At 41.4% G+C, this 117,817-nt stretch overlaps 2 protein-coding genes across 2 annotated transcripts; one reads left to right on the top strand and one right to left on the bottom strand.

Annotated features, from left to right (window-relative positions):
* Positions 1-8,891: 8,891 nt before the first annotated feature.
* LNPEP (leucyl and cystinyl aminopeptidase) lies at positions 8,892-116,421 on the bottom strand. The gene is made up of 18 exons (XM_073344573.2): positions 115,714-116,421; positions 57,891-58,731; positions 50,070-50,208; positions 43,876-44,007; positions 41,885-42,005; positions 41,158-41,312; positions 40,666-40,779; positions 38,660-38,791; positions 29,483-29,614; positions 26,760-26,920; positions 23,475-23,560; positions 20,331-20,514; positions 19,440-19,596; positions 18,621-18,805; positions 18,022-18,183; positions 16,539-16,679; positions 15,758-15,839; positions 8,892-14,610 (listed from the first exon to the last, which is right to left on the bottom strand). The coding sequence occupies exons 1-18, from the start codon at positions 115,730-115,732 to the stop codon at positions 14,479-14,481; spliced, it is 3,075 nt and encodes a 1,024-aa protein (XP_073200674.1). The 5' UTR covers positions 115,733-116,421; the 3' UTR covers positions 8,892-14,478.
* Positions 106,474-111,194, top strand: LOC144930574 (uncharacterized). Its single transcript, XM_078852996.1, has 3 exons — positions 106,474-106,603; positions 107,889-110,443; positions 111,180-111,194. The coding sequence occupies exons 2-3, from the start codon at positions 107,921-107,923 to the stop codon at positions 111,192-111,194; spliced, it is 2,538 nt and encodes an 845-aa protein (XP_078709122.1). The 5' UTR covers positions 106,474-106,603; positions 107,889-107,920.
* Positions 116,422-117,817: the final 1,396 nt, after the last annotated feature.

Genomic DNA, 117,817 nt, shown 5'->3' with positions numbered 1-117,817 from the left:
CCCCTGCCTTTTGCAATGAGGGATTGGACTAGATGACCCCCTGAGATCTCTTCCAACCCTAATATTCTATGATTCTAAAGTAGAAACACATAAGAACGGCCACACTGGGTCAGACCAATATCCTGTCTTCCAACAGTGGCCAATACCATGTGCCCCAGAGGGAATGAACAGAAGAGGTAAACATCAAAGTGATCCATCTCCTGTTGCCCACTCCCAGCTCCTAGCAAACAGAGGCTAGGGACACCATCTCTGCCGATCCTGGCTAATAGCCATTGATAGACTTATCCTCCATGAACTTATCTAGGTGTTTTGGGTTTTTTTAACCCTACTATAGTCTTGGCCTTTGCAACATCCTTTGGCAAACAGTTCCACAGGTTGACTGTGTGTTGTATGAAGAAATACTTCCTTTTGTTTGTTTTAAAACCTGCTGCCTATTAATTTCATTTGGTGGCCCCTAGTTCTTGTGTTATGAGAAGGAGTAAATAACACTTCCTTATTTACTCTCTCCACACCAGTCATGATTTTATAGACCTCTATTATATCTCCCCTCCCATATAGGGAGAATATACAAAAAACTAATATATAAGAATCAGATTAAAAATTACTTTACAAAAATCTCATTATGAAACTATGGATGCAAATTTTCTAGAAAATGGAGTTAATACAAGTGATCAAAGAACACAAATGAACAGACTCAATGACTGATGAAGTAGTACGATCATGGAGTCAAATCCACTTTCAGTTCATGCAAAATGTATTCATTTCCACTGGCTGAGAGCTTCAAAAATGTTAGAACTACAGAAAGAATTTTCAAAAAGTGAACTACCAAAGAATTTTGAGGAAATATTTTCCCCACGCAGAGACAATGAGTCACTGTTGATAGTGCGTGTAGGTGGGTAGGGGAAGAAAGCACTATTTAAAGGTTCTGGTGGTATGCAGTGGGGTTCAGGGAAGAGCATATAAACTCTGGCAGAAATTGGGGGAAGGAGGACGTGACCCCATGTGCCTCCCACACATGTTGCCTTTGCCCCCAAACATAGTCAGTCTTAACATATGGGAATGAAGCTGTAGGATTTAATTTTTTTCAAAGTAATTAAAAAGATGACAAATATGCAAATATTTTGTGTTGTGTTGTTTTGCTCATAATAAGATTTCAAACTGATTGAGGCTAGCATTAGACTTGTATCATAATTAGTGTTCTGCACTGTCAGTTTATTTATTTTCACAGGTTAGTTACCAGTGTTTTAGGTAAAGGAGTTTGAGTGGAATGATAAATTGGTGTAAACCAGTAAAAAAATCAATTTGGGGGGGGGTACTTTTTTTTGTTAACCACTAACATTTTACACAACGGTTGTATCCTGTAGCTCTGAGACTGAAGCAGTTCCCACAGTGTAAAACATAGCACAGACACGGTGGAGGTTAGAAAATCAAACAATGTTAATATCGTGCTATGATTGGCTCACAAGGAGACGCTGCCCACCTATTTCTTTGCATCTATTTAGTGTGATGCTGAATTAAAACAAACTATCCTCCACAGATAAAGATAGATAAGATAAACAGGTAAACATGGGGCAAAAATGCAAATCTATGCCTGAATACCAACAAAAAAAATCAGTATTTAGAAATTTTCAAGAAAATGAAAGACGGGAGCGAAGAGGCTGCATTGTGCGGCGAGCTCTGTAGCATTGAGGTCAGTGCTTGCACTGGCAGAATAAAGGAGCATGTCAAAAGCACGTAATGCAAGAAGTGTAAAGATGAAAGTGAGCTTTGGGATAAACAGTCACTATCAAGAGCTTTCACCAAGGTTTTCATGAAAGAGGACACAGCACGATAGTGATTCATGCATGCTCTTTGTTTCACTGGACAGCTGCTATTACACAGGGGCCTATTGGTGACTTTGTGCAACAATACCATCCAGCAGCGAAAACCCTTCCTAATGCAGACCACCTCACTCGTAAGCATCTGAAACAATATGACGATGCTTTAGTATCTAAACTGATGGAACCAATTGATGGAAATGTGTCCAGTCTGATTTTTGAGAAGTCTCCTGATGCTTTGGACTGTCCAATTCTTGGCATTTTGTTTTCAGGTTTTTTTATTTCAAAGCAAATAAACCCACATTGTTTTGTGCAGATGTGACAGTCATCTCCTTTGCCGACATCCATTTTGTCAAGGCAATAACTGACACGTTTCAGATGTACTGACTAACTTGGGAAAATGTGGCCACAACACACACAGATTCTGCTTCCTACAGGCAGAGTTTGCACAGGAGATTAAACTCAATCAGAAACCAAAGCTGCTATATATTACTTATCTTGCTCATCTGATTAACCTTGCGTTGTCAGCAGCTACTTCTACAGAAGAAATGAAAGACATGAAATCTTGCATCATTGCATTTGGGTCCGTTTTCAAGCATGCGACCAAGTTAAAGGCTTTGTTTTACACAGTGAGAGTGAGACAAGTTCAGAGCTGACTGCCAATTACTTACCCGTTGTGCCACAACAGTGGATGAGCTTGTACTGCGCTATATGACATGTAAATAATGTGTGGACTGTGCTAATTTAGCTCCAAGATCATCCTAAATTTCTGGGTTCTAAATCAGAAGCTCTGAAGGGAGACTGGCAAATAACCAAAATGACTGCCAGATTCCACACACCATGGTAATGTTAATTGTTGAAAACACAGTGTGACACAGAAAACACTGGCGTTTTCTCTGCATACTGCCAACATATTGGCTAATACAGACATTTACCAGATCCTGACAACCAAAATCTCAGCTGAATTGAGCACAAAAGCTTCAGGAGAAACATACTGTGAAAAAAACCCAACTGCTTCTGGAAATCCTTCAGAGCCCAAAACACGAGAAAACCAAAAAAAGCATTCAAAACTTTCAGCACAACATTCAGCGAGAAATGGGATACGACCATAGCCTGTACTCTGAACCCCAAAGTGTATGGTGCTGAAGGTTCTTCTTGGATTGTCATTCAGGTGTTGCACCCCTTCCTCAAGGTGAATTTTGCAGCAGACTATGATTGTTATGCCAGGGCATTTCAACCATTTGCCACCGAAGATCAAATTTCAAATCTGAAAGGGGAATTTACTACTTACCTGAACATTTCTAACTCTGACCTCATGAAACTGGATGTGCTGGCTGTTTGAAACGGTCATGAAGACACACTTCCCAACTTCAGCAAAGTGGCACGGCGAGCTTTGAGCGTACCCCCTGGATCTACTGATGCAGAGCGCTTCTTTTCAAAGTTTTCCACAACAGCAAGAGGCTCAACATGAGGGAAGATACTTTGAAGAAAATTATGTGAGCATATGCAAACCAGGATTTCTGGAAAAACTACAATCTCAGAGACAAAAAATACCTTTGTACATAAAAAAAATAATTATACTGTAGTAAAATGTGTATATTATGAAAAGTTTGTGGAGTTTTCCCCACCAATTTTACCTGATTTCCCCCCCCCCCATTTTAAACCTGATTTCATCCCAGTTTTAATGTTTGGAAAATAAACACCAAAAAATTCCCAGAATTTTAAAAAAAATAAAATAAACTGAAACACAGAACACTAATCATAATGCAGGTTGAATACAAAGTCAAATTGTAGGGGAAAGCAGGTTACTTATTCATAAATAACCGATTGCTCTTTCCCAGTTTTACATTAGAGATTTTTGCACTAGTTGGTGCTACACTGTTGTAAGAATCCCAGATTGTAAGTGTAGTGGCAATATATAACCAGAGTTGAAAGTAAGCCGGTATGGGCCGGTATGCCAGGCTAGACCAGACCGGCTTCCCAAGGCTGGTGATTTAAAGGGCCCAGTGCTCCCTGCAGTGGCCGGAGCCCCGGGCCCTTTAAATTGCCTCCCGTGCCCTGCTGCCGGAGCCCTGAGGCTCCGGCAGCAGGGCTCGGGCGACAATTTAAAGGGCCCGGGACTCCGGCTGCTGCGGGAAGCCCCGGGGCTCCCAGCCGCCTCTGCAGCTGGTAGCTCTGGGGGTGATTTAAAGGCCCTGGGGCTCCCAGCCACAGCTGGAGCCTAGCAGCCTTTAAATCTTGATTTAAAAGGCCCCACCTCTTCTGGTTGAGGTCATGCCCCCACTCAGGACGCTGGCATACCGGTAAATCCTTTAAGTTACTTTCACCCCTGTATATAACAAAGTGCATTAGTTGGCTTACACACAGTGACTTGACAACTATGCACTAATCTCCCCAAAATCCAAAGGTCTGGGGACTGAATTTCTTCTTCTAGTATTAAAAAAATATATCTCCATTGACTTCTAGGGAGTTAGAAATGACTTGTGCCAAAGTAATTGTGTGGTGCATCAGACCCTTTGTATTTAAATTTATAACCCTGCAACTTATTTTTTGGTTACACTTTTCTCTAGATCTGCTGGAGTCTTGAGGCAGCTACAAATAGTGCCAATATGTAAAATCACAACCAATAGAATAGTTTTGAAACTGAAGAAAGTAAAATCCAGGCTGGCAAAGAAAAAATTGATTTTTACTTTATGCATTATGTAATCTTTTGGCAGTTTCATGCCAGATCTGTTTTCTAACATCTTCTGTACTTGCTAGAGTATCAAGCATTTTGTGCTTCCCAGCTTCAGAAACTGAAGACACTATAACATGCTGAAAAGGAACCCCACCATAAATGCAATCTTCAGATCATCAGTAAGCAGACAAGACAAGATGACAGACCTCTAAGACAACATGAAAGAAGCCTCCATGCGAAGGTTTTAACTTGGTGGCGCCAATAATTCCATCGGACGGATGAGCTCCTGTCAAGAGAGCCAGTGCTCAGACACTCTAGACAGTGGGGAAGGCAGAGTTATAGAATACGTATTTACAGTAAATTGTGCAAAACGTTCAGACAGCCTGGCACAAGAACCACATTGATTTATAACAATGAATTCTGGGAAATGATGCTACTACTGAATAACTTCCTCCTGAGCTTACAGTGTTAAATTCAGGCACTAGTAATTTCGCAGTCACAGCCAGTGACACCATGGATAGAAAGCATTAGCCTCAAGCATATTTTGCCTCATGGCATTTTAACACCATATGCGGATTCTTGGTGATATAGCTTTAAAAGACTTTGAAAACAACGACCTAGCGAAGATTTTTCAGGGGAAAAAAAAGCTTAATTGCAATGCATGTTAATCAGACAAGATTCAAGGAGCAGTATTTACACACACACACACACACAAAAGTAGTTTGGATAGCTAAAGCAGCTAAAGGAGGACTTGCAATTTCACCAAATACAAAGCAGATCTGTTGGTCTCTCTTTTACTGGTCTGGCTGCAAAGTTAGCATGTTCATGTTTCAAGTTTATTCCTTTTCCAATCAGTCATCAAGCTCTAAACAGAACATCAGGAACAGATACTAAGATAAACCAAATGCAAATGTATTTGGCCAAGATATCTTACTACAGTTATTTATCCCAATGGGAGTATCTTGTGGTACATTTCCTCTTTTTGGTTTGACTATTTTGAAGACAAAAGGTGACCACACATTTGGTTGGTGAAGCAGCAAAGAACATCTTTCACTGCTATGGGCCAGGTTGTGACTTGTCCTTATATGGGTGTGCCTGGGTAGGGCACAAGGGTAATAAGGAATCTTTTCCTCTTGCGTGGGATCTACAAGGGCTAGGCAGAATTGTAGCCTCTGCAGTCTGAGGAGCACAGAATCTGCTAAATCTGTTTTTTCAGGGTAACACAATGTCCCAAATCACAAGGATGTATGGAGAGTGGGGGGATGGCAACACCCCCCCACCCAACTAGCCTGCAGGCCTCAGGCAGAATGCTTCCAGTGCCCACCTCCCCAGGCGGATGTGGCTTCTACCTTCCCCTTACTATGGGCTGGGCCTAAATGAGCATGACATTTATCACTGTACATACAGTACAGTATTTAAAAATGCAATTTAAGTAATTTGTAACAAACCCGTGTGACTACCAGTGTCCTGAATGTCAAGGGCACATTTTACTAAAAAAGTTGATTTAAGGCACATCCTGCTGCAGAGGCCTGTCTTGTAGGTATTTAATCGATGCAAAACCAAGTCTCTTGCTTTTATTATAGTATGAGAAAATTTACATTTCATGAGTTGCCAAGAGACATGGAAACCAATCTCTATTTGTCAGAAATACTTCCTTTTGTAAATGTTGTTTCTTTTATCTAGGACAGCACAGTTTTGAATGTAAGAAACAACTTTATGCCCAATTCTCAGTACAGAGTTTCTTATACATTGCCACAATGGACCCTGACTGGTCAATGTCTTTACAATGATTTAGGAGAGAAAATGCCTCAGACTTTCCATTTGGGTTGCAAAACCGCAGTTCTTGTGTTTAGATGAAAGAATTCCTTGTTCTAGATTCAGAGTCAATAGAAATATGGAGGATGAAATCCTGGCCCCTGCCACTGACTTCAATAGGAACAGGATTTTACCTGGAACGTTCTACACTTTCAAAGTCTCCACTACTTGCTTGTATCTTTGTAAAGTTACAATTGCCTGCTTTCAAAAAATAATTTGCCCAGCTTCCAAGCCTCTAGGAGAATGAAACAAAGAACACACAATCCACTGACCCACATCACAAATAAGTGAACATCCATTACTAAATTAACATACATACATTCCCTTCCATCTAAAGAGAGCTTCCTGCATGCATCCTGCTCTCAAAAATGTCATCCTGGTTCTTGAGAGCCACAACATCTCTGAGAAGCCTCTCTCTATAACTGGGTCATGGATAAAGAAACATGCACTGTAAAACAAACATTCAAGGTCTATTTATCCTGGTTCTTACAACGTACCACCATCTCTGTGACACCTGGACAATTAAGGTCCTGGTACTAATCTTTAGTGCTCTCAACACGCTTTGTCTTAGAGACAAGCCCTTCATTTATGATCCAACCAGACAACCATGCAGCAGAGCTAAAATGCTTAGTATTAGATAAATCCTTCCATCATCTAGGCTCAGGAAGTTCTTCAGCACCTTGCTCAGGATATAGCATGATAACAAACAAAGTTCTATTAGATAAGGGAAATGCTGAGCACTGGATTAGGAATCAGGTGATCTGGGTTCTATGCCTGGCTCTGCCACGTATCTACTGTGTAACCTTGAGCAATATCATTTCATCTGTCTGTGCTTTGGTTTCTCCATCTGCAACATGGTTATAAAAGTGATTTAACACAGCAAGGGCTAATTCAGAAAGGTGGACACTATCCCTGTGAGCCACACTTTCTTTGTATGACAGTCATGGCCATAGTGCACTATGGAACCATTAAGGAGTTAATTGCACTGTACATAACACACAGAAGTAGAGAACGCCATTACCTGCTACAATCTGGACTTCATTCCTTAACTTTTGCAGCCTGTGAGATGTTGCAGTGTGCTGCTGACTGAGCCAATGAACCTAGTCAAATTCTCCCCAAATTTTTCATTAGAAAACTAGGCAATCTAGTGAATAGAATTGGTTTAGTTACCATTCAAAGTAACTATTTCTGTTCTGTAGTTGGAAAGATGCAAGATGATGTACTTACATCACAAGTATGATAAAGTACTTTCCAGACTGTTAGTAACTGAGGATATTAGACAACATCTACTAGGGATCAACATTTTTAAAATCAGCAGACTCAGATAACTTGCACCCAAGAATCATAAAGGAGTTGGCTGAGGAGATCTCTGGCCTACTGTTAATTTTTTTAATAAATCTTGGAATACTGGGGAAATTAGAGAAACTGGAAGAGTGTTCAAGTTGTGCTCCCTACACTATTACCTGGGGACTGGAGGGAGAGAGCGAACGCTGGTGGTGCCTGAGCCAGGACTATGCAGCTTCCTTTGCCACTGATGCTGCCTGGGTGTGGGATAAGCAACATGCCAGGTGAGTCTGGGTGCTAATTGAGTGGACTATGCCCTTTGTCTCTAAAGGGATTGGCACTAGGCTTGATGCTATTCAACAATTTCATCAATGATCTGGAAGTAAATCTAAAACCATTGCTGATAGACTTTGTAGAGGACAAAGATTGGTGGGAGTGGTAAATAATCGAGGAAGAGACAGCAGCCATACAGAAAGATCTACATCACTTAGTAAGCTGAGTCCTTCAAACAAAATGCAATACAGGCACATGCAAAGTTATACATCTAGGAACAAGGATTGCAAGTCATACCTATAGCATAGCAGGGGCTATATTGTGGAAAACTAACTGAGAAAAGGATGTAGGGATCACAGCAGACAAGCAACTCAGCATGAGCTCCAACTATGATGCTAAGCATTATGGACTAAGCAGATCCTTGGAGGTATAAGCAGGGGAATAGCAAGTAGTGAATAGGAAAGTGTTTTTGCCAACATATATGGCATTGATGAGATTGATACTGGAATGCTGCATCCAGTTCTGGTATCCACACTTTAAAAAGGATGTCAAAAATTGGAGAAAGTGCAGTTTAGTTCATCAAAAAGATTGAGAGGGGACTTGATTAAGGGGTACAAGTACCTTCATGGGGATAAAATACTGGATCCTGAAAGGCTCTTTAATCTAGCTGAGACAGGCATAATAAGAACCAAAGGCTGGAAGCTGAAGCCAGATAAATTCAAATTAGAAAATCAGGCATAATTTTTTCTACAGAGAAGGAGATTAAGCACTGGAACAAATCACCAAGAGAAGTGATTGATTTGGAGACTCCAAGAGATGGAGAATCAAAACCGGATGCCTTTCTGGAAGATATGCTTTGGTCAAATCACAAGTTACTGGGTTGGGGTAACAGGATGAAATGTAATGGCCTGTGAGGTGGTAATACTAAATGATCCAGTGTTGTCTTCCAGCTTTAAAATCTAGGAAAACAATTCAAAAACCACACACTAAAATGAGGTATAGTTGTTACAAAAAAGAAAGAGCAATTTGTATTTAAATACTTTATTTTCATCTCACAAAAGCAACAGTGTTTGCTGTATACATGCCTTTTCATCAGTGCCAGTTATATGCAAACAAGTTTATCTGAAATATAAAGAAAATAAGCTTTCCCCCCCTTTACAAGTAAAATAAAACAGATCTGCATGTGTATGCATTATACATATATACACATACACACGATTTCCAACCTCCCCCAAAGGCAAGTATTGTACAACCTAGAATTTCACCACCCAAAGCTCACACATGTGATTGTACATTGTACTTATATTTTAAGTATTTTAGAAATACACAAGTGTTCTCCCTTTACAAGTCCTTACAGTACTTAACTTTTCCAAAATAATTTGAAAGGTATCATTCTTCAGGGCTATTTAACTTTATAAAGACTGGAATATAGGGCTCTTGTCTGACTGCAAGTTTAGCAGTAGTTTGATGCAATTTGCTCTCAGAATACTCGATTTCCCTGCTTTGTTGAATAGAAAATATTATTGATCTTTAATAACTCAATCCAAACTTTCATGTATTTAAATCCATTCAAGCTCCTACCTTTTCTTAATATTTTACTGCAATTTGCTAAATGCCACTATGATCAACTCAAAAAAAGATGTCTGCCTCTCACTGATCAAAACTAAGTTATCACGAATAAAAGTCTATTTCTACTTCAGAAGCAGGTTTAAACAACAGAAAAACTAGAGGTTTAAATTCTTTAGCAATATGACCTGAGAGTTTAATGTGGTAAATTACATCCGTTTAAAACTTTCCAGGAATTATGTGAATCCATGCCTCATTAAAAAAAGTAACCAAATCTTCCAACATTTAGTAGCATCTTAATTAAAAAAAAACAATAAAATAATGTAAAAGTAAGTTTACTCAAGCATTTTCTTCTATACAGTTTAGCCAAATGAGAGAGAACATTTACCATGTGATGGAGTGAATTAACTACATGAAACCGGATTCAGAAATATACAAAGAAAGTCAATATACAAGCCTCGATGCATGAAATGCATACAAAAGTGTATGGTTAATGAGGCAGCGTTGTTTTAAATTTCAGAGTGCGATGAAAGATAACATCTTCGAGAGAGGGCGGGGAATGAGGAGGGGGAAGAGAGGAGAGCCAATCAGTTGGAAAAGGAATGTTCCATCTAATATAGAACAGGTGAAAGATATACAATCATAAAGCAGGATTCACTTCAAGGGTCAGACTTCCTGCAGCATATGGTCACTAAAAAAAACCACCCAACATAATGAAGGCCATTGCCATGTTCCTTAAAGCATTACTTTTACAATGCACGCCCAACATCAAATGCTCCAAGATGCAGTGAGCAGGTGAAATGTAAATATTCCTATGGCAAAAGCCATCTCTTTGGCCAGGTAAAAAATGAATACCACTCCTAGAGTTAAAGTGAGCTCTTCAGATTGCCAATGCACTAGTATTCTAGAAAAGGTGCAGGTGTTTTATGAAAGCAGGGTTTGATAAACTAAAATTTAGAGTGGATTCAAATAAATAATGATGAAGTGCCTACTGCAACATGTAGCATTGCTTACGGAAGCACATGCAACCTTGCTTTTGTAGTGCGTTATTGAAAGATGTCAGATTGTGTAAATGCTGAAGTACAATTCTATATGTGACTTTCAATGTATGAAGGAATCCACAGTGCATATTCAAATTTGGAAAATTGTAATCTCCCCAATTTCCACATACGTTAGCACAGTGCCCCTACAGTTTGCCTCAGAGGAAGGCTGCTCTAGCGACCGGTGTTTTCAGCTTTCCCACCAGCAGGCAGGTGAACATTTGGAGGATGAGAATGTGCTTGCAGAAATTAGCTGAAATGACTGGGAAGGAGAAATACATCCAAGAGAGCAAACTAAAGCTTGAAATAGGTGACTGAGAATTTGAGTTATAGTGTTTCTCACAAAATTTGAGTCACTTTGTTAATGTGAAGGGGGACAAGATTGGGAATGCAACTGGAATATCGTGTGTGGTTTAGTATACAAAAATGAAAGCCTCTGGAATACTACAAATTGCTACCCCACTCAAAGCGGTGTGGGAAACAAAAGTATCGTTGACCTCCAGTAGAACATGAATTGCACTAACACCTCTAGCCTAAAGAGTAAAAAAAAACAGATATGGAACAGGAGTTTTACCGTCCCACTAGAAAAAAGCATGGCCTCCCTTTATTCCAATCTCCAGCTAGCATATGATCTTGCATGTCACTGTAATATAATCCATAAGGCAGAGACTATTGCTACAATCATTTCTAAACAGTCACATATGATCCATTTCAGGCTCCTTCTCTCCTCACATCCTGATCCTTTCCACACTATGGAGTAAATTTAAGAAGCCAAAAACTCATGAATGATAAAGTAAATGCAGGATTTAGCATTAAATGAATTTGCAATTTTAATAAAATCAAAGATGCATCAGCATGCAGACTTCTCTGTTTTCCAGGGATAAAGCTAAAAAAACCTCATTCATTAGCACATTTTTCCCCCCCGTTAGGCTAATTTTACATGTGAAATGTTAGGGAAAAAACCCACAAAATACGTAGCTATATGTAATGCATGGTTTCTTTCAAATTAGGTTTTTAGACTTCAAAGTTAATATTAATTTACAACTGAAATCACTGCAAAGTACCAAGACTACAGTAGCACAAAAGCTTCGAAGATGGCAAGTTAAGGTGTTTCACTGGACCTAAACTGAGAGACTCCAACTAAAATAAACATTAAACAAAACTGATTTCACAGTGGGGGACGTGGCCCCAAGTGACTGGTGTTTGTCTAGTAGCTTTTCAGTGGAACTTGTCTCTCCTTCAGAAACAAAATAAAGATAATGGCCCAAGACTTACACAGCCTCTTGTTCCATAACGTTTGCTTGTAAATTATTATGGAATCATAACAAGAAGTGTTTTCTTGCAATGTGTGTGTTTCTTTTGACTGGAAGACAAAAGAACTGGTAAGAGCCACTTATTTAATGTAAAACATGACATGTGTCTTGATAGTTCCCTGCACCAATTCTCCTCAGTTCCTACTGAGCTCTGGAAGAGATGCGGGTTCTTAGTGCTCTTCAGTATCAGGGCCTGATCCAACTCTTACTGAATTCAATGAGAAGCTTTTCCTTGACATCAATAGAAGCTGGCTCCCAGGTACATAGTATGAACTCCACAGAAGGACAAGTGATATTGAAAACATGAATCATGTTTAAATAGCAAAAAAAGGTGAAAAACTCAGTGCACTGAGTGGCAAAATGAAACAAACCTTAGGTTGGTTGTTTGGTTTTTTAAAGCCATGATTTTCCAAACTCTGTTTTTCAGTTTTTACCATATTTTGCACTCTAAAATGGAGGTGCATGGTATTTCCTAATACAGATTACATTACCAGTAACATGTTTAAGGTCAATGGTAGAACATTCTTAAAATCCCAGAGTTGGAACTGAGGAAATTATTATTAGTTCTCACTCTACAAAGTTTGATATCCATCACCTTTGTTGTTGTCAAGGGGGAAATTTTTTAAAAAGAACAGAGAAATGGAAAAAGGAAAAAAATACATGGTATAAACACAGAAAAATATACAAAGATGTAACTAAACACAGTAACTGGGAGTGGGGGGGACGACACATCACCGCACAATGCAGTTAATACAAGTGATTAAAGAACTCAATGAATTAGGATAACATCTAATTCAATTACTGAGGAGGTGTACAAATCCACTTTCAGTACATACAAAATGCATGCATTTCCACTGGCTGACAGGGTGTTTTGCACACCCAGGAGGAGTAACATTCTTTTTCAAGGTTAGAACTGCAGAACTCATTTTTAAAGTAAACTACTGGCAAATTTTGAGGAAATTTTTCTCCAAACTTTAGTTGGAGAAGCACAAAATATGGAAATGAAACTGCATAGTTTAAATGATTTAGTACATACCTACTGATGAAAAGCCAACAAATACTATAATTTTCACTAGGCAGTTTTAACTAATCACCTACCTACATCTCATGCAAATTACTGCCACAATTTGCAGGTGAAAGTTATAAAATTTTTTTAAACAGAGCCTGTATTAAAATGGTAAGAAATTCAAAGCCAAGGCTGATTATGACTGAAAATAGTCTCCCCACCTTTTGAAGAAAACTTTTCTCAGGGCTTGTCTCTGCACAAAATTTGCACTGGTTTAACTTAAATCCATTTTATTAATTGATTCAATTTGTTTGTTTGGATTCTCTTACATTGGTTTAAAACTTGTTATATCAGTTTGGCTGTACATGAAAGTTTTCTGATGCAAACTAATGTGATGTTAGCCAGCTTTAGACAGGCATAAGAATATTTACACATTCTCTCTCCCCACCACTTTAACTAAACAGGTATAAAAATCATCTCTTTAGTTAAGGAGGTACAACTCTGTGTTTACACCAGGCCTCAAAAAGGGCCTTAAATGTGAATTGCTTTAGAAAAAAGGCACATTGTATTGTGGCTATCTTGCCTTTTAGCCTAGCATGCCAGATTTTAGAGCACTTGTTCGCAGAATAAGTTTTAGGCTTTGTCCCCAATAGTTTTTGTCTGTATTTGGATGCTATCATGCAACAAGTTCCCCACTGCTGTGTTACACCTAGAAAGCATTACAGAGTAAGCGGTGTACACAAATTATACTAGTGATACTGAAAAATTAAGTGAAGAATATAAAGACCCAAACAAAACGTCTGACACACCTGTACCAAATGCAGGCTCTCAGCAAAGAGGAATGGTGAAAAGGATCAGTAGTCAATCAGGAGTCAGTTCACCATCTGAACTAGTCTGGAGCAACTTCCTATGGCCTTTTTTTTTTTTTTTGGAAGGTAGGGGCTCTTGCTCAGACATCAACAAAACAATAATAATTCAGTCTGGCAACTGAAAGTTTGACCCTTAAAAGTGCCTAATGAGTTAGGAGCACACGCCCCACTGACTTTCAGTGGGACATGTGCTCCCAAGTCACTGAGATGCTTCTAAAAATCTCTCCCCCCCTAAAACATTCATATTTGCTATTTGGCTTTCATATAATATCAGTAGCACCTGGCCACTTAATAGACAAAAATACATATTATAATAATAGCTGTATATTCTTATGTTTTTAGAACGTCTAGAAAAAACACTTTGATCATCAAAAGCTAAACCCGAAGCTACCAACAGTTTTGCATAAAGAACACTGATTAGCCAGCGCTCTGCAAAGAAAAAGCATCTCTCATGGCAGTTTTTTCCCTTGTTGCTCTCTTTTTCAATACTTACCCAGTGTTGAGAACGATAAGACAGGTTTTCAAATGACAGGGTGTTTCAAATATAAAGTTACTGTACTTATTAGTTATTTATGCAACTGTTTGGTCTATAGATGAACACAGTTCCAGAATAAATAAACATCTACATCTGGCCCACAAATGGCCGAAAGAAAAACAAACTTAGGTGAGATGTGCCCTGAGCTAACTAGAACCCCTAATAGTGCAAACAATGTTGCAGCGATGCCTGGCTTCACCCTGGCTTTTGCAAAAGCAACAGTTCACAAGCTTTCTTAATGGCTAACACACACACACACACACTCTCTGTGGCATTATGTTCTCTACAGCCATTGCTGCAGTGTCGCTAAGTTCTTCTCCATCCACTTAATATTCAGCTGAATTGTCTCAATAGCCTCCTTGACACAGCGAAGTTGAGAAATCTTCTCGGACTTGGACTCAAAGAAAGTTTTAACCTGCAGAGTAAGGAAAATGTACATTTCAGGCTGAGAAACGTAGGCAGTTTCCAAGTTAAGAGTGTGCCACCTGCCCATCCTCCACGCCCAGCACAAAGTACCAAATGATCCACATTCACCTAGTTAGCAAATCACACAAGAGGGTTGCTGCAAATAGAGTGATTACAGCTCATGGGAACTGCAGCAATAGCCTGTGTAGCTTCAGTAAAATTCAACAAGAAATTCTGTATATTTGGTGGAATCTCTACCTTTCACTCAAAGCACAATCAAGTTGTAATCATACAGCACTCAGAAATGAACTAGCTTTCTGGAGAAGGATTCTGTTCTTGTGACAAATGGAATTGCCTAAAAAATGATTCTATCTTTGGTACACTGAAAATCAACTTATCACGGGGGCATCTGACACAACGAAGTACGTGAATGCTAAAGCATAAGAAAATAAATTCTGTGTACAGGTAAGATTTGCACACGTTTTTACTTGGGCAACTTTAAAGATTTTAACCTTTAGCCATTTCCCTAGAAGTTGACAGTCTACAGTAGAAGCTGTAGTGGCTTCTATGCCACCTTCTGTCCTTCTAAGCCCCTGGAGTAGAAGGTGTGGGTAAGGAAAAGGGGGAGACAGCTGTGGCACCTCAGCAACTGGCTGATCCTCAACTGCTAGAATTATCTTTTAGGGCTGCTGACAGCCAAAGTAAAATGCAGTGACCTTTAGGCTGCTCTATCATACGCCATAGACCTGGATAGTGTCAGCGGTCCTGGAATCAGAAAAACAAAGCCACCTTTGGCTCAGTCTCCTACTGACACGATCAAGTCGCAGCCTGCTAGGTTCATACAATCTGAGCCAAGTAATTACCTCTGACATGGGCGATAGTCTCTCGAGTACCTTGCCCATTGGAACACGCTGACAGGATTGCTGGGTTATATTCCTAGCACTGCCACAGACTTTCTATGTAACCTTGGGTAAGTCACTTCTCTGGGACTATTTTCCCATGTGTCAAATAAGGATACTAATAGTTCTACACTATTGAAAAGGACCTTTAAATCTATAGTGAAATGCACTATGTACATGACCATATCAATCGCTAGTGCACACAATTTTTTGGAGGGGGAAGCTAATATTTAGGAAATAGTACTTTACACCACCAACCTCAAGTAGATGGGCCTCTGTTGAAAACTGAAAGGTTGACACGGTAACTATATTCTGGATAGCAAATGACCCCAAGTGGAACCTGAAATATGGAAGAAAAAAATAAGGAAGTAAAAGTAACTTGTGGTAACCAGTTTATGAAGCAAGAGCACTTCACATGCTTTTTTAAAAGACTTCAAGCACCAAAAGGGTAAAATTTTCAAACAAAACAAAACAAAGCCACTAAGTAATTTTTAAAAGTGATTTTTTTGATACTGATCATCACATTGAGTTATTCTATCATATAGTAACACAATGTTTTTTGGGGGAAAACAGCTTAAAGTTGTAACACTTGCAACAAGCTGTGATGCTCCCAGAAAAGCAAGTATATTTCTGAAGACCGGTTCCCCACACACACACACACACACATGCACACAAAAACTTTCAGTGTCTCCAAAAGGATGAAACATTTTTCAATCTGTTTCAAAGCATGCTGAGAGACCACTGTGGATGCAAGATATTATTCACCATGGAACGAAGGAATACATGCATCACTAATAGTTTCAGATCACTGTCCCGTTAATAAAGGACAGGCTAATATTTTCTGAACCAGGGGGAAGGGTGCAAACAACAATGGGAATTAAGCAACTAAACCACTTTGTGGGGGGGACGGGACTTGGGAACTTCTGAAAATTTTATTCAAAGTTAGCTCAGTCTATTATTTTGCAGTTGAAAAAATGCACGCACACAAATGCTGCACTTAACACTTCACATTAATAATTAAAGACCAAACCAAACTTACTTCCGTATAAGCTTTTCCCAGTTCTCTTTGACAAAGTCCCAGGCCAACAAGTGCCCAGGCAGACTTTGGCTGACAGTTGCTATGATATGCGAAAGTTCCTGTGCCCTGATGAGGTTTCCCTCCAGGCTTGTTTGCATTAACCTAAGAGACAAAACAGATCCAGTCAACTCAAAACTACTATACAAACATTTCACAGCTAGACTGCAGTGGCTCTCATAGGTTACTTAGCCAATTAGAACAGAGTATAGAGTTGGTCGGAGGCTACTTACAGATATATTTTCTTATCTTTTACAGATACCTTAAGAAACTAGATGGAGTCAACTAGCAGGGCCAATACTGCAAACTTCATTATTTACCTTTGGTTTGCAAATGCCAAACATGGGGCCCAATCCCATGAAGTACAGAATAGCTTCAATGCCCATTTGAGTCATTTAATTCCCACCAAAATGCCAGGGGCTCAGTGACTTTTGCATGGTCATAAGGGGAAAACAAAATTCACTGGTCATCATGAGAAACTACACTAGTTCCACAGCACAGCAGTCATGGAAACCTTCCACTGTCTCTGCTACACCCTCTGGACAGTCCTCTGAAGTGGTCAGTGAACATACATATAATGGCTGTAGATGTTGGAGATAAGGTGGCTCTAACTTCCTGCATAAAGCAAGTTCAAGATTTCATCCACACAGCAAGCAAATGCTATCTGAACTCTTGGTTCTTTGTTATGAAACAGGCCTGTACTTGGAAGGCTTCACAGTATTTCTGATCTAAAGCAACTCCACACTGATCTTCCAAGAGCGTAAAGCTTTCAAGCTTGATTCTCCTCTCACTATACATTCCAAGCAGTGTAACTACACTGACCTCTAGGGACAGGTTTCAGAGTAACAGCCGTGTTAGTCTGTATTCGCAAAAAGAAAAGGAGTACTTGTGGCACCTTAGAGACGAACCAATTTATTTGAGCATAAGCTTTCGTGAGCTACAGCTCACTTCATCGGAGGAGTTTCTAATGATTTCCACAAGCATAAGTGAGCACAGTATCAGGACCTTTGCATTTGATTATATGGAATCCTGTTCCTGATATGTTGGCTACATTTTGCTTTAATAAGCAGAAGCCTACTAAAAAATGTCTTCCTAGCACTATGTTTAGCCAATGTAAGAAAACCAGTCAGTTATTTTAAGTGCTTCTTGGGAAATGTGGATTTTCCCCTCAATATATTTTTTTTTTTTTAAAGTTTATGCATTACATAATATTTTGAGGGGGACAAGGACAGTGAGGTAAAAAAATCTAGTATTGGACCAATTTCTGTTGGTGAAAGATACAAGCTTTTGAGCTGAAGAAGAGCTGTGTGTGGCTTGAAAGCTTGTCTCTTTCCCCAACAGAAGTTGGTCCAATAAAAAGTACCTCACTTCCCCTCCCCCCCGCTGTCTCTCACATATTCTGGGAACAACAAAATTACACCACCACAATCTTCTGGCATTTTCATACCAGATCAGTTTTCTAATATCTTCTGTGCTGGCTAGAGCATCAAGCATTTTGTGCTTCTCAGCTTCAGAAACTGAAGACGCGTACATGCGTAGAAGGAACTCCCAGCCATCATCAGTTTTTGCTCCTGTTGTGAATACAGTCTTCATAACATCAGTAGGCAGACTATTAAAAAAATTACAAAACAAGAATAGTCCTGTATGAGACACTACGGAAGAAACCACCACATAAAAGCTTTAGGCAAATAGCACAGGTGATGTCTTTTGCACTTAATATGGTATAATAGTAGTTTTGTAGGACCAGATGAATTCATTTCCAGAGAGGCATCATTCAGATTCTCAAGAATTACTCACTCAGAATTATCAAGTAGGCATAGCAGTCGCATTCAACAACACTGTGGATACAAGGTTTTAATTTCTAAAATATAGTTCCTCTTGTTTTATGCCATACTATATTCAAAGGAAATGCAGTAAAAACTGCTGAATGAAGCATAGTCTCTGTGCTTTGGTGGCCAAGACTAATTAGGATCTTTCTTCAAAACAATGGTGGAGACGTGACAGAAATACATAAACAGAACATGCTCAGACTAGTTTGTGCTTTACCTCTTCGTGCCATTGGAAGCCTTCCATTCCTCAAACAGCTCGGTGGCAGTGGTGCTACAGTTTCCCAAGTGATGGGAGCAGGCAAAGGCGAGCACAGTAGACCGGAACTCTCGTTCAGATACGGTCCCATCATCAGTCCAAGTCTGTTGATCAATTTTGCTTCCAAGTAGCGTTTTAACTCTGCTCTAGATGGTGAAAGACAGCAAGCAATACCAAGACACATTACCTTGTTCAGAGAGGAATTCACAAGCAAGATAAACACCTAAGGGGAGGGTGTAAGATTGTGTAGACCACCCCCTATTTCTGACTCCTCCCTGTTTAAGATACACCAAATTAGACTACCATACACATGGCTAGTGGGTGTAAATAGATTTAAGCATACTCTCTGCATCTGAATGTTAGTCCTCTAGTCCCAGTCTGGAAGAAACTGTCAGGTTATAGACATATGAGTCAGCTTCAAGAACTTTTGAAATAGACAACAAGGGTGTTTTCTCCTCATTTCTATAGCAGAAAAGGATCTGGATTTTAAACAGTTTATTATTATTGAATATCTATTGCAATAGCACCTAAGAGCCCCAGTCATGGACCAGGACCCTCATTGTGCTAGGTGCTGTACACAGAACAAGAAAACAGTCCCTGCCTCAGAGTAATTATTAACCTTTATTACTCCAGACAGACAGAATAGCCTTACAAATATAAAGACAAGCCAATGAGATTCCTGAATGTTGGTCCATCAGAGTCTAACCGGAGACCGCAGTTGTGAATTGATGTTATGGGAAAATATTTCAAAACACTGATATAGAGAAGAGGAAGACATACCACTACTCTTGCTGCAAGATGCTGCATTCCTCTTTTTTCTACGAGGTCATAGATGAGACTCACTTGGAACAGAGCTTGACTGATTGGTGCAGTGTGGTTCTCTTTCACTAGGTAATCAAGCAGATGAAAGGCCTTCACCAGAGACACCTTTCCTATACTAAAAAGATCAAAGAACACAAAAGGAATTAAAATGGACTCAGAAAAAGAATTTCTTGCTAAAATGAAATCTTAAGGATGGCATCTACCTTTGTGAGGCTACAATACTAATTAAAAAAAAAGAACTAGATCATGAGCTGGAAGCAAATGGAAGTAAAAATATATAAAGTATTACTGTTCTTGTAATATAACAATGATGGCAACAATCATGCCTTTGATTAAGGGGCAGAATTAAAATAAGGTGCAGCATGGTGGCAATTGAAAGTAAGTGAAATTACTCAGATTAAGGAAGCAGTAGTCACTGAAAGGCCACCCTGAATTCTCAGCCTCATTCCAGCTGCAGAACCAACAGAGCGGTACATGAGGAAAGTAAACCATTAAAACATTTATGACAGAAGCAACTAGTTTACTTCTCTCAAGCATAAAAGGTACTTTCCCTTTGATAGGACAAAATCACAAGGCATTTCTCTCAGACTTGTAAAAGAACATGTTGTCCTCCATGCCAACAGAACTAGCAGGTGTCCTTTACAATACAAAGGGGTGAATGATGGCATTAAATGAATGGAGATCAATATCTGATGTTTTATCATTGAAACTCAATCAATGATAGCGGATACTGAACAAAAGTATCTTTAAAGCATTCTTCTCCGCAATGTCCTTAAGTATAATCCTTTGTCTTGCATGAACTTAAAATTAAAAAAGCTGTACTTCCCTCCCCCTCCCCGTATCAATTACCCCACAAGACTGAAGATATTGTTGATCAGGTGAGCTCGGTCTTCGGCACTCAGAGCAGTGAGATTATCTCTCAGCAGGTCAATTAGAATATTCCAGTCATCCTCAGCATAGTGCACTATATAGTAGCCATTCATGTCCACATTGAACTTTACCCATGCCACCTCCTCCTGAAGTTCAATGGTAGCTAGTTGAGAGAGAGAGAGAGAGACAGACAGACACCGACACAGTTATGCTATTAATATTGAACATTTTAAAAACCTATTTTCTAATTCTGAGTGTTTAGAGTACTAAATGGTTTGGACCCAGCTTACTCAGGAGGTCCTTTCTCTTCCCATCTATACTATTGCAGCTGTAACCAGAGATAGTATCGGAGCTGGAAGCTCCCCTGTCATAAAAAGGAGTAGCAGTCAGCATGGTGTTGTGTGTGAAGGCCCCTTAACTCTGGGTTGTTCTCCCCTCCTACTCAGGCTAAGCAAAATAACTGGGCCACCATTTTCCACTAGTTACACCTGTGCATTCCTACAGAGTTCAATGGATCTGAATTACAACTAAGAATGTAAATAAATCAGGAGACAGAAGGTGAATTTTAGCATCAAGGTCATAATGTAACTGGATTCCCTCTCTACCACAACAGATGAGCCCTTGCAACCAAGAAACAGATTAGAAGGGAGAAGTCCTCTTTTTTAAGATTTATTTGGAGTATGGGTTGAACTGAGGGCAGAGTTTATCCCACTGGAGATAAAAGGTGGCAATTTCAAAGTTGTGAACTGCACAAATGTGACTGTCAGAAGGGCTGAGATCATAATGGGGAAAAGGCAACTCAGAACTTTTGCTTCATTTTCCAGAGTTTTGTTGAAACTCTTGAGTGCATTAAGAGTAAAGTCACTGAGAAATTCCTTTGCTAAAACTATGTTACTTGTTTTCCTACCACGTTGTCCCCAAAGGGGTTAAACTAGAAGCGCACACATTCTAGGTGAGGTTCTGGGGAGCATGTGTAAATGACTGGGAAGGGCTGTCTGTTCCAGGTGGTCTCAAATCCTCATTCAGGGCTCTAGGGCAGCTGGCTGGTAGCACTCTACATCCCAAAGAAGGGTATAAACCCAGGAACTAGCTAGAGCTGGTCAGAAAAAGCTGAGATGGGCCAATTTTCCACCTGCAAATGCAATTCCATAAAAATCTAAATGCTTTGCAAAAATCACATCAAATTTTGCCAAAATTTTGTTTAGGTGGACATTCAAATAAAAAATGCCAAAATGTCCCAAAATATCTGGAATGAATTTTTTTTAAAAAATGACCTTCAAATTTCACAGGGTTTATAATTTGTAATACATAATATAAATTTTTTTAAAAGAAGCTTTGCTTGGACTCAATGGACTTTTTCCCCCTGGAATTTTCTTTTGGAGATTTTGAAGACGTCAGGTTTTATTATGGTTTGAAATAAAGCCAAATTTCAAAATCTTGAAATCCTTTGTGAAGCAGAATTTCTATCCTCTGCCCAGACCTACAGCATGCTCTATCACCCCAGAACTAGAAACAGTGGCTATACTACCTAGACCCAATTGGCCTGGAAGCACACAGGACCCTGCAATTGGATCCCTTTGTAATGGGCTTGTGACCACAGAGTGGGATATGGACCCAGAGATTGTAACCTTAAAAACAAAAACCCCAAACCATGGACAAACAGCATCTTGGAACAGAAGACATAAACATGTTGCTAAACTACAGACAATTTAGAGACCAATTACAGAACAGCTTATTATTTAAGAGGATTACCTATCCTTTCTGGAAAAGCTAATGTCACATTTTTGGGATCATATACGATGAAAAAAGGCATTCAACAGCAGTAACTATTCTCTGTTTATCAATTAACATTTTTGAGGCTGACTACTTACTTGACTAATGGGTGTGACAGTCACGAACATGCACACAAGTTTACACCTTGGTTTTCCCATAGATTATCAGGCTGTAAACTACTTTTCAGCCAACATCTCAAATAGCAGAGGTCCAGAAACAATTAAGTGAGATTTTGTAAATCAACTGTGAAACTTAAATTTTAAAAAAATCATTATCTGCTTAAACTAAACTACTGTACTTTTAACGTCATTTTATAGAGCATGAACACGTTATACCAAGATAGCTATAAAGGTTTCAAGATCGGCAGTAAGCATTCAACTTCAATTTTGTATGGTTTATTTGAAGCAATAGACATGGGGGGGAGACATTTTTACACAGTAGGTCATCATGAAATGTGTCAGATAATGAGGGTAATGGATAGGGAGAGGGATCAGTATGATAATAGGATTAAAGGCATTCTAAAAGAATGGATCAAATTCCCTGCTGGTGTACAGTAAATCAGCAAAGATCCACTGATGTCCCTGGCTTACACCAATGTTGGCCAAGTATTTTTAGTACAATACTGAGTAACAATCACTTTCATCATTAAAAAGAAAGTTAATTCAGCCCTCTGTACAGATTAGCACCTGTGGACTCAAAATGGCCACTGCAGCAAAGAAAAGGTGGGGAGAACGTGGGAAGGTTCCAAGTTCTAGACTGCCATACCTTGGAACATTAAAAAAAAAAAGTGTTCTAACAAAGTAATTATTTTATGCCACAAAACAAAGTAAATAATATCAGAGGGGGAAATACACCTCCTTACAGTCATGCTGGCTGTGTCAATCTCCCAGGGCCGATTCCCTTAAGTACACACTGCTCAGAGCCAAATCTACTTCCTCAAGGCCCTCTCCCCAATCTGGCAGCTTGCAAAAAGACCAAGTCCTGTTTACTCCCTGTATTGTCATGTTGAATTAATATACTCTTGACATCACTGCCACTGATGCTAAGTACTCCAGGCATGCTCAGCACTCTGTGGTGACTTTGTTTGAAGGCACCATTGGTTCCTAACCACATCCTTATGTGATAACGAAAGACTAAAGCAACCATGTCTACAAAAGTGATTAAAATTACACTGTTCTCTGTTCCCTATGGGTATCATTCCAGTTATATTCTCCTCGAAAATTACTTTATACCATGCATGCCTTTGACCTCAAACCCTACTCAGGTGTGTGCAAACAAAGGCTGATATACAAAACTGAAGTAACCTGCTTTCACTGTACATTCTAGCTACAGAGGCCTCAGGTCACATACCTGACTTCTGGTCCAGTAAATATGCATAAGGACAGAGGAAAGAGCAGCTGCTAGTAGTGTAGGAGAGAGGGATATGCCAGAGATAACTGTAAGAGAAAAATTATATTTTTTTCAAGACTTATACAGTAGTATAGCTTTTTGTAATAAGTAACAATCAATACAATTAGTTTTGCTGTTGTCTCACCTTTTTTTTTTTTTAAACTGCTTTAACATATTATGGCATTTCAACAAAATAATGTTAAGAGATCCATTATATGCCCCCCATCATTACAGTATCTGAGTAACTCACAAACCATTTTTATCACATCTCCTCCGTTCCTCACCTTACACATGGAGAATTGAGGCAACTTGTCCAAAAAAGGAAATCTGTGACAGTGCCAAAAATTGAACTCTGGGCACTCTGTCCCAAATTCCTCTAACAAAAAGCACAAGCAGTTACACAAGACAAGGACTCGAGATAATCCCGTACTAGAAGAGTAAATATTATCCTCAGCTTCAAATTAAGGCTGTCGATTAATCACAGTTAACTCTCACGATTAACTCAAAAAAATTAAGCGTAGTTTTAATCGCATTGTTAAACAATAGAATACCAAGTGAAATTTATTAAATTTTTGATGTTTTCTACATTTTCAAATATATTGATTTCAGTTACAACACAGAATACAAAGTGTACACTGCTCATATTATTATTACAATTTGCACCAAAAAAGAAAGTATTTTTCAGTTCACCTCATACAAGTACCATAGTGGAATCTCTATCATGAAAGTGCAATTTACAAATGTAGATTTTTTTTGTTATATAACTGCACGCAAAAACAAAACAATGTAAAACTTTAGAGCCTACAAGTCCACTCAGTCTTACTTCTTGTTCAGCAAATCGCTAAGACAAACAAGTTTGTTTACATTTACCGGAGATACTGCTGCCCACTTCTTATTTACAGTGTCACCAGAAACTGAAAACAGGCATTCGTATGGGACTTTTGTAGCCGGTATTGCAAGGTATTTACGTGCCAGATATGCTAAACATTCGCATGTCCCTTCATGCTTTGGTCACCATCCCAGAGGACATGCTTCCATGTTGATGCCGCTCGTTAAAAAAAGAATGCATTAATTACATTTGTGACTGAACTCCTTGGGGGAAGAACTGTCTACGGCTCTGTTTTATCCGCATTCTGCCATATATTTCACGTTATAGCAGTCTCGGATGATGACCCAGCACATGTTCTTTTTAAGAACACTTTCACTGCAGATTTGACAAAACACAAAGAAGGTACCAATGTGAGATTTCTAAAAATAGCTACAGCACTCAACCCAAGGTTTAAGAACCTGAAGTGCCTTCCAAAATCTGAGAGGGATGAAGTGTGGAGCATGCTTTCAGAAATCTTAAAAGAGCAACACTCCGATACGGAAACTACAGAACCCGAACCACCAAAAAAGAAAAATTCATCTTCTGCTAATGACAGTTTACTCAGATGATGAAAATGAACATGCATTGGTCTTCACTGCTTTAGACTGTTATCGAGCAGAACCCATCATCAGCATGGATGCATGTCCCTTGGAATAGTGGTTGAAGTATGACAAGACATATGAATCTTTAGTGCATATGGCATGTAAATATCTTGTGGCGCCAGCAACAACATTGCCATGCGAACGTCTGTTCTCACTTTCAGGTGACATTGTGAACAAGAAGCGGGCAGCATTATCTCCTGCAAATGTAAAAAAACTTTTTTGTCTGAACAATTGGCTGAACAAGAAATAGGACCAAGTGGACTTGTAGGCTCTAAGGTTTTACACTCTGTTTTATTTTTGAAAGCAGTTATTTTTTGTAAATAATTCTACATCTGTAAGTTCAACTTTCATGATAAAGAGATTGCACTACAGTTCTTGTATTAGATGAATTGAAAAATACCAATTCTTTTGTTTTTTACAGTTCAAATATTTGTAACAAACATATAAAGTGAGCACTGTACACTTTGTATTTTGTGTTGTAACTGAAACAAATATATTTGAATATGTAGACAACATCCAAAAATATTTAAATAAATGGTATTCTATTATTGTTTAACAGTGCAATTAATCGCAATTAATTTTATCTAAGGCAAACCCACTGAGGGGGGTGAACTGGGTTGTACACCAATTTCCCACAAATCACTATGAATTATTCACCTGAAAAGTCATCCTTCAAGAGCTATTCACCTAAGTGCAACTCCAAAGGGACATCCATGGAAAACCCAGGAAGACCGATGTACAAAAACCAACCTTCCAATCCTTATGAAAGCAATTTTTTTTTTAGGGCCTAATTTTGCATGATGTGAAGTGCCCTCAACTCCCCATTAAATTTCAACTGTGGTAGAGAAAACCACAATCTCATAGGGTCTGCAGTTTGAGAATGTCCTTATCTTGTTATATAACAAGGATAAGGTGCCTGGTTACGGAGTACATTTGACAAATTGATTTTTGCAGTTATCAGTTGCTTCATATTTGCACCAGTATCTAATCATCTATAAAAAAAAGATGTTTATTGCCATGTATTCCTCCACTACTATGGATACTATTCCTAAACAAGGAATCTTTAGCAATTAACGGATACACACAAATGCTAATTTATGGTCAGTCTTACTTTGTAAGGGGGAGAGCTTCCTTATCCACATTCTACACTGTCCTCTATCAGCACAAAATGTGCAGATTTGACCTAGTAGGAAAATGTACAGGTTCCAGAAGAAAGTTTCCTGGTCCTTTAGACACCACCAGCATTCGTCTGCAGAAGGCTGCTTTATTTGTTACATTTGCAAACTCCTCTCATCTACCTTCTATCTCATCCCCATATACCCATCCTTTATGTGCCCCAACTACTTGAGCTTGAAGATTAAAAACTGCAACTACTTGACATTTTTTTTTATTTTAAAAAGGAAAATGAATCCAAACATAATCCTGCCTGTTGTCCTATTGTGCACTGGAGTTAATCATAGAAGCCAATTAAAAACATCAGAAAAATGAATAAATAAAATTTAAGTTATGATGAACTCTGTTCTGAGAAAAAGCAATGTAAGGTCTATTTCAGTTGCTGAGATGGAGGCAGACAGGGACTATCTTTTATTTTTCAAGGCAAATAATAAAATACCTCTGTGCGTACTGCTGTGTCTCACTTCATTTATTACTATCTGCTCTTTAGAGAAAACTACTGGAGCTCTGAATGTGTTAAAGTGCAAGGAATATGCACTCTGAAGACAGTTAAAATTGCATGAAAGTAAAAGGTAGATTTTCTGAGGGCTGGGGGAGAATAACCTTGCATCTGATGTCCAATTTTCTGATTCCACACTGCGCAAGAATCTCTCCTGCTGGACATGGAGACTCTTTCCTTTTCTTTTAACAGTTACTAAGGGAAATCCTTTCTGCAGAATCCAGGTTTTCATCAGTTTTTTTACATCTAGTGTTCCGTTTGTGATCTGTAAAACATGAAGACATTCACTTTCAACAGGAAGACAATGGGTATTCTTCATTTCTCTTTGTCAAATTCTATCCTCAGCTCAGCTCACCACACAAGAGCCATCTTGAAACTAAGTGCCAATGCAAGTAGCAGGTTAAGCCCCTGTGCAGAATTAATCTGTATTGGCTTGCCAATTTTGTCAGCAGTAACTGAGGTAAACAGGTGTTTTATCTTCTTGAATGCAAGAGATGCAAGTGACAGCCAAATAAGAAAGGGAAACATGGGAATGCCAAGCAGGCTAAAGTAGGATGTGGAGGGAGGAAAACAGAGCAAGTAACTTATGGATTAATTTTAAGGGCAGGTGTTCTGGGTTGTTTTTTTTTTTTTTTCCTTCTTCTACTTTCATTGCTATTTTGGAATTATAGAGAAGTTGCAGGTTAGAAGGCAGGTTTTATTTTTCAACAGTGAACATTAAGATCTGAATTAAGAAAGTCTGAAATGCCCAACCGATTCTGCTTCCATCTGTGGTTAAACAACCTTTTAAATTAAAAAAAAAAAACAAAAAACATTCAATATTAACTAACCTTTACTTATTTACTGTTCATGCGTCACCCCCTCCAATTCTTCCAATATGCTACTATTACAATAAAAATAAAAACTAATGACTCTTTGCATTAGTGCAATACTCTTCATCCCTACATTGCTAAGTATTACACACAGTGGTGGTTATGTATTAGCACCTCCACCTTTCTAGTAGGTAACTAATGCCTCAGTCCTACAAGCTGTCTCACACAGATGGATCCCTGCACTTGCGTGCAATGGGATTCAATATGAGGGGGGCTGTGTGTATGCACAGGGGTCAGCCTACCTGGAACAACTTGCAGGACCAGGCTCTAAAGGAAAAAGGAAGTTTATCACTGTTCAAATTACCTGTATTACTTGCTGTTCTGTCCAACTGTCACTTTTTCAGCTGCCCTCACTGTCCATCTGAAATTCAAGTTATTGGTCTATGCCTACACTTATGGAAGAGTCCTATATAATTGAATAGGGGTTAAAAACTCAATAAATTATCAATCCAACAGAAATAATTTTCTGTAAAGAGCTTCTGTTAAAATTTCTAGAGAAAGCTTATCATTCGTTCTTAAGTTATTTACTTTTTGATTTATTTGGGTGGACTCCCCAGCTACCTCATCTCATTCACCTTCTCTTCCTCCCACCCCCACCCCAGTTGACAAAACTCCCCTTTATGCTCATCTGTGTCCTTCCTACACTTGTAAACCTTCTCTGGCCCAGTCTGTTCACACTCCATTTTCTTCTCCTCAAAATACACTTTTGCCAAGAGACCTACTAATCCTAGTCCACCAGCAAAGTGCTTGTTTCATTAAAAAAAGAAAAAACATCATGGAACTAACAAGGCCCGTTACCACCATCAAATCTTCTTGCTTCTCTCACATCCCATCTCCTTTGTTTCTGTGTTGTCTGCTTAGATTGCAAGCCATAGAGGGCAGGGATCAAGTCTTCTTGCACGTCAGTACAGTATCTTGCAGGTTTACAGTGTCTAGGCACCATGCGAGCCAATGTAAATTTTGTGCCATTGAAACCCCCCAGCTCCACAGTTCCAAGAAATCGCTGAAGTGTAAGTAATGCTTTTAAAAATTAATGTCTGAAATGTTCAGCATGCTAACACTGATCCATGTTCTTATCTGGCTTCTGTCATTAGAGCATCTCTTAAATCCAATAAGAGCAGGAAGGACTCCAACAAGGGAAAGAATTTCTCTTTCTTCCCACAGAAAGAGACTGAAAAGTTTGTTTTCAGTTTTTATTTTAAATGCTTTAAAAGAGCCTCCTCTTCTCCTTTACCCCGGTTCTTGAGGCTATTGTATGAGGCTAAAATAAAGAAATGGATTTTCCACTTTGTTCTAAAGACAATGATGTTTATGATAAAAGGAAACCAGATTTTATGGTTGGGATTTTCAGAAGTACTCAGCTTTGGCCTAACTGCTCCCACTGAAATAAATGGGAGAGATAGGTCAACGGTGAATATTTTAAAAAGTCCAACCCAGTAAGTATCACTGGTGGAATGGAGATTCAAGCTTTTCTTCTGTACTAGGGCCCAAATCCTACAGATGTTTAAGCACATGAGTAATTTTATTCATCTGTCTAGTCCCCACTGACATCAGTGGGACTACTCATGTGAGTGAAGTTATGCATATGCTTAAGCGTCTGAAGGCTCAGGGGCTATAGCATAACACTAGCAACATGATAGTTATGGTTCTGAATGCCTTCCCCATTCCACTTTTCCACTCTTTAAAACACAGGGGAGAGGAGGGCTAGCAGGTTTGGCAGGCTCTCTTCTAGGCACAAGTGTTGCTCATTTATGTTTGTGCATCTCTGCACAGAATTTTGGAATGAGTGATCATGAGCAGAATGACTGATAAACAAGGACTTTTCAATATATGTCTGCAATACATGGTCTTATTTAGTAATGCTAATATAAGGAAATAAAAGCAAAGACATTTTCTAACATCTCACTATAGCACATCATGTAAAAACCAAAACACAGAATATCCAAGACGGTTACCTCATTCATGCTGTCCCATAAATCATCGCTGCGGGTGGATCCGTAGCTGTGATTATACAAATAATTCTCAATCCCAGCTTGAAAACTATCATGTTTGATATACTTTTTCAGCATCAACAAAAGGGAAGCTCCCTTAAAAAAAAAAAAAAGTCAGTAAGAGAAAAAGGTGTTTAAGAACCCGATTCAGGAGAAGTAAGCACAGATTACAAGACTGTCAGTACTACTGGCTTTAGGAGATAATTTAGGAGAGAATAATTGAGATTCCGGCCCAGGGAGTTTAGTCTGAAAGCAATTATTTTGACAATCTAAAATGCTTGGGAAAATGTTTACAGATTTAAAAAAAGACACACAAAAAAAACCAAACAAACAATGACGTTTCACCGACATTAACTTAGTTTGAAAGACTTCCCAATTAGTACCATGTGAAAGAAATGGCGTTGTGGTGGATGCACCGTCGATGGTTGTCAGATTTCATTAATACTACTGTTAGGTGCTGTACCTCTCCGTCCTTGCGAGAGCTGGTGTTAAATTCTAATATGTAAGCAACTACACAAGAATGATAGAGCCAAACAGCAATCACAAAAGAAAGCAAGATACATCAATAAGTGAAAACAGGGAAGAGAAATGCCAACAAGTACATATATGGATGCTGCTTGTTTAAAAGCTTGAAAAGCACATGAAAATATTTTGTAAAATAAGCCTTTCAAACTGCTAAGTTTTCACAGAGCTAAGTATTATTTTTAGATCTGTTTCCATCAGTGAAGTCATGGAGCAATCCATGTCTGCGGACAGAACTGTGGTTTTACTCAGTTGAACACAAGGATCCTCCATGGAAACATTCCTACATCACAGCAACCCAGTCCATAAATAGCCCAAGGGTAGACAGATTGCAGCTAAAGTGACACTGACCCTGACTAGTTTATGTACATCACACTGTTGGTACCAAAACATACATTGGAGAAAGAATAAAGAAAACTGAAAGACCTTTGGGGAACTCCAGCTATTTAACATTTGTGCCTTGTCTAGACTGGCAAATTTCTGCACAGTAAAGCAGCTTTCTGCGCTGTAACTCCTGAGGTGTACACACTGCCAAGCCACTTAGTGCACAGAAACTGCGCAGTTACCGCGCTGTGAAAAAGCCACCCCAACGAGAGGCGTAGAACTTTCTGTGCCGGGGCTACAGTGCTGCGGTGTCAGTGTAGACACCCTGGTCGATAACTACGCTGCAACTGGCCTCTGGGAGGCGTCCCACAATGCCTGTTCTCGCCTCTCTGGTCATCGGTTTGAACTCAACTGCCCTACCCTCAGGTGACCAACCATCAGCCCCACCCCTTAAATTCCTTTTGAAAGTCCCCTTCTTGTTTGCTCGGTGGTGTGTGCAGTGGTCTCAGTGCATCTTTCTAGGTGGTCGAACCTGCTCCACACACCCGCTTGGAGCAATGCTGAGCGGCTGGGACCTCATCAGCATTTGGGGAGAGGAGGCTGTCCAGTCCCAGCTGCGCTCCAGCCATAGGAATTATGATACCTATGGACAGATTTCACGACGCATGACAAAAAGGGACCATGACCAGGACACATTGCAGCACAGGGGCAAAGTGAAGGAGCTGCAGAACGCCTAGCACAAGGCGCTGGAGGCAAACCACCGCTCCGGTGCTGTGCCCACAAGCTGCTGGTTCTACAAAAAGTTGGACGCAATACTTGGTGGTGACCCCACCTCCACTGCAAAGGCCAATGTGGATACTCTGGTGGCTTGCATGCCAGTCGAGATTGGAGAGAGCCAGGAGGAGGAAATCTTGGACGAGGATGTGGAGGGGGACCCAGAGGCAGAGGATGACTCAGAGGTCAGAGATGCAAGCAGCCAGGAGCTCTTCTCTACCCTGGAGGAGGTTAGTCATTGGAGCTTGGCGAAGCACAGACAGGAGGCGGTGGCCCCTGGCAAGTGGCTTTGATTTTGGGAATCACTGAAGCAAACTGTTGGGGGCAGGAGGGTTGCAGAAAGCCGGCTTGTGTCTGTATGATGTGCATATCACCACATGCCTAGTCTGAGCGGTTTAACAGGGGGTTGATTGACTCCCTCACTTCACGGGAATCTCCCTCAGATCTCCACGAAACTCTAATGGAGATACTGGGAAATCCGCTGCTGCAGGTTCTTTGGCAGAGCTGCTTTGTTTCTTGCCCCATTAACGGTAACTTTCCCGCGCCACTCTGCCACATTGCTGCACACAGGTGAGCGCATAAGGGCCAGGGCAGAAGCTGCAGTCTTGGAGATGATCCTCCCTTGACTCCCTGCTCACCCTCAGCAGCGAGATCTTCCATAATGAACACAGCCTGTGGAAAATGTGGGGACAGTAATAATTATAAGGCCCCCCCCTACAGTGATGGCTCTCCCCAAGAGCCACATGCCCAGCATACAGTATGGTCCTGGAACACTGATTTCCCCTACCCCTGCAGTTACTCACCATTTTGGGAGTCTGGCTGACCCCAAGCAAGCATGCATGAGCCACAAGTTAGTGATAGGTATGTGAATAGTGGCTGTGTTTTAAATCACTGAATCAGTGGTCTTTGTGTTGCAAACAAAACTGCTTCCGTAAAATGTTGCATTTTGGCTTCACAGAGATGACCCTGGGAGCCCAGCCTCCCTCTTCGTTATCTCCCGCTGAACAGCTGCGCAGAATTAGAAAGCAGCCACAAAGAACTAAGGACCTTTCTGCGCGAGGTTATGATTCACTCCATGGCTGAAAAACAGGAACTGAAGGAGTGGCAGGACAGTGAGAAGAGGGACTGAAAGGAAAACGTGGCGCACCAGAACGAAGCCATGGAGCAGCTGTTAAACGTTATGGAGCACCAAGCGAACATGCTCCAAGCACTACTAGCACTTGTAAACCGAGCAGCTCCACCCGCACCCTAACCTGCAGCCACTAAAAACTCTTTGCTACGCGCCCCCCCCAGACACCACCACCACCACACTCTTATCAACCTCCTGGCTCCAGTTTGTACCTGCTGCATTCCACTCCTCTCCCGTCACAGTCTAGCACTGTGGACTCCTTGTATCCACTGCACTCAACACCCGTCTCTCTGCAGTTTAGCCCTGCTGAAGTACAGAACTCTCTGCACTGTACTCCAAAGGAGGAGGTTGGATAGGATTGTGACGTTGCACCCCATACGGCTCTATAGAAATATGCTTATGATGTATATATGACATAACTGGAATATGTTTTATGCTACCTATGCCATGTAACGTATCTCTGTAAAGGTTATGACCTACTGAATCTATACATCCTATTTGTATGCATGTATCATTTTTGTATTTGAAGTTATGAATATTGGCTGTGCACTTGCTTGATTTTTAAGTAGCCTTAGTAAAGCATTTGGTCAGCGTCTTGAGAAAGGAATGTGCAAATTAAATGCCAAATCAAGAAGCACTTAACAGACAATGGATCTTGGAAGGCTCCAATCCACATAAGAAGTCTACATGAGGATGTTCAGTGTAGCACGTGAACCATGGCTGCTACGTGTAAGTTCTGAGTCATGCATGGACTTGTGACTTGCCCATGTGACTCCAAAAGTCCATCTTGTAGCTGGAATTCTACACAGGGGGATGGAGGGGTATCCACCCACAAGACAAAGTCTATTTAAACCCCTAGGAGACACCTCCATTTTGTCTTCAACTGGCTCAAGAGATAGCCTCTCCACCCCCAAGGATACCTGAAAGAAACTGGACCAAAGAACAGTAACTACAGGGGGGTGAGTGATTGCTGGACCCAGACTACAAGGAGACTAGTCTGTAAAAGGAAGCTTACTGGAACTCCTCTGAGGGTGAGGTTTTATCTGTATCCAGTTTTCTTACTGTATTAGGCACAGACTTGCGGGTTTTATTTTATTGTACGTGGTAATTCACTTTGTTCTGTCGGTTACTACTTGGAACCACTTAAATCCTACTTTCTGTGTTTAATAAAATCACTTTTTACTTATTAATTAACCCAGGGTATGTATTAATACCTGGGGGCAAACAGCTGTGCATCTCTATCAGTGTTATAGAGGGCGAACAATTTAGGAGTTTACCCTGTATAAGCTTTATACAGGGTAAAACTAATTTATTTGGGGTTTGGACCCCATTGGGAGTTGGGCATCTGAGTGTTAAAGACAGGAACATTTCTTAAGATGCTTTCAATTAAGCTTGCAGTTTAGGGGATGTGGGTCAGACCTGGGTATGTGTTTGTGGCCGGCAAGCGTGTCTGGCACAGCCAGGCAGGGCTCTGGAGTCCCAAGCTGGCAGGGAAAGCAGAGGCAGTAATAGTCTTGGCACATCAGTTGGCAGTCCCAAGGGGGTTTCTATGATCCAACCTGTCACAATGATACCTGGATACACACAAATCTTTAACAGTCCTGGGACCCCACCTCCTCCTGGGATCCTCCCTTCCCCTATCCCCCTCAGTGCTGATGTGTTCTTTTTGTTTGTCTCTCTCCTCCGGTTGTTTAATAAAATAATTGTTTTGGTTTGAAAGTAATCTTTATTCCATTAATTGAAAGCAAACAGAGCCCTGCAAAGCAACAGGCAATTTTCTTAAACCCTCTTAGTGCATCATCTGTACCAATCACAATCACCTCCTAGCATTACAAGCACTGCACTCCTGAACATAGCAACAAATATTAGTGGCTTTCAGGTTCAAATCGCTGCCTCAAAGCATCCCTGATCCTTATGGCCCCGTGCTGCGCCCCTCTAATAGCCCTGGTCTCTGGCTATTCAAATTCAGCCTCCAAGTGCTAAGTCTCAGCAGTCAAGCACTGAGCAAAGCTTTCACCCTTCCCTTCACAAATATTATGGAGTGTACAGCATACAACTATAAGTATAGGAATAGGGTCATCGGCCAGGTCCAGCCTCCTATATAGGCAGCACCAGTGGGCCTTTAAATGGCCAAAAGCACACTCAACAGTTATTCTGCACTTGCTCAGCCTGTTGAACTGCTCCTTGCTGCTGTCAAGGTGCCCCATGTATGGCTTCATAAGCCACGACATTAAGGGGTAGGCAAGGTCTCCCAGGATCACAAATGGCATTTCGACTTCCCCTACGGTGATCTTCTGGTCTGGGAAGAAAGTCCCGGCTTGCAGCTTCCTGAACAGGCCAGTGTTCCGAAAGATGCGTGCATCATGCACCTTTCTGGACCAGCCTGCATTAATGTCCATGAAACGCCAGAGTGATCCACAAGCGCCTGAAGAACCATAGAGAAATACCCCTTGCAATTAATGTACTCAGTGGCCTGGTGTCAGACTTGGAATATATGTGCCATCTATCGCCCCTCAGCAGTTAGGGAAGCCCATTTGTGTAAAGCCATCCACAATGTCACGCACGTTGCCCAGAGTCACAGTCTTTCAGAGTAGGATGCGATTAACGGCTCGGCACACTTCCATCAACACAAGTCCAGCCATCGACTTTCCCACTCCGTACTGGTTAGCGACTGATCGGTCTGAGTCTGGAGTAGCTAGCTTCCATAGTGCAATTGCCACGCGCCTCTCCAACGGCAGGGCAGCTCTCATTCTCGTGTCCTTGTGTCGTAAGGCTGGGACAAGCTCATCACACAGTCCCATGAATATGGCTTTCCTCAGCCGAAAGTTCTGCAGCCACTGCTCGTCATCCCAGACGTGCATGACGATGTGATCCCACCACTCAGTGCTTATTTCCCGAGCCCAAAAGTGGCATTCCACTATGCTCAGCATCTCCGTGAATGCCACAAGCAATCCCGTGTCATAGCTATTACCTGTGGCAAGATCGATGCTGAACTTCTCTTGCCTTTGTAGTTTAAGGAATAACTCCACTGCCACTTGTACGTGTTAGTCAGAGCAAGCAGCATATTGATCAACAGTGCGGGATCCATTCCTGCAGCCCGAAGAGGCAGAGCATGCAGTACACAAACCATTGAAAGATGGCACCAAATGCGGACTGAGGCACAGGGATTGCTGGAATGCAAAGCAATGCAACACAGGGCATTGGGACAGGACCCAGGATGCCCCACAACCACCTCTGCCTTCCCACAACTCCTATCAGCAGAAGAGGAAGAGATGTTCTGTAGGACAGCTGCCCAGAGTGCACCGCTCCGAAGACCACTGCCAGTGCCACAAGTGTGAACACACTATTGCGCAGGCAGCCGACAGTGTGAACACACAACAGCGGTTTCCCTTCAGTGCTCTCTGAGCAGCGCTGTAATTGTCGGTGCAGTAACTCGGCCAGTGTAGACATACCCTCAGTTGAAAACTAGGATCCTCCATGGAAACATTTCTACATCACAGCAACCCAGTCCATAAATGGCCCAAGGATAGACAGATTGCAGCTAAAGTGACACTGACCTTGAATAGTTTACGTACATCACACTGTTGGTATAAAAAAAAAAACAAAAACAAAAATACCACACACACTGGAGAAAGAATGAAAAAGACCTCTGGGGAACTCCAGCTATTTAACATTTGTGTGACATCACAAGTGCTGCTCTTAACAAGTTTTGCATGAATATTTTAGAATTTAAGGAAGACATCCTCAGGGAATTTAAAGGCTTTAGCTATCTGAACTGCAGGTGTGTCATTTACTACAAAGCTTTTTAAACACTGGCAATCTTCACTTCTTTGCATGCTTGCATTTGTGCTTTAGATTTGACTTTATTTGCTCATTTTCTCATGAATTAGTGTAATGTGTCTCCAACGAACAGTTTGTTCCACTAGCATTTTCTTGTTTTTAGGAAGTGTTCAGATAACCTGGTGGCCTAGAGGTTTGTACTCCCAACTTCCTGTAAGAGACCAAGGCTCAATTTCTGATTCTGGGCTCCTTGTACTCCTTAGAGTCAGAGGCACCTGCACCATCGGGCATGCCGGAGCCAGCACTGAGCCAGTCTGTGTTCCTCTTAGGGGAGACAGAAAAGTTACCTCAGGATCTGGAGTGTCCCCAATCAGCTTTATGGGACCTCTTAATTGGTGTTGATGATGGAGAACAACTCCTGCGCCTCTTCAGAGACAACCCAGTCCCAGAACAGGTGGCAGACATTCTCTCCGAGCCAGAGAGCAATCTGCGCCCTGAGGAAGGCCTCAGTACTGGGTGAACCCTCATGGCCTGTTCAAGCAGGTGCTGCTTCAACCAAAAGGACCCATGTCACCCGAGTCCATCTGCTGTTCTTTTAAGAAGAGAAGCAGCACTCATTTAGATGGGCTTTGCCCAGAAAAAGCAAGCACCACGTGTGGGGTTCGCTATTGGGGAATCGCCCCTCCACACAAAGTGCAATGCTTGAACCCCAGTGATGGCATCACCAGGGAGCACTACCACTAAACAAAAAACACATTACTAATTATCAACTATGTACAACAATTAGGCTGGGGGGGAGGGGGACGGGAAAGAAGAAAGCCAAAGGTCATGAACCACCACCACTGCCCAGAGCTCCAACTCCAGCTGACGGGTGGTAAGAAGCAACTGAAGGAGGTTGGGGTGACGCAGCCTTATATAGCCAGGGGAGGGGCTACAGTCATGAGGTACAAACGCCATCCCTCTAGGGGTACTGCTAGATCTCTGGCGTGCACTCACCTACTTTGAATACACATCTGTATCTACTTGAAGAAGAACGACACTTACCAGAGCAAGGCTAAACCAAAGTTATTCAATGCAATATTCAATCTTTAGGGCCTGATCCAGAGTCCACTGAAGTCATTGAGAGTCTTTCCGTGAACTCCAATAGGTTTTACGTCAGGCTATTAAAGCGTAGGATTTAAACATGAAGTAAAACTCTTAAAACCACATTCGTTTCTATGAAGATATTCTGAGTGAAAGATTGGATCACCTGCAATTCTTAGCCTTGCTATTGATTTCCCAATAGCCCCTTAAAAGTAATCTCTTTATTAAGAAGGTGTACAATAATCATCTGGAGGCCCAAGACAACATTCAGATCCTATTTGGCAGTGCAAAGCTCCTGTCATCACACATCCTAGGGACAGATGGCAATCAGAGCCTCACAGGCAAGGCAGCTTGAAAGTGACATGCTCTTGTGCTTCCACTTTAGAGAGTGGAGCACCAATGGAAATGCAGAGGCTTCGTTATGGCAAGCTGCTTCCATTATAATGCTGCAATTGGCATCTCAGATGTCCCCAGGGTGTTGGGATGAGAAGTGTTGGATTTTAAGCTCTGTATCTATTTAAAAAGAAAAAAAGAAAAAGAAAAAAAGTCTTTCATTAGGTACTAGTTTCCCCCTACCCTCACACTCCTATCCCTGCAAAAAGCACAAAGATGATGAAAAGGTCAAAGTCAAATGTTAACAAGGAAAATAATCGGTCTTGCTTTTAAGTTAGTGTGGAATACAAACACAGAGCTGAAAGCAAAAATAGGTTTAGCAAATTTAAATATGTGTTTAAGACGTGATGGTGTCAATATTTGGGTATATTTTTGTGTTGTAGTAAACTGGAAGGGTCTACAGAAAATATGGACGAGAAAAGTGAGGGACACAAACTATAGAGATGTGAATGAAATCTTTTCCTATGGAAAAATAGACAGATTCTTGGGTGCAGCTGAGTTCTGCTCAACACACAACTGAAATATGAGGAGAAAAGGGTGATTATATGCCACTTTTACATCCTACTAGTGCTGAGTCCAATCCTGATCCTAGGTCCAGTCACAATTTACAGCAGTCTCAGGTCTGCCCTAATTTTCATCCAGCTACAATTGCCCTTAAGGAGTAATTCCAGGATCTAGAGATCACCAGAGTACCAGTGGACTCCATGCACCCACTGCCGCACCTAAGTCCCTGGAGGGCAGGGGGATGCGGTGGGGGTTGACAGGTAAAGTCATGGAGGTTGGGGTGGGAAAAGAGAGGCACAGAGCCAGCTACACTGGTGTAACATGACATTGGGCACGTATGTTAGTATACTGAATGGGATCAAATGCCTACTCATAGGAGAATAATTTAATCAGTATTAAAACACAGAAAACCTCTCATGAAATGTACAGTTTTCTCTTGAGATAAAAATACTGGAGGCCAAGTAAAAAAGCTGGCATCTTATGAGCAGCCTAACTTGCATTTACCCACAAGGATGATTAAAGAAAAAGTTCCTGACTTAATTTGTTATTTCCCAAAAGAAGATGATTTTGGAAAAGAGATATATACAAAACACACGAGACAGAGTGATTTTGCTAGCCTCTTCTGAGGTTACCTTGATATAGGAAAGCGCATCGAACATTTCTTCAATCTGCTCTGAAGATTGGACAGCAGAGGAGATTGGACGTGAGGCGTTTAAGGAGTCTTTCATCATTGTCTTGAATCGTAGTTTCAGGAATTCTTCATCCTAGAAGAGAAATAGGAGTTTTTGCCCACGTGAGAAGTTAGAACAATAAAGGATTATGCCAAATTCACTATAATTCAGAACTGGAACGCAGAGCCTGGAATAGATAAGTTAAGCATTCCTTCTCCCTGCTGTCCTATTTACTTGGCATGTAGCCTAGTCATCTGACCCTCTCCATTTTGAGGCTCAGACTCTCTTTTCTTCTCTCACTGGAGACAGCAAACCAGTCAGTCAATCTCCTCTACCTAGATTATCATTGTTTAGTGCACTGTGGAACCATCAGCTCTCTTCCTCCCAAACCATAGCAGCAGAAGCTTACTAATGGACACACTTGTAAACCTGTATCTGCATTGCCACGAAGAGAGGTACCATGCACAATTCCACAGCCTACAAGAATAAAGTGTCCAAAGACCCAGTCTCTCCACAACAACCAGCCTCTCTTCACAGCATAACAGCAGATATTCAGCAACAGTTAAAACCCTTGGCTTTCAACAGAGGTAGGATTTTGTAGAGAGTCTGTAATTGGCATAATTTGTAACTTGATTATGCTGCCAAACACAGAATCAAGGCACATACACATTCAGGTCAATCGGACTCTACAGAGCCAAAGGTTTGGTGTAGGCAGATCCTTTTGCAGGTTCAGGGCCATATACTGTAAATTTGTTGGTACAGGAACCAGTGTCTGTTATTTGCAGCTATAAAGCAGCCTGCACACCCACAGTATGATGCTGTATAATAATCTAACCATAATCACCTGCCATAGGAATGAATATCTTCAGAAATACTGAAGTGTTTTAGCTAATACATTGTCTAACACAGGTTGGACTGGCAATGGTTTATATAATCCTTCCTCCAAATGAATGAACTAATGAGGCTGAAGAAGTGATTCCACAATAATTATAGTCTAAAAAAATTACAGTGAAGTCACTGGACTATAGAATGACTTGTTAGGAATATGCACACTGAACATTAAACCTGATCTTCTTGGCACCAGAACCTGAAATCTTTATTACATTCTAGATTTACATGCAGCAACTTTAAATAAACGCACTGAATATTACCAGAGTACCTCTACCTCCTACACTTCAGAGTCTGACCTACAACTATCCAACAGTGAGATGGCAGATATTTTGCCTTTTTTTATTTCAGTGGGGCTTTGTCTGGGTGCAGAGGTCTGCTAATGTGTTTATGAGTGCAGGATTGAGGCTTTAGAGCACTCCTGATAAGAAAAATAAAGATCAATGAATAAAATAGTCAAGTTGCTCTGGGGCCAATATACATTTTCTGTGAAGATTTAGATACTGTTTTCTTTAAGTGTGCATGCGGGAGGAGTTTGATAAAACATTTTTGGCACCACCAAGTGGTGAAATTTTAGGCTTCAAAGCAGCAATTTAATTTTTTTTTAAAGCAACTTGTTTGACTGAAAAGTTACAACCACAAGATTCTAAATGAGATTTAGAAGTATACAACACGTAACTTGCACAGTAGGTTAAAATACACACTCATGCAAAGCATGATTCAGTGTTAAACACTAGATCACTGATTAAACAAAGCAAAAAAGTTTTGCCCATTATTTTGTGCCTATGAAGAAAACATCAATTTATCTGTTTCAAAGGAGGTCACACGTAAAGGAGTGCATGTGCAAACTTGTAGGCCACTTTTGAAAATTTAGCCCACACAATTTTATTTAAACAGTGATTAAGATTCCATATTATTTGTAATCTTATCAGTGAGTGTCCTTGGAACGATTTAGAGTGCAATTTATGTCAGATTTTCATCACCTAAACCTCGTGAAATGGAGGTAAAAAAAATTATGTCAGCATTAAAAAGAAACCTCACTGATGGGAGAAAACTTCAGATTTAGATGAAGTACTCACAGTCTGCAGTTCTGGGAAAGTTCTTTCCATGGCATAGTATTCCATAAAAGTGGCAAATCCTTCATTCAGCCAAAGATCATTCCACCATTCCATAGTTACTAAATTACCAAACCACTGGGGGGGGGGGTGAGGGGGGGCAAAAAACAAACAGTTTTTAATTGTGCAAGATGTGAGAAAAATCAGTCAAATTTCAAGATTATAACAAACGTATAATCCAACCAAGAAAAGACACTTTATGAAGGGCTACATTGTGGTTTTGCCACAAACCCTATGTACAGGGCAACATTTAGTTGTGCTTCCCCACAAACAAGCTAGGAAAGAGATTACGACCCAGAGGTCCAGTAACTTCCAGTTTCCTGCTACACCAAGAGCAAAATACTCACAAGTTCTATACCCGGTGCAGTGCATATGCTTAGCAAGTGTAATAGGGAAGGGGAAGTGTTAGAATGAGAGAAGACTGCATTGTTAAAATATAGCATTTTAATCCAGTACCTGATGAGCCAGCTCATGAGCTATCACTGCAGTTACCAGCTTTTTATCCATTGCTGAAGAGGTTTTAATGTCATAAAGGAGTGTTGTCTCTCTAAAGGTGATTAAACCCCAGTTTTCCATAGCACCTGCCTGGAAATCAGGAATAGCTACCAAATCTGGGGAGTGAGGGAAAATAAATAAATGAACCAGACAGTCACAAGTTACAGTAATGCTGCACTTCAGATCTACCTGCTTTACCACAATCTAGATCTACCAAACTTCACTATTTAGCCACCAATGCTGCAAACACTACATGCTAGCTGTAAGTAAACAAGTCATCCCATTGATTTAAAGAGCAATTACGTACGGAGAAATAGTTTTGCAGGTTTGTGTCAGGTAGATATGTCACTCATACTGAGAATTCTCTATGTCCCTATCTGAGCATATAGTGTTAAAATGTACAGCAAAACTTCTCCAGAGGGCACACTGAATTGGCCTTTCTTACACCAAAGGTTTACAAACTTCTTGAGCCTGGGACCCATTTCCCACACACTCATACAAGCCCAGTTAAACAGCTATTAAATTTTAATATTTTTTTTTAAAGTCAGGTTTTGGAGGGTTTTTTATTCTTAAATTATTTTTATTTTGAAAAACCCTCTGAAGTATGGAAAAAACTGCTACTTATTAGAAAATTATTATATATTTATTTATATTTTTTTAAAAAAAAAGATAGATGAAAATGCTTTACCTAATTTTTGAAGAGGATACTCTATATGAAAATACTTCCGATAAAACTCCAGGAGCTTCACTGCTGTGTCTAGGGCATGCTCAACTTGGCCTAGCTTCTGTGGCATGGCATATATAGATACCTGGCATAATAAATAAAATAAATAATAAAAATAAATGAGAAGCAAGAAAATATTTCATGGGATGCAATCACAAACAGCAAGAGAGGGAACTGGTAGGCAAAAAACTAAGTGGATAGGGGTAATTCCCTGGCTAGTTTTAAGGAAATATATATAAAAATCACAAGCATTTGATATCAAAATGTTTGGCGATTGTTGTCACTTCTTTTATTCATCATCACTTGAAACTGTTTGAGGTACATTTATCCCCCAAATGCATCTGAATGTGCATAATGCTAGTCTGAGTCCGGATGCATACGTTATGCATTTGTTGATGACAACTCTAAGAATGCAATTCTCCCAGGAGTTACTGTTCCTCGCACCATTTAAACCTGGAGCTGGGGTAAACTGGATGAGGTGGAGAGGGCAAAACAGAGATTCCATATATATTGTGAGCCTGAGGATCTCACTGCATCAGCTCCATAGCAGCTAGAACCAAGGGGATTATTGGGAAGAGGCCACAGAAATCTTGTCTAGGTAGATCCAGTTGCTCCAATCCCTCCCCATCCAGTACAGTAGGTGTGGAGAGGTAGCAGCTGCTATTCCAGCTGCTGAGATGCTGTGTTCCACTCTGATGACTTGACTGTGGGAATGCACAAATTCTACCCCCTTTAGTTTCCATTCAAAATCTAAGCTCAGCATTTGTGCCTGGGATTGGGCAATTTCTCCCCAGTACAAGCAACCAAAAGAAAAATAAAGCTCCTCCAAACTGGACCACAGAGCCTAGCCTATTTATCTCTAATTACAACTATTTGCCTATGCAAGAAGGGAAGTCTGATAAAAATCCACAATTTTACTCTATATATTGGTTTAGAACAAGTTATATCAAGATAACATTTCTTAGCAGTATATCTGATCAGGGCTTCCTTTCCCTCCTGCAGCTTTGTTAACAAAGCTACTCTTTGGCTCCTTCTAGACAAGTACTAATGTTTTCCATTTCACCACAAAGGGACAGCTCCTGCTAGTGACAGGGTCTGATTCCCAAATTGTTACTCAAGTGAAGCTCCCACACCCCTTGTATGACTAAATACTGCAAGATCCCTCCTAAGTATCTTCCTTCTCGTCATTCTCAAGTATACAGCTTCCCACCAACCCAGCAGGTCATATCCCTGAAGCAATGCCACCAAAGATTAAATGAAGTCAAGAGCAGTTGCCAGGTGCTCAGGACTTTTCAAAAGTCAGGGCAGAAATATTCAGGCACCTACATATGGACTTAAAATTCTGGCCCAAGTCTGTCCTACTTGGAGCATAGACTAGTTTGGATAGTTGGCTCTAGGTAACATAGATATAGAGCCCAACTCCCTTTTTTGGGTACAGGAGAGTGCTTCTGCTGTCCCTTGCTCTCATGTGCAGTGATGTGGGAGAGAAGTAGCCATTTGGGAGATGGGGGGCAGGACAGCACTATTGTCACCTGCCGTGACTCCGCTGGGGGTAGACAGGTTAACATTCCAGCTGGGGCGTCACCAGAACTCTGCCAATGGAGCCTGCGCAGGACAGGTACTGAATCCATATCCCTTCTGGCTGGCTTGGCACTGCTCCTTCACAGACAAGCCCATCCTACTTTTGGCATCAGCTCTGAATCCCCCAGCACTGTGAGCTGTGCAAGTGGCTTGCACCACTATACCCTTGCTCTGGGCAGACTTTCTGCAGCCAGGAGCCTGCTGTCAAGTTCTGGCAACACAAGCAGGCCACCGCTCTGGAATCAATCCAGTCCACAGCATAAGATTATTTGCTAGACACTCTTATAATAGGTGATAGGCACAGAGTAAGCAGGAAAACATCCCAGAGAGCTACTCATGTATGTGTAGAGGTTAAAAGTACAACGGAAACATACCAGAGTCCTATTAGTTTCCTTACTGATATTCTTCAGATTTGCAACAATGAACGCTACCAAGTAAGTACTCATCTTCAAACTCACAAAGAATTCATCTTGAACTATTCCAGCTGCCACAGGGATGGTTACATTCTGCAGATTTAAAAAAAAAAAAGAAGAAGAAGATAATGTTACTACTGAGGCCAATTGGAAAAAAAAAAAAAAAAAAAACTATCAGATAAAGGGCTTGGAGACCATATAAACAAGTTACGCCTAGAGTGCACAATGGCAATTATAAGTAAGTTTGTCAGACCATTTTATTACAGTAGAACCTCAGAGTTATGAGCTGACTGGTCAACCAGAAACCTCATTTGGAACCAGAAGTATACAATCAGGCAGCAGCAGGAAAAAAACAACAACAAATACAGTACAGTACTGTTTGTACTGTACTGTGTTAAACAAGCTACTAAAAAGTAAAAGGGAAAGTTTAAAAAAAAGATTTGACCAGGTAGGGAAACTTGATTCATTTAAATAAGATGGTTAAAAGCAGCATTTTTCTTCTGCATAGTAAAGTTTCAAAGCTGTTTTAAGTCAATGTTCAATTCTAAACTTGCAAAACAACCACCGTAACTCTTTGTTCAGAGTTACGAACAACCTCCATTCCCGGAGGTTTGACTGTGTTTTAAGGTGCTAAGATACTAGTGGCCATGTAAAACCCCAAGATATATACATAGGCAAGTTGCTCATAATGTAACAAAATGTACTTATGATGAAGCTAACATTTTCCAGGTCTACTTTGCATGCCAGACAGAGTTTATGAAAATCCTATAAGAAAAGTACACAGCATACTACAGATTAACTGACAACATAGAACAGTGAAGGTTTGGGGATATATCTGTTATTTTAGGCAGCTTTTGTAGCCATAAAATTGAGTTATCTGCCTTATCCTCTGCATAGTGCCTACATTAGGCTGCACAGCTGACTGAATGAAACTGTATAGTTCATGGGGGGGGGGGTGGAAGAGAAGGAACAACATCGTTGAAATAATGTATTCCCTGTTTGTCAGGCAAGAAAACTTGGCCCTGATTCTGAAAACACATCAACTTTCAGCCTTAATCTCATAAATTTTAAGCCTGAAGGTACCATTATGACCCTCTAGTATAATCTACGTTACAGAGACCACATATTTTCACCCAATAATTCCTGTACCAAGCCCACAACTTCTGGTTGAATTAGAATGTGTCTTTCTGAGACAATCCAGTTTTACCTTAAAGACATCAAGTGATGGAGAATTTACCACATCCCCTTGGTAAATTGTTTCAATGGCTAAATGCCCTCACATACAAGTTTACACTTTATTTCCAACCTCAATTTGTTTAGTTTCAACTTGCAGCCATTAAATCTTGTTATGCCTTCATCAGCTAGTTGAAAGAGTACTCTTCTCTGAAACCTTCTCCCCATGTAGGTACTATTTATAGACTTGATCAAGTCACCTTTTAACCTTCCTGTGGATACATTAAATGCTTGAGCTTCTTTATGATGAGAGACTTAACTTGGGTTTTCCCAGAGGCCTCCAATCATCCTTATAGCAAACAAAAAGATGTCAAAAAATTGTAAGAGTTTAGACATTAGAACTGGACACAGTATTCCAGTCTCACTAGTGCTATACACAGAGAATGCCAATCCTCTGCTCCTATTTAACATTCCACAGTTTATGCAGCCAAGATTCACTTTAGTCCTCTAGAGCTCCCAATGTAATGCTGTAGCTATGTTCAGTTGGTTATCCACCATGATCCCTAAATCCTGAGAAATCTGATGGACTTGAAGTTCAACATGTGCTCAAGTGTTGGTAGGATCTGGGCCTAAATTGTCAAATCTAAGTTAATAAAGATACTACTTTCCTTGGCAATAAGTTAGTATACAAAACTTGGAGCTCCTTATAGGGAGCCTGCATAGATGTCCTTACAAAATCAGAGTGAAAAGTCACTGAACCTGTCGTACTAAATGTAATGTACTGTACATTTAAGAAATCGTATGGGACTGTATAACTAAAAGACTTTTGTAATGCATATGCACAAGATGGCAAGTATTCTTGACAGAACGCAAAATTCAGAATCAACTAATATAAATAGCATATTCAGAAACATAACCATTATTCAGTTCAGAAATCAAAAAGTATTATATTTCAAATTACAAGGAGCCAATCTAACATGAATGATGAGTGAATAATTCTTTTTTAGATGACAATTTCATTAGTGAATTGATTATTTTACTTACTTTATTTCTTTTGTCATGCCCTCAAAGTGGATTCTCAGTGCTAAGTGAGGGACTTTACTACCCAATTCTCATTAACACCTTTTTCATATTGAGTGAAAAGGAACCTGGAAAATGCTGTTTTTAGAGGTTAGCAAACTGCACATTCCAGGTGGCAAGGTGCAGGGAGCAATTGGTGCACCGCTGATTTTAAATAAGGGATGGCAGGGGGAGTAATAGGAGGTGTCTGCTTAATTCAATTGTCCCTAAAAAAAAAAAAAAAAAAAGGAAATAGCCCCCTCCTCTCCCCCCCCCCCCAAAATTGGGAATGGCGTGGGGGTGGGGGGAGAAAGGACTAATTACAGCTTGGCAGAAGTACCACAGTGAAAGACAGACAAGCTAGGGTGGTAGTGCAAGGGCAGATGGAGGGAACCAATCTGGGAACAGAGGAGCCAGGAGGAGGAGCAGTTGCTGACTAATCTAGGGAGCTCAGGAGAAGAGAAGCAGCATATAAATTTGCCATCTAATCTAGTTGCCAAACCCAGGGCACAATGTTTGGTAAAAGTAGGGGGCTGAGCACCAAATGGCTGCCCAGCATCTCTCAGGCATAGGAATATTTTAGATATGCTGAAGAGGTTGCCTGGGCTCTAGTTGAGTGGGCCCAGATGCCTGTGGGAATGGGCATATCTTCTATTTCGTAACATTGTAATGCATCGGGGTCCACTTGGATAATCCCTAGGAAGAAATGGCCTGATTTCTTGCAGCCTTTTCCAGTACCACAGATAAAGGGGGTCAACTGAATGGCTTTGTTTGGTCTAAAAGAAGGTCACTGGAAACATCTAATGTATGGAACTTGGTTTCTCTTAAGCCTGAGTGTGATTTGGGGAAGAAGATAGCGAGGTTGTTGGTTTGGATTAAATGATAAATCAGACACCATCTTGGTAGGAATTTAAGGTGGGGACTCAGCACCACCTTAACCCTGGGGAGGCAAGAGAAGTCATCCTACTGTTAGTGCTCGAATCTCACTAACTCTCCAGGCTGAGGGGATAGCCACTAGGAAGATTGTTTTGACTAGGTTGGTGAAGTAAGGACTTGGATATGCTTTCCATGAGGCCCGTAAGAACTACATTAAGGTCCCAGGATAGGAGACGATTCAGGGTGCATGAAACAGTGCTTTTAGAAATTTTGAAACAATGGGATGAGAGAACACAATATAAAAAAGTTTTAACAGGAAGGTGACAAGTTGAAATGACTGCTAAATGGACCCTCACAGAGCTGATGGTGAGCCTCATATCTTGAACTGTAGGCTATGATCTACACACTTGGGAATAGAAGCTTGTAATGGGTTGAGATCTTGTTATGAAGCCCAGATGGAAAAATTCTTCCACTTTAGAACATAATGGTCTGACCCAGTGTGGCCAATGGCCCACTGGGCCATCTAGCCCAGTAGAGTGTCTGAAGACAGAAGTGGTGCCAGATGCTTCAGAGAGAGAGAACAGAACATGGTAATTATTGAGTGGATTCATCCCGTTGTCCAGTCCCAGCTTCCGGCAGTCAGAGGTTTAGTGACACACAGATTATGGGTGTTCCTAACTATCTTATTAGAGATCAGCCCTCCTTTCTGGGGAGCTCATCAATGAATGAGATCTTGTCACAGGCTAGGTAGTCATATTTAGCAAACAGGGTTTTATAGCGGCTGTTTGCCCTTGAAGAAGATGCCAGAAAGTAGGCCTTTCTACTTAAGAGATCAAACTCTTGGGCTTTTTGTTCTTAGGAGTGTGGTCCTATCTGCTTGGATCTCTCCTTTACTGCAGATACCATGAGGGAGTTAGAAGTCATTAAATCCTTTTGGAGTGACTTGGTATCTTTCTCTGCTCATTTTGATGTTGGAAATAAAGGCTTGAACCTGCTATCGGTATTTTACAGGCTCTTGGATGCTTTCATTTATTCGCATTGCCAATCTGCCTGGGAAATCAGAATGGGTAGTATCACATAACATATGTGCTTTCTCCCTTACAGATAATTCAGTGTCCTGAGTGTCTGCTATCGTTCCCAACAATTCCTGAAAGGGCTTGAAGTCATCAGAATGTGATATTGGCGGGGATGTCACCATGTCATCCAGAGAGAAGGAAGATAGATCTTCAGGATTATTCAGCTGAAAAGGGTTAAGAGGAGTCTCCTGGGGATCTTGGAAGGAGTCATCTTCTGATTCTTCCTCCTGAGCATCTGACCCTACTCATATTCTTATTCTCTTGTGATGTCTACTTCATCAAGGGATCTAGCAACGGACCTAACTGGCATCTAGTGGATCTAGATCACTTATAGGTAGAGCAAGAGGCAGAGGAGCACCTAGAGGGTATATAAGGGGCCCAGAATAGCTGAGAAGGTATAAGGAGAAGTCTACCCAGTATGTCAGGATGCTGTGGGTGGGTGGGTGGGGAGGAAGAGAGAGTTAGGAGTTCTGGAGGTTAAATCTAAGGGACACTGTGCTTGAGGAATTCCTAGGAAGAGTGGTGGGAAGAACTTCTGCATCAGGGCCTCTGCTAGATTCTGGAAAGAATGAGTGAACAGCAAAGAGAAGGAGTTTAGGCTCAGCCATTAGGTGGCAAGGTGCCTTGGCACCAAGTAGTAATCTAAAGAAAGGGAAGATTTTAAACAAAACCAACTAGACTGCCAACAGGGCAGAAATTCATCACTATGCTAATTTATCTAATATTTACAAACCAAGCTGGTGGATGGCTGCTAGGAGGTAGCAAGCAAACACTACCAAGTTTTACCTCGCTGCCGCAGGCAATAACTGGGAACTGAAAGATAGTTGGGGATGCTCTGCTCTATACGCAGTGGTGAGCTGGAGCCGTTTCCCACTGGTTCGCTAGAGCCGGTTGTTAAATTTAGAAGCCCTTTTAGAACCGGTTGTTCTGCAACAACCGACTCCATGGGTGCTCCAGCCCTGGAGCACCCAAGGGGAAAATTTGGTGGGTGCAGAGCACCAACCAGCAGCTCCCCGCCCCACCCCCGACTCACCTACGCTCCGCCTCCTCCCCTGAACGTGCAGCCCTGCTCCAGCCCCAGAGCACCCACGGAGTCAGCGCCTAAGGCGCCACTTTTGATGTGATCAGTAGGGGGGGGAGTAGCTGCTCCCCCCCAGCTATGCTCCCCCACCCCTAAGAGCCAGAGGGACCTGCCGGATGCTTCCTGGGAGCTGCCCCAGGTAAGCACTGCTGGGACTCCCCATCTCACCCACCCCCGGCAGGTGCCTCTGACTCTTAGGGGTGAGGTGGGCACCCACTACGGTGGCCCACAAGACCCTCCTGCCCGGTTCTGGGGGCAGTCAGGGGACAGGGGAGGGGGTTGGATAGGGCAGGAGTCCCGGGGTGGCGGGGGTGGGCAACGACCCCCTCGTGGGGTGAGGAGGGAACCCATTGTTAAGATTTTGGCAGCTCATCACTGTCTATATGCGATTGTGTTGGGGAGCACAAGGACAAGGACATGTAATGTGCAGGCACTGTCCCAATGGATGCTGCAAAACAGAAGATTTCAATCTTGTGCTCATGCACACCATAAATGGGATCCACATGGACCAAACCTCGAAGAAGAATCTTAAGTTCGAAAGAGAGTGGTGCAACAACCGAAGTGCATGTAGATATACAGTCCCATGCCAGTTCAGTCCAACTGCTGGCTGTAGCCATTCAACATTCCTATAGTACATCCAGTACCATGTAGTACACTAAACAGTTATCTGATCTGGGATACACTCTAAATCTAAATGTGTAAGGTCTTTGGAGCAAGTCAGCCTTTTTATTACATGTTTGTATGGTGTCTTGCACAGACCCCTGTCTGGGTCATCTATGCTCTCTTGTGACACAAATTAACAAAGTGATTCAGAGTACTTTTAATACAGAGCACCTAAAAGACACACATCCATCCTCTAATATTCGTGCATTAGAAGAGCATAACTGTACCTTTGGCATATTTGACAGAGTGGAGTGCTGTTCATCTCTCTTGATCTTAATTAGAAAAGTGGCTTTAAATGCTGGTTCATCGAAGCATGGAAAAGCAGACCTTGCAGCCAGAGGCTCAAACTGAGTTGCTGCAAGCCATCTAATGAAAAGAAAAGACACGTTAAAAAATATAAGAGTTGGTATTACCATTCTTTAATAAATCAAGAATGGTTACTTTGAGGATTGGAATGGAATGAAGTTTTATTGGGAGAAGCTGGGAACAGAGAGGTAGCCATGATTTGTCAGGATAGAATAAGCACACTTTTAAGAAAGGCCTGTCATCAGTTTAAGTCTCAGAAGATTTTTCAATGTAATTTTTATTCAATGTTCTTTCTAGCATAATGCAGTCAGAAGATACAGTTTGGCTAATGCATCAAACTATAAACAGATTAGATTGAAATACAGGGCACATTATCAGTAAACAATTGTCCCAACAACCAAGTACTGAAAAGCTCATATATCCCTAAGAGTACATAGCCCAAAAGAAGAGTAAGAAACATGTACCGGCACTTCTATTTTGAAGTGTCTAACAATGCGAATAAACTTCATGCCCCACTGGCAGACAGGGTGACTGACTGCTTCTGTCCATCCATAACTTTCAACCAGACAGGAAAAGCCACTTCCAGGTCCTATCTAATTGTTCCCCTCCCTGTCACTGACTTGTGGACAACTGCTGGCCCAGTCAATGTCTTTGGGTACGTCTACACTAGAAATGCTACAGTGACACAAACTACTTTAGTGCAGACACTAAGTTGACGGAAGGTTTTCTTCCATTGCAATAGTAAATCCAGCTTTCTAAGAGGTGACAGCACAGAGGTTCTCAACAAATTTTGACTCAGTGCAGCCACCAACTGTTGCTGGTGGCTGCCCTGACATTTTTTTCCTAAAATACTTAATTAACTTTAAGAAAAAATAAATATTAGGGCTGTCAATCAATTAAAAAAAATTAATCATGATTAATCATGCTGTTAAACAATAGAATACCATTTATTTAAATATTTTGGATGTCTTCTATATTTTCAAACATATTAATTTCAATTACAACACAATACAAAAATGTATAGTGCTCACTTTATATTTAATTTTTATTACAAATATTTTCACTGTAAAAAATAATATTTTTCAATTGTGCACTGCAGTACTTGTAATGGGAATCTCTTTATCATGAAAGTTGAACTTACAAATGTAGAATTATGTACAAAAAACCTGCATTCAAAAATAAAACAATGTAAAACTTTAGAGCCTACAAATCCACTCAGTCCTACTTCTTGTTCAGGCAATCGCTCAGATAAACAAGTTTGTTTACATTTGCAGAAGATAATGCTGCCCATTTCTTGTTTACTATGGCACCTGAAATTGAGAACAGGCATTCGCATGGCACTGTTATAGCTGGCGTCGCAAGATATTTATGTGCCAGATGTGCTAAAGATTCATATGTCCCTTCATGCTTCAACCACCATTCCAGAGGACAAGTCCATGCTGATGAAGTGTTCTGCTCGATAACAATCCAAACCAGTGCAGACTGACGCATGTTCATTTTCATATCTGAATCAGATACCACCAGCAGAAGGTTGATTTTCTTTTTTGGTGTTTCAGGTTCTGTAGTTGCCACATCGGAGCATTGCTCTTTTAAGACATCTGAAAGCATGCTCTCTACACTCGTCCCTCTCAGATTTTGGAAGACACTTCAGACTCTTAAACCTTGAGTAGAATGCCATATCTATCCTTAGAAATCTCATATTGGTACCTTCTTTGCGTTTTGTCAAATCTGCAGTGAAAGCATTATTAAAATGAACAACATGTGCTGGGTCATCCTCCAAGATTACTATAACATAAAATATATGGCAGAATGAGGGTAAAACAGAGCAGGAGGCATACAATTCTCAGCCCCACAAGGAGATCAGTCACAAATTTAATTAATGCATTTTTTTTTTTTTTAAAAACTAGTATCATCAGCATGTTCTCTGGAATGGTGGCCGAAGCATGAAGGAGCATACCATTGTTTAGCATACCTGGCACATAAATACTTTGCAATGCCTGCTACAAAAGTGCCACACGAAAGCCTATTCTCACTTTCAAGTGACACTGTAAATAAGAAGCAGGCAGTATTATCTCCTGTAAATGTAAACAAACTTGTTTGTCTTAGCAGTTGGCTGAACAAGAAGTAGGACTGAGTGGACCTGTAGGCTCTAAAGTTTTACACTCTTGTTTTTGAGTGCAGTTATGTAACAAAAGAAAACAAAAATCTAAATTTGTAAATTGCACTTTCATGATAAAGAGATTGCACTTCAGTACTTGTATGAGGTGAATTGAAAAATACTGTTTCTTTTGTTTAATTTTTACAGTGAAAATATTTGTAATAAAAAATATAAAGTGAGCACTGTACACTTCATATTCTGTGTTGTAATTGGAGTCAATATATTTGAAAATGTAGAACATCCAAAAATATTTAATAAATGTCAATTGGAATTCTATTGTTTAATAGTGTGATTAAAACTGCAATTAACTCAAAAAAATTAACTGCGATTAATCAGGTGAGTTAACTACAATTGATCGACAGCCCTAATAAATATGCACATATACATGTCCAAATCATTGTAATTTATTTATGTAGGGATTGTTTGTGTACTAGATAATAAAAATAATGCTAAGAAAAGTGATACTTGTATCTGTGTTAATATCACTTTTCACAAGTAGTCCTGGCAAATTAAGACTTGGATGGAGGGATGGGGAGCAGCAGGGGCCATGGAGGATGGATGTAGGGCTTGGGGAGACAGCGGAGGCCAGGGGGGATAGATGGGAGACCCTGCCACTGTGCGTCGGGGCTGAGGGTCAACACCCTGGGCCAGCACCTACTGGAGCCCAGTGGCTCAGCACCAGTTGCTGCGTTACAGGACTGGGGATTTGTGCTCAGGGCCAGGGATCAGTGCCTGCTGCCACATGGCCAGAGGTCAGTGACTGGGGCCAGCACCTGCTGCCACACGGCTGGGGCTAGGGGCAGAAGCCTGCTGCCAGACAGCTAGGGCTGAAGGTCAGCACCCGCCAGAGCCCAGGGTCAGCTCCCATTGCCACACAACCAGGGCTGGAGATCTGCACCCAGGACTGGTGCCCAGGGCCAGCACCCACCAGAGCCAAGGGTCAGCAACCAGGGCAGGCACCCGCCACCTGGGTTGAGGGTCGGCACCATACAGCCCGGGATCAGCGCCAGGAATCACAGCCAGTCACCGCACTGTTGGGGTTAGAGCCTGAAGCCCCATGACTGAAGGTCAGGGCCATGTGACCAAAGCTGGGGTCAGTGCTTGAAACCCTGCAACCAGAGCTGGATATTGGTGGCTGGAGCCCTGGGCTGAAGCCAGGCTCCTTAAGTCCCAACCACTCCAGGGCTGAAGCCAAAACCCCACCAACCCTCACAGGTAGAGAACCCACCTTGCTCCTTCAGTATCATGCCCCACCTGTCTTCAGAAGTGGTGCAGGGCAGCACATCCAGGAGCAACAGGAAGTGAGGGACTGATGCGTTGCCCCCCATCACCACCCAGGAGGCTCTTGTGACCACAGAGAAACTCCCTGGTGGCTATATTTGAGAAACGCTGAGCTAGGTTGACAAAAGTATTCTTCCATTGACCAAGCAGCATCTACACCAGATCTTAGGTCAGCTTAATGACATTGCACACGGTGTGAAATTTTTCACAGCTCTGAGAGATGTAGTTAAGCTGACTTAAAGAGCTCATCTACACTACAAAGTTAACACATAAACAGAGGCAGGGAGGGAATCCTGTTCAACTCCATTTGACTAGAATCTTTGTTTCGCCAGGCCCAATAAATGTTGGTGGAGACTAGCAAATAGGAGACTGCAACACATCTTCCAAACATGGCACCAAAATACTTTTTTCTTTCTATCTTCCTTTCGATCTTTCAGAGTGGTCGAGAAAGCGTGTCCCCAACACAGACATCACACCTTCTACTGATAGCAATTTACACACTTTCCTAAATCCCACAGCTATGCTGTGACAACATGAAGGTACAGTAGTAGCTATCATCAGGCTGTTCACCCAGAAAGTGGAAGAGCTGCAGAGTCCTTTCTAAAAAAAGGGTCACATTCTGATTCAATCTTGTGGCTCTTTCCAAGTCTACCCACTGGCTCCTTCCTGTTCCTCCAGGCACACATCTGTTTCCTCTTACAGCTATATTGCCCCCCATAACTTCTTTGGCACTAGCAACCGTCTGTGCAGCTAATCAGGAGTGGTGACCTTTTCCAAAGCTGCCTCTCTGAACTTTCTTCTGACCCAGACAGACAAGCCTTGGAAAGTCACTACATTTTATTGTCCATTAACTTAAATCTCTTACTGACACACCTACTTGTATCAGTTTCTTAAAGCGTGTAGGTTGATTGCCATTAAGACACTGCACAATCTTGTGAGAAGTGCTTTCAGAGTTTGGCTCTTCTTGTTTAGTTCAACAGAAAAACTGTAGGATTAAGAACTGCTGAGATTTTAAATATAAGACTTGTGTTATCTGGCCTTCTTCTGAAAGCCCCTGCTCCTGGAGTCATACGTTTATGTGAGAATTTCAACTTTTTTTTTTTTTAAAAGTAGGTTTCTCGCTCTCATGGCTGTGGAATAAAGCTTGAAAGACATGAAACCCAGATCTCAAAAACAAAAGAAAAAAAATAACCCAGAATATATGGGGTTCAAAAATAAAAAGATTTTTCAGGGTCTGACTCATGTTTTTGAATGCATGGTAATGTTTCAACAGACAACTTACCCTATCCCCTCATCCTCAACAGGAAGAAAATGCCAACAGGGGGTGAGGGAAGAAAATTCTATCTCCTTCCCTCTCAAGAGATCAGGAAATGGTTTGTTTTCTTTGATGTCAGCCTGATAAACACAGCATCTGAATGTAGAGAGCTAATTTATCATTCACACACTAACACAGGTCAGTTTCACCCCTCAAAAGCCTGCATTTTTAAAAACGATAATGATGAAGTAAATTAAATGTAGAGAATGAAGGGAGGCTTTTTGGAAAGGGAACCGAATAGAAAATGAAAGCAAAATGGAACCCATTGCCCACAATTATTGGCATAAATGAATTTTGCCTTCTAAGCTCTGACTGCAGTTATTTTATTTCATTTCATATATTGCCTTGTAATGCCTGTGTTCTCAGCTTCTTCTTGTGGCAGTGTATTTTATTTAATCTTTCAGGTATGATATTTTGATGTGATGGACAACTCAGATTATAGTGATCTTTGGCTCACTAGCATGAGAATGCTATTGATAACAAATCTTTGTTATTTTAATTCAAAGCCAAAAGAATAAGGAAGAAAGATCAACAGCTGGCTACAACACTGGGAAAAATATCTGTTACCAGGTAACCTCCAGAGAGGGAGTTTCACCATATGCGTATGAATATCCTCTCCTTGATGTTTATGGATAAGATTTCTTTCCGAGTAGGAAAATATGGAACTTGTTTTGACCGTTCAAAAAATTGGCCAGCCAGACACAGCCAAACTGGAACAAACCAATGGTATCTAGACCAGACCTCTGTCTTCAAAAGCCAGGTGCTTTAGAAAGAAAAAAAAGTCATAAACCCACTGTGATGTGCCCAGTTCCACAACAGAACATATCATTTGGGGACTGGAGGACTCTGTGTTACTTGAGGACTCTTCCTATTAGATGGTGATCAATGCATGTACTGTTGCAGTCTATAAACTGCAAGTGTACCCCAGTTTTTATAGCAGCAGAAGTTCTTCTAAAATGACAAGATGTATACAACCCTTTTCTTGTCTATATTAAGCTATTTGCCTTAATGATATCCTGATGGTGATAAGTTCTACAGGTTAATTTTAAGTGACATCAAAAAGCATTTACTTTGACATTTTTTAATGTGTTGCCTTTTAAAATTTATCATTGTTAGTGTGTTATGGGAAGAGGAAGGGAGATCAACTGCATCATCTAGTTAAGTAAACTAGATTTTTTTTTAAATAGCGAAAGCTCAGCAAAACATCTTTCCACTATGCAGCTCTCTTGCTTTTCTACTAAAAATAAATAATCTTTACACTAGCTGGTTTTCTTTTTAAAATGGATTAGACTTAATTTTAAATCTGGATTTATTTATCATTAATTAAGAGGTGCAGGCAGCAAAAGATTATTGATTGGTCAGCTTGTGCCACACTGCAATATTAATTTACTCCTCAAGTAGCCCCACTGAAATCAATGAGACTGCTCAAGGAGTCGGGTACTATTTTATGTGAGTAAGGCTATAACAACCTGGCTACCTATGGAGAAAAATATCAAACCTTTATTACTTACCTACTTCTAAGGAGACCAGAAGGAAGGTGCTTAGTACAACCTTTGTGATTGTCTACTGACTTAGTAAGAAGTAGACCAAGTGGTCTTTTGGACAAATTCCCCATCAACAACATTCATGATTAAGAGTATCAATCACTCTGCAGTAGTGACTCATTAACACCACCACCACAAAAAACATATTTGAGAGAAAGCCAGGAAAGGACCTAAATTAATACAACCTAACAGGATATCTATCTACAAGCCGGGTAACAGAACTGAACTGAAGGACTGTCTGCACTATAATGAACCAACCTATGCAAGACATTCTTGAAGCAGTGTTGATTCTAATCATGGAAAACTTCTGCTTTACTCTCCCCCGCTGCACCTGATCTTTGTGTAAATTGCTATCAACATGAAGAATTAATATTAAAAACAGAGGGAAAGTTGTATTTCCTAAGGAACTTTTTTTACATAAAGCAAAAACCCTGCTCATTTTCAGACAGATTTTCTGTTAGTGACTGACTCCTGAAGAACTCCTTTGCTATACACTTCAGGGCCCAGGTGCTGAGTGAGAAAAACCACACATCCAAGTCATTGCTCCCCTTCCCCCATCATCATTTTTAATTAATGAATCAAGTGCAAATGAGTTGTCAAGGTTCCTTCCCCACTCTGAACTCTAAGGTACAGATGTGGGGACCTGCATGAAAACCCCCTAAGCTTCTTTTTACCAGCTTAGGTTAAAACTTCCCCAAGGTACAAACTATTTTACCTTTTGCCCTTCGACTTTATTGCTGCCACCACCAAGCATCTAACAAATATATAACAGGGAAAGAGCCCGCTTGGAAACATCTTTCCCCCAAAATCTTCCCCAAACCCTACACCCCCTTCCCTGGGGAAGGCTTGATAAAAATCCTCACCAATTTGCATAGGTGAACACAGACCCAAACCCTTGGATCTTAAGAACAACGAAAAAACAATCAGGTTCTTAAAAGAAGAATTTTAATTGAAGAAAGTAAAAGAATCACCTCTGTAAAATCAGAATGGTAAATACCTTACAGGGTAATCAGATTCAAAACATAAATAATCCCTCTAGGCAAAACCTTAAGTTACAAAAAGACACAAAACCAGGAATATACATTCCATTCAGCACAACTATTTTACCAGCCATTTAAACAAAACAGAATCCAACACATATCTAACTAGATTACTTACTAAGTCCTAAGACTCCATTCCTTTTCTGTTCCTGGCAAAAAACACAGACAGAGAGCCCTTTGTCCACCCCACCCGCCAGCTTTGAAAGTATCTTGTCTCCTCATTGGTCATTTTGGTCAGGTGCCAGAAAGGTTGTCTTAGCTTCTTAACCCTTTACAGGTGAAAGGGTTTTTCCTCTGGCCAGGAGGGATTTAAAGGTGTTTACCCTTCCCTTTATATTTATGACATGAGTACATACAAAACAACCTAGAAATACAGGGATGAGAAGAGTTATTCATAAGCCTACCTTTTCTCAGCATGTTCATCCTTGTAGGAGACTTTGTAAAACCCATAATAGGTATCTGATAAATTAGATGAATAGTCTATACTGAGGGTGTAGTTCTGTCCAACAAGTAGAGCGTCAGGGGCCACAACTGCAATCTGATCACGTATTGGATATTCCAGGACTACAACTGGTTTTGCCTGATTCCAACCTGCTGAACTCAGTGTTGCCTTGGTGATATTAAGTCCTGAGCTATGAAGTATGATATTCCAAGTGACCTGAATTACATTAACAGTTATCTGAACAGAACCTGCAAACTTTGTAGTTGTTAGGTTTGGCTGTAAGACAAGATCATAGTGTAGCGGTATAACATTACTGGGAAGCCTAGTTTTTGCCCACGGAAATCTCTTTCCATTAGTTGCTAGAGGATATATCAGTTCCATTGTATGGTTCTTTTTATGGCAGCCTTCTTTGGTAAAGGTACATTTGGGAAGAAGGTAGATCACCATTATTACTGAAACTGCAATCACAAGAACTACTGCACAAACTACCATGGTCCTTAAAGAGGGCACTGAGCATGATCCATCTGAGCTCTGTCTATAGCCAGCTGCATTATTACGGAGACCTGTGCTTCTGTTCATGAAAGACATGCCCAGCAATTTCGCTGATGATTCATAATCCTCTTCATCCTCATCCATTTCATTTTCTCCAAGGCCACGCACCAGTAGTCGTGAACTTCTTGGCTCATACTCCACTTCATCAGGCTCTAATGGATGCAAGCAAGGCTCCTTTGCCAAGTCAACCACATCAGGTTCTTCCTCAAACATGCTGTTTTCAATCATATTCCTGGGCAACTGAATTCGATCTGGGTGGGGAGAAGAGGAGGAGAGAAAAAAAGAGCATACGTTATAACTAAAAAGGTGTTGCTATTACAACTCAAAAGATAACTTACTGAGTGGGAGTAGTGGAGCATGGAAAGCACTTATGCAGCATCTCTTACTGAGAGAGCTCCAATTCTGGAGAATATTTGCAAATATCTCGGCATATAATGATGATTTTTGGTTTGAACAACATTCCTAGAAACATTCATGGAACCCTTTGGCCTTATCTAGTCTGGGAAACTGCATAACTAAAATTTTAACATACTGTTACCAATATGATTTTGCCCTTTCTTGTGGGGAGGGACATGTGTAAGAACATGAATGATCCTCTAGTTAACCACAGCCAACCATATTTTTAAAAACACACTAACTGCCCTGTCCACATTCAGTGTTAAGTTGTGCCACAGAAAGGATTTAGCAAAGTGCCGATTGCTAAACCAGTGGAAGACAAATATCAAGCCACTATTTTGTTTTAGAAGAGGATCTGGTCCTTTTATATAAAAGGATAATAATATACTACATTTTCAACTGCGCTCTTCGTTTAAGATTTAGTCCCTATGTCCTTGGTAAAAGCCTGTGCATAAAAAGAAGTTAAAGTGCTTACTAAAGTAAAACCATCTCCATAAATCTGGACCCTAATAATTAATGAATTGTTATATGTATTGTTCAAATTCAAGAGTCACTTTTTACAAGAGTGACAGATAACAGACATGAAACATATGTAAAGAGCTGCTCTGTGTGGCTCAAAAGCTTGTCTCTCTCACTAAACAGAATTTTGTCCAATAAAAGATATGTCATCTACCTTGTCTCTCTAACATCCTGGGATCGACATGGCTACAACGCTAACTTCTGTATAACTAATTTATACTTTGGTCAACCAGCTACAAAGGACACGGGGAATAAGGAATCCTTTCCCAATCCAAGTTGCATGGACAGAGCTGATGCAAGGCCTAGGGACCAGAAAGCAGGTGGCTTTGGAGAGAACAAAGGACTTGTTATCACCATAGGCTTGATGCAAAGCCCACTGTTGTCAGTGGAAAGACACTAACTTTAAATGGACTTTGGAAGTGTTGGAGGAGACAGACTGAGAAAAGCCAGTAGAACGGGGAAAGGTGTGGAGAAAGAGACAGCTGTGGACTGGTACAACTCTGAATCTCCTTTGTGCCGGAAACCCCCAATACCAGCTTTGTATTTTGTTCTGACTTCCGTAATTTATGTTTAACTCCTCTTACTGCTGCTTTCAGAAGTTTATCTCCAAGAAACACATTTAGACACTGTTTTGATCCATTTCGTCTCTTGATTCAAATTTTATTTAAATTCAAATACTGTAATGTTTAACTCAGGAAATGTGTGGACTCCCATCTGGGGAGATGACAGAGTCAGGTAAACAAAAGAAAAAGAAAACATGTGCAATATAATAGCCCTCCAGTTACCATAGGCCCCAATTCTATAAAGATCCTAAGCATAAGCTTACATTTAAGCACATGTTTAAGCACATTTAAGCATTACGCTGACTGAATAGGAAGAGACTCAAGCGTATGGCTGAAGCTCAACTAGGGCTTTAGCTGATCATTTAACGAGGACACAGCTTGGAGGGAAGGAAGTTTCTTAGCCATATAGGTACCATAGAAAGCAGACATGTTTAGCTGGTTGAAAGGTTTTCTATCTTCCCCTTCCTCCCCTCAAGAAAACAATTTATTTTTAAATGAAAACAGAGGGGAAGAAAGTGTTAGTTAAAATTTCACAAGGAAAAAATAAAGTTTCCTTGAGCAGTTCTACAAAAGTGAGAGTTTCTGTGGCATAGAACGTGACCTTTCAGCTAGAGCTAGGTGAACAATAGATTTTTATTTTATGTATTTTATTTTTCATACTGTCTAACATTGCAAGAGAACACTGGAATAGAACTCAGTGGTTTCTGGTTACCAACTCTCTCTTGGTCAGTCCACTCGATCTCACCCTCTCCCCTCTAGGTTATATTTCAATTCAACAGCCTCTAAAATAAAACTCCCCACTCCTCAAATATAATCCCATGCACTTCACCTCAAAGACAGATTAATAAACCCAATCTGAAGTTTCTTGGATAAAACAGCTTTAAAACATCAAGAGCCAACACCCACAACCCACCGAACCAGTGTTTTCCAAACAGAGGGAGGGTAGACTAGTGAGGGGGACTAAGCATTGTCAGACTAGACCAGGAGGTTGGGGACAGTTGAGAGGAGTAGTGGGAGCAGAAAGGCTACATGAACCTGGATTGGTCCTGCTCTCCCAGTGTCTCAAATGTGAACATGCTGTCATGTCTGCAGACAAAGTAATAAGCAACTTCTTCAAAGTCATCCATTGTTCCTCTTGCTTTAAGGCAGCCCCAAACACAGCGCTCATGTACATGACTCAGCCATTAAAGCACACATCCACGCCCCACCAACACCTGCCCTGAACAACATATAATAATGTTAGAGGTGGGGGTGGAGAAGGGGTGAGGAATGGAAAAGAGTACTCAGAAGAGAAAGAATCAATAAGAAGAAAACTAGTGGACAGAAGGAGGATAAATATAGAGAGAAAAATGGAAAGAAAAAAGAATAGATGGCAGAAGCCAAGTTAGTACACGGCAAGAGACATGGCAGAAAGTCCATCCACAACTCTTCTGCAAAGGGGATTTCAAAAGGTTGGGAACCACTACACAGTATTTTCAAAAAGCAGTTCTCCCTCTTTGCTCCCAAGCCAACTACCTCATATAATTGTCAAATTCACCTCAAAATGATATACACAAAAAATTATTTGGGCCACAGAGCATACCTGAGACTACAAAGAACTTTTCCCTAAGAAATGAAGATAGAAGGCCAAACTAATCACGCTTGAACTAGAGAGAGAAATGCCAGCCTCTCTTATAAAAAAGAAAAAAAACAAACAAAAACCCCACCCCCTATATACCCACTTAGAATTATTTGCAAAAATTGGAGGCAATCCAGCTAGTAGGAGAAAAATGGCTTGTTTTTATTGTTAAAAACCACACAGCCATTTTTCAAACTCAATGTTAACGAGTCACAACTTCAGATAAAGAGCACAACTCACACTATTTCCACTGGAACACACATAGACAAGTAACAGAGCACTTGAAGGTCATCGAAGTTACCAATCCTGAGATACATACTGATGCAGGCAGTGGAATCATACAGCTTTACAGGAACAACTCTGAGGCGAACCAGCTTTAAATACAGATTTATGTCTAGATAAGCTGCAGATTTTGTTTTTCTCCATACTAGCAAAAATAAAAGGGGCAAAGAATATATAATATTCTAAGCAAGCTGTATGTAGGGCCTCTTTCTAGGCCTGAACAACAAGACTGTAATCTTTGTATTTTCACACTTCACTGTCCTCTTTCACACCAAACACCAGTAGCAGGGAGAAGCATAGCCAAATCTTGACAAAAAAGATTACTTTAAATTCACATAAGGCTAGATTCCAGTCAAGACTCACAAACGCAGAAAAGGAGAATACAAGTGGGAGAAGTTTCATCTGCCAAGATAAAAGTAGTATAGAGCCACTCAGCAATCACAGCAGTTCCCAAAGTTACAAGTGCTTTAAACCCCAAGACTTAATTCTACATTACCATGCCAAGAAACCGAGACTGAAGCACAGAACCCAGCACAAGGACACATGGACAAGAGTCTCTGAATAAATGGCCCTGTTGCTCTAGGACTACTTTGCACATCACTACCAGTGCTAAGCAGCCCTGAGAATCACCATAGCTAACATAGGGTGTATTCTGATGGTGCAGAAACGGCATACTGACTCCTCTGCAACCCCCCTCCAGTACACAGGGTGTCCTTCTGACCCAGGAATCCCTAGTTACTTGCCAGCCCCTCTGGGGCCATTGGCAGACCAAACAGCATATGGAAAAGTCAGCCTTTAGGCTCCTCTAGCTCAGTGCTGTGATGTGGGGGACCGGCAATTCCCCCCCCCCCCAACCATGTGCCGATGGCTCCCGGAACAGCACCCGTCCGCGGACCACCACTTTGAGTAGCACTGCTCTAGCTTACACCAGAGGTCACTCAGTGCACAGATGGCCCAGGACTGGGAGAGCACAAAGATAAGAGAAGGAGAGTTGGTTTCACTGTTGTGAATATTTAAAATTGCAGAATAAGTCTGCCGTATTAGACAATTTGTAAACCGCTGACCTACAAACAAGTCAATTTAGGCAACCCATGACAACACAGCTGTCTGAAACCTTGTTACAACATAGCTCCAATTTACAATATTCATGGGGTACCAGCTGGTTTCTGCTGTAGATCACCAAATCACACTAAAGAATAGAATGACCGCCTCCTCACGCGCCTATCTATAATGTGTAGGAAAAAAACCTGATCACAGGGGACCTCAATTTGAATGGCATATCCTTAACAGTGAGGATAATTAACCAGTGGAACATCTAACCAGTGTAGTGATAGATTCATCATCGCTGGCAATTTTTAAAATCAAGGTTGGATATTTTTTTTAAAAAGGTACGCTCTAGTTCAAAACAGGAATTAAATTTAAAGAAGTTCTATGGCCTGTATTATACAGGTCAAACTAGATGACCTCAGTGGTCCCTTCTGGCTTTCTAGTCTATAATCAAATGGCTTGACCCAGTACCCTGCTGGGTGTCAGACTACTGAGCCAACAGTGTTCTTTTTGCCTGGCCTCCCTGTAGGACTTAAGAGGCAGAGGGTGTACAATTAATGAGGATTTAAAAAAAAGATGCATGGCACCTCTTCACTAGCCAGTATAACATATTGGAACAGCATGCACCATAGCAGATTTTCAAAGATAGGAACTATGCTGGTGTAAATTGTTGTCTCAGACTAGAATCACATTTTCTGTTTTCAGAGTAGCAGCCGTGTTAGTCTGTATTCGCAAAAAGAAAAGGAGTACTTGTGGCACCTTAGAGAATAACCAGTTTATTCGAGCATAAGCTTTCATGAGCTACAGCTCACTTCATCAGATGCATTCAGTTGAAAACACAGTGAGGAGACAGCCAATGAAGTGAGCTGTAGCTCACGAAAGCTTGTGCTCAAATAAATTGTTTAGTCTCTAAGGTGCCACTAGTACTCCTTTTCATTTTCTGTTTTAACAACTGAAAATACAGGGTATATATGCAAAGCTTTGCATAGAAATATGAAAAAGGGAGTAAATTTGAGGAACTGATACTTTAAATGCTGTTCAGCTAATGCACTTTGAGTTGCAAGGTTTCAATTCTCAAATTCGAAGTATGGTACAAAACACAAAGACACAGATCCTAATATGCAAAAGATTGTTTCTGCAAGGGGTAGGCTTGTGTTTAACACGACAGCAAGATAATGGCTTTGGGGGGGGGGGGAATGTTTTGTTGTTCAGGAGTCTTTTGCACTTTAACTTTTCAAAATATAGTAAGCAATGCAAACATACAATAGAGCAAGTTTGCTGTAACTTTATACTATTTTAATAAATAAGACACCTTGACTGCCGCTAGAGGTAAAGTTGTCTGCTGGTATTCACACTATAGGGGAAACTGTATGCTCCTCTTTAGCAGGAATGGAAAGCTTCAAACAAAAATTAATGCCCTCCAGAGGCAAAGAGCAAATAAACACAGATTAATAGATTCTAAGGCCAGAGGGGACGGTTTTGATTGTCTACTCTAACCTCTTTTATAACACAGGGCACAGAACTTCCCCAAAATAATTTCCAGTCCATGTGTTAGAAAAACATGGTCAGTGATGGAGAATCCACCACAACCCTTATTAAATTTTCCAGTGGTTAATTACTTTCACCGTTAAAAATGTATGCCTTATTTCCAGTCTGAATTTGTCTGGCTTTAACTTCCAGCCATTGGATTCTGTTATACCTTTCTCTGCTAGATCAAATATTTGCAGTCTAAGTATCTACACGGTGAACAATCAAATCACCCTTAACCTTCTCTTTATGAAGCTAAATGGATTGAGTTCTTTGAGTCTATCACGATAAGGCACATTTACTAATGCTTCAATCATTCTCATGGCTCTTCTCTGAACCTTTTCCAATTTGTCAAAATCTTTCTTGACATGTAGACACTAGACTTGGCTACAATATTCTAGCATCAGTCACACCACCACCAAATACAGGGGTAATATTCTCCCTATTTCCATTCAAGATTCCCCTGTTCATATATCCAAGGATTGCATCAGCCTTTTTGGCCAGTGTCACACCAGGTGCTCACGTTCAGCTGATTATCCACCAGAACCTCTAAGTTTTTTTCAGACTCACTGCTTCCCAGGATATTTCCCCGTAAATATGGTCTATGGTCTTTGTACTACACGTATGACTTAGTGTTTGACCATATTAAAAAAAAGTGTATTGTTTGCTTGCACTCTGTTTACCAAGCAATCCACATGGGTGTATACCAGAAATCTGTCCTCTTCATTACTTACCATTCTGGGTCATCTGCAAGCTTCCAGGTCATTGATTTAAAAAAAGTTAATCTCTTCAAAACTCCACTAGAAACACACCACATCAGTGATGATTCCCAGTTTGCAATTACATTGAAACGTGTCCATTTGCCAGTTTTTAACCCATTTAATGTAGGCCATGTTAATTTTATATTGCTGTAGTTTAATACATGGTCTATATCTGATCCATGTTTACATGTATCTAGTGGGTTGGTATTCCAGAATATTAGCCAAAGAAGCGTGGTCTAAATACACCCTATCTACAAGTCGGAGGGCAAAATCCATCTCCCACAAATATAAATCACCCCATGCTATACAAAGACACTCTAGGAAGTGGGTGGATTTCATGCTAATAGAAGAGACTTACTGCTGACTAAATATACATTTTCCAATCTACTAAAAATATTTCATATGCTCGGCTGGTAAATTAGAGATAGCAAAACAGGTAACAAGAGCAGTTGCTTATTCATGTTAATGTTATTAATGACGAAAGGCCAGTTTCTTTAAAAGGGGCCACCCAGCACATAAAAATTGATCAAAATGTACAGTGGTCATTAATCCAGCCCTGAGGCAGGACCACGTATACTTTGACTACAGGTGTTCATCTAATCTTTGCTTAAAACCTCCAAAGACAGGGCTTCCACAGCCTCCTTCGATAACCAATTCCATGACTACTTAACTATCCTTATAATTAGAAAGGATATCCTAACATCTAACCTAGATCTCCCTTGATGCAGATAAAGGCCATTACTTCTAGTTCTACCTTTAGTAGACAGAGAACAATTGATCACAGTCCTCTAGAACAGCCCTTAACATACCTGAAAACTTGTCAGGCCCCCCTTTCACACAGTCTTCTTTTCTCAAGACTAAACATGCACAGAGGTTTTGTTTGTTTTTTAACCTTTCTTCCTAGGTCAGGTTTTCTAAACCTTTGATGGTTACTCTCCTCTGGATGCTCCAATTTGTCCACATCTCTCCTAGAATGTTCAGCCCAAAACTGGACACAAGACTCACCTGAGACCCCACCCCTGCCAAGCAGAGAAGATCAGTTTATCCCCAGTGTATTACATTGCACATCCCAGAAGGACATTAGCCTTTTTTCACAACTGCACCACACTGTTGGCTCATATTCAATTTGTGATCCACTGTAACCCCAAGATCCCTTTCAGCAGTTCTAATATCCAACCAGTTATTCCCTATTTTGTATCCATGCATTTAATTTTTCCATCCCAAATGTAGCACTTTGCACTTGTCTTTATTGACTTAACTTGGTTGATTTCAGACTAAATTTGTCAAGGTCCTTTTGAAAGCTAATTCAGTCCTCCAAACTGCTAGCAACCCTCCCAGCTTGCAATCATGCACAAATGTTATAAGCATATTCTTCACTCCACCAGCCAGACTACTACCATGCCCAGGACAGACCCCTAAACTACCCCACAAGATCCATCCTCCCAGTCTGACATCCAACCATTGGTAAGTACTCCGAGTACTGTTTTTCAACCAGTTATGCACCCACTCTAGAGCACATTTCCCACATATACCGGTAATTCATTCTAAAGAAACTAGGCATTAAGAAACGGATGTGAATTCTAAAGGTAACATTTTACACAGTTATTAGTGAAAAAGAATAGACAGGATTAAAAATCCAGCGTTTAATGCAAAGTTGAATGCCATAATTCCCTTCCGTACTGTATTTTAGAGACACAAGGTGGGTGAGGTAATGTCTTTTATTGGACCAACTTCTGTTGGTAAGAGACAAGTTTTTGATCATACACAGAGCTCTTCTTCAGGTCTGGAAAATATACTCAGAGTGCTACAGCTCAATAATCTGCTCCACCTTGTATTTAGCTCTCATACTGAGTGCAGTGACCTGTGTAAATGCAAAAGCTTGTCTCGGTCACCAATAGAAGATATTGCCTCACCCATCTTGCATCTCTAATATCCTTGGATCACCATGGCTACAAGAAGGCTGCATACTACTATATTTTGACAGAGCAAATAGCACATGTGACTTCACCTGATCGAGTAACTAGGAAACTTGGGTGTCAGAATTAGTGATGGTCTAATTGTGAGGCTTGAAAAGACATACAGAGGTGTCATTAATTAAAGAAATAAAACCCAAAGAAACCAGACGTTCCGAGGAATTCAAGATGAGCAAAGCAACACACACTTCTAACATTAAGAGGGTGAAAGGAAGCCATTGCCCAAAATTATGAAATAGAAGCTGGAACGGGGAGGGCTGAACTAAGGACAGCGGACTGATTGGGTGTCAGTGAGAGGGATTTCAATGGGAGCTGCAAGTGCTCAACAACTCTGAAAGAGTCAGGCTTCTTCTAAACATGGCTGTACATACCCAACTTTGATACCCAGGACTGAAAACGTTGGCCTTTAGCTAACAAACAGTACGTATGTTAAACAAGGTGTGTGGACTTTGTCCCTGCTAAATGGATGCAGATTCAATTTTGTAAGATCAATATTGTATTTGTCTTATTAATGAAGGAAAAGCAGCTTGAAGATAAAACAGGAAATTTGAATCTCTAATGAACCTACTGGCTCATGATTGGGTTCCCTCCTCCAGGATCTCCAGTATGGCTGAGCTGGAAGAGGAAGATCTAGCCAAGAGAGGGCACTGGGGTGCCCAGTTCAGCCTCTGGCCAATAAAGTGCTCCATAAATTCCCTAGACAAAAAAGGAATTAATATCCCAGGTTTAGGGGAGACCAGGCTCTTGGGAGACATCCAGAAGCTGTGAGTGAGCAGCAGTGGTAGCCAACAATTGAGAGATGGCTGCAGAGGGAAGGTTAGATAGCCTCCAGAACGGAATTGAAAGTTAAGAGCAGGACAGGGAAAGAGGACCAGTAATAGCTGCAGAAGAAGGATACAGCACAGTGTCTTGTAAGCATGAGGCATGGGGACAACTGATTGTGCACAGAAGGATAATGGTTCACAGGAAGCCTTAACAAGACTGATACAGGGGTATAAAGTAACAAACTGCCCCTATGTGCTGGGTTAGGAACTGTTGGAAAATCAGTTCTTTTAATTGAAAGTATTTGTGCTTTTTGCACATTTCTGTTTATGACCGCGCTAGTAAAGTAATCCTTATTTTAGGCGAACCCACCAAAGACCTGGGGCATCTTCAGCTCCCAAAACACACGGCTTGTGACCAGACAGCTCAAGAGATGGATATGCGGAAAGCACACCACCCTGTAGTGGCGTCAGTTACAATACTTATTGTGCACCTTATTTCCCTTCCCTTACTCTGCAAGCAGTCCCAAAGCTAAAGAAAAATTACAACAGAATGGAAACTAGATACAGCATGTTGCTAACACACAGCCATGCATTACTTCAAGACAGACCCACCCACAGAGTGTGCACATGTTGGTGGTCTTTGTGAAGTCGCTGGCCTATGGCTGTGTCAGTCACTTTTAGGTCACATCATACAGATGGCCTAGCGAACAGCCTGAGCTTCACAGAGATATTGAAGTGTCACAGTTAGAAGCACTGTTTTATAGTCAAAACAATTAATTTTCTACTTTTAGCACAATCCCTGCGTCACCCCAAAAAGGCCACCAAAAACTGATGATAGAAATTAGAAGCAAAAGACTGATATCCTAATAATTTTGCTATTCTTAACGTGCTCACTAACACAACTGTTTACCGTCATCCACAAAAAATCCCTAAAATATCAGAAGTATTGTGTGATTTTTTGGGGAAGAGAGGGGGTTGTTTGTATAAAACAGAAACCACAAAAACAGAAAACAGAAGTCATTACAACCAAGACAAATGTACGCAATTCCTTAAAACAATTACAACATTCTGGTGTTAAAAGGTGATGAGACTCAAGTAATAGTACTTACTGTAATGGGATAGCCTGTGTTATGAAAAATAGGTTTGCTTTAAAATGCCTGCAGCAAAACTGCTTCTCTTGAAAAAGAAAGGAGGATATTATGCACAACTAAACTATCAATCTGCATTAAGACTCCTTGTAAAAGTAAAGTGAAACCTCTTAGAAGCTCTCTGTGCAGTGCTTCCCAGAGACAGAGAGGAGGATACTATATAAAGAACTTTGAGGGCAGACACAGAATGGAGGAACTAAACAAATAGTACACTGTGTCCGAACATAGCTTTTTTCTTGCTATCAATATCGAGCAATAGACCAGTTGCTGTGAAGTTAGTGGTTACTGCTAATACATAATATTTACAGAAACTCTGTGGGTTTGTTGAGATAAATCAACAATACATTTAAGTATATGTATTCTTTACATTTACTTCATAAGTATATGAATCAAGCAGTTTCTCCTTCACAAAGGACATTTTATTCTTAAAATTTGATAGGGAAGAAAGATTAGCATTCATGGCAGGAACAAAAACATATTTCACTCATACAAAGTCTCCAGGGTATGCTTCTGTAGGTTTGAGCCAGTGGGAATTTTAGAAAGATTAGGAGGGTTAGATTTCAGGAGAAAAATCTCCCCCAAAAAATACATTCCTTAACTTGATGATGAATGTCTAATAAGCTGCACTGCTTAAAAGGAAATTTTTACTGGAAATACAGAAGCATTGTACCTATTAAAAATTACTTGTTAATGAATTGATCCTGCTTCCATTGAAGCAAATAGCAAAACTAATGTCAATTTAATAGGAAGAAGGATCAGGGTCCAAAATCCTAACACATAGAAGTTTGCTTTACAATGACAGTGAAAGTTTTCAGCACACATTATGGACCAAAATCCTGATGTTTTTACTCAGTCCCTTTCAAACAGAAGTCTCATTTCACTTTAGAAAGGACTGAGCCAAGGTGGCAGTTTCCTCTTTCTGCATGAAGATGTAATTTTAAATTAAGTTTTAACCAAATATTTAATTAAGATAAAAATATAGGAATCGCTAATATTTTACAACAAAATAAAGCAATTCAATTAAAAAAAAAAGCAAAGCTGTCCTTATTTTAGATGACTGTGAAGGGGATAAAGGGAGAGGGGAACAGCGAGGGAGCACTGGTGGACTGGCTGCCTGAAATACCTGAACTTAGAGCTAGAAACACACACACACATGCAAAGTTTCAGACAAGACTTTTTCTAGATACACAGACCCCACCAACTGAGGGAGGCAGATTCAGGTCAAACAAAAACATTTTGGCAATTTGCCAAATTGTTTTCATCAGGAGAAAGAAAAATCAAAACCCAAATAATTTATTTAAAGTAGTAATATGAAATGTTTTGATTTGAAATTACTTTCTCTTCTTCAAAATTAAGAAAGCTTTGAAATAAAGCACTACATTTGGTTTTCAAAACACATTTTGTCCAACCCAAATAAATTTTTAATTTTTCAGTTTGTCAAAAGTTGAAAAAAAAAAAATTCACATTGACCAGACATGAATCCGCAGGCCCCAGAATAGCCAGTAAACAAACAGTTATTTACACAGCTCTAGGTGAAACCTGCCTGTTGTAGTAACTGAGACTTCATCCACCTCCACTCCACACCACAATATATAATTAAAGCAGTCAGTCATTTTCACTACAGTAAAGCTACACACCTGTCAGGTACAGGCATAGATTAAACTTCAGGCATATGCATGATAACATCCAAGTACATAGTTCAACCTTCATACAAAAAATTAGATATACAGAAGGCAGTGCTTAATTTGTACAGGGGCTCAGCCCCAGTACTTCTAGGCTTGGCAGTTCATAGCCCCAGCACCACTTTAATTAGAAATTAAGCACTGACAGAAGGACTGTAGATAGCGCAGTGATGGATTCTACATAAACCCAAATCATATTTCTGCTCCACTGAAGTACAACTGCTTCCTGAACAATACTGTTGGCTGGACTTTTACTAATGGCCATAATAAAAATATTGTTTACATTTTTTCTTGTGTTTTCTTCAGTTACACAACTGGTTTAAACTACTTTTTCTTTGCTCAATGAGCAATATGTAGAGTTTAGGTCTTCCCTGTATGACAAAAATTTTCTTGTAACACTTAAAAATAAGGAAGCCCAGTATTGCTGAGTGTAATTTGATGTTTGACATCTTCGTAGCACTTCCTCTGGAAATGGAAGAGACCAAACAGTTAACCCGTGTCCTAAAAATTTAGCATTTCAAAATGAATCCCAAAAATAAAAAATTGATTTCTCTCTTTTCCAGATTTGTAAAGTTTATTTTTCTAAACAATATTTTAACATTCCCCATAAAGAAAAGAACACATTCTATACTAAATGTACAAATCAGATAAGAGTCAGATGTGTTTCGAAAATCCAGAAGAAAAGGAAGTGACTCAAATGCTGTTACTTTCAACCAACCACTTAATCAAGTGAGGGGTTGTTTTTTTTTTGCTTTCAATATAAAAGACTGCCCACAAATTGTACAAAAAAAGTTAACACACTAAACAGCAGTAAAAAGGATGTTTATTTAAAATGCTGCTAAAAAGCCTCCTCTTGAAGAGTCAGGTCTATTCAATACAAGAGACCTTTGTGTTGAAAATGTAGTTGTACCATTAAACAATGGCTTAAAACTGCAAGTGCCTATCAGTACGCACAAACCTTCTCCTTTCCACTTTATTCTTTAGATTAGGATTTTAGATGGACAAATTGGGTAGAGTATTTGGTTGTTTGCACAGGTAACCATATGCAGTTGCCATTCCTGCTGGTTGGGTCACGAGTCTTAATCTCAATTTTGTAAGTAATTAAGGCCCCGATCCCTCACACATATATACATAAAATTACTTATGTATGCAAGTACTGTAGTTTCACTGAATTCTCAGTTGCCTAAGGGCATCTATCTATTACAGGATTGGGCTCTTTAGAAACATGCAGAGATAGGTAATAGGCCAAGTCTTGGCTACTGAGCAAACTGATCTACTGTAACTTGGCAGTAGTTCCATCTAAAAAGTCTTACATGGAAAGCATTTGCACACTTCCAACTGTCTAGCTGCACCAACAATTGTTTTTGCCAAACAAAAAGACACTGCTTAGCCAAACAAAAAGTGCAATACAAAAGAGCTAACCTCAGGTCATCAGGCAAAAAGCAGTTGGACTACTAATTATTACCATGATATAAATTGCACCTTCCCTATTAAGAATGGCTAGTGTCACAAACAGTGAAGGAAAAGTCTAGCTGTGATTCGTGAATGTGGTGCACACCAGTGGACCTGTATTTACAGACTAGCTTTTAGAATGGCTACTCTGACAACATCCAACTGAATATATCCACTGGATTTCTAGAATATTAGACAACCATAGGATGACACATGTAATGTTTGCAGGGATTGGAACGAGACCATATAGGCATTTAAAAGGTGAAGTAGTAATTATGAAATTCAACATTTTTACACACACACGACCATCTCTAAAGGAACTTAATATTAGGAAGACTTCCCTCTGCCCAACTACAAAATTACACCTGCTTCTCCTAGGATGGCGGGGGGGGGGGGCTGTTTTTACTCTAATTCTCTCTATTTTAATCTCTCTCGAAGTGCACTGCAAACAGATAAAAAAATTACTGAGGAGAGACCTGCAATTCATTCACTTTCACACTGTTAGTCTTTAGACTCATTTGCGGTCTTATTTCTCTATAAGAGGCAAAGCTGTCTCTGTATCATGCTCAATCCATGGAACGAGTACTTTGTCCCAGGAAAGTAGCTCTTCCCCACCCTCACCCCTTTTGTGCTTAGGATTGCATCTGCCCTGCATGTGCTTTTCTTAAGAGGGAGATCCGCAAAGCTCTGCTTAAAGCCTGGCGCATTTAGACAGTCCGCTCTTTAGCTAGTGCAAGAGAGTGAACCCATTTTCACCAGCTTTAGATCTGGCAAATCTTTCTTGGAAACGAATTTCTAAAAATGCTATATGAGGATATAAGGAGTGTGAAAATCTGCACACTATTGAAAACAACTTTCCTAATTACAAATTAGACACAGTAATTAGATTTTTCTTCTCAAAAAGTTACATAGCGAAGACTGTTGAACCAGTTTGCCCCAGATATAAAATGTCACTTGAAGCCAGCCCTTACATCCCACCCCAAGCCGGAATGGCTCAATACAGACCATTTTAATCCAGAGCTGCAGACAGCTAGCAGCTCTGCATTTGCAACAGCAAGTATGTAATAAATTAAGAATACTGATATGCAGTAGTTTTATGAATACCATATTGGACATGCTCAGTGAGATGAAGTTTCTATAAATGGGGTTATTAGACTTTCCTGTATGAGTGTACTGATCTGGCTTAATAGGTATCTCTTGGGGAAAAAACAAGAAAGGAAGCAACACTGACTATAACAAAACAAAACAAAAAAAAACAGTTGGGGGCAGTTAGAGGACAATAGCCTACTTTAGGTTCCAACCTGAAGTGACACCACTGTTTTGCCAGTGTTGGGAACTAACTGACCAAAAGGCTATAGATAGTTAAAGAAGGCCTTGTTCTCTTACAAAGGAAGGGATCAAAGGACTGGGCAAGATTTAAAAAAAACACTCACCCAGCTCAGGGGGAGAGATAATTGGTTTGTGAGTTAAAGGAAGAGACTGAGAAAGAGTGAGACCTTAACTGTCCCAGGGCATCTATAGAAAGCTTAGACCTATCAGCACTGCCACATGGAAGGTGGACAGCCATCTGGCAAACTAGTGTTGTCAACAGATTTATTGTTTACAATATTTTTCTCTATCATGTGATTCTACATAAAATAATACTTTAAGAAGACTGTTTGGTTACTAGATACCACTGTCATAGCTCCCAGAGAGAGAGCTGGGGGACACCGAACATATATCGGGGCTGCTGGAGAAATCACAGCTGATCACCAGGGCCAGGTCTGAGAATGGGAGAATTGTGTGATTCCACCCGGAGAGAGTAGCTATGGTTTGAGGCCTGAGAGGGGATGTGCTATAGAGAGACGGGGGGGGGGGGGGGGGAGTGGGGGACGCAGATATGCAGTTAGCCTGGTAACAGAGACCATTGCACAGATCAAGTTCTACAAAAAAACCCACAACACGCTCCAATGACAAGACAGATTCATGGTGGGACAGAACTGGAGCCCCACATATTAAAACTGATAAAATAATCCAAAATATTACATATCCAGAAAGTCAAATATTCTTTTCTACAACAATTCTCTGATTATGGGAGATTCAAGCTGCTGGTGACACTAAAAGTTTACCCAACATTTGCAGTTTCCATTTGCTAAAATTTGCTTAGTTTAAATCAAAATTGAAACACCACATAGCATTTTTGCACTGAAACCAAAAGGCAGGTGATTCTGACTATAGTAACTCCACTTTTTCCAAGCAGCAGTACTCCTCCCAACATTTGTTAAGAATGCAAATGTGTCCCGTCAACAGTAGAAAAGCAGTGGGGTCCAGCAGCTAGTACACTGGACTGGGGCTCTGGTTTTATTCCTGCTCTACCCTGCTGGGCGACCTTGGACTAGTCACTTAATCTTTCTACGCTTTCATTTAATCTTGAATATGTAAACTGTAAGCTCTTTGGGGTAGAGACTGTATCTTACTATACATTTGTACAGGGCTTAGCACAGTGGGTCCCCCAATACTGGTTGAAGCCTCAGTCCTAAATATAAAGGGAAAGGTAACCACCTTTCTGTATACAGAACTATAAAATCCCTCCTGGCCAGAGGCAAAACCCTTTCACCTGTAAAGGGTTAAAAAGCTAGGATAACCTCACTGGCACCTGACCAAAATGACCAATGAGGAGACAAGATACTTTCAAAGCTGGGGGGAGGGGAGGGGGAGGAAACAAGGGTCTGTCTGCGTGATACTTTTGCTGGGAACAGATCAGGAATGATCTCCAGAACTCCTGTAAAAAGTCAGTAAGCAATCTAGCTAGAAATGCATTAGATTTTCTTTTGTTTAATGGCTGGTAAAATAGTTGTGCTGAATGGAATGTATGTTCCTGTTTGTGTCTTTTTGTAACTTAAGGTTTTGCCTAGAGGGATTATTTATGTTTTGAATCTGATTACCCTGTAAGGTATTTACCATCCTGATTTTACAGAGGTGATTCTTTTACTTTTTCCTCAATTAAAATTCTTCTTTTAAGAACCCGATTGCTTTTTCGTTGTTCTTAAGATCCAAGGGTTTGGGTCTGTGTTCACCTATGCAAATTGGTGAGGATTTTTATCAAGCCTTCCCCAGGAAAGGGGGTGTAGGACTTGGGGGGATATTTTTGTGGCGAAGACGTCTCCAAGTGGGCTCTTTCCCTGCTCTTTGTTGAACATGCTTCGTGGTGGCAGCATAGGGTTCAAGGACAAGGCAAAGTTTGTACCTTGAGGAAGTTTTTAACCTAAGCTGGTAAGAATAAGCTTAGGGAGTCTTTCATGCAGGTCCCCACATCTGTACCCTAGAATTCAGAGTGGGGAAGGAACCTTGACAGCCTTTAAGAAGCACCACTATAATATGAATTAATAATTGTAAGAAAACAAGTGCAATTTCTTCAGCAGTGCCCCCACCCATCCAAAGCCTCCCACAAAGCAGAATGCTTAGTACTAGGAACACTTCTAGTCAAGTTAATGGGGCTACATGGTAAGGAGCATTACATATGGTAGCCTTTGCAGGATTATTGGACCCTATGTTTGTTAGGGAAACACAGCTTTTGAGCAGCTGCAGCTACTCAAAATTCAGGTTTCAGAGTAGCAGCCGTGTTAGTCTGTATCCGCAAAATAAACAGGCACCTTAGAGACTAACAAATTTATTAGAGCATAAGCTTTCGTGGGCTACAGCCCACTTCATCGGATGCATAGAATGGAACATATAGTAAGATATGCCCACGAAAGCTTATGCTCTAATAAATTTGTTAGTCTATACGGTGCCACAAGTACTCCTGTTCTTTCTACTCAAAATTGTTTAATCGAGGTCAATTAAAATCTTTGTTGTTACCTTGTTCTGTGAGCAATCAACATTCCAATGCTTAAGGCATGCCCTGAGAATGCTGTATCGCCAAGTTCAGTTGTGCAAATCTGAATAGGTCAACAGCTACTAAACAGGAAAAAAAAAGTAACTTTAATGGGTTGTGGGCTTTGGGGGCAGGGATAAGTTAGAGACAATACTGAGGTGCTTAGACATCAATGTTACTTGGCTCTTGTAGTTCTTAAAAAAATAAAATAAAAAGAAGGAACTAGAATCACACAGGATTTCCCCCAAGGTCTCTGTTAACAATAGACCCAAGACACAGTCAGCAAAGAACAAAAAGAAAAGGAGTACTTGTGGCACCTTAGAGACTAATCAATTTATTTGAGCATGAGCTTTCGTGAGCTACAGCTCACTTCATCGGATGCATACCGTGGAAAATACAGAAGACATTATATACACACGGAGACCATGAAACAATACCTCCTCCCACCCCACTGTCCTGCTGGTAATAGCTTATCTAAAGTGATCATCAAGTTGGGCCATTTCCAGCACAAATCCAGGTTCTCTCACCCTCCGCCCCCTCACACACAAACTCACTCTTCTGCTGGTAATAGCCCATCCAAAGTGACAACTCTCTTCACAATGTGCATGATAATCAAGGTGGGCCATTTCCAGCACAAATCCAGGTTTTCCCACCCCCATACACACACAAACTCACTCTCCTGCTGGTAATAGCTCATGTACATTGTAGGGAGAGTGGTCATTTTGGATAAGCTATTACCAGCAGGAGAGTGAGTTTGTGTGTGGGGGGGGCGGAGGGTGAGAAAACCTGGATTTGTGCTGGAAATGGCCCAACTTGATGATCACTTTAGATAAGCTATTACCAGCAGGACAGCGGGGTGGGAGGAGGTATTGTTTCATGGTCTCTGTGTGTATATAATGTCTTCTGCAGCCTCCACGGTTTGCATGCGATGAAGTGAGCTGTAGCTCACGAAAGCTCATGCTCAAATAAATTGGTTAGTCTCTAAGGTGCCACAAGTACTCCTTTTCTTTTTGCGAATACAGACTAACACGGCTGTTACTCTGAAACCTGTCAAAGAACAAAAGCAACCCCTGCCCCCCCACCATCACAGTGTTCCAGAGAACAGTACTGGTGTGACATACACAACTCAATTTCTTAAGGCATGTCTACACCAGCAGAGTTACAGAACTGCTCAGAGAGTGCTGAAGGGAAACCGCTGTTGTGTGTTCACACTCTCAGCTGCCTGCGCAATAGCGTGTTCACACTTGCAGTGGTATTTGGAGAAGTGCACTCTGGGCAGCTATTCAACAGAGCATCTCTTCCTCTTCTGCTAAGAGTTGTGGGAAGGCGGTGGTTGGGGGGGGGGGGGGTCCACAGGGCACCCTGGGTCCTGTCCCAATGCCCCATGATGCACTGCTTTGCATCTTAGCGATCCCTGTGCTTCCGTCCGCATTTGGCACCATCTTTCAACTGTTTGTGTACTGCATGTCCTGTCTCTTTGGGCTGCAGGAATGGATCCCGAATGGTTGACGAGTATGCTGCTCGCTCTGACCAACACGTCACAAGTGGCAGTGGAGTTATTCCTTAAACTACAAAAGGCAAGAAGAGTGTGACATTGATCTCGCCATGCGTAGTAGTTACAACACAGGATTGCTTGTGGCATTCATGGAGATGCTGACCACAGTAGAATGCCACTTTTGGGCTCGGGAAACAAGCACTGAGTGGTGGGATCACGTCGTCATGCACGTCTGGGATGATGAGCAATGGCTGCAGAACTTTCGGCCGAGGAAAGCCACATTCATGGAACTGTGTGATGAGCTCACCCCAGCCTCGCAGCACAAGGACTTGAGAATGAGAGCTGCCGTGCCATTGGAGAAGCACGTTGTGATTGCACTGTGGAAACTGGCTACTCCAGACTGCTACCGATTGGTCGCTAACCAGTTCGGAGCAGAAAAGTCGACCGCTGGAGACCTGTTGATGGAAATGTGCAGAGCCATTAATCGCATCCTGCTTTGAAAGACCATGACTCTGGGCAACGTGTGTGACATTGTGGATGGCTTTTCACAAATGGGCTTCCCTAACTGCAGAAGGGTGATAGATGACACACATATTCCAAGTCTGGCACCAGATCACCTAGCCACTGAGTACATTAATCCCAAGTGGTATTTCTCAATGGTTCTCCAGGCGCTTGGGCATCACCGTGGGTGTTTCACAGACATTAACGCAGGCAGGTCCCGAAAGGTGCATGACGCATGCATCTTTCAGAACATAGGCCTGTTCAGGAAGCTGCAAGCAGGGACTTTCTTCCCGGATCAGAAGATCACCAAAGGGGAAGTCAAAATGCCCATTGTGATCCTGGGAGACCCCACCTACCCCTTAATGCCATGGCTTATGAAGCCATACAGGGGGCAACTTGACAGCAGCAAGGAGTGGTTCAACAACAGGCTGAGCATGTGCAGAATGACTGTTGAGTGTGCTTTTGGCTGTTTAAAAGCCCGCTGGTGCTGCTTCTATGGGAAACTAGACCTGGCTGATGACAATATTCCTATGGTTATAGCTGCATGCTGTACCTTCCATAATATTTGTGAAGGGAAGGGTGAAAGCTTCACTCAGGCTGGACCACAGAGGCTCAGCGCCTGGAGGCCGAGTTTGAACAACCAGAGACCAGGACTATTAGAGGAGTGCAGGACCAGGCCATAAGGATCAGGGATGCTTTGATGCAGCAATTTGAACCTGAAAGCCACTAATAGTTGTTGCTATGCTCAGGAGTACAGTGCTTGTAATGCTAGGAGGTGATTGGTGCAGACGATGCAATATGTGGGTTTAATATAATTGTATGTTGCTTTGCAGAGCTCTTTTTGCTTTCAATTAATAGAATAAAGAGTGTGTTGGTTTGAAAGCAATTCTTTTATTAAAAAAAAAAGACAGAGGAAAGAAAGAGTCAAACAAACAAACAAAAAAAACACATCAGCAGTGAGGGAGATGTGGGAAGGGAAGGTCCCAGGAGGAGGAGGGGTCCTGGGACAGCTAAAGATTCGTGTATGTCCAGGGATCATATCCAACCTTCTCCTTTGGAGTACAGTGCTGTAGGTACTTTGTTTCAGCAGGGCCAAACTGCAGAGGGATGGGTGTTGAGTGCAGTGGTAGTGGGAGTCTGCTGTGCTGGACTGTGAGGGGGGAGGAGTGGAATGCCACAGGTATAGACTGGAGCCAGGAGGTTGATAAGAGGGTTTTGGCAGTGTCTGGGGGGCATGTGGGAAAGAAAGTTTTGCGATAGCAGGGGAGGGCAGGCGCGGAACTGTTCGGTTTGAAGACCTAGTATCACCTGAAGCGTGCCTGCTTAGCACTCCATAACCTTTAAGAGCTGCTCATTCTGGCATGCTGCAATCTCCTTTTGGTCCTCCTCCTCGCTGTCCCCCAGCTCCTTCAATTCCTATTTCTTGGCAGCAGAGTGCATCATAACATCATGCAGAAAGTCCTCCTTAGTTCTTCTTGGCCGCTTTCTAGTTCTGAGCGGCCATTCAGCTGCCGATAACAAAGAGGGAGGCAGGGCTCCCAAGGTCATCTCATGTTTTGTTTTAAACTTCACATTTACAGAAGCAATATTGTTTGCAACACAGAACCCTGATTCAATGATTTAAAACACAGCCAGTACTCATACACCTGTCACTAACTGGCTGACCCCAGGCAAGCACACATGACCCACAAGACCTCAAAAATGGTAAGTAGCCACACGGGCAGGGTAAATCAGTCTTCCCAGACCCTGCTGTTGAGGAGAGCAGCACTGTGGTGGGGGGAGCGGGGACGGGACTGATAATCATTCTTGTGCCCACACTTTCCACAGGATGTGATTATGGAAGAAATCCTGCTGCTGAGGGTCAGCAGAGAATCAAGGGAGGGTCTTCTCCAAGACTGCAGCTTCCGTACTGGCCCTTATGCGGCTCGCCTGTGTGCAGCAATGGTCCACCCCCCTGTGACGGCACAGAGCACAGGAAAATTACCATTAATGGGGCAAGAAACAAAGCAGCTCTGCCGAAGAACCTGCAACAGTGGATTGCCCAATATCTCCCTGAGAGTTTCCTGGAGATCCGAGGGAGATTCCCATGAAGTGAGGGAGTCAATCAGTCTCCTGTTCCTCCACTCAGACTAGGCATGTGGTGGGAGACAAGCCTGCTTTCTGCAACCCTCCTTCCCCCAACAATTCAGCAATTCCCAAAAATCAAAGCCACTTGCCAGGGGCCACCTCTCCCGTTCGCATTTCACTAACATCAACAGCTTTGACAGGCTAGCCTCCTCCAGGATAGAAAAGCGCTCCTGGCTGCTTGCATCTCTGGCCTCTAAGTCATCCTCTGCCTCTGGGTCCCCCTCCACATCCTCGTCCAAGATTTCCTCGTCCTGGCTTGGTCCACTTTCAATTGGCACACAAGTACCCACAGTGGTCTTCGAATGGCAGTGGGGTCACCCCTGAGTAGACCTGGCAGCTTGTGGGTGCAACACCGGAGCAGCCATTTGCCTCCCATGCCTTGTGGTAGGTGTTCCGCAGCTCCTTGACTTTGACCCTGCACTGCAGCGTGTCCCGGTCATGGCCCCTTTCTGTCATGCATCATGAAATCTGTCCATAGGTATCATAATTCCTACGGCTGGAGTACAGCTGGGACTGCACTGCCTCTTCTCCCCAAATGCTGATGGGGTCCAGCAGCTTGGCATTGCTCCAAGTGGGGGATTGCATACAGCAGGCATGGCCACCTGGAAAGATGCACTGAGACCATTGCAAGTGTCACCAAGCAAACAGGAAGGAGACTTTCAAAAGGAATTTACGGGGTGGAGATAACGGTTGATCACTTGAGGGCAGGGCAGTAGAGTTCAAACTGATAACCAGAGAGGTGAGAACAGGCATTGTGGGACACCTCCTGGAGGCCAATCACAGAGCTGTAATTGACTGGTGTCTCTACACTGGAACCACAGCACTACACCTCTTGTTGGGGTGTTTTTTTTGTTTTGTTTTTTAAAACAGTGCTACAATTCTAAAGTTTCTGTGCACTAAGTGGCTTGGTCGTGTGCACACCTCAGGAGTTACCATGCAGAAAGCTGCTTTACTGCGCAGAAACTTGCCAGTTTAGACAGAGCCTTAGAGGCTAGCAGAAGGACATTTACTCTGGCGGCTCTGAGGAAACACACACTTCTAGCCAAAAAGTCACTCAATATGTCTTTCAAACACAAGCATCTAATTTCTGTTTTGGCTTTTCCTCGGACAAATGAAAAAGTGGCTAGTATTTAGTCACAACAATATGTTTAAATGGCAAAAGCTCAGGACTCCTGGCCTTCAGGTCCAAAGAACAATTTCAAGCAATATATTTTGGCAGCCTCAAAAAAAATGACAACAGTAACCCTTTAAATTCAAGCAATGATCAAATTTCCGTGTATGGATGGAATAAATAAAAATTACATGAGAGGAAAAGCCTCCCTAGGTCTGTCCATTCTGCAATCCAGCGTTATCTGAAAATACAAAACCTTTCAATCAACAAATAATTACAGTGCAGTAAATGAGAAACTAAATCACTATAATATCAAACATGTTTCTGCAAAGCTCATTTTGATAGAGCAGTGATTAAGGTCACCCTTTATCGTTAATCTCTATGTTACATTACACTATTACAGTTCTTTTTTCAATGGCACAGCATGAATCCAGTATGTCACACCATTTCAAATCACTGCTCATTTTCCTTTCTATAAGATTATGTAATTTAATCTCCATCCTGCAAACTATGTTGCTACGTTCAACAAAAAAGGTTAGTAACGATTGGTCCTCTAACAGAGTGAATACCAGTGAAAATGAGGTAGTATCAGAGGTTAAAATAGGGAAAGAACAAGTTAAAATTACTTATACAAATTAGATGTCTTCAAGGTTACGAGGGCTTGATGAAATATATCCTAGATTCAGAATACTCAAGGAGCTGACGGATAGCTGAGCCATTAGCAATTATCTTGGAAAAGTCATGAAAGACAGGAGAGATTCCAGAGGACTGGAAAAGGGCAAATATAGTGCCAATCCATAAAAAAGGGAAATAAAGACAACCCGGGGAATTACAGAGCAGTCATCTTAACATCAGTACCCAGAAAAATAATGGAGCAAATAATTAAGTAATCAATTTGCAAACAACTAGAAGATAATAAAGTGATAAGTAACAGTCAGCATGGATTTGTCAAGAACAAATCAGGTGAAACCAACCTCACAGCTTTCTCTGACAGGATAAAAAGCCTTGTGGATGGGTGGGGGGAGAAGAGGGAGAGGAAAGCAGTAGATGTGATACCTTTACTTTAGTAAGGCTTCTGATATGGTTTCCCATGACTTTCTCATAAACAATCTAGGGAAATACAATCTAGATAGAGCTACTACAAGGTGGGTGCATAACTACTCTCTGGGAATGTTTTTCCAGCCTGTTATCTGTGGTTCACAGTAAAGCTAGAAGGATATATTAAGTGGGGTCCCGCAGGGATCAGTTCTGGGTCCAGTACTGTTCAATATCCTTATCAAAGATTTAGAGAGTACACATAGTGACAGAGAATACACTTTAAAGGTTTGTGGACGATACCAAACTGGGAGGTGTTGCAAGTGCTTTGGAGGATAGGATTAAAATTCAAAATGATCTGGACAAACCAGAGAAATGGTCTGAAGTAAACAGGGTGAAACTCAGTAAGGATAAATGCAAAGTACTCCACTTAGGAAGGAACACATCAGTTGCACACATACAAAATGGGAAATGATTGCCTAGGATGGAGTACTGCAAAAAGGGATCTGGGGGGTCATAATGGATCACAAGCTAAATATCAGTCAACAGTGTAACACTATGGGGGGAGAGGGGAGCCATCATTCTAGGATGTATTAGCAGGAATGTTGTAAGCAAGACATGAGAAGTAATTCTTCTGTTCTACGCCATGCTGATTAGGCCTCAACTGGAGTATTGTGTCCAAATCTGGGTGCCACATTTCAGGAATGATGTTGACAACTTGGAGAAAGTCCAGAAGTGAGCGACAAAAGTGATTCAAGGTCTAGAAAACATGACCTATGAGGGAAGGTTGGGAAAACTGGTTTGTTTAGTCTGGAGAAGAGAAGACAGAGGGGAGACACACATTTTTCAAGTACATAAAATATTGTTACAAGGAGGGAGAAAAAATTGTTCTCCTTAACCTCTGAGGATAGGACAAGAAGCAATTGGCTTAAAATTGCAGCAAGGATGGTTTAGGTTGAACATTAGGAAGAATTTCTTATCAGGTGGTTAAGCACTGGAATAAATTGCCTAGGGACATTGTGGAATCTCCATCATTGGAGATTTTTAAGAACAGGTTAGACAAACGCGTCAGAATGGTCTAGATAATACTTAGTCCGGCCATAAAAGCAGGGGACTGGACTAGATGACTTCTCGAGGTTCCTTCAAGCCCTGTGATTCTATGTAAGAGTCCCTGATGGCCTATTTTGTTTGTCAGTGGGGAAAAATAATATTTTAGGCCCTTATGTCATATATATGTGTGACAAACTCAGAATTATCATGTATTTGAGCCATTTCTAGGACTATAGTGGACAATAAAATAAAATTTAAAATAGCGTATCCCCAATGTAAGGTTTGGGAGTAGCCATATCCATCAGTACTATAGGCTCAGCGAAACAGAAATATTTAAGCCAGCTAATGTGGTGCTGTATATAGTACTATGTGACACCTACACAAAGAAAGTCAGATTTTTTCTTCATCTAAAAAAGTTTCTTCAGCTACTCTTTGCTTTAGAACCAATAATTCTAAATTTATTAGTTTAGCTAATCTCTTGCAATATACCTATTACATATTTTAAAAACGCTATCATGTTCTTTTCATGCACAACAAGCTTGTTTCAATTATGCCTGTCAAATTTTTGTGATAAGGTTGTGTTTTGTTTGCTCAAACATTTACCACTGTAATTGTTGGTTCCCTTCTGTTCAGTCTCCCTAATTGTTACATGCACTTTTAAAACCTCAAGAAACACCGCCCAATACTGTCTACTAAGTTTATTCATTATTATTAAAGAGATGGTGCAAAATAGAATTTAAAATAGTCATAGAATCATAGAAGATCAGGGTTGGAAAAGACATCAGGAGGTCATCTAGTCCAACCCCCTGCTCAAAGCAGGACCAACCGCAACTAAGGGCTTGTCTACACTTGCCATTTAAAGTGGGAAAAGTCCTTTTTTTTTTTTAAAGGAATAGAAAAACCGTGGGAGTGTCTATACTTGCCCATGGCTTTTTGCAGTAAAACTCAGAAGTTTCACCTCAAAAGTTCCACCTCAAAAAGAAAACCACCTCCACGAGAGGTGTACAGCTCTTACCGGTTTCAAAGTAGCAGCCATGTTAGTCTGCATTCGCAAAAAATATCACTGCTCTTACCGGTGATGCTTTTGTGGTGATGTGCAAATGAAGACACATTCTTCCTGTTTACAGAGCTTTTAGCCTCTGCAGGATATCCCACGATGCCTAGGTGACCACTCTGGCCAGCAGCTCTGCTACTCTGATGCCAGGTAAACAGACATCCACCCCTCCCCACCGTATAAAGCCCTGGGAACTTTGAAACTCCCCTTCCTGTTTTCTTAGTAACACTTATCTGGCTAGGTGACAATACCTGCTCCATGGAGCAAATGATCTCCTGCTTGGAGCAATGCTGAGTTACTGGAACTGATCAGTGTTTGGGGAGAGGAGGCTGTGCAGGGACCCAGGATGCCCCACAATCACCTTCCCACAAGACCTATCGTCAAAATGGAGAAAGCTGCACTGTGGGATAGCTGCCCTCAGTACGTTCCTCTCATGGCGATGGAAGTACTGTAAATGTAAACACTTAAGTGAGTGTAAATGTAAACACTTAACCAGTGCTTTTCTTTCCCTATCACTGATGAAACTGAGTGCAAAAACTCTGCAAGTGTAGACATAGCCTAAATCATCCCAGATAGGGCTTTGTCCAGATGTGGTAAGAAATTGTATTAATAGTACTCATTTCTCTAGAATCAGACAGCCAATTGGACGAAGGGGGTGGGGAGAAAAATATCCAAAGCACATAGCACTTCTAGATACACATACCAAAAAGATACAAAAAGCGATTCCACACATCCACCCCTTTTTGTTTAGGTTGAGCAATGTGGTCCACCTCACCAACGGTTGTGCCATTTCTGAAAGCACAACTAAATGCAGACTCTGCTTCTGTACACAGTCCCTCCTGTTAAACGGAAGTTTGATCTCAGTAGAATCTGATGAGCCCACAATCCCTCTAGAAATAAGTCTCAAACAAAGTCTGCCAGACTTCTTAGTTCTTGTGGCTCTTATACTACTCTTCAACTCAGTTTTGGGGCTCTAACAGTCTTCCTGAGTTGGATAATCATCAGATTCTGTAAAGCCAATACCTTTCCTCCAGAACAGATAGCCTAAACCAATAGCTAGCTCCAAGAGTTGCAAACCTGCAAAAAGGACCATCCCATAGGCTAGAACAGTATCGGGGAGGAGCCAGTTCCTAGAACTCTTAACCATGTTTATCAATGGGTTGTAATGGTTTCCCTGTAATGCTATTAATACAGGTTTTGCAGGACTTTGGACATGACGACATCCCATCTATACAGCAGTGCAGTATGTCAGTCCCCTTACTCTTACAGTTGCAGTGTGTTTGGCACCTACCTATTAATTATATTTAAATTATATTCAGAGTTAATTTGACAGTTTAGAAGTCAGCTCGTGAATTGCTAATAGTGTTTTCTGTTACTGCTATTATGATCAGCAACATGCTTATAAAGGGCAATTAGACATCATGAAAGTTAGAGATGGAACAGATCTAATCTTGCCCCACTCCTGTTCATTCAGAATACTGCTATAAAGATCAAAGTGAAGGGCCAGGAAAATCACCATTTCATCTCTTTGCATTCCTCCACTAGCTCTATCATATCAAACATAAGCTAGTCTTCATTTTCAAGATCCTTTATGACCCATCACCTCCCATTCAGTATGGAAAGATGAACTCCTGTGTCCAATTGGCTTATGACAACTGCCTCCATTGCCAGCCTGTTAAATTGTCAAACAAGCACCGTCAGGCTCTCACTCTCCTGCTGCCCATAATGCTCGGGAGGAGCTTCCCAGGAACATCCACAGAATGAATACATTATCCCCCTTAAAAAAACCAACCAACCAACCACACTCCTCTGCCATAAGGCTTACACAAAACTTGACAGAAAGACCTTTGTTGTGATGAAACCACCGACTAACAAGCTGACCAATATTGCCTCATTGTTTCTCATTGCACTCCATCTGCCTGTAATGATCTTTTGTCTTGTTTCATACTTCGATTGTAAGCTCCTAGAGGCAGGAACTGTCTTTTAGTTTTGTGTCTGTACAGCCCTTAGCACAATGGGGTCCTGGTCCAAGACTGAGGCTCCTAGATACTACGGTGATACAAATAATCTGTTAAGTCATCTATTATGCCCCCTTTGCCAGTATGCGATTGCTCCCCTGCCCACAGTATATTCAGGTGATTTGTCAAATCCAGTTTCCACTAGTCTCCTAGGAAATTAAGTATTCAGTTGTGTACTAGGTATTGCTGTTAGGATTTGATTTTACCTCCTAGGGGAGGTAGGGGAAGGCGGAATCCAAGAATGGTCAGTGGAAGTCTGTAACGGAGACAACTCAAACAAGAGGAAAAGGGCAGATGTGAAATACCAGTGGTGTGAAAGGTATGAACATAGTGTTGGAACTATTTCTCCCCCATCCCTTTTCCATCCCTGCACAAATTACGGAAATAATTAGCTGCCAGAGCCTTCTAAGAATTATGATTTTCTCTAATACAGGAACATGTGACCACAATTACAGCTGTATTTGACAGCCTGGGTTCATTACCCTTGTGTGACAACATTTACATTACACAGAGGTTGATAACTTGGCTGTAAACATTTGCTCTGGGTGGAAGCATTTATACCAGGAGTCTCAAACACACAGCCCACATGCAGCACATGGAGTTATTTACTGTGGCCCGCCAAGCTCCCCATGCCCTTTCACCACCACCCCCCGGAGTTATTTCCTGCAGGCCGCTAAACTCCCCTTCCCCTGCTCCCCCAGCGTGCAGTGTCCCCGCTCCTCTGCCTATCTCCAGGCACTTCCAGCCGCCGAACAGCTGTTTAACAGTGCTTAGCACTTTCCAGGAGGGAGGGTGGAGAAGCAGGAAGCCGCATGCTCAGGGGAGAAGGCAGAGAAGAGGTGGAGTTGGGGCAGGGCCAGGGGCAGAGGGCGTCAGTGATTCAGCCCTCGGGCCAATGTACTAGTCCTCATGTGGCCCTCCTGGTGATTGAGATCCCTGATTTATACCATGTTCTGAATCCTCACACATTATGCAGTTACTATACAGAGAGAGAGAGATAGGAGATACCCAGGTCTGAATGATGAGTAGGTATCAGAGAGCGAGTTCATATAATTCTGAAAAGCTTGGGACCTTTTAAGCAAAGAGCACTGGCTTAAGCCCTTTTTTCTACAACAATAATCATCCTAAAACATTTCAAGCTGCCTGCACAAGAATTTATAATGTGTTAAATTAACGGTAACATTAGCTCTAATAACAGTATAGTAGATGTGTAAGTGGATCCTGGAAAGAATATATTAGGGAACCACAGTACTTTGCAAATTAAAGGGGCAGTTTATAGTTGCTTGGAAGCAAGGGCCCCAAGCAGTCAAAGTATGCCTAAACTCGTCTTTTAAGAAGCCAAGCCAGTTTGGGCCAAGGTAATAGATTGCAAGTGTTCTAGAACTGCTGGGTGAGATTTTTAAAAGGGGCCTAAGGGAGTTAAACAAATGTCCACTGAATTTTAATGGGATTTGGGCACCCAAATACTTAGGCTCCTTTCAAAATCCCAGCTAGTGTTTCTGTTGACAATGGCTGCTCTGACTCTTATACTGTACAAACAAAAAAAAAAGTAAGATTTTATGCACTTTCGGATATGCTTTCCAAGTAGTGTGCAAGAGTTTTTTGTCATCACCCATAAACACCAATACTAGCTGTCCAGCTAAATACCCATATTACTCTTTTGAAAGCACATCCCTTGCTATCTTGCCTGGTGACCTTAACAGTGTTCTGTAGTGGTTTATGGGAGACCTGAATTTGTTTTATGATTCTGTTGGTCTCCTTGAATTGTTTTTATTGAAGCTAAGAGCCTGGAACCAGAAGCACCACACACTGAGACTGTACCATATTTCATACATTAAAGAGGGCTCTGAGGAAATGAGAGGAAAGGAATTGCATACACTCTTTTTGAGCCCCAACTCACCTCATGTGATGCCTTTTCCTGCAACTCTGGTTGCATTTCTCCCTTCCTCCACCCCACTATCAACCAATAGAGCACATGTAAAAAGAAAAAGGGTAAAATTTTAAACACATTCTAACATTACATTAACTGCACAAAGTCAGCAAATTGAGGAGGTTCCCACAGTAATGGTAACTTCCTCCTTGCACATATGCCTGAAAAACTGCGTCTTTCATCACATCAACACACAACATGACACAATGTGGCAAACAATACATAAAGGAAAGAGCATTCTATCACTGAAGTGTCACATCTACCGAACTGTCTATTTCTATATGAACTCTGATTATACAGCAAGTGACCCAACACTGTCCCTGCTTTAATGTTACTGAAGTAATCTTAAATCTGAAGTTCCTGACCTTTGTGAAATTAAATCTCAACCTTAACATTCTGTTAATGTGGCTTTCAAGCCAATTACTAATTCTTTCTTTTAGGCATGCAGCTCAGCTCAAAATATACTGGTAACCAACAGGGACAAGCTAACAGTGCAGATACGCACTCAGCATTATGTGGGTAATTTCATTTTTCTCTTTAAATATGCACAGCAGGCAAAGATCATCCCAGGGCTATTTACTCAGTATCCAGGACACATCCTGCTGAAACCTCAAGCAGAAACTCACAGATGCTGGTAAGACAGTTTCTGAGATCTGAACCAGTGAAGGACTGTACTGACAATAAGCCGCACATACAGATCTCTAATGTCTCTGGTCTTATTCACACCATAAAAAGGTAATTTACTGCTTGCTATGAAAATTACGATCTGCTACTTCACTACTGTCTTCTCCAATGTTCAGCATCTACGGTACTGCTCTGTTTTAAAGTGGTTCTTGGTCTTTAAGAAGAGAAATTAAGAAGTATCTTTAAACTCCATGACAGGAGTTTAAAAGATACAAAATCACAGCGAACACTAACATCCATTCTGTTTTCCCCCCTTTACTGATCAATTATCCAAAAGTGCTGCAAAATGTTCTTCATAATTTAAAAAGCAGGACACTGGAGGGCGGGGAGGAGGGGAAATACGGGAAAAATGCCCAAACTACTTGTTTGGTTCATCCACCTGTTATGTCTTGTCTTTTAGACTGCAAGTTCCCTGCAGCAGGGACTGTGCTCTGCACCATCTAGATGCTGTCACAATATAAATGAGCAGTAATCATCATTTCAAAAGGCAGGATTTTTGAGTCATTAGAGATTCTAGGAGCCCAACTTGACATGACTTACAGGACCTGATCTGCAGGAAATGCTGAGCACCCACCCTGCAAGAATCAGTCCTCTATAAAAACATATTTTAATTTGGATACCCAACAATGGAGGCAAAAAAAAACAAACCAAAAAAAAATTTAAAAAAACCCACCACAATTCACTAATGAAACGCTTGGTCAAAACAAATAGAGAAGCCATCAGAAGGATCATCCTGACACACAAATATTTCTTTATCCAGTGACGCATGAAAGACCTTTTTAAGGAAGTCCTGCAATTAACAAAAAACCAGTCACCGTAGACATTAAAGAAAACCATGTGTATAGATTGTTATTCAAAAATATGAAAAAAGTGACAATACTTTATGATTAAGAGTAGTCTTAGCCCCTATCCAATTTGTTCTAAGCAACAGTGACGTTTGTTTTAACTTAAAAGGATATCATTCTTTGTTAATGATGTGAGCCAAAGCTGCCTGTACGGATTTATTGCAAGCCCTTAAATAAGGCTGGGGAGATCTTAAAAACCAAGCCTGAAGTTTCTGAAGATAAATTACCAGAACACAGTGTATTCTCAGGCTTCTCAGAGCTTTTCGATTTGTTCTAATTCTAGTCTTGGGACTCAAAGTAAAAAGGAGCAAGAAAATACACAGGGGGGATTGTCCGCATGTAGCGGCCAAGGTTAAAAAGAAACAGACAATTTAATCCCCGAAGCCTTGGGAACACAGGTTGTACAGACAGTATTTAGCAAACCTGGTACAGCATCTCCAGCACTGGATTCCTTATATGACAACAATAGAAAGTTAGGCTCCGTTCAGTGGGAAAATGTCAGCTGAAACAGAGACAAGCTGGGTGAGGCAATATCTTTATTAGACCAATTTCTGTTGGTGAAGACGACAAGCTTTCGAGAAAGGTCTTCAAAGCGACATTTGGCATACCTGTCTCAGGCCTGAAGAAGGGCTTTGTAGAAGCTCAAAAACTTGTCTCTCACCAACTGAAGTCAGTCCAATAAAAGATGTTACCTCACCCACCTTGTGTCTCTAATATACTGGGACTGACATGGCAATAAGTACAATGCATACAATAGCTGAAAACAAAGGCCATGCAAAGAGAGAAATCCTAATGGTCTCAAAACAACACCTAACACTGCCAGTTAGGTCATCTTGGCTAAACCAAATCGGTTAAGAGAGCCAGGATGCCAAAAACTGTAATCTCTTTTTAGCATTTAAAACTCAAAATGCTGCACAAACATTAGTTAGTTAATCCGCAACACCACCAAACGTAGGGTGGTAAGAGCAGCCCAGCAGTTAGGGTGCCACCTTAGGACTCTGGCGTTGCTGGTTCAATTCGCAGTTCCACCACAGACTTCCTGTGTGACTTTCAACAAGTCACTTAGGGCTTGTCTACACAAAAGTTGTGTGCAATCACCCAGCATAGAGGCATTTACACCAATATAAGAGTGTTGATAGGCACCTTTACATTGGTATAACTGCATCCACACTAAAACATATCCCTAACCAACATGGTTGCACCAGTACAAGAACTGCGTATTCTGTGTGCCTTAGTCTGTGTCTCGGTTCCCCATCTGTGAAATGGGGATATGGCACTTCCCTACCTCCTGGGGTGTTGAGAGTAATGTTTTACTATAGTTACAAGGAGCTCAAATTCTACAGTAATAGTATACAATTACTTACTTACATGGTCCCTTTCTTCATTATGCACTTGTGTAAGCAGATAAGTTAAAGCCCTGATGCTACAATTCACTCCACACGTTGGAGCCAAATGACCATGTGAAGCCCCACTGACTTCAGTTGTGGGTCTTCCAGGACATGGGTAAGGCACAATGGTGACGCAGCAAAGGGAAGCTTGCAGTGATGCTGCCTGTATTATTCTAGTTCTGAAAACAGTTTCCAATGCTGTCAAGCCAGCTTTTTTATTATTAGTTTTGTTTTTTAAATGGAGAGAGACAATACTGTATTTCATAGAAAAGAAAAGGCCTGTATCATCTGGGCCTTTAGTTGATGAGAACAGGAGAGAGTCTGGTCACCTGAAACATCTTAAGCATTCAACCATAAACACAGAAACAGGAGAAAACGGAGACGTGGAAGATGAACACCCAGAGTACAAAAACCAACTGCTTTTGGTGAAAACCTGACCTTACTGAAGCCAATGAGAGTTGCCATTGGTGTCAGGATTTCACGCTCTGTATCCACACATATGAGAATGCCTCCTTATGGTCCCAGCAATAGAGCACAAACATGCTGTTATTTTTATAATGTTTCATAACTTTAGTGCAAACAGACACATGCCATCTTGGCACCACATGACCATTTAACTGTAACTGCACATCTTTACAAAAAGGTGGGCATCTAGCCTGAATAAGACTTCTCCAGTGTTCAAACTAGTAACACCACCCCTGTTGCTCACATTTGGAAGGTGACATCTAATTTCAGGAGGACAAATCAGGCTGCAGAAACAGTCAAACTGGTACTGTGTCCTTGACAAGCAAGGGTCTAGGTAACCACAATGATACAGCTTTTCAAATATGGCAGGGAGACACCAAACAAGGAGGTGCATGTGGGCAAGAGGGAGAGGATGCTCAGCAATATCACAAACAATTCACCTAAACAACCAACCAACCAACCAAAGTGGCAAGACAGATTTGACTACCAAAGAGAAAGACAAAAGCCAGAAATGTTTCTGGAAAGGTTTTCAAAATCTAAGCCTGAATATTTTAGAAATACAATCCTATTGGTATTTTATACCACCTTGATGCAGAAATGCATTTATTTTCTTTATAGATACACCTCTACCCCGATAGAAAGCAGTCCTCGGGCACCAAAAAAATCTTACCGTGTTATAGGTGAAACCATGTTATATCAAACTTGCTTTGGCCTCAAGCATTTCCATTATTAATAGTCAGCAAATCATTTTTGTTAGTTCTAACATGGTGTATGCAGTAAATAAATCTGTTCTACAATGGTTAAATTGTATCTCCTTCCTTTAATTACAAGAATTATTTTATAAGCTTACTTAAAAGACAGTAACACACAGGTACTAAACACTGTTAAATGCAACCATGTGGGTTAGGTTTCATTACACATCAATTGTTTGGTCTGTGTGTAATGCTTAGGAAAATGCAAAATGCACATAAAATATCAGAAAATGCTTTTAATTACACATCCTTACAAATTATTGTAAAAAAGGATTTTGGTATTTTAGCAAATAGGAGCATGGGCCACTTTGTCACTTAATCTACGTATACCATAGTTGGCTAAGTAATATGAACTGTTAACTATTTAATAGTTTGAAAACATTTTGGAGATGGGAGTTTTTACTTATAGAAAAAGGTTAAAATGAAGCTAAAAAAGGTAAATTAATTTAAGTTTTAGAGACTGATAAAAAGGTAAATACTTTTTTTGGTGTACAAGATGCTTTCTTATTTAAGATACACCCCTTAAAATTTTAAATTTAAAAAAAAAAACTTTATACTTTGTTGCTTCATGCTACTGCGAGCTGCCTTCTTTGCCAGGTCAATTATGGATTTTAACTGCAGTATTTGCAGTCTATCCACATCCTAGCTTTCTAGCCACTTAAGACCAACCTCTAACCCTACAACCGCATCAGCAGCTTTGGGCGGTGGCTCTAAGGGTTCTTCGTCACTATCCTAAGGATTAGATACATTTCCCAGAGGCACCAGGCGGTTGAGGGGCAACATTATGAATTATATCTGTAAGTCATTTATAGGTTGGACACATAACATCCACCTCCATCCACTCTTGAACATCAGCTATCCCACTTTGAGCCATAAGTTCCCTGTAGACTTGTTCTGCCTCCATGGCCTCTTCTTCCGTAAAACCTTCAAAAGTTGTTCTCATCTTTGACAAAAACGCTTTTGAGACCACAATGCCAATATTTCTTTGTCATTGATGGAGTGATTCCTAGCTAGGCTGTTTTGCCTAAGTTAAATACATCCAGCAAATTCAATTTCTTGATTACATCTGTTATGCTACCGTTGTCCTGAACAACTTTGTTTACTAAGGCTTTACGATAGTTCATTTTAAAGGTGGCTATAAAATGCCTTAAATCGAGGGGCTGTATTTTGGACATCGTGTTCTTAGGAAGGTAGCTCACCTTTATTTCCCTTCTTTGCTGGTTAAGGTCTCAACTGGGGAGTGGGCAGGACAGTTGTCGAGTAGGAACAATGCTTTTGGCTTCAGGTTTTGTCTGTGTAGGTGGCTCTGGACAGCTGGTACAAAATATTATTAAACCATTCCTCAAAAATATCCAATGTCATCCAGGCATTTTTTGAATGGTGATAAATGAATGAAAGTGAATCCATGTTGTTATGGTGGAAAGCCTTAGGTGACCTGGATTTGCCTATGCACAGAAGTTTAAATTTATGTGAACTGGTTTTATTCAAGCAGAAAAGTATTGTCACTCTCTCTCTTTTATCACCTTAAAACCTTCAGCCTTTTGTTCTTCGGTCCTAGAAGCAAGTGTTCTATCCGGCAGCATATGGTAACATAAGCCCGTTTCATCAGTGTTATAGATTTGCTTCGGAGCACAGCCACCCTCAATGATGATCTCTTGTAACTTTAGCGGGTATTCATCGCAAGCTTTTATATCTGCAGAGCGCATCTCTCCTGAAATTGTGACTTGCCAAATGCCATGACTTTTAAGATGATTAAGCCATCCACTGATAGCTTTAAATTCGTTACCTTGATGTGCAGAAGCATCCTCACCAGAACATCTTAAAAAAAACAAACGAGATCCTTCTTAAATTTTTCCGCTTGTTTCCTTATAACGTCACCAGAAATTGGCGTGCCGTCGGAGCGTTCTTGGGTAAACCATGTAAATACTACTCTATCTAGTTGGTTATGCTGGGCAGTTTTTAGGCGCTTCCTTTCCAGGCCTTCACTTTCATCCAGTTCAACTAGCATTGATCGTAATTTTTCCTCATCTTTGATCCACCCTCTTAATGTGGATTCCCCCACTCCTAGTTCTTTTGAGACCTTTTCTTGGCTCATTCCTGATTTCAGTATCTGTCCAAAGCTTCCAATTTTTCTTTGGCTGTCCATGCCTTTCATTTCCGTGGCTGTGAACTATTTGCCATCACATCAATGGTATTTTAATATTAATGTTAACAATTTTTTTAATTGTTTAGAAAACGTCAGCGCAGAGTTACAACTACAAAATACAACTAGTGAGAATTTATGCTTAGTCTATACTGCACACAAATTTAGAAAGGAGATTAAAATAGGCAGGAGAGATGAGAACACCTAATGGGACCATGGGCAGGCAACATACATTTACCCCTGCCTTCTCATTGCTGCACATTCCACTTTGATACATGCACATTTGTACAATGTACTGTATGTACTTATGTAATTTGATACAAGCCACATTTTAAGAGCTGAGGCGCTGACCACAGATGGTTTTGTAACAACTTTAAACTGGCAAGGTGGCAGCAGGTTAGTCAATGACGAAGTTAGACTGAACTCTCCTTTTTGATAAATTGCTCATGGTTTATAAATACAAAGGCCGATTTTATTCTAACGGCCGTTGAAAACTAACTACCACCTCACACATGGTTTTGTTGTCTGCAAAACTAATTTAAACTTTCAATGGTTTTAACCTATCAATGGATTTAAACGGTCAACATTATAACTTTAAGACTTGCAGACAAGACTGTTTTTTATGCAATGAAGATCAGAGTGAAAGTTTAAAAATGCTGTAAATGCGCTTGGCTTTGTGTTTCAACTTTTGATCCAAGGCAGGCTTGTAAAAACATACATACTGAATATGTACGCGGTAATCATTACATGTATAAACTGGGATTAAACAGAATAAAAGTACTGTATGTTGTAGACGAGACAGAAAACCATTTTTGCTTTACCACGTTATATCCAAATTTGTGTTATATTGGATCGTGTTATTTCGGGGTAGAGGTGTATTAAAAGAAAGAAAACATCTCTTTCCAAAAGGAAAAAAGCCAAAACAAGGGAATGACAGCTCTGAGATGTGCATGGCATCTTTTTACTTCAATATTCTATTTACTTCAATAACAATAATATATTCACGGGACCCTTTTTGCTGTCATAAGGACATTTTCAGACCCATGTTTATCTTAAGTGGCTCTGAAAAACAGAAGATAAAACTTCAATCTTTTTAGAAGCACCCAAGAAAAATAAATAGTGGGTTCAACAATAAAGGTTTCCTTAAAGTCTCTTCCAGACTTCTAATAAAATTGCAAATGTATTTTCTTTGGCAGGACTTCAGATTGACAGCTCAATTAGATTACAAAAAAAAAAAAAAAAGCCTACAAGTATATCTTTAAATGTATAACCAGATTACTATTGATAGAGGACTTCAAATTTAGAAGTCATCAGCAATTTTTGGGCAGGTGAAGAGAGAGTGATCATCTGCTGTACACTGTAAATACTTAAGGACCAAAATTGTCCCCTTACCACATGAATATGCCAGTTAGTATCAATAGGTCATTAGTGGAATAAGGGGATATTCACCAAAAAGGTATTTATACCACACCCATCTCCAGAATAGTCTACTGACTTACAAAACTTTAAATATCCATGAATGATGTAACTCATAGATGTGAGTTGTCTTCTCGCCCTCATTCCAGAAGTAGCTAGGATCAATCACCTTGACTCTTGCACCCTTCCATTTCTGGAGTGAAATCTTGGCTCCAATGAAGTTGCTGGCAGAACTCCCATTTGACTCAGTGGAGCCAGCCTTATTCCCCATCCCATCCAAGCACCAAAAAGAGGAGGAGTTTGGGGATTTTTACAAGATTTTAGTTTTGTATTTGCAATTAATATTATATATTTTGAATGTTTTTCAAAGAACATTAGCCAAATGAGGCAATATATGGTCATGCTGTGATGACAACTTTGGCATTTTGGAAAATAGTGCTCAGTGGCAGTTCAAGTAATTTGGACCAGAGGGCCAGATTTTCAGAGTTGCTGAGCATCGACAGCTCTTGACTTCTGCTGGAGTTGTGGGTACTTAGCACCTGTGAAGATCAGGCCCATAACTGAAGTTATGACAGAGTTTCTGTTATATGGCAAATACGGACCTCCCCTTCTGGAAAATACTCCTTTTTGGAGTATAGTACTTACATGTGATCTCAGCCAGAAATATCTGGGAAGCAGTTAACCCAGCTGGTCATTTGGTTTAGCAGATCATACACATAGTGGAGGTCGCTTATTCTTTAATTGCAATTCTCCAGCTCCCCACCCAATCCTCTAATTTTAGAAGCACTATTCTAGTTTAAAGCACATCCTCATCTATTCATATAGCTCCACTCTGTCAGTGGATAAGACTGTGACCCACAGTCTTACAAACAGGTACTGCATGATTAGAAGTTTCTTTTCATAACTGGGATTTGGACTGAGAAAGTGAAAACCCCATTTTAAATTGGGAGAGGTTAATACAGCAAATGTTCTCGCCTCTACAGATTATTATTTATCATTTATAATTGTAGTAGCACCTGGAGGTCTCAATCAGGGACTGGGGCCCACTGCAAAGTTCTTACAGTTTCAGTATATAGCAATTGACAGCAGGCGGCTACCGACAGGCAGACAGGGAACACACAGTAACAATGACACTATTGACAGGTTTCAGAGTAGCAGCCATGTTAGTCTGTATCTGCAAAAAGAAAAGGAGTACTTGTGACACCTTAGAGACTAAAATTTATTTGAGCATAAGCTTTCGTGAGCTACAGCTCACTTCATCAGATGCATTCCATGAATGCATGTGCTTTAAACTACAATAGTGCTTCTAAAATTAGAGGATTGGGTGGTGAGCTGGAGAATTGCAATTAACGTGTAAGCGACCATCACTATGTGTATGATCTCCTAAACCAAATGACCAGCTAGGTTAACTGCTTCCCAGATATTTCTGGCTGAGATCACATGTAAGTACTATACTCCAAAAAGGAGTATTTTCCAGAAAGGGAGGTCCGCATTTGCCATATAAAACAGAAACTTTGTCATAACTTCAATTATGGGCCTGATCTTCACAGGTGCTAAGTACCCACAACTCCAGCTGAAGTCCATAAGAGCTGCATCCAATGAAGTGAGCTGTAGCTCATGAAAGCTTATGCTCAAATAAATTTGTTAGTCTCTAAGGTGCCACAAGTCCTCCTTTTCTTTTTAAGGACATTATGATGATTAGATTTACCCACAAGTGTCAACATATGCTGCATATTCAGTCAACGGGAAAAGATCACTGGTAATGATTTGGGTTTTTTAAAAATATATCATATTGATCAGAATATTCAGAGGTGAGATAGTTTGAGAGGAGAAAATCTGACTGGAAATCTGTATGTTATTGTTCTACCTAAATATTACAGCTTTGTTTTATGGGACCCGGAAAAAAAATGTTTCCTTAAGTAACTGATCTGTTTCAAAACTGACTCATTCATCAGCTTCTGTGTTTGTTGATCTTCAGTTCAATGATTATGCACCTGGTGGGTGTATGGTCAACATCATTAATCTATTTTTCCTCACCATCTCTCTCCTTTTTACAAGCTCCTTGCTCCTTTAAGTAGCCTCCTCCAAGAACATGCTCCAAAGTTAAGCCTATCATTGAAAGCAGTATATTATTGTTTCAAATGTCCTTTTATTCTACCTTTGCAGGTGCTACTGCCTCACATAAAAATGGATTATGCTTCATATCTGCCATGGGACCTTGCATTACCTCCACCATGCTTTCATCCAGGGCTGGCCTTACCATGAGGCAAATTGAGGCAGCTGCCTCAGGTGCCAGACTGTGTGGGGAGGGGGAGCCACTAGGACCCAGAGTGTAGAAAATTGTGTCTGCTGCTGGTGCATATGTATTCTCTCTGCTATAGATGCACAGAGATGGTGGAGTGCTGTGCTGGAGGAAGGAGGGCACAAGAGACATAATAGGCAGGCAGGAGAAAAGGTGAGAGGGAATAACAGAAAGCAGCAGGAGTTGCAGGGAGAGAGGAGGAGGAGGAGGAGGAGGAGGAGCCTCTTATGTACCTCTCTAGCACCCTGGACTGATTAACACCAGCTTCTCAAGGAGCTTCCTGTTTCCTGCTGCTTCCTTGAACGCACTTGAGAAGAACAGGCAGTCAACTGAAGTAGTAGGAGCCAGTTAGGCCCTTAAGATGCTGATATCTTCCCTCACTCAGGCCCTGCTACCAGCCTGCTTATTTGTCCCCCTCAATTGAGTGTTGAGAGCCACTATAGCTGGCACAGAACAGCAGTCATGAGCGAAATAAGAAAACGCCCCTCTGGGGAAGCATTCAGAAAAAAAAAAAAAAAGCAAGCAAAGGAAGCTTTTCTATCTAAGCAGGAAGGAGCTCTCCTGAGATACACAGACACAAATATTCACGGTGAGCCTTCCGGCTCCAGTGGGGATGAGAATGGTGAGGAGATGCCTGATCTTCCAGGTAGTCAGAGTGCAGGTGACCTGGCAGCTACTGCAGCACCCATGTCTCCATCTCAAATGGATGTAACCATGCACATTCCTGAAGAAAAGTGTAGATCAGAGAAGAGTGTGGTGGAGGCGCAAGGAACAGCTGCTGCTGAGTTTAGTTCCTAAAGCCTAGATGATTCAGGACTGTGGACCCACTTGAGCAGTAGCCTGAGAGACTTCCTTGTATCCTTGTACTGCATGGGCCATAGCAAGTGAAAAGTTCCCCAAAGACAATGAAAACAGAAGCTTCCATCCAACACATTACTGGCATGAAATCCCCAATGGTGACAAAGTGGAGAGGCCATGGCTTATGTACTCAAAAACCCAGAATACTGCATACTGTTTTTGTTGCAAACTCTTCCAGCCTAATGTTCCAACCACATTGGAGTTCTACAGGAACAAAGGACTAGAAAAATATGGCTAGAAATCTGGCATGCCATGAGAAGGCAGCAAGTCACCAGAGAGCATTCCATAGGTGGAAAGAGCTTGAGATGAAACTAAGGTTAAAGGCCACCATAGATGATCAGCATCAAGAGAAGATTGCATCAGAGTCTCTTTACCGGCAAAATGTTCTGAACATTGCCATTGTGAGAATGCTTGCTACCCAAAACCTAGCACTGTATGGCACTTCAGATCAGCTGTATGTGACAAACAATGGAAACTTCCTTAAAACTGTGGAGCTGATGGCAGAGTTTGATGCTGTATTCCAGGAGCATCTAAGAAGAGTCACTGCCCAAGAAATGTACACACACCACTACCTTGGAAAAACAATTCAAAATGAGATCATACAATTACTGGCAACAAAAGTCAAACAGTAGATTGTGGCAGATCTGCAGTCAGCAAGATATTACTCTTATTCTGGACTGCACACCCAACATCAGCCATATGGAACAAATGACTTTAATGGTGCATTTTGTAACAGAACCTAGTGAAAATGTCCCTGCAATGGTGACTGTCAGAGAGCATTTTCTAGAATTTATTGACATTGATGATACTACAGGAGCTGGTATGACAAAGGTGCTTTTTAAAAAGCTGGAAGATACAGGAATTGCGATAGCTGACATGAGAGATCAGGGCTTCGATAATGGTGCCAACATGAGAGGAAAGAACAGAGGAGTGCAGACACAGATCCGAGAGTTAAACCCTTGAGCATTTTTTGCCCCATGCAGTTCTCATTCATTGAACTTGGTGGTCAGTGATGCAACAACATCAACTTCTAGTGAAGCTGCTGAATTTTTTTTAATGTAATTCAAAGCATCTATGTATTTTTCTCTGCATCAACTCCTTGATGGCAAATTTTGAAGCAACATCTGGGAACATCCTCTCTGACACTGAAACCACTGAGTGCCACATGATGGGAAAGTCGAGTGGAGCCAATAAAGCCAAACACACACCAAACTGGGAAGATAATGATGACATAGTTGCCATTATGGAGGATAATGCTATGACAGGAACTGTTTGTGGGAGAACAGTGGCAGAAGGAAATGGAATCACCAGAAACATATATATAACTTCAAATTTCTGTGTGGCTTAGCGTTGTGGCATGACATACTGTTTGAAATAAATGTTGTAAGCAAGAGACTCCAAGGTGTTGCCCTTGATATATCTGGAGCAATGGAACAACTGGATAAGCAAAATCATACCTACAGTCTTACCGGTCAGATGAGGGATTTCAAAATGTTCTGAAGAGTGCACAGAAGTTGGCAGAGGAACTTCACACTGAAGCTCTTTTCCCACCAATTCAAGAATACAAGAGTCACCGAAGACGACAACATTTTGATTATGAGGCACGGAATAATCCCACAAGAGACCCCAAACAACAATTCAAAGTTGAATTCTTTAACCAGGTGCTAGACTGTGCAATACAGTCAGCTGAAGAACGTTCCATGCAGCTCAAGGAACACAGCAGTATATTTGGGATGTTGTATGATCTGCCAAAATTCCTCACTATACCTGAAGACGACCTACACCAGCAATGCAGGGCACTAGAGATAGTGTTGAGACATGATGACATGCGCGATATTGATGCGAGTGATTTAGGTGATGAACTGAAAACCCTTTCAAGATACATTTCAGCAGGATCAAAGGCTGTTCTGGAATATATGTGCACAAATAAGAGGACCACCCTCTTTCCAAATGCTTTTGTTCCTCTGCACATACTTCTAATACTTCCTGTAATAGTTGCCAGTGGAGAACACAGCTTCTCCAAGCTGAAGTTAATAAAAACACATCTACGCTCCACAATGACACAGGAGAGGCTGGTCAGCCTTGCAACCACCTCAATTGAGCATGAGCTGGCCCAGACTGTGGACCTTCAGCAGGAAGCAGTTCAAATCTTTGCAACCAAGAAGGTACGGAGAGCACCAGTTTGATTATTCAAACAGATAAAAATGCCAGTGTTTACTATGCAGACAAGAAAAGTTACATTTGCTGTTCAGGCATTTGAAAGTTAAGTGTTACTTAAAATTTTTGAACAAGACATTTTAAGTTGTTAGTTCTCCTTTATTGGGGTAGGTAGCAGAGCAGTACCATGAGAGGAGAAGAATAGGAAGGCGGCAGGATTGAGACCTTTCAAAGTTTTGGCCCAAGCGAAGGGGCATGGGGGTGTCATTTGAGCTCCCCACCTCAGGTGCCAAAATGTTGTGGGCCGGCCCTGCTTCCAGCAGAGAACCAGGAAGAATTCCTCCAACTCTTGTCAGTGATATTCCTTCATTGCCAACAAGCAACAGGGGTGCTCCCTGCAGCTGAGCATCCTGGCCCAACTTCTTACCAGCAAGCACAGTGAAAGAATAAGAGTCTCCCCACCATCGCAATGCAGACCATATTGGAGCAGCACCTTGATATTAATATAAAAACAGTGGGATAGAGCGTGACATCCAGAAAGTCAATAAGCGGTTACACCATCAGGGGTGAAAGTGATATCTTGTTAAAAGCAAGTTCATAACTTTAAGCACAAGTAGTCCCATTGAAGTCAATGATTATTAATGTGACCAAAATTACATATCTTAACTGTCTGCTGAATCAGAGCCTTCATTACAAGGTGGAGCGATTCAAAATGTTTAACTTATTTATAAATCATGATTTACATCCCTTGGAGGTGTGTGTTGGGTTGTTTTGTTTGTTTTTCTTTTTAAGTAACTTAAATCAAGTTGAGGCCCTGTCAGACTAATTTGACAGTTTGTACTATTGTGATTTGAGATTAAAATCTATGATTAAGTTGTTATATTGCTTTGTTTTAAATGCTGCTACTGGTAGGGTACCTGAATTTTACAGAACTGTTATACCTATAAAACAAAATATTGGCAACTGCAACAGGTAGTTTATATAGAGAGCCAAAGATCTCAGCAATGACCTTTTATTTATCGGTCTTTGCTCCACAGCCTTCCTCCCTACCCCCTGCCCAAACCCACCTGAAAGAATACTCAAGTCTCTCTGAAGCCAGTGGAACTGTACGTAGAAGCTACACATTGCTTTAAAGAACCCAGAATCTATTCTCTTTTCACAGAGACTTGCAGATCATTTCTGCTACACAACCAAACTCTTAAAATGACAGGAACAGCGGAGTGAGTTTACTTCCAAACCTAGTTAGTTGATCAGTTATAATACCAGCCAAACACACAAAGTTATCTACTCATAGCTTTCAGATACCAGAAACACCCCAAGGCCAAAAAAAAAAAAAAATGTATGAAGTAATTACTATGATTTCTTCACTGTTCCTCTCAGGAGATTCCAGTGGCTGGCACTACATATGAAAGACAAGTTTCCACCTGCAGCATCAAAAATACACAAGTAACTAAAAAAATGGACCGAATGGAGCAATAAATCCAACAAGGTGGAAGTTATCTGCAACTATATATAAATCCCCAAATTACCTCTGCACAAGAACTTTAAAAGATTTTAAAACTCTTGAAATGAGTATGCTTATTCCAAAGATCAAGGAACACAGACATGCTTTGGAAGGTGCGAAATATAATACCCAGGAGTAAGTCTTTGAAATGAACTACGCATTTTGCTCTGACATGCACGTTACTCCTTTTATGCCATCTTGTAATCTTGGGAAATACACAACAATTATGAGGTCACTACAATCTGAAAAGTGGTACTACACAATTTTTATGCGGGGGGGTGAGGGGGGAGATAACAGAGAGATGCACTGTGCCGGGGTGAAGCCTTTGGAAAGAAAGAAATTCCCATATACAAAAGGATGAATTCCCTGTTGAAAATATTTTAACAGAGGGGAAAAAATCCTTTAAGAGATCCAATATATTCCACATATTTGAGTAGTGTCCAACTAAGTTTTCCAAACAGAGGAAGATGCAATCCCTGAGTTAAACAGGGATAAAACTTAACCTGTGGAAACAATTTCATATGTACTATCCTAAAGAGGTCATCTCACTAAGTGTACTCTGCAATATTTACTAACAGAGGATGAAATCACAGCTCTACTGAAGTCCATAGCAAAATTTCCATTGACTTCAGAGGAGCCAGGATTTTACTCTTGGTCTTTACATATTGAAGCTAAAGAGACCAGTAGCTGAGCAAAGTACTATTCAAAATAAATTCAAATGTCAGATTTGAGCACCAAGACCTTATTCAGCTCTCCCTAGGGAGACAAAGCTCATACTAAAATAAGAGACAGCGGATTCACTTGCTCAGGCACAGAACAGGGCCCTAATAGAGAACAGCATTCGCTTTGGTCAGATTGGAGGAGATATAATTTATCTCAGTCATGGATTGCATTGGTCATCTGGCATTTCTGCCTTTCCTGTTTCCTTCAAGATTCTCCTTCTGCTGTTTTTTTGCTTTAGGGTATGTAGTATTTCTAATTGGGTTTCCTAGTCATATAATTTAAGTAGAGTGTACTTAAACAACATGCTTGTAGTAATGTATACTTAAGTATCTTGTTGTCTATAGTGATGTATGTACTTTTCAAATACCCAACAGCAGACACAGTCTAGCTTACAAAATTATATTATATAGCTATATTGCACTATGCTAATCTATTTTAAAATTTAATTAGATTTCATTTTAAAATGTCACTGGACAGAAATTTCATAAGTAGCAGCTGCCCTGTGTAACAATAGCTCTAAGAGGGCAAGAAAGTGTATAGTCTTCTCCCATGAAGGGACTCAAACATGAAAGGATGCAGTCAGATGTAGTTCACTTTGGGTAGTTTCTGTTCTTTGGAAAGCCCTTTTTGAAACTCATGGTTTTTTTCCTACTGATTTTGTCCTCTTTTCTCCTCTCCCTCCCATCTCTGATCCAATGGAGTTGGAAACTTACATGGCTGTTTTCCGTAGTTTCTTTCACTCTGTTTGCACCAGAATCAGTGAAAGCCAACCCACTCCTGGGAATGGTAAGCCAAATTCAACCCTGATGAAACTCCACTGAGTCAGTGGTGTCATATCAGGGATGAATTTGGCCCCTCATTAGTGAATTATTACTGGAGAGCCAGCCTAGAGAGAACAATATTGTTTATTAGCTATCTATATGGAGGTTATTTTATCTTAGCTTGTAATGGTTTTCCAAGATTCCTTATAGGTGGTTGTTTGTTATAGGACCTGCTGATAGCAGCCTTTACACATGTGAGTAACCTCAGAGACATCACGAGTATGGGCCGCTGGACTACTCAGCAGTAAGTCATCATGGCGAAGAGAGCACAAGAAGAGACAGGTTAAATACTTTTACTGATTACAGACACTTTTAAGGTCAAAATATTTCAACATCTTACACTTGTGTGACATCTCCCAGACATCTAGGGTTTGAGTTAAGTGTGTGTAACTAGGATAGCATCCCACCAAATGCCAGAGATAAAGGTCAATGGTTGCGCTAACTTTCGGACAAGATGATTTCACCCTTCCTTGTTGTTCCCAACACTTCCCAAAAAGTGTGATTTAAGTTCCTATCTCCAGATAAATTCTTCCTTCGTTACTTTCACCATCACCACTATCAAAATTGCTTCCAGTTTTACAGTAGGAGTTCTAGTGCCTTGTTTAAGCACAGAATTAACAATAGCCTGTTAGACAGGGGTGCGCAATGTAAAGCCCCAGTAGCAAAAGGTAGTAGAGTTTAGATCTGCATATGCCAATGGAGCAATGAGTGAATAATCCATCCATAATCTGGCTCTGAGACCGTACCTGAATTATTGTGTTCAAATCTGGGTACCTCGTTGCTAAAAAGATATGGGAGAAGGAGCTCACGGTGTCCCAAAAAGTAATCAGTGTGTCGGATATTTACTTTGGAGGAAAGAAAGAAGGTACACAAACTATACAGAGCTAAAAAGTATTTGTAGGTTATCATGTCGCCTTAAGTGTTTTTTGATGGAGAGGGATTATTTAGTAATGTAGCACACCTAGCAACAGAGGAAAATATTAGGCACACTTTCCTGACAGTGAGATCTAGTCAACTCTGGAATTGTTCCACCACTTCCCTTGGCGAAACTACTCGCTGCTGCGACAAAGCAACAGGAAAAAAAAACTACTACTGAGAACAATCTTGCACTGTAAGGATGATGGGCTAATTGATCTAAGATCTTATCCATACCTGTTTTATAGGATTCAGTGATTGGTGCTGACACAAGTAGGGTCCCTTCTGATCTATAATAGGACAGCGCATAATGCTGATAGATAAGAATAAGTGTTGCAACTGTGGATTTGGATTTGTATGAAGGGCACGCTCCTGCAACGGAGAATACACTATTTACACCTAACAATACCAGTTCCCAGAAGGAAGCATTTTTAGAAGTCATAAAACAGCTGAAATAAGTCCATTACCAAATCAAAATTTTTCCTACACAAATTATTTCAGTAGCAAAACTGGCTTATTTCCACTGTCTGCGACTCATTTCACTTTGCTCATCAATTTATTCTAATTCGATTTCATCTTAATTTGAGTTTATTTGTTTTGTCAAAAAAATGCCCACCATAAATCAAAGGGCTCACGCTTTTTGGCAGATCCCAACAACAAGCTATTCTTTCTCTAGATACTTGTTTCTACATGTCACTTGTTTGCAACAGATGCATAGAAACAAGAAACAGTGCAAATATCTCCATTTCTATTTTTTTTCCTCCTTTTATAAATGAAATCTGTGCCACAAGTACTCCTTTTCTTTTTACCAATCTATTTAAGCCTTCTACATTTTACAGGAAACGTTGAAATGAGAATCTCTTCAGACACACTTCAAACAAAGTAAAAACAAACCTTGCAAGGCATTTCACAATATCATGAAGGAATGTACAGAACTACAGAACAAATGCCATATGGCCAAGTTCTGCCACCCTTACTCACTTTGATTAGTGCCTACCTCCTTGTCATAAATATAAAGGGAAGGGTAAACCCCTTTGAAATCCCTCCTGGCCAGGGGAAAGCTCCTCTCACCTGTAAAGGGTTAAGAAGCTAAAGGTAACCTCGCTGGCACCTGACCAAAATGACCAATGAGGAGACAAGATACTTTCAAAAGCTGGGAGGAGGGAGAGAAACAAAGGGTTTGTGTGTCTGTCTGTAGTCGTCTTGGCCAGGGACAGAACAGGAATGGAGCCTTAGAACTTTTAGTAAGTAATCTAGCTAGGTATGTGTTAGATTATGATTTCTTTAAATGGCTGAGAAAAGAATTGTGCTGAATAGAATAACTATTTCTGTCTGTGTATCTTTTTTGTAACTTAAGGTTTTGCCTAGAGGGGTTCTCTATGTTTTTTTAATCTAATTACCCTGTAAGATATATACCATCCTGATTTTACAGGGGGGATTTCTTTATTTCTATTTACTTCTATTTTTTATTAAAAGTCTTCTTGTAAAACACTGAATGCTTTTTCATTGTTCTCAGATCCAAGGGTTTGGGTTTGTGGTCACCTATGCAAATTGGTGAGGCTTTTTATCCAACATTTCCCAGGAAAGGGGGGGTGCAAGTGTTGGGAGGATTGTTCATTGTTCTTAAGATCCAAGGGTCTGGGTCTGTGGTCACCTATGCAAATTGGTGAGGCTTTTTACCAAACCTTGTCCAGGAAGTGGGGTGCAAGGTTTTGTGAAGTATTTTGGGGGGAAGGACGCGTCCAAACAGCTCTTCCCCAGTAACCAGTATTAGTTTGGTGGTGGTAGCGGCCATTCCAAGGATAACGGGGGTAATATTTGTTACCTTGGGGAAGTTTTGACCTAAGCTGGTAAAGATAAGCTTAGGAGGTTTTTCATGCAGGTCCCCACATCTGTACCCTAGAGTTCAGAGTGGGGGAGGAACCTTGACATGGTGGCGCAGCGGTGGGATTAACCTGAAATCATTTTGAGATCCAGTTGAGATTTTTTGAACTAGAAATACAGATTTTAAAAAGGAATTTGTAGGAAGTCCAGAAGGCAGCTTTGAAACTGAAAGCAGCTTGGTTTCTCTCTGCTTTGTGGCCAAGCAGAGACAAAAGGGGATTATCTTGTGAATTGCAGGTTTCATTTGCCTGGAGGCAGGGTACTTAACTCCTGCAGGGAAATTCACAGTCTTCCAACCCAGAGGTTTTTTTTTTTTTTTTCTTTTCTTCCTAAAAGTAAATAGGGGGTGTGTGCTCTACCCATTTGCCTGGAGACCAAAGTGGCAGGGTTTTTTTTAGGATTTTGATTTTTTTTTTTGTTTTACAAGGAGCACAGGTTTGAAAAGAAATTTTTTTTTTTCTTCGTTGGGCTGGGTAAGCAGGTTTCCAAGTAGTTGGAGGTTTTTTGCTTTAATTTGGGCCCAGAGCAGAGACAAGGGAATTGTCTTTTTCTGTAGGCTGACAATCACTATCAGAGAATAGGTATTCTATTCCAGCACAGCAAAATTTTACAGCCAAGTTTTGTTTGTTTATTTCTAAACCTCAGGTGTAAAGTTAGTTAAAAACAGAGAGGTTAGAATGGCCAAATCCTCGGCTCGACTACAGCTGGAATTAGCCAAATTTCAGGCTGAGGAAAAACAAAGGGAACATGAAAGACAGATAGAACTCATGCGGCTGGAGAAGGAGGTACAGGAGGCTGCCCACAAGAGGGAAATGGAGGCGAGGAAGCATGTGGAGGAGATGGAGAGAATAAAGGCCCAGCAGAACATACCAACAAACCCTAACAATCCTTCTCCAGGTACCACTTCCCATCCCAGAAAGTTCCCCACCTACAAGGCAGGTGATGATACCGAGGCCTTCTTAGAAAACTTCGAAAGGGCCTGCCTTGGGTACAACATCTCTACTGACCAATACATGGTAGAGCTGAGGCCGCAGCTCAGTGGACCCTTAGCTGAGGTGGCAGCTGAAATGCCTAGAGAACACATGAACAAGTATGAACTGTTTAAATCCAAGGCGAGAGTCAGAATGGGGATAACACCCGAGCAGTCTCGTCGGAGGTTCCGAGCCCTAAGGTGGAAACCAGACATGTCATTTACCCGACATGCCTACCACATTGTGAAACATTGGGATGCCTGGATATCAGGAGCAAGTGTTGAATCTCCAGTAAATTTGCCCTTCCTAATGCAAATGGAACAATTCTTAGAGGGTGTTCCTGAGGAAATAGAAAGATACATCCTAGATGGGAAACCCAAAACTGTAATCGAGGCAGGAGAGATTGGAGCCAGATGGGTGGAGGTGGCAGAGAAGAAGAAAACTGGTCGCAGTTGGAGCGGAGACCAGAAGGGACCACCCCAGACCACACCCTATTACCGGGGGCCGCCCAAAGCCCCACCTACCTCCCAAAGAACCCTCCAGACCCCTTATCGTCCCACCACCCCGTTCTCCAGCAACCCTCCTCGTCCCAGTGACCCGTCAGCTGGACGATGTTTTAAGTGTAACGAGCTGGGGCATGTAAAGGCCAACTGCCCCAAGAACCCCAACAGATTACAGTTCATTGCACCGGAATCACACCAGAGGTCCACAGGCCCAGATACCTCCCAGATACCCTTGGAGCGGAGGGAAACTGTGAGTGTGGGCGGGAAGAAGGTCACCGCGTGGAGGGACACCGGAGCACAAGTGTCAGCTATCCATGCTTCCTTAGTGGACCCCAATTTAATCAACCCAGAGATCCAAGTGACGATTCAACCCTTCAAGTCCAACTCTTTCAATTTGCCTACAGCCAAGTTGCCTGTCCAGTACAAGGGCTGGTCAGGAATGTGGACTTTTGCAGTCTATGATGATTATCCCATCCCCATGCTGTTGGGGGAAGACTTGGCCAATCATGTGAAGCAGGCCAAGAGGGTGGGAATGGTCACCCGCAACCAGGCTAAACAAGCCGTGAGGCCTAGCTCTGTTCCGGAAACTTCTATCAGGACCCAGTCAGAGGTGATGGACCTGGACCCCAGGCCAATGTCTGCAACAGCAGTAGTGGATCCAGTCCCAGAGACCCAGACGGAACCAGTCCCAGAACCGGAACCAGCCGAACAACCAACACCAGACCCCGTGTCAGCACTGAATCCAGTACTTGCAACCTCAACACCAGAGGGCCCCACCGAACCTGAACTGGCAACAGCCGATAACCCTACACAAGAGGCTCAGCCGGAGCCTGAATCCCAACATAGTGCACCAGCGGAGAGCGGTTCACAGTCAACAGAAACAGCTCCATCCCCTATATCGCTTCCAGAGGGACCAAGCCTAGGTCCACAATCCCATGAGGAACTGATGTCTCCAGGATCAAGGGAACAGTTCCAGACCGAACAGGAAGCAGATGAAAGCCTCCAGAGAGCTTGGACGGCGGCACGGAGCAACCCACCGCCTCTCAGCTCTTCTAATCGATCCAGGTTTGTTGTAGAAAGAGGACTTTTATACAAGGAAACTCTTTCTGGGGGACACCAGGAAGACTGGCATCCTCAGAGACAGTTGGTAGTTCCAACTAAATACCGGGCCAAGCTCTTGAGCTTAGCCCATGATCACCCTAGTGGCCATGCTGGGGTGAACAGGACCAAAGACCGTTTGGGGGGGTCATTCCACTGGGAGGGAATGGGCAAGGATGTTTCTACCTATGTCCAGTCTTGTGAGGTGTGCCAAAGAGTGGGAAAACCCCAAGACCAGGTCAAAGCTCCTCTCCAGCCACTCCCCATCATTGAAGTTCCATTTCAGCGAGTAGCTGTGGATATTCTGGGTCCTTTTCCGAAAAAGACACCCAGAGGAAAGCAGTACATACTGACTTTCATGGATTTTGCCACCCGATGGCCGGAAGCAGTAGCTCTAAGCAACACCAGGGCTAAAAGTGTGTGCCAGGCACTAGCAGACATTTTTGCCAGGGTAGGTTGGCCCTCCGACATCCTCACAGATGCAGGGACTAATTTCCTGGCAGGAACTATGAAAAACCTTTGGGAAGCTCATGGGGTAAATCACTTGGTTGCCACTCCTTACCATCATCAAACAAATGGCATGGTGGAGAAGTTTAATGGAACTTTGGGGGCCATGATACGTAAATTCGTAAATGAGCACTCCAATGATTGGGACCTAGTATTGCAGCAGTTGCTCTTTGCCTACAGAGCTGTACCACATCCCAGTTTAGGGTTTTCCCCATTTGAACTTGTATATGGCCGTGAGGTTAAGGGGCCATTGCAGTTGGTGAAGCAGCAATGGGAGGGATTTACACCTTCTCCAGGAACTAACATTCTGGACTTTGTAACCAACCCACAAGTAATCCTATCCATTTCTAGTGATTCTATGAATGGTCCCACAGAAATGCAAGGGACTCAAGAGGTCATCAAGTCCAGCCCCTGTACTAAGGCAGGGTTCAGCAGTATACCTAGGCCATCCATATTCTTAAAAACTCCTAAACAATGAGGACTTCACACACACATCTCCCTTGCTGCAGATTAAGCCCATTACCTTCTTGTCCTACCCTTGATGGACATGGAGGGCAACGGATCATAGTCCTGCTTATAACAAGCCTTAACTGTATCTTTATCTGAAAACTTATCAGGCCCCTCTCAGTCTTCTTTTCTCAAGACTGAACATGCCCAGTTTATTTAACCTTTCCCCGTAGGTCAGGTTTTCTATACCTTATTTTTGTGGCCCTATTCTGGACTCTCTCAAATTTGTCCACATCTTTCCTAAAGTGTGTCCAGTTGTGGGTTCCACAAGACTCCAGCTGAGACTTCACCAGTGCTGAGGTAGAGCAGGACAATTATCTCTTGTGTCTTACATACACTCTTGTTAATAGATCCCAGAATATTAGCTTTTTCCAAAACTGCATGAAATTGATGGTTCATATGCAATTTGTGATCCACTATAAACCCCCATCCTTTTCAGCAGTGCTACTGCTTAGCCAGTTACTCCTCATTTTGTATTTGTGCATTTGATTTTTCCTTTGTAAGTGTAGTACTTTGCACTTGTCTTTATTGCATTTAATGTTGGTTGATTTCAGACAAATTCTCTAAATTTGTCACAGTAATCATGAATTCTAATCCTATCAGTCAAAGCGATCCCTGGTGTCATCTGGCAATTTTATAAGCATACTCTTCACTATATTATCCACAGCATTAACAAAAATACTAAAGAGTACTGGACCCAGGACAGACCCCTGCAAAACCCCACTAGACATGCCCTCCCAGTTTGATAGCAAACCATTGAAAATACCTGTATTTAAAAAGAGTAGTTATGAGTTGTAAACCCATCTTATAGTTATTTAATCTAAACCACATTTCCCTACTTTATGAGACCATCATGTGGGACTGTGTTAGAAGCCTTTTTTTTTTTTTAAAGTAAGAAAAGAAAAAAAAAAAAGCAAACATCTACTGTTTTCTTCTCCCCCTGGCCAGTAACCCTGTCAAAGGAGAAAGTTAAGAACAAATCATGCCAAACCAACAATAAATCAATGCTGGCTATTGCTTATCATCCTATTACCCTTTAGGTGCCTACAAACTGATTGTTCAATACTTGGAAAGATACTGGAACAAATAAATATTAAAGTTAAGATGACAGGTCTATAATTTCCCAGGTCCCCTTTGTTCCCAGATAGGTACGATGTTTACCCTTTTCCAGTCCTCTAAGACTATCCCTTAAATTGTAGTCCAATTTACAGGAGTACTGCAGTCACATGACAAAAACCAGAGACCTATGTAACAGTATGGGTGTTTGAGCCTGCGTGTTTGTTTTGGTTAGATTGTGATTAGTCAGGTTGCAAGAAGGGTCTCCTATTGATTCCTGTGTTTAATTACTTATTAAATGACAAAAAAAAAAAAAACACACCACACAGCAATCAGGAACTATTACCGAGGATTTATAAACTCAGCTATTTAGGCCCTAATCTTATAATGAACTGCTCTGGCAGTCCCCTGGCCTTACTGCTCACAGAGGACCAGGACCAACGTTTTGATCCCAGGGTTTAAAGACTTTTTTTTTCCACCCCATGTTCTTTTGTAAGCAAAAAGAGCCATAGCCTTCAAATATTTATGCACACACTTAACACTCCACATAGGAATTGATATTCTATGATTCTGTTTCAAACAGTCTGTTATACCATCTATTAAATGTTATTTAAACCCCATTAAATGATCATGACCTACTGAAGTGACTACTCGGGCAAGTAAAGTTAAGCATAGACAACAGTATTTGCAGGATCAGGGCTATCGTTCATGTTTAGAGGCAAGAACCTGTGTTCCTCTTATTTTAAGAACTGTTCCCCATCACAAAAGAAATGTTGACTAGAAGAACTGTAGCATTTCAAGTGTAGACAAGCCGAAAGGCAGAAGCACAGCCTCAGCACTGCAGCTGTGCTGTCCCACAGCACTTCAGTTCAGACACTACCTATCTCAACAGTAGGTAATCGCCCGTCCCAAGAGGTGGTAGGTAGGTCGAAGGAAGAACTCTGATGTCAACCTAGCACTGCCTATGCTGGGGTGGTGTCAGCGTAGCTCGGTCTCTTAGGGGTGTGGATTTTCCCATGTTTGGATGCTTACGTGGTCTCATATCTGGAGGGTTAGGTATCAAGAAAGAGGAAATGATCCTTGACACCAAACTGTCACAAAATACCCCTAAGCATCAATGAGAGTTTTGCATAAGATGGGACTAGAGCCCAAACTCCTCAGGGTTTGGTCAGTTCTCTCTTTTTCTGTTTAAGTAGAGCACAAGATCCAAAGGGTGTTTTTTTTTTTAAACGTTATTTGCTGAAATGATTCAATGCTCATGCAAGGTGCAAGACTGTCAGTCCTAGAAACTAACTTTCTGTTCAGAAAGCCAGCAGTGTGAATGTTCCCAGTTATTCAAGTTTTAAAAGCAGCTATTCAGTATGAACAACACCATGTCTCAAGATCAACGTCCCACACTCTGAATATCACGTAAATCCCCTGTAGCTTCCTTTTGTGGGAGGAAATTGCAGCTTGTCTTTAACCTGTAGGATTGCTCCAAACACTCCCACCACCAACCTTCACCCAAAAGGTATGTGTTCTAGGTTCCTGAAGGAAAGGAGAAGGTTCTATTTCCAGCCCCTCCAACTAGGATTGCTAATTTTGGTTGCATGTATTCCTGGAGATTTCATCACATGACATAATCTTTAATTAATCTTTAATTCCTGGAGATTCCAGGCCAATCCTGCAGGGTTGACAACCCTACCTGCAACACAACTCCTCCATTAGCATCAGAGACCACTTTTGAGCAGTGTTCACGGGCCTACCACACCTCTCTGCTGCAGCCTTGGTGAGTAAAGAGCAGAATTCAAACACCACTCTTCTGCATGACAGTGTAATACTATTAAACCAGATCCAAAAGGCTTTTGGAGTGAGGTTATTAACGTGGTGGCACATATCCTCCAAATAAGAGCATGTACTTCTAGATCTTAAGCCATTTCCTTTATTAAAATACCTCCCACAAACTAGGTTACTGCTCATAGAGATGTAATCTTTTTCCCAGATGTACAGAGAGCAAAGAATATAAGTTCTTAGTATCTATTAAGTGACTGCCTATTTTGTTTATATTCTTGATAAATTCTGGGAAGACTCCTATACTGAACAAGCTTCAATTTATGTAGTGATAAAATGCAATAGTGCTTTTTAAATCAACTTTAAAGGGCCATCTCAAAAGTCAAAAGGGCAACACATTTACAAAGTTAAGATTGTCACCACTCATCTATCTGGACATGCAAACATGAAGCTCTTTGGAAAAAATATAGGGCAACACTGGGATGACAAAATGTCTCATTAAGTTGACTAGAAAGGTCCAGTTTTCACTGCAAAGGCATTTCTCTGAATTTTGTAGCAGATACTACATTATAGCTTGACAGATCACTGAGAAACTCAAGTACAATGCAGCGAATTCTGGCAGAGTTTCAGCTTTCACTTAAGTTATACAAGTAAAAGAATTAACTGATTAAAGCCCTGACCACATGTCCCTCAAAACCTCTCAGTGTTTTTAATAGGAAGTATATTACACCCACTATCCTGTCCAAATTCTATTTTAGACTCCCTACCTTCAAATTCCCTGCAGTTTCAAATGGTTTGGCCAACTTTATGTTCTGCCTTTAGCTGTTGGGAAATGTTGCCGTTACAGAGCTGCTGCATTCCAGCCCAGACATGACTGCATTTTAACAATGGATGCAAAGACTCTCGTATATTCTTACCTTACAAAGGTAAGATTCAACTAATGAACCTCAAACTATTGAGGTTCAACTAATGCTACCTATATGCTTTCAGAGTCTCATCTGAAATGCACAAGGGAAATGCACAGTGTAATTTCAAGTACTGCTGAAGCTGCATGGAAATAGTTTTGAAAGCCACTCTGTTGGGCGGGGAGTGTCTGCCCTTGTTTTCCTATTTCTCTCTCCCCTCAATTTTGATGGGCTGTTGACATTGACTTCACTGAAGACATTTACATAAACACAGCATCTTGCTCCTTAGTTGCTCCTGTTATCTATTCTCCACTGTCTATGCAAGTACTAACATGGCCCTCATCATTAGAGTATCTGTGCAAGACCATTATTTGCCTGTTGTGTGTACGTCAGTGAAGCTCAGATACGATTATGTTAGGTCCCAGAGAGAATTATGACCGTGCATTGGAAATAAACAAGAGCACATGAACTCTGCAGAAACAAAAGAATCTGGTTCTCATGTGCTCTTGTAATTAAAAAGAAAAAAATTGCAGCAAAACTGCTCCTACGTGGGAGGGTTTACAATTTTCAATGATCCTTTAGCAGCATTTTTAAGAAGCCTTTAACCCAGGCTCACTGTGGATCACTGAGCCACATCAGCTTGTGTTTCAGGTCAGGAGGTGGTCAGGGAATGAGTGATCAGGCTATCTTCCACCAGCCTGCAAGGCGAATTCCTGCCAGCTAAAAAACTTTTCTCCCTGCAGTGCTGTAGCCTTGGTGGGCCCAGGTTATTAGAGAGAGGAGGGGGGCGAGGTAAGATCTTCCCCTGGACCTAGAAAAGCTAATACCTCCCCCACCTTGTCAAACTTTCTCCAGCGAGTCTTCAGGGTTGCAGCTGGGCTGGCTCCCTGCTCTGCTGCACCCCCAGGGCACTGGGCAGGGTGGGGGTGGGGCTGTGGGCATGCATTGGGTGGGTCCTTCATTCCCCCCACCACCACCACCACCACCCCGGGAGCCCCTGACCTTGACCGTGCCCTGCGCACTCAGAACAGAGGCACGGAGTCAGGGGCTCCCTCTGGCAGGGCCGCGCCGGGGCCGCTGCCGCCAGCATCAAGGCTCCAGCGAGGAGTCCGCTTGCAGCAGGGGCGCGGCTAGTGCCCGCGGCTCCACTCACCGTGGGGGAACGGCTCCATTTTCCTGCGGGAGCCCTCAGCCGGCAGAGCCCAGGCACGGGGGAAGCGAAGAAACACAGAGCAGCAGCGGCTGCCGGGCTGCGCCTCCTCAGTCCCGCTGCATGCTGCCGGGGCGGGCGCTCCGCTCCGTCCTGCTGCGGGTCACGCACGAACCACTGCGGCCGGCCGGCCGCTGCAGCCCCGCTGGCTGGACGGGGGAGGCTAAGCAGGCTGCACGGCGCGATAGCTCCCCCTTGCACGGGGCTCCGGCTCGGCTCTTCCTAGCAGCTTCGCCTTCGCAACGAGCCCCAAACGACCATTTTCTGCCCTGGCCTCTCTGCTGCTGCGAGCCGAACCCTCGCTTCCCGCGCCTGGGCCGGGCCGCTGCTGCCTCGCTAAGCTACCGGGGGCCGGAGGCGGCTGCGTTCTCCCGCCTCAGCTGGGCTCGCCGGCAGCTCCGCGCCTCTAACCTCGCCCAGCCCTGAGGGAGCTGCTGTCCCTTTCCTGCCCGCTGTACGCGTGCGAGGGACGCGTCGGCACAACATGGTCACGGAGCAGGCACCCTAAAGCCTCTGTGCGGCTCGTTTGCACGCCCAGAGCCCGCTTCACGGGCACTGAAGCGCATCCCGCTCTAAGCGGGGCTCACATGGCCTGCCACTGAAACAGGGCCAAGCACCTCTTCCTTGAGCAGAGCAAGCAGGGGTGCTGGCAGGATTTGTATGGGAGGGGCTGAGAGCTACTGAACCACGCTGTAAAGCCTGTATATGATGGAAACCACTTCAAAGCAGGGGGTGCAAGAGCACCCACGACAATAAGTCGTTAATACTCATGAGACTAGGGGATTTCAACATACCCTAGGGGCCTATAAGCACTGATGCGTGTGCATTGCTTTTGCGAGAAAAAGCTGTCCCATTGCCTTCAAAGGGCCTGGGCAACTGTCCAAAGATACTGACGTAAATGTCTGCAGGCTTCGGAGTACACAACACCACTATAGGGACTAAACATTTGGGACAGAAGTAGTGTCTCCAGGTCACACCATGTCAATCACACGTCCCACTATATTTGTTTTTCTTAAAGCTCTCTCTCACGGCATATGATGAAAGCCAAGAGTCTCACATCATTTGGGGAAAGAAAAAACAACACCCCTCATTGGGGGGAGGAAGACACCTTGAAGAGGTGATGTGATCATACCCTGAAAGTTCAGGAACCAGAAAGGGCTTTTTTGCCCCTTTAAAAAAAATTAAGCTAATTTATGATTTTTGAGCTCTAACTCATGATTTTTAAGCACTTGGGTCAGCAAAAGTGGAAAGAAAAAAACAACTAGGAAATCCTATGTAACAGAAATGTAACTGCATGGGAGACCCGGTTACCAGATTTAGAATTTAACATTAGCCTAACACTCCTAATCTTGCACAAAGTTCCATAAGAGTTTAAATTGCTTTTAGCAGTCAATATATTGTTACATCCCATGGAAAAAATGATAACTCCAGCAACATGGGGCCCTGTAACACAAGGGTCAGGCGCTGTTTCTGTCCGGACCTAAAAGAAAAAGTGCTGACTATTGAATCAGCAACACTACTTGTTCTAACAGCTGGAATCTCCCTAGAGGTTTCCTGTGTAAGTACTTGCCCTATCTTGACCCATATTTAAATAAACTAAATCAACATTAATTACCTGGGCAGTAGACTCTACAGTGTTGGGATGCTACACTATATCAGATGGAGACTACGCAGACTTGTAATACAAATAATTATGTCTTGATTGCTCTATCAATCCTTCTACCATCCAGGTTCCTCAATGAAACATCTCCTTTTCAAGTTCTGATAGTAGAATAATACATCCTTCTGAGACAGCTCCTGCTGGAAATCCAAACTGAAATCCCCATTTAGCCCAGCTTTATGGGCATACTGAACTTTATGCACCTGGATTGTCTGATTGAAGTCAATTTCCCAAGAAGTCACTGGGACTGCTCAGGTGCATAAAGTTCAACATGTGATTGTTTACACATGGTGGTGCTAACTTGCAGCTGGGCAAAACTGGGCTGATAGAGTTTTTAATTTAATGCTTTCTATATAAGTTTTGTTTAGGACAAGGCTAACAAGAAAG

This window comes from Lepidochelys kempii, chromosome 5, assembly GCF_965140285.1.
Source record: "Lepidochelys kempii isolate rLepKem1 chromosome 5, rLepKem1.hap1, whole genome shotgun sequence".
Classification (NCBI taxonomy): Eukaryota; Metazoa; Chordata; order Testudines; family Cheloniidae; genus Lepidochelys; species Lepidochelys kempii.
The sequence above is the reverse complement of the archived record's forward strand: the minus strand, read 5'-3'. Positions and strand labels throughout refer to the sequence as shown.

Bases quoted from the DNA above. Each gene is read 5' to 3' on its own strand.
- LOC144930574 (XM_078852996.1), top strand. From the start codon at position 107,921: ATGGCCAAATCCTCGGCTCGACTACAGCTGGAATTAGCCAAATTTCAG.
- LNPEP (XM_073344573.2), bottom strand. The intron at 41,313-41,884 runs GTAAAGCATTTT...CTCACTCCCCAG, and splicing joins GTATCCTCTTCAAAAATTAG to ATTTGGTAGCTATTCCTGAT. The intron at 20,515-23,474 runs GTATGTGACCTG...TCTCTCAACTAG, and splicing joins TTTACTGGACCAGAAGTCAG to CTACCATTGAACTTCAGGAG.